The sequence below is a fragment of the Falco biarmicus genome, chromosome 4, assembly GCF_023638135.1.
Source record: "Falco biarmicus isolate bFalBia1 chromosome 4, bFalBia1.pri, whole genome shotgun sequence".
In the NCBI taxonomy this organism is placed as follows: domain Eukaryota; kingdom Metazoa; phylum Chordata; class Aves; order Falconiformes; family Falconidae; genus Falco; species Falco biarmicus.
In genome coordinates this window covers 95,639,465-95,756,887 of record NC_079291.1, presented here as the reverse complement: position 1 = coordinate 95,756,887, position 117,423 = coordinate 95,639,465, and the positions used below count along the sequence as shown (strand labels likewise).

The 117,423-nt window shown below is 46.9% G+C and overlaps 2 protein-coding genes across 2 annotated transcripts; both read right to left on the bottom strand.

The window, feature by feature from the left end:
- Positions 1-1,710: 1,710 nt before the first annotated feature.
- LRIG1 (leucine rich repeats and immunoglobulin like domains 1) lies at positions 1,711-95,851 on the bottom strand. The gene is made up of 19 exons (XM_056334341.1): positions 95,673-95,851; positions 59,164-59,235; positions 54,047-54,121; positions 35,106-35,243; positions 33,907-34,050; positions 31,535-31,678; positions 30,535-30,678; positions 25,430-25,573; positions 21,524-21,604; positions 16,461-16,532; positions 15,101-15,172; positions 12,660-12,823; positions 10,225-10,545; positions 9,285-9,566; positions 8,306-8,725; positions 6,864-6,986; positions 6,111-6,257; positions 4,620-4,928; positions 1,711-4,475 (listed from the first exon to the last, which is right to left on the bottom strand). The coding sequence occupies exons 1-19, from the start codon at positions 95,849-95,851 to the stop codon at positions 4,243-4,245; spliced, it is 3,264 nt and encodes a 1,087-aa protein (XP_056190316.1). The 3' UTR covers positions 1,711-4,242.
- Positions 95,852-95,948: 97 nt separating this feature from the next.
- LOC130147661 (translation initiation factor IF-2-like) lies at positions 95,949-96,390 on the bottom strand. The gene is given in 2 exon segments (XM_056335100.1): positions 95,949-96,311; positions 96,313-96,390. Coding segments are annotated over 2 exon segments (441 nt in total).
- Positions 96,391-117,423: the final 21,033 nt, after the last annotated feature.

Genomic DNA, 117,423 nt, shown 5'->3' with positions numbered 1-117,423 from the left:
GGGCGGCTGTGCACCGGGACTCGTGCCCCGTGAGTGCCCGCCGGCAGGCTTGAGAGGGGCAGCACAGCCCGGTTCGTGCGGCCACAGCGGCACCGAGGCCATCGGCTTCAAGCTGGTGGCACCACATGCCTGGGCCCGCCGCTCTGTGCCGGCTCCTTCCAGGTCATCGCAAGGCTTCTGGCCCAATGGAAGTCGTACCCGTGGTGACACGCTCCTGGGATGCTAGAACTTCACTTCCAGGTGGCTCTCCGCGTTAGGAAGCCGTACGGGTGCAGGGAGTCCCGCGGCGAGGGAGGACAAATACGGAACCAGGTTGGTGCATGCGCGGGGCCGGGGGCACGTGCCGAGCCTGAGCCCCTGCCCAGAGCACGGGCTGCTGCTCAGCCTTACTAAGGCTGAATGTTCTATGACACCGTCGTCCCATGACATAGTAGTAAGACCTTTCTGAGGCCAAAACTTAGGAAATGATGGGCAAACCAGTAAAACTTACAGAACAAAGGATGTCATTCTTAAAAATAATCTTCAATTAAAATGGGGAGTTTCAGCCAAGCCCATATTGGCTGGTCAATTCTGCCCGTTCCATGGTGTGGTGTAGCACTCCTTCCTGCCACTTTAAAGGTTGTCTCTTTTATGAAGTTGTATATATCTGTGTGTCTCACAGAACCAATTTTAGGGGCTTTTGTGTGGCAGGAGATTTAATACTCTGCCTTAAAAGCTAGTTTGTATTTTCTGTTAAAGCTTTTTAAACATGATGAGAGGGTTAGCACTGCAGTTGGTGCATTTAATTACTTGAGCTGAAAATAATCACGCCTCCTAAGCCACTGGGTCCAAATACCGCATTTTTGTTGGCTTTCCTTAATATTTGCATAATCATTTGTCATCACTGCTTTTTTGTTTAAAACGAAAAAAACAAACAAAACCCCCAAAATGCAAATAACTAGCCAGATTGTTTTAGCCGACAATATGGGGAGGAGAGACGGAGGCCAAGCGCTTCCCCTTCCTGTGTCCTGGAGTGGCTGCGCAGCCCAGACCGCCACGGGAAGGACCAGGGCACCCCGCGGGAACGGCGCCAGCAAGCCAGAGCCCCAGCGGACAGCCAGGTTAACTCCTGCATGTGTTAAGAGACAATCTCAGGAAATCTGCTTTATACCCAAAGTCCTAACTTGGAGGAGGAAATTATATTTGATTTTTTTTTTAAAAAAAGTCAGAAATTGAATTGAGATTTTTAGTTAAAGCAAGAATCCAAGCTTATCTCCAAAGCTGCCCCTGGAATTTCCATACAGGGTGGGGTTTGGGTTTGAGAAAGCCAGAGGTGTTCACAACTGCAGCTGAGTCTGGTGCTGTCCTGGCCCCGTTTTTCTTACGTACTTGCACATGTGCACACCCCATCTGTTCTGATTTCAGTGCCAAGATAAGGGTAGTGCCAGATACTTAAGCGAGCTGATATATTATAAATGTATTTCTTGTGAGCTCTTTATTGTATCTTTCGATACAGCCCCCAAATTCCACCCCATCTGCAAGTTGGGCTGCCAGTCTCATGCTGATCCACAGCATCTCATGTTAAAGTCGTGGGTCCAATTTCACGAGCGGGTATTTGGGCAGTCCGTCTGCATTTTCGTCAGACAAAGACAGAAAAGAGTATAGCAATGGATTAGAATTTTATTTCATTTTCAACTGAAACTCCCAAAAGCTCACTCAACAAAACAGCTGTAATATTATAAATGAACCTTTATTAAAGACACTTCAATGCCATTCGTTAGACACTTCAATATCTTACATGTTTTTCAATGTACAACATTGTACCAAATTTTCTAATAAATAAATAACTTTGTACACAAAAGTAATACTTCCTCTTTCACATTGCCTCTTAGAAGCAGCAAATTCACATATTTAGTGGAAGTCATAACATTAGGCAGTTAACTTTATTCAGAAACATTATTTTCAAATGTTAATGTGGCAAATATGCTTTGTATCTGCAATGGTGATGACATTTCCGCCAGCAAAATGAGTCAGTTAAATCATTCCCATCTTCCCCGTGTCCCCGGTTCCACTATTTTCACCTTGCGAGTCAGTTCCGAAGCATACTTTCCCTTTCAGTAAGGGGAAAATTACGCTCCGTTTATAGCTTTCTAACATCCATTTCCTTTGCTCGGAATAAACTTGGCACTCAACATAATCAGCCACCTGTCTCAAAGTGCAAACGTGTCAATAGTCAGGAACTGATACAGACAGGTACCCGGCTGAATTATGCATTGCTTCGTCAAGGTCGGGCTCCGCTGCCGGGCAGCAGGCGGAGGTCCTTCCCTTACGGGAGGTGGTGGCTCCTCAAGGTGAGGCGCGGGATGGACGAGCGGGTAACAGAGCAAACAGGCACCTCGCATCCCGGTGCTAGGCAGCTCGTCCCTGCTCGCCGAGACCCTGCAGGCGTGGCAGCGCTCGGGCAGTCACCAAGCGGTGGATTTAATGTTTCTGCCCTTACCTCTGGTGCTTGTTTTGAGCCACAGTACTAGCAAAAGTGGATTTCCACCAGACTCGGCTTCAGTGGAACTGGCGTTTGAGTTGCTCCTAAGGAAAAAAGTAACAACCCCCCCCCGATAAACCTTCCCCCAGAGTAGTCATCACCAGAGTTAGCAACCTGATGTTAGCAGAACTCAAATTACAAATAACTGGGAGTCCTCCATCCACAGGTACCAACACCAACAGAAAGCAGCCTTTCTATAAATAAAAAGCATTGTAGTGAAGTGAGAAGTGACAAGGATCTGATTGACCAATGTGGGCATTTTTTCCCCCCCGTTCATGGATGAACTTAACTTAAAAGACCCCGTAAAAATACTTGGAACGTTTCCATTTAACAGAGTACTTTCAACCATAACTACATAGTTTCCCTTCTAAACGAGTATTTTTTTGAGTAGCCCAGAATTGCTACACAAGGCAGATATTTTCATATAAAGAGCCTGGCTGCAGATGGGGGTAATGGTGTTTTGCAGGAAAAAAGTAACTATCAGATGAATTAACGGTACAGCTGTCAGCTCAGGAGTGTGATTTTAGTTTGTTGTCAAAACAGCTCTATGGTTTCAAACCCCCTCCAGAACAGATGTCATTTTTTGGGTGTGAAAACACTTTATACTGGCACGTGTTATTCCTTCTAAACAGGGCTGGGCTGTGTAATGATATGCATCTTATACAGGTAAAGCTGCATCCACGTGGGAAATGTCTGCAATTAGCTCTGTAGGTGATCAGCGCTGTAACTGCATCTACAGGCAGATAACGCCCTCTGCTATGAAGCTTTTGAACGGTGCAACATGAGACCACCCCACAGTTTACTGCATGAGTTACTTATTTTGGTAATGACTGCTCACTAATCACGACAGCCTTTTTGTCTGGCTGTTTCGGGGCTCTGCACTGTTGCTGAATTATTTAGTGCCTCTTGTGTGGTCCACTCTTAACGTATCACACAGTCACAGTTCATATACTAATTTGTATGCAGTTTTGAAAAATAATGGAATTTAAGTTCTTCCACCAACAGGAAAAAAATCAGGTTGCTATGTAATTTCTCATTGCATGGGTTCTTCTCGTATAAACTTCATTTGAAACAGCTGAAGATCTCTGTTTAAACATGTTAAGTGCAATAAATTTCAAAGGGGAAGGAAATTTGTGCTAAGTAACCCGATTAATTCTTGATTTAAAGGAACTTCCATTGAAAAGAGGACAATCCCTTTGCAACAGTCTGGCTTTTTAAAGTTCTGCTTATGCGTTTAAGGCACCAGAATTATTTCTCTCACAAAGTTTAACAGCAACCTGATACTGAAAACAATATTGCCAAAATTGTAAAATTTCATTCAGTTTTCCATGCACTAAAGATTAAAATAGCCTCTGTAAAAGATATATATATATATTTTTATATATATATATTTATATATGAAAACTCTTATGTACAATTGTATCAAATACTTTTCTCTTTACACAATAACCCCTTGCATTTATGTGCTTCATATGCAAGTCAACTTTTGAACACTTCATACTTCTCAGGGAAGTTTTAAACTATGTACAAACAGATGACGCTCGAACAGGAGTTTGTTCCCCATACAAGCTTGTTTCTCATACCTCAGTTGTTTTGCCTTTGACAGGTCATCAGTTCAGGATTTGAGGTAGAAGTAAGTAGCCTATATACTCTGTGCAAAGAAAAAAAAAAATTTAAAACTAATAGCGTATTTGTTAATTTGCACGTGGCAGTCTGTCCTCTCAGTCCAGCGATGTGTTTGGTGGCTTCAACTCACGAACGGAGTCGCACAGCTTGGGTGCGCTGCCGTTGGGCAGGAGAGCCTGTTTCACTTCGGCTTCGCTCTGCAAATCCAGTAGTGTTGGGGAAATTTCAGGAAGCACGTTCAGTTGCTTTAGTGACCCTCCTGCTGGTGAAGCTCTCACCAAATTAAGGTTGTTAAGCTCTGAAGGCTTTGCTGCGGCTTGCGAAGAGCCTGCAAAAAGCCAAAGAACCAGTGTGGTTAGTCGGTGCTGAGCCCGCCAGCGCTCCTCATAAAACCAACCCCGCCACTATCATTCATGCCTTTGAGCCAGTTAGAAAAGCCGATAGGAGAAGACATCCCCACGGAAAGACGTACCGTGTTTGTCTGCGAGCAGCGGGCTGGTCGTGCTCACAGGTCTTATTCTGTCGTGGTTGCTGGGGTAGAGGGTCCCGTCTGTTTCCATCCTCTTGCCACTGGCAATCCCGTTGCACGGCTGAGGATGAAGAAGGCTGGTGCCTGCACCCTTCTTCCTACTTCGTTCCTTACTGCTCAGTGCGTTTGGGAAGGTATTGTCCATAGTCTTAAGGCTCTCAGCATAGTACTCCGACTCCTTGGGGTAAATGTGGACGTTCATGCTGTCCGTGCTGCCACTGCAGTCCGTGCACACAACCGGCAGGCCATAGCCTTCAAGGGAGGAAGGGAAGATGGCAACAAACGCAGATTAACCAGCTGGAAGTTGTCAGCACAAGCTCACAAGTAGCGGAAGGAAAAGGCAGCTCTGTTTAGTTCATCCGTCCCTCGGCAGTGTGGGACTCTCACTGAGCACTGTGGATGGACGCTTCGTGGTTTTGTACAGGGCTAGTAAGTACCTGCGTTTTTCAGAACTCTGTAGCTATCCCTATAGGTAGTTCCAATTAATAGGTTTAGTTGGTTGCATTTTGGATTTTTGGGGGGTTTTTACTCCAAAGAAGTTGTGACTTCCTTTTTTTTTTTTAAACAAACTGTGCGTTTATTTCCTTTTCCAGGCTTTCTGGTCAGGGCAGAACTAGAAAGTGGAACTTTCCTGTACCTGCTTTAAAATACCAAGTTACCTTTCCCATTTTTGTGCTGCTGCTTTGCAGGAATCACTGTCAACTCACAATGTTGTTATCTCAAGATATGCTGTTACTGTTAGTGGTAACAACAGATGAGCAGAATTCAAAGCAGCAAACAGGAAGGAGTTTCTAAATGTCAAAAGTTAATTTCCCCAGTGCACCTGACAACTTTCCATTATTAAACTTTACAGTTTCTCCTGGAGAGAAAATTTGTTTCACTGCCTGTTTTTCTGTGTATGTTACAACAGCACGGGAACAGAAAACACATCCTAAAATTAGAAAAGTATGAGTGTAACACTCAAGAAATTGGCAAAGAGCAGTGGCAGGTGTAATGCCCAAAACAACTTTTAAATTTTGAAAATGAAAAAAGAAAAAAAAAAAAAAAGCTCAGCTTTTGCTGAGCTTTGAAGTTGACAGCCTCTTTAAAGAGCATGACAAATTTTAACACATTCAGTTTAAAAGTGCTCTCGCATTTTAGGAATAGCTCAAATCAAAATACCGATCAGCCAGCTGCAAGGAATGGCAATCGTGAGCTTTAGTCTGCCTCTTTCTGACGGTTCCTTGAATTTAAACTACCCAAGCTTGATGGAGGATCAAAGCGAGTAGGGGAAAGTAAATTTACTGTGCTCACACCTGAGAATCATTCTGGGCTTTTTTTTTTTTTTTTTTCTTTTCTGAAGGTAACAATTTCTTGTCTTAATGCTGCCTGACTTGGAGGGCCTTCTGATCTGTACAAACACGAAATACCTTTCCAGATTAATGGGTTTTGTACCTGTCTTATCTGGAACAAGCATTCCATCAGCCATGTCTTCAGTTTTCCAAGTGTCTTTATTATAGCCGATACACAGCTTTGGCTGTCTACAACCTACAGTGGGAGCTTCAACATCTGGACACCTTCCAGCATCAGTCTGACACATACCTGTAACAAACAAACCATCTGGCTAAAGATTACAACCATCTGCTCTCAGTTAAATGACTTGTTAAGTCTTACTTCTACTGTAAAAGCTGTAAAAGGGAGAAAAAATAGCAATGGAGATAATAGATAATTTTAAGCTAATGTTTAACAGAATAAATGCTGTACAATCTCAGGAGAATCTTAGTTCAGAACGCTTAACTTTTCCTTCCTAACGTGCTGTGTTTAAATGCTGTAAAATCCCAACTTTTAATTTCTAAGCCTGAAGGCAGGGACAGGCAATGCTAATGTATTTTCTAGTAGAGCTTAACTGTGGGTAACTCTGGTGCCAAAAACCTAATCCAAAATTAGCAAAAATATAGTCCTTAGGGCCTGACTGAGCAGTCTCTGAAGCAGTCTGCTTGTATGAACACTGTTATTACTGGGAGGATAGCTTTGTGAAGTGAAAGAAAGATCCCTGTTCTGCATAAATGCAGTAGCTAGAGGATTACATTAAGAAGATCGTTCAGATAACTCGTAACAAGCACAGAAGTACTTCGTACTGTGATTTCTACCTCCTCCTATCAGGTTCAGATACAGCATTACAGAAAAAATAATTAAACCGGTTCTCACCGTTGCTGTCTATGTGCCCGTTAGGCTGTTGGTTATCTACTCTGATGACCGCTTCCTGCCGGTCAGAAAGAGTCCCTTGTGAAGACAAGTAGCTGGGCACGTCAGGAGGCACAATAGTCTCATCTACAGCAATGGGAGCAGAGAAATGTCAGTTCCTAGTAAGATACAAAGGCTTCCGTCTTCAAAGGCACATCAAATCACGTTTGCAAGAGGGATCTGGGATTTGGTATTTTCTCTAGATGCAATGGAATCGGAACTGTCTAAATACTCCATTCCCCTCAGAAGCCCCCGTCCTGATTTTTCGAAGCTTAAGGCTGTGCGATACAGCGCTGACAAGGCCACCTCGAGTGTCTGCGTTTGGCACGGCCAGTGCAAGGGAGGTGGTGGAGGAACTGGAACTGTCTCTTCAGAACAAGTAAATCCTTCCTCTTCCCTTGAAATCCAGAGTCCCTCGTTTGACTCAAGTCCTGTGTCTCCCAAAGTCGTGAGTAAAAGACTTCTGGAGAACAGCATCTTCACTACATTTAAGCAGGCAAGTACGTCTAAGCCCCTCGACTATCCCTGGTTTTCTCCATTTTATATCAGGCAATTTCTGTTTCCCTTGTCACACAAAACCAAGTGAAACTCAGTTATGCTTGGCATGAAGCCCTAGACTTCCAGGACTGAAAAAAACCCAAGGGGTGAGAGGCGGGGAATCCCACTGACACATCGCACTGGTCAGATGGTATCCAAGCGTCCCTACCTAGCCCCTGTCTTTAAACCCCTACGTCATACTGGTTCTAAAGCTAAGCCTAATATAGGAAGGCTGCAAATCCCGGCTGGGCAGGGAGGCCTGGGGTTGGTTCTTCCATACGTCTGTGCAGAGGCTGCACAGCGCTGAGGGCAGGAGAGTTTATTCTCACTGCAACACTCACTTCTGCACCAAATTATCCCCTTTGAATATCAGGAAGAAGCAATAAACGCTGCTTCTTCCCCTAAAAGGTGAGGGGTACGCCTCAGCAGCAGGGCTACAACAGCTCTTACAGGCAACGTGGAAAAAGGGATTGCAGCTTCAAAGTCTAATTTCTCAAGTTTTGAATACAGTCTTTGAAAATACATATTCCCAAGAAGACAGGTTCCCAGCATCATGGACATAATCCAGACTGTCTCAAGAGTTATCATTTATGGTCATGGAAAATCAAAGTAGCAAAGCAATGGCTGGAACTACTGCCAAGTGGAAAAGGCCTTTCTGAAGAGCAAGCCAAGGGGAGAGAAGCAGCTCTGAACATGCTTCAGCAGCAAGTGAAAGCTGCTTCCAGCTTTGCAAGCCAGGAGAACCATCGTGATAAGCCAACTGCTTTCCCAGTGTGATCGCGTGGCTACCTGGCGTGCCGATTCAGCCGCACTGGGAAGTCTGACAGCACGGAAGGTTAGAGGAAGCCTGAGCAGGAGACCAGAGCTACCTGTGTTGGTGACACTGTATTCTTCACTCTTCTTCCTGGTTTGGTAGATGATGCAGACCCAGACCAGAGACGTCACCACGATGCTACACACCACGGCAATGGTGATGATCCCCACGGTGGTACGGTCCTTCCTACAGCCGAGAGACTGTAAGATGCTCACATGGCTGTGCGCACGCTCTGTCCCCAGGGTGTTGGACATTTCACAGGTGTATTTCCCAGCGTCCTCCAAGACAACGTTCCTAATGATCAGCAGCTGGTTGCCAGAGGTGAAGTGATGCCTTTCTGTCACCATCAGGGGCTGGTCACCTTTCAGCCAGGTAATGCGGGGAGATGGGCTCCCCGTGGCTTTGCACTGAAGAGCCACAGTCTCACCTACGGACACTACGTGGTCTTCCAGTGGATGAATCAAAGATGGTGTCTCTGCAGGACAACAATCACAGAAATTAATTCTTGGGGCCAGTGTAACAAAGCGTTTCTTTTAACAGTACGAAATGTAACTGGTGTTCCTGCAAATATACAGCAATGCACTACGCAGCCACACGCTCAGGAGTACGGCAGCTGCAAACTGCGACAGATCTAACACTCGCAGCCAAGGCCTTCCCATAACCAGTTGGTGCTACTCTTCCCAACAAAAAAACCCGCGAGGATCAGCGCCAACAGCTGACACACGGGAATTACTTTGTCGGGCGAGAGAGATGGAGTGCAATTGCTTTTTGAAGTAATTTTCCCAGACAGTAAATAGGGTGGTTGGAGGGGCTTCCCTGGCACAAGAGGAAATGCAACTTACAGCTCCTTCTCTTCATTAGCGGGGTATTTTTCATTAGTTAATTACAGTGTAGAAGAATGAAACAAAACTAATGCAGAGCACTGCCTCTTTCTCCCTCTTCTGTATCTGCACCTGCTGAAGAGCTTGAACAGCAATCCCTTCCAGTGCCTGCTTCCAGACCACTTGCTCTCTTGGAGCACTAACGCAGCTTACCCAGTACAGTCAGGGTGGCATTTGCAAGCACAGACCCTGCAGAATTCTGTGCTGTGCAGCTGTACACGCCCATGTCCTCGATCTTCACATCCGTAATGAAGAAGACATCGTCATCGGGCATGACGTGCATGCGGCGTTCGCGGGCTGCAGGGAAGTCCGTGCCCCCGTCCTTCTGCCAGGCGATTTGTGGGGTGGGGTGGCCTTCAGCCACACACTCCAGCCGCGCCGTTGTCCCCGTCCGTCTGGTGATGTTGCGGGGAGTTTTGATAAACGAGGGCAACACTGACAGAGGAAAACAAGACAAAGAGATGAGCAATTCTATGGGGAAAACACCCATCTCCTGGGCAGTTCTAACTGCTTTCCTTCCTGGGCAGGAGATTAACAGATAAATACCCGCAGGCAAGAGGATGGCAAGCTGCTTTTGCAGGATGCACCTGAACTGCTGGGGACTAACCCTGTGTTCCTACAGCACGTGCCCACCTAAGTGTCCAAGACTCACCCCCCCATGCCCCCAGGATCATTAGAGCTGGGATCAAAGCTTATTTTCTTCTGTGATTAACCTGGAAAGAAACCCTGTTATCCCTCCTACGGAGACTTTTCAATCACTATAGTCCCTCTTTGTGTCCTTTTTTTGGGTTTTTTTTGTTTTCATTTGCCCAGTGAAATGGGCAAAGACCCTACCGCGACAGCTGAAGAGAGTCAGCTAAAGCCATGGAGCACGCGCTGAGGCGTGTGGCTGGATGCAGCCGTCACAAGCCTGGCACATGCTCCTCGCGTGGCGCTTCTCAACATCCAGAGATGCAGGCAGCTGGTGTGAAGAGGCTGAGAGCTCCGGACCATCAGGAGCAGACCCTCAAGAGAACTGCCTGCAAAAGCGGGTCCCGGGGAATCCTACTGGCTCAGGCTGAGGAAAGGAACGAGGAAGCAGCTTCCTACTCACCATTAACGGTGAGCCGGGCCTTGTTGGAGTAGGTAGAGCCAAAATGGTTGGTGATGATACACTGGTAACGCCCTTCATGGGCAAAGGTGACATGCCGGAGATGCAGAATGGTGGTGTACTCCATCACCTCGCCATCCTTTGCCCGCACATGGGCATAGTTCTCAATTTCAGCATTGTGCAGCATCTCGTTGTCTTTCTTCCACGCAAACATCATGGGGGAGCTGCTACTGCTGGCTGCCGAGCAAGTGAAACTGATATCCTTCCCAAGGACAGCCACTGTTGTCTCAGGCTGGATGATGATCTGTGGCTTGGGGACATCATCTAAGAGAAAACAGCAGGCAGAGTTAGTTCTGGAGTACGAGGCAAGACCGGAACAAGCAAAGAGATGCAATGAGAAATGAGTAGTGCGTGAGCAAAGGCCATTGCACATCTGCTTTTACATCCACTGTTGTCTGCACCAGGAAAGCAGCTTGCTCTTGCAAAGCGCTCCACCACTGCGAGTGGCTCTGTAGTGCAGATGTGCCATGCGCAGCTCCGCTGGGCAGCTGGTCTAAGTTAGGATTCTCGCTCCCCTGGCTCCTTCTGTAAGCAGTGGACTGAGATGGTCACTTCGTGACCTCAGACACCTAAAGATGACTTGCTGGCTCCACCAATGTAGCTGAACCTCAGAAAGATACTATGGCCTAAAGAAAATAGCTTTCCTGGTACAACCCATGCGTGAAGCGCAATATTGAAGTTAAAACTTCACCTCCAGGCCTGCATTAGCATGAAGTAGGAAGACACATGGAAGGGCTGCAAATGCCACCTCTAGGCATAAACGCTCATGAGAGGTTGTAGTGAGGTGGGTGTCAGTCTCTTCTCCCACGTAGGATGTTCAGGAAGCAGCCCCAAGTTGCACCAGGGGAGGTTTAGGTTGGGGATTAGGAAACATTTCTTCACTGAAGGGGTTGTCAAGCACTGGCACAGGCTGCCCGGGGAACTGGCTGAGTCACCAGCTCTGGAGGTATTTAAAAGACGTGCAGATGTGATACTTAGGGACATGGTTTAGTGGTGGACTTGGCAGTGTTCGGTTAACAGTTGGACTCAACAATCTTAAAGGTCTTTTCCAATCTAAACGATTCTATGGCTCTGTGCAGCACGCAGTGTCAAAGCAGAAGCAGCTGTTATTTGCCTGCCACCCGTCTGGGGTGGAAAGCTTTGCACAGTCTCTCTCTCCCCTGAAGACTGTTAGTTTTAGCAAGGTTCCAAGCAGATTCATTTATTAGATTTCTACAAATGGTGTAATTTAATATTTGACTAAGGTTTAATTAAACAGCCAGGCCTCTGGAACCAGGAGTACTAGTGCCTGGAGGACTTGGCAGGCACCGGAGAAGCAAAGCTGTCTTCGCTTTGTGATGTTGCTGTGGGGATGGAGCCTTCATGATTTCTTCTTCCAGATGAGCACGGCTAGCCTCCCAGACTCGCTCAGAGGCCACCTAGGCAGAGCCCTGCCACTCTGGGATCAGAAGGGACATGGGACAGCAGCTGGAACAAAGCTTTTGCTCCGTGTTAATGCCAGTCACGCATTCAACTTGGTTAAACAGTGTTTTCAAAAGCGCTTTTCTTCTTCATCAAACAGCCACGTGCAGCTCCACCCAGGATCCACACTGGCTGGCTCCACAGCACAGCTCACCAAACCAGGCCTTTATTTCCCCCAAAAGCTGGATGCATGAGCAGCATCACTTTGGCCTCCTCTGATTATTTATATTTCTTTTCTTTCTGAGAGAGGTAGTAGATGTTTGTGTGTGCTGGGTATAAAGTTAAGCTGCTTTGCAACCACAGCTCAGGTGCAGAGTCAACTGCAGTGTTTGGGTGGGAGAACAGCAGTAGGTGCTGTTTAGAAGAAAAAACAGCTGTAGGAGAAAAAAATTATTATAATGCAACTGTTAACCATCAGATGGTTCAAGGGTAATGCCCTACTGGCCCAAAAACAGGAGCTGTGATGGAGAGATTCTCCTCTGCTTTTAACCCTTTGTTATTTCCAAGAGGGAGAAAAGATGAGTGAAGAACACAAAGCCACAGAAGAAGCTCAGAACACTGAAGAGTGAAAAAAAAAATATAGCTGCAGCCTTGGTAGTCTCAAACCAAGAAGACAGGGGAGGTCTCTGTGCAGCCTCATCTGGAACTGGAACAAGCATTAGTCCCTTTTGATTTAATATTCAGGGAGCCCTGTAAGGAATACGCTAGATGCAAGCAATGCGCTGTGTGGTTTTGGTGGGAAATAAATTGTAGCCAATGACAAATTTTTAAAATGCAGGCTTGGGCTTCCTTTGATCCCATTGAGTCACAAAACAAAACAGAAACCCTCTCATAATAACATGCTGGTAGTCAAAGAAAATGTTTCCCAAGTGAGTTCTACCCTTTATACAACCCCAAAACACACAAGCAAGACTTACCGCACACAAAACTTTCTGGCTGGATGGCAAAAATGCTCTTGCTTTTTAGTGACTCAGGATGGGCGCAGGTGGCCACCACAAAGGATTGCAGCTCTTTCTCAGCTAACCACTGGGGCAACCATTTCAGCTGGCAATCGCAGAGGAAGCTGTCGCTGTTTATGTGACTGCAGGGAAACAAAACCGACGCAAGCCTGCTCTGAGTCCCGCACAGAGAGAAGGCTGGAAAGTTCACGGCCCTTTCATGTTAGACACATTCCTCTCTCCTGCCCCCAGCACGGGTGGAAGGAAAGAACACAGGACTGCAGGTTGTCCTCGAGGCATTAATGCTATTAAATACATAACACATTGAAACAGCATTTCATCTCCCCATAGGAGCAACCCACTCCTGTACTGTGGTGACACTCTCAAGCACCTTCTATCTATTTGCCAGCTTCCAAAGTGATCCCCTGGAACAGATGAGCAATGTCATCCCTGGCTTAAGTGAGAGAAACAGAGGCGGATCACCTACAAAGGAGACAAGCAGCGGAGGCACAAGTCAACAGTACAGCCCATCCGGATCCCGCTTCTCCTATCTAATTACTGTGCGTGCTCCTTCTCTGCCTCTCTGGTTTGAGCATCTTTGTTGGGGACCGAATTCAGGACTAAGTTACTAAACAGGGAGAGGATGCCGAGTTCCCCCTGTAAGACCTTTATTTCCCTCAGTGGCCAGCAGCAGTGGAGTAAGCGGAGAGGCCCCTGCCTGCCTTCCGTAAGGTACATCTTCACCCACCAGCATCACCAGGGATGGGAGGTGTGGCTGATGTTGTGTTTACTGATTAGCAGAAGCAGTAGAACAGAAATTACCAAAGACATTTGTGCTAAGCCAATGCAAACAGAGACTACTTTGGAAAGCAAAACACAAACCTCCCTACTTTGTCAGCATCCTAACAGTAACTTAGCACCTTCTGTTAAGAAAAGAGTTGTGAAAAAGGGGAAAATAAAAGGGGAGCCTCAGGATTCTTTTTTAAATATTGTGGGCCAAACTGTGGCTCAGCATAGCTCTGAGGCCAGTGAAGAACTGCAAGTTTACACCAACAGGGAATTCAGACTTTGGTCTGGTTTGGTCCAGGATCCCAGGAAAACCCAGTCTGGTCCCTCAAACCAAATGTGAGGATGCCTCAGAGACTGGGAAAATGGCCCTGGACAGAGAAGTCCTGCCCTGCAATACTGCAAGTTGCGCAAGAGCAGGTTATCAGGACCTCAGCAGAATCCTAGCTCCAGCACTGTGTTGTAAGCTGTGAATCTCCTCCAGTTTTTCCACCTGATAAGCTCAGGAAATCCTAAAGCCTGGAACTAGCCAGGAAATAGGAAAAGAAAGAAATGGAGAGGGAGGGAACGAGGGAGGGATCTGATTTTTCCAAAGTTGTCCGCTTTGCTGTCCTAGAAAGATGTGTAGCCCCTAATACACGTGATGGAGTAAACACTGCAGGTAGCTGGGACAGGTCAGAGAGACCTTCAGTGTTGAAGACTTCAGCACAATGCATTCTGCATGTGTATGTCCCTTATCTGAAAGCCACCTTCTCCGTGGTTTATAAAGGTTCCTTCACAATATCCGAGATCCCACAAACTCTTCTCCAATAAGATCAATCTTTCACCTCAGTTTTTTTTTCAAGAGCCAGTGCAAAAGATAAAGTGGTTAAAACAACAGACTCACAACGTTTATCTTATTTATTCCCCAGTCACTGGTATTAAATAAATGTCATTGCCAACAGTGACCATCCCATTTCCATTTCTAATGTCAGGAGGAAGACTCGGATGCCGCTCAAATACCAAATAAGTGATTTCTTGTTCCACAGACATTGCACTACTCCAGAGTGTAGCAATGCACTGACAGTGGATTAAATATTTATGGTGAAGAGGAGAAAAGGAAACCAGGCAAGACTGGAAACAGTGTCTGATAACAGTGCAGAGTCCCAGCCTAGAGCACAAGCAGCAGCTCTGATAACACATCCGTATTTTTACACCAGAAGGCTGGATGACAAGTGGATCCAGTTCAAATGGTGCTTATCACTGAAATGTCAGTACTGTATGCGAATCCTAAACATAGGAACAGCAAAGGAGCAGATGGGCCACTGGGAATTAAATCAGTGGCAGGGTGAGAAGGAGAGATGTCTAACAGGACCCAGGCTGGACTTCCTGAGCGGAGATGAATAATTGCACAGATGCAAACCTGCTGGAAGAACCTGTTCCAATGATCTAATTTCACTCACTATTGAATGCAAGATGTTCCCCGTGACATCTACTCATGTGTAAAAATACCCTGCAGAGGAGGACAGAGGGGAGGAGGAAATAAATGAGTGGTAATGCGGGTAACACTCCATTGGAAACAACGTGCTGCTTCTCACGTCCAAGGCAAGAAGGATCCCTGCCTCCCTAACGGTGTGTACAGTCCAATTACTTACAGCTGCCGCAGGCTCTTCATCTTAGCAAAAGCATCTGCTTGAATTGAGCGGATGGCGTTATCCCCCAGGTTCCTGCAGAACACAACCAAAGGCAATGTGAACAAAAGGGATGCTATGGCTGTGACAAAGTCTCTCCATATTCAAGCAATGACTCCAGTAGCAGGTAATTTGGTAGCTCCTTGTTAAGGCCAGAGGCACTTACAGCTCATCAAAATGGTTTTCCACAAAACGCTTTAATACTGAGTAAGTATTGCCGAGCAATAGTCAACCAGCAAAAATTACTGATATAAACCACTACGTCATTCCATACCCCATCTTCTCACTACGCTTTCTCAGTCTCAGCTACCTTCACCAGCCATAGCTCAGAAATTCCTCAGCCCCCTCCATAACCAAAGATAGTCAGGAATGCCATAACCCAGGCTAGACCTTCAGCAAACATAAAGAAAGCAAATACTTGCACTAAACGGCATCTGAGAAGTTATTTGAAAGTGACTTTGAGAGGATACTATTGTGTTCGAAAAACACTGCAAAGTTTCCAAAAGGAGGTATTCTTAAAAGCTTCCCTCACAACTACTGCTACTTGAAAAATTACATGTCCTTTCAAACAGGGTAGTGCTGGATTTAGGACTGAAGTTTACTGAGTGAAGCGTAGGACAGACAAGCGCTGCTTGTAGAGAAAAATCTTGGTACAGCAATAATAAGGGAACATTTACCTGCGAATGTACCCCCCCAGTCAGGCAGCCCCCATCTTTCTGTATGCTCTCGATGGTCATAACATTTCACACAATCAACAGCCAATAAAACATCTAGAGCAGAATCACATATACTTTTAAATTGTCTTAATTCAGAAAGTTATTCATGAATCACTGCTAGAGTCATCAGCCTTGAGACACAGGAAAAAAGCTGCACGGTGGCAGCCAAAATTTACTTCTTGCAAATCGCTCTAAGGCAGTTGTGCTGAATGGGGATGTTCAAGTCCTCTGCAACATGTCACTGCCAGCGCCTGGCTTTAGGAGGAAGTTGGGGCAAGGGAGGAGGAGAGAGGGTTACATCTGAAATAGCGTATTTTCATTGCTACCAGCCTGTGAAGAAGCAATGTGCAAGTCAAGGCGATATTTATCCAAGAACAAATCAAAAAATTAAGAGCATGCGGATCTGCCATATGTTCTATAACTTTGTTCCTGGCACAAAAAAAGGCCAAAGTTGAGGCGGACTTCTAATGAGAAGGAAGCAGGTGGCCCCCACAAATGGACTGGCTTCTCAGTTTACAAAGACGCTATTAAATTGCTAGCAGATCTCTCAAGCAGCTACTTTTGGCAGACCCCCCTTCCCGAACTCCGAGGCATGGTGGGTTACTCACAGGTGCTCCAGGGCCTCCAACCCTGAGAATGCTTTCTTGGCCACCGACTTGATCTTGTTTCCAAACAGAGTTCTGCAGTTTCCAAACATCCAGTGCCAGATAAATAGAAAGAAAGAAAACGGGGAGAGGGGGGCAGAAAACGAAGGAACACAATTAGTGTGGCTTTATCTGATATACGCGCTCAGTGCAAGTCCCGGGAAATCTGAACTGCATGGAGATTAAGAGGGCTGAAATACACTCACTTTCCCGCTCCTGAAATTAAATCCTTTTATCTGCATTCGAATTTAATAGTGATGACAGCACAAAAGGGAATGTGCCATATCATGTAAAAAGACAGGTTTGCTCCAGTGCTTGGAAACCAGCTTGCTGAGTAACAGAAGGTCCCCTCTATTCTTTGCAGGCTGGCTGTGGACAGGATTAAGTGCAATGACAGTTTAACAAGATTTTGGTCTCTCCCTGCAACACTTTTCGTTTCTGACTTCCTCCCAGACAGTAAAAGAGTGGTAATTCATTCACTGCTGCTTGGCCTGAGAGGACATCCACACACCAGGGCTGAGAGCTGTCGCTTGGCTGCACGTTTATACAGCAGCTAACTCGAGTGACTGCCGACTTCCTCCCCCGCCGTGTTAGAGATACAACAGCAAAGTAATATAATGCAGTAAGTAACAGCAATTTCAAGGGGCAAAAGGAGGAAGAGAAAAGGTAATGTACAGAGCTGAGAAGCGTGCTTCTCGCATCTGTGACCAGAGAGCATTCCTCCGAATCAGCAGACAGTGCTACGCAGCGGCAAGACGGGGACTATCAGCAGGCAACAGCCAGCTGGAGCAAGCACAGCCCAGCTGCTAGCTGCAGAGTAACAGTTCTCTATAAATACTGACCACTGGTGATCTGCCAGGGGCAGGGTTCATGCAAAATGGATAGTCTCCTCACCTGTTTTAATAAAATATCAACCCATGTCATTAATGAGGAAATGCTTTCCTTCCCCAGGTTCTCTCTGTCTAAGGTTTATCCTCCAGGTGCATCTTTTATCACCACCTGCTTCACATGGTGTCCAGTGCAAGTCACTGCTAACACCTCAGGTAAAAACCGGCACATCTGGTGCTGCATTTCATTGAGTTTTCCTTCAAGGTTTTTCCTTCAATATAGGGTGCGACCTATACCTGCACCCTAAAAGGTTCTACAACTATGATCCCACTGCTTGCTACCGGCTGGGGAAAGGAGGCTGGGGTACAAGATGGAGCATGCGGAGCCATTACGTGAGCAAATATATTTGCAGAAGCTTGTTAGAGCTTTCCACAAAGCACCCTTCAAACGCCAGGATAATTTGGTTTCTCAGTGCCGGAGCCCAGAAAGCCCAGTTTCCTTGTGAATGAAGCAGTGGATGCCACAATGGGTAGAAAGGAAAACTGGGGCTCATCATGCTGTTACAGCAGCGAGGACCGGGACTGTATCATCATCTGTCCTTGCAGCATGTTGCCTTTGGAAGGAATGTGGGTGCCTGCCACTGGGACAACACTGTGACCTCGAGTAAGTCCTCACAAAACCAGTCGTCCTGATGGTTTTGCAAATCACTGAGCCATCACTAACTTTTGAGTAGGCAGGAAAGGCTGGTTACCCCTGGCTCCATACAAAAGGTCTGTGGCCCCTTGCCATTTTAGAGCAAAACAACCAAAAGCCTCGAATCCAGGCACAGCAACCTCCCAGCCCCCACAGCGAGACACACGCTTGAAGCCCTTTCTTACAGGCAGAGTTAACTTGGTACAAAACCACAGCTCAGTTTTCATAGCTGTGTTCCTTCGTTAATTATTTGATTTGAGGTGAGAATAAAGACAGCTCTCAGAGGCATGTTAGTGGCTGATGGCTTTATGCTGAGCTTGGGTTTGGTAACTGGAGATACTGGTTACATCTGTTTACTTATCTGTGCAGAGAAAAGCAGTACATCTGGGGATGTGAATACACGATGCATACGCCACTTGTATAGGTGCATACAATTTTACGGCTAGATATATATATGAAAAATATGTAACAGTGGGTAAGGTAATAAAGCCATGCCCCAGCAAACTCATTAAAATCATTACGCCTTTCAAATTTCAACTAACCACTTCTGCAATTCTGAAATGGTTTGAACCCAGCGGCCCCCTTCAAAGGGCTGTGGCATGCCGGAATGCAAACGCGGCGGTATGCAGCTCCACAATTAGCCTGCCTGCTGCAGTCCAGAAACGCTCCTCCACTGCCGGCAGAGCTAGGCACAAGCATGCTCTCCCGGCGATTGCATAAGTGTAATTACACGCTAGGCACGCAATTCATTAGAAAGCGGCATTTTCTGCTCCAGCCAGTTTTGCACCTGCAGGAAGATCTCGGTCACTGAGTAAGCCATCAAAAAAAAGGGTTACATTTAGCAGCTTGAATAATTAGGAAACTCGCTGTTCCCCAGCGATTCCACTGATGCTTTTTACGCTTTGATGCTTCTCAACTCTCCCTTTCTTGAAGCAACATTTTAATTTAGGTCTGCTGGAGAGCTTCATATATAATTCAGAGAAGGCTAAAGTGACCGGCCTCCCCACCTCTCAGTTTAACACCTTCCTTTCAGCGAACAACCCTCTCCGTGCTAAATCCTTTCAGAGGCTAATCTGTGCCAGATCAAAGGGGAATGGCTTTTAAGGCAATCTCCACAGAGCTGAGGTGATTATTAATTCATCGGAAGGTCTCCTCTGAAGTGCCCTTTTTTTTTGTATGCTAATGCATTTAAAGCTGGTTGATGGTTTAAACACAGACCCTAAATCATGCAGGAAATGTTTGCTGTAAAGGCTGCTATTTTATTTTATTTATGAAAAAATCCTGCCAGCAAGAATGATACTTGCTTCATCCTTAGATGAAATTACAAGTTTGGGATTTATGGGCTGATGAGCTAACACAGACCTGAGCAGATCCCTTTAAAAGCGACCACTCCCAAGTGTCCCCAGACCACCTCAGGACATATAATTAAATAATCTCATATTCTGAGGGTGTTTCTAGCTTTACACTCCGGCTGACAACAAATGATCCCAGCAACCTGTCTGTCCTGCAGCAGTTTCACTCTGTTAGGTAATCAAACGACTGCTGTCTGCCCAAGACTAACCTGATCCACACGCTCTTCCAGGCTATGAAATTCGCGCAATCCTTCCCACAAACCACAGGCACATGTCCTTCCCTGCCTTCAGCCAGACTCACAACCGGCCCAAGTTCATGTGCAATGAAAGAGGTCAACAACACGAAAAAAAGATGCAAACCCAGCTTCTTTAGACTTGGGCAAGCCCTTGCCGCATCCTTTGCTACTGGCAGACAAAACGGTCCTTCTTTTGAAGCCATTCATTGTGCTGGCCGATAAAACATCAGATCAGGCCACAGCTATTTCACAGGGGAGCTCTGAACACACAACCCGCACAGCCCCGCAGGCTGCCACTGCTCCTTCCTTCCTGCCCCTGCTCCTTGCTGTACCTCCTCCTGGCCTCTGTCTGACCCCTACATCTCATCAGTGCTCGTTTCTCCTGGATGCTGAGTCAATCCTTCTGCTGAACTCTTCCCTTCAATCCTGCCTCCTCTGGCTTTTTAACCTCTCTCCCGTTATTCGCACACAGCATTTCTAACATAATCCCAATCGCTCGGTCCACTACTCTTGCTCCCGTGCCAGTGGCCACACTGGAGCGATGCCCTAGGGAGGATGTCCCACCAGGACAGCTCTTTCGCCACTCCTTCCTCTCCCTTGTCAAAGCACCACTACAGACTCACAATCCTACAGCCCGCAAATCCCTCTGGACAAAGCCTCTGCTCCCACTACCCTTCTAACTACTCAAGTGGTTTCACTGGCTTCTTCAGACAAACCAAAACCTTCACCAACAGCAGACAAGGACTGTCCTACCCACCACATCTGCTCCTCTGCCTTTTTTCTAGCAACTCATGGGAAGATTTCCCAGCTCCACGTGCACACCAATTCCTACTGGCACCTCTGTCTCCCACGCTCCTTCTGCCTCCCTGCCCAATTCCCCCCATCCTTAAGTCCTTCTCTGCTTTCTGCCTTACTCTACTCACAGCTACAACTTGGTTCTGGTCTCCTTGGATCCAGTGACTCCTCTCAGCAATGATCAAATGTCTGTGACTTCAAATCTTTCTTCTCTGCCTAAGCATTACGTCCCCACAAATCCTGCCATGGCTCTTCCCACCCCCCCAGGAGTCTCTAATGAGAGCACGACAATATACCGCCTGCCAGGATTCATTCTAGCCATCTGCTATCCATCGAGGTACTTTTACTGCACCTCTGGCTGTGCCATCTCAGCATCAGAGACAGCATGATGGGGGGGTGCTGAGAACTTAAACAAAGGCAAGAGGTAATGATTAGAAAGAGTCTTGATTTGTCACAAGCCATCAGAGACTTCTCTGACAGGGCTGATTTATATAGCCGATTTCAAATGGATAACGAACAAGTACAGAGCAATGTGAAAATACTTGCGAAGGCGAAGCAAGCTATAAACATTTGCAAGGCGCATGCTTGCCTTAGGTTTCTTTTTATCTCTTTAAGAGCCTATGCCCCATGGCGCCTTTTATTGTCGCTGCACATGGAAGCAAGCCCAAAAGATCACTCTCAGACAGAGTATCCCACAGAAACGAATCCTGATTCAATCCTCTGTTGTAACAGGAAGTGGGGTGATTTTTCTCTTCTGTTTATTGTTATTTGCTGCATCAATCAATGCTTCGCTGAAGACTGCAAAGGGTCTTTTTTGTTGCTGTTTGCTTTTAGAAGCAAGGAATGGTTGTACTGAAGCTTATAGATTAAAACAACTTGAGTTTCTCCTGCGACTCTGAACTACAGTATGTGGCACTGTCTGTTCGTTGCTTTGAAAGGACTATAATTGCCTGTGCTTCTTGATAACCACATCTGCACTCTTGCAGCGAGCCTGCAAAACTAGTATGTCTCAAATTTTCTGTTGAGTTTTATCTTGTTCCAAAGGGAGGAAGGCTGTGTCAGAGAGGAGAGACCCACCCCCAACACAGCTGCTTTACAGAACTTCAAACCCAGGGCTACTCACAGCTTGCTTAGGTTTTCTAGGCCTGCAAAGGCTCCATTGGTATCTTCTATTGTGCCTGAGATGTCGTTGTGGTCCAGTTCCCTGGGGAGAGGACAAGAGACGGCTCACAATCAGTGTCTTAGTCCTAGGCTCATCATTAAAAACAAATGTAAAGAGTTTGAGAATGCCACACGAAGAGGTGGCATTTCTCCTGACAGTTTTCAGGAAAAGCAGAGTCCCACAGCAAAGCAGCACTACTCATGTTCCTGCACTGACCCATGCTGAGATGCTGCATTCCAAAAAGAGCCCTGGCTTCTTTCTAGCTGAAACTGTCCCTTTTCTGAGACAGCAGCAGTAGCACATAGCTACTTTTTAACAAGGTTTCAGTCCTTTTCCAATTCTGTGCATCCAAACAGAAGGTGGAAAGTCCCAAAGCTAAACTGAAAGAAACAGCTGTCCTTAAATGCTATGCTACTATCATGAATTAAGATAACTTTGGCTGTTCCAATGTATACATGTATTTGTCTACAGCCATATTTTAGGAAGATGACTTGGTGTATTTTCTATGAAGCTGCATTTTTTTCTGGCAATGACCTTGAAAACTTAACAAAGGAAAACACAATCATCCTTGCACAAACCTAACCACTTTAAAAAAAAAACAAAAACAAACAAAAACAAAAAACCACGAATAAGAATTCCCTTTTCAGAGTTAGCTTCTTTTGGCTTTCAAATTGACCATCCATTACAAAAGTCAAAGAGGTCTGAAGAAAAACAAGCACAGAGAACAAACACAGAGATCCACAAAAGCTGTTTAAACAGTCTGCTTAAAAATCCTTCCCTCCTAGCTTTAATTCCAGCTAGCAATGAATACCTAGCAGCACAGACAGAAATCTATCATTTCTAACATTAAGTAAAAAGAAAGAAAAAATAAATAGGCTTTGTTGGTTTTGTTACATCACTTTGATTTAAAACCTAGTAAAACCCAACAAAAAGCAAACTTAGCCATCCAGATAACCCCCTGAACCCCTTTCGCACCTTTTGAAGATTATTATCAGAACATTCTCGGTTTAAAAATATTAAGATCAAAAAAAGAAAAAAAACCCACAACCCCCTACATTTTGCAACATTCCAGACACAGACATCATAGTGTACCTTCTGGGCTATGCAGCACAAATACACAAGAAGAGAATAAAAATTTAGTAATTCCTCTAGTTTCAGTATCAGCATTGTTTTCCTTAGCTGAGATGGGGCTGAGACTTTTGCTCTCAGAACCTAAACTGGCTGCAGTCTTTGCTTGTTTCTTGGCATTGGTGTGTGAACTGAAGATGTGAAGGGAGATGGCCAAAAGCCACAATTCCTCTTTCTCAGCTGGCTTCAGTGTGAGACCTGAATCTCATGTCCCTGGGGAACTCTGGCCTTAGCCAGCAGCATTATGGATGTCAGGGTGATCTGTGAGTCGGTCTGTGCCAAAGGGATGGATAAAAACTCAACATCCCCATGGGGTATGGGCGCATATAATGCTGTGGTGGCACAAGAGACAAGTCCAGGAGAGACGCTTTGATGTGCTGACATTTTCAGCACTATCCAAGCCGGGCAGGAGCAAACACATCCTTCCTGGAGCTAGGTTTCTACATTTCCCCTATGGTTACCAAGCCAATGCCTGTTGTTCTGTTTGTTTTTTAAGGGTAAATCTCTTCTCAGACATTTCTCCTCTTCAGTTCCACCACTGGCTACTTGTCTTTGGACCAGCAAACCCTTTCCCATGGCGGAGACAGACAAGTGGGAACGGCCTGTAGAAGCTCTCTGACACACAATTTTATTAATTGACTGCCACACATTGTGTTTTCTTGAAAAAGGAAAAGAAAATGGTATTGCTTGTTCATCCAGAGGCAACTCAAAGGTTTAGTGTTAGAAAGGAGGAATAAAAACCTTTTTAACAAATGAGTGAAAATAGAGAGAAAGAGAAAAAGCGGGGTATTTTGGCCTAGCTCGCTTTGTATTCAAACTCCTCTCCCAGCCCCTGTTGCCAATTTCCTATTCTTTCTGGCTGGCTGAGCTTGAATGCTCGCAGCCTTGTTAATCATTGTGCTCCGAGGTCTCGGGCCTGACCTCTATTTGAATAGCTCCACATTTCAGCAGTTTCACACCCACCAAAGGCTCCCCAACAATAGGCCATAATTAAAGCATGCTCGGGTCTTTTTCACCAGGTGCAGGACCCAATAGGCCTTTCTCTTTATTAAATTAGAGCTCACTCACACAGTCCCTTCCCCCCCTCCCCCAGACATAAAAGAGGCTCCACATTCACTGCAGAGCAAAGAGAACTACCAGCTCCCCATCCCCTCCATTTTTCTTTGGAAACATTTAGTTCCGGTCTTGACAGCTGCCTCAGAGAGGTCCTTTCTGAATGCCCAGTGGCTGAAAGGCTTTGGCTTAAGTTTAAAAAAAGGAAAAAAAAAGCAAACAAAACCCAAACTCACTTTCCAGTCACTTCCTTCACTGCAAACTTCAATAAAGGAAAGAGTGAGATGCAAAGTACTGTGAAGAGGGGAGATCTCTCTGTTCCCGTTTCCTTTTAATTACTCAGGCCACAATGGGCTTCTGAAGAGGAATAAAAGTAACAAAGTGGGGTTTTTTCTTTTGAAAGAAGAATTAAATCAGCCTGCTGAACCCAACCAGCCTGGGAGCGTGGACAGTGCTGTAACGCAGACTGTGAGAACTTTGTGGTGTGCCAGCTGAAGGTGCTGAGCCCACAGCCTCTGGGGAGAGGAGAGCAGCCAGCAGCTCAGCAGGTACAAATAAGGGAGAGAGGCAACACCGCCGCGAGAAAGGACAATGATTAGAATTGGATTCCCCATCTTCTGATGTTTCTAAGCCAAGCCCAGATGTACTTCAATCTAATGTAACTCTTGGGTTTAACAGTGCGTAACAGTAGCTGGCATTGCAGAGGAGGTCACACTGATCTGACTCACGGTCTCCAATAGCCCCTAAAATCTTGGAAGCTGGGATCCAGACTAGCAGGCTCATTTCCAGCGCGACATTTCCAGGTTTATGTTGTGTCAGTGACTTTAAAATTCTCTGGTAAATGACCTCAGCGATCACTGGATGTACTACTATGCCATTCAATATTAAAGCACAAGAGATTTTACTATTGATAGTGTGGTAGCATCTGTGTTGTTCAGGGGTTACCAAGAAAGTCAGAGCAACAGAACATTTAATGACTCAAGCGAGCCCAATTCTGCATTAAAGAGAAAGACTTCTGGTTACTTTCATGGTACCTGCAGCTGCTTCTTGCTCCCACGATTGGACCCAAGACCACATGAAGCTTCATGTGTTCTTACACTTCTGGTATAATCAGATCCCAAGCCCAAGCTCTACATTTCTTTTGCCATTTTTTTTTTCCTTCTTAACACCATCCTAGCCCAGAATTTTATATTGATAATTAAAAAAACCCCAACAAACAAGTAACAGCATGCAAAAATGCTCAACAACACAGTTAAGAGGATATTCAAATGCACAACGACCCAACAGAAGCTGTCCTTTTCTAAGAATTTCAGTATGATAGTAAGAGAAATTCAGCTATTAGCTGAAGGACTGAAACCTCAGATTTTTGCTCAGCTAGGCTAGATTCAGGATACTGTCCCATGCTCCTAAAATTTTACTCCAGAGCTCTCTACTCTGAAAGCACCCTACAACACTGAGCAGCCCAACTGCAATTCTCCTAACTACTCTTAATTAAAAATTACAAGTTCACTGAAGCTGAATAATGGGGTAAACACAGCAACTGCTAAAGATAACAGAGCAGCATGTAGAGGAGTTTGACGCTGAGGACACTGGCACTCAAAATGACTACAAAGCAGAACAGTTTGGCGGAACACAAACCCTGGAGGGAAGACGGGTGTTAGCTGACAAAAGCTGGGAGCAACTTACAGGACACGTAGGGTTTTGAGTCCCTTGAAAGCACCTTCTGCAATATGGTTGATGGAATTGTGGCTCAGTCGTAGCACGTGCAGTCCCCCAAGGTCTGCCAAGCTTCCCTCATCCAGCCTGGTTAGGTTGTTGTAAGAGAGTATTCTGAGGAAAAAGAACCAACAACATCCCTTGTCAATTCAACTGGCATTTTCCAAATTCCTCTGGACCAACCAGTGCCTGCCTTCCACAACCACCTTACAAGAGGCAACGTGTACTGGGTGGATACATAACATCTCGATTAGGAAGCAAGCCTGCAGTCTGCAAATATTCCCACAAGTTACCCCGGGGGCAGCCTGGATGACCTAAGGAAGCAGGAGGCATTTGGTACCCGGCTATAGGGAAGTCTCCTGTACAGGCAACAGAGAGAAGCTCCTCCAGAAATGAACGAGCAACAAGCTAATACACATGCTGTCAGTTATGGCAGGGACGAGCTACTCTTCCTCCTGTACGGCTAGGTTGGGGTCTGGGAGCACCACCCCTCAGTCCCTGGATGTACAGGTAACAGACACCAGTCCTGGCTGTGTTCAGTCCTCACTTCCATTTGGACTCCCTCCGAGATTACAGGAAAAAGCACTCCCCTCCTTCCCCACACCCTGCCAGGTGGGGAGCGACATCAAACAGATGGATTTTGAAGTTCACACGCGCTCTTGGCAGGGTCCAGACTTCTGTATTCAGGAGGTATCTTACCATTCTGCACTTGGGCACAGCGAGCCCCAGGCGTCTGGGTGTGCATGTCTGCACAGCCTGCTCCACCCCAGCTGAGAGCCAAAAGCATTTCACCACAAGGCAATTGAACACTTCCTTTCATGCACAGGAAGGAGGTACCTGTTGTAAACCAGCTGCCTTCCCTCCTGCTCCCCTTTGTTAAGGAGTGTACAGTCTGCTTGAATCTCCACTTACAAGTGACTAATATTGGAGGGTTGGTTGGTTGGTTTTTTCCTTGTTTTCCAACTCTCTTCCTTTTGCCTGTATTATCTCTAGTTTTGGGAAATTTTTTGAAGTGCTAGTCCTGTTGCAGTTTGGAAGCTGCTAGGAAGAAAGCTGGTTTTCTCTCCCAGACAGAGTGTAGGTGAGGCTTCTGAGACTTGACCACGGGAAGCTACAAGCCACTGCAGACACCTCACACACTGTGCAACCACCTTCTATGCAAGCAGTAAAGGCGCGGAGCTGCTGATGTTCAAGGCCAGCTTGGCTCATCAAATGAGGGGCAGGAGCAGGCAGTCACTGGTACGTGATCTTCAGCCTGAAGCATTCACCCACTACTCCCTGCTGCGAGTGAATTCCTCCCCACCTCTGGCTGTCACTGCAGCTGGGTAAACCCTGCAGGGCTACTGCCAGGTGACTGTGAGCAGCAATAGCCTCAGCTTTAAGTTGCCTGCACACTGACATGCGGAGTACTAAAAAGGAGCATTCAACTACTTGCCGCTACTCACATTTTCTCAAGCTTCTCTTTACAAAATGCAGTTGCATAGGATTTTTGAAAATACCGTAACAACCTCGGAGCACAAATCACTTCAAAAGATGTGAGGGTCTGGGCTGCTGAACTTCCCAAAAAGCGGGGTTAGGCAGCTTGGAACAAGCGCTAAAATCCTTCATTGTAAAGACAAAAAGAAAAAAAGATCTCACTGAGTTCCAGATCTCCAAATTCCTCTTCTTACTGCCTGTTAGTGAGCCTGCTTAAAAATGTGTCTCGGGCTTGCATGGAAGTCACTGCAAAGCCAAAACCTAAGTCAAAACAGACACATACTCCAAAGCACTGAGTGTCATTTACTTGGCAAACGAGCTGTCCATCTTTTAGCTGTGTGAGTGGGCAGAGGGCAAGCTTTGGAAAAAAATCAGCAAAGATTAATGAGTCTGAAGAAGGTACGGGACAACATACTTTCATTCCTAAAAAAGTTGTAGCATTAGTTATGAAGAACTGGCATCCAGTCAAAATTATGTTCTCACCTGCGATTAAAGAATTTGCTTTAAAAAAGTGTTCAAAAGTAATCCTAAACCTGGCTGACAAAAAAAAAAATAGTTCATTTTGATTCTACATAGAAGAGTTCCTGCCACAACTGGTGAAGGCATGTTCCCCTCTGTTCGTTCTAACGTCACCTCAAGATGGACAGACAGCAGCGGTATTTAGGGGACTCTCTCAATGGCTGTATCCAGACGGAAGGTGGAAGGTTTCAGGAGCTAATGCACCTGGCAGTGGCTTCCTTCAACACGCAAGGGCTCTGCTCCCTGCCAACGGGACACGCCAATTTACAAATCAGTATGTTTCCCTCCTCAGCAGTTTGGATTATCTGGGTAGAGAGAAGTTAGCAAGAAGTCGCTTCCCCTACCTCATCATCTCTCTACGAGTGAGACAACACTAGAACAAACAAGTGGAGATGTTCGTCTACACACGCCTTCCGGCCTGGCAAGGAAGTGGGAAAGCAGCGTGTAAAAAGTGATACACAAAGGGGTTAACCAGAAACCTGTTGTGCAGCTGGGGCTCCTGCTGCCAGCCGGTTCCGGACCTGGTATCTCTAAAACATTTCACTCCCACTGACCAAACTATAGGTAAAAAGTGAAAGGAAAGACCCAGCAGCCAAGTCATCATTTACCTCTAATGAAATCCTATGCTCCAATTGTGAATTTTTCCATGATGTTGATGCCCTGCCACCTGACTGGTGAATACAATCAGCCCTTTCTCAGGCCCATAATAAGGGAAGAGCTCTCTTTCGTTGTTAGCTTTTCCATCAGACCAGAGCATGGGGTCACGTTTTCTCCCAACAACTGAAGGAAAGACAACTCATCCTTCAGATGACCACCTCCTTAGCACAGATAAGCAGGGGTCTGGCCACCTCTCTTTCTTGGGTCAAGAACTTTGAAATTAATTCCCTGTACCAGCACAGACTATTTTTTTGATGACTGAAACCCAGCAGATTTAGCAATAGTGGAGGTGAGCTAGGATCTTTTAATTAGGAACAAAACATACACATTCAAAGAAGTGCACAGAGGCTGTCTAGAGGTATCTAACGCTTCCTTTCCTCACCCTTCAATTTCAGAGCAGATCTCTCCTACAAGTACTCTTTGGCGGTGGGAGTTTCAGTTAGGAGTATCTGATGGCTCCCTGCAGCAGCCTTACCCTAAAGGCAACACCTGCAAGAGCTTGTAATATTTTGCAGAGATTTGCGCTAACACCCACATAATCGTCTGTCGAATCTCAGCTAATGTCGTCTCTGGCCTCACACTCTAGCACAATCCTGTTTGTCAGGCTGAGCACACCCCGGTGGCTCCTACCACCTCACCCCACCACCCATTTCCAAACCTACCCCATTCTGCACCAGGGCAAGTGAGTCCTGCACTGGGTTTCTGCAGTTACTGCAGAGGATGGCCTCTAGGCCAGGACAGCTCACCGTGAGCACTACTTGCTGGCACGAGATCCCAGTCCATACCTGACAAAGGACTCAGCATGACATGCAACCTCCAATCTAAACCTTGGGGGTTTGCAAAGACAGCGTCAGGTAGAAAAGACAAGTATAGTTCTCCCTAAAAGATCAGGTCTGCAAGATGCAGACCCTGCTTACCCTTCCCATCTGAACCCCAGCTGAAATAAAGCTTTAACAGAGGCACCAGGTATTGGGTCCCTAAGAGCAAAAAGCTCCCGGAGCCATGCTACTAACACAGTGCCAGTGATTTGCACAGCGATTCCAGGGATCCAACTGCGCATGCCTTAGGAAGGCAGACTCCCCTTTTCTGATGCTGCATTCACTTGCAGACCATGGGCAGAGCACGGTGTCAATTCTGATCTGTTGCCTTGAAGATTTCCCCATTGACACTGCTTTAACCTAGTAGAGTATCACTTGAGGATCTGCACGTGAAGGAACTGTAGCTCTCTACAGCACTATGCCAAGCAAAGGAGCCCTTCAGGCATAGGCAGTTTCACAGCAATTTGAAAAATCAGGTTAATTAAACAATCAAATATTAAACCAAAACAAAAAATAAAGTATTTCTCTGTGCCCCCCCCCCCCCCCCCCCCCCCCCCCCAAATAATCCATATCTGAACAAATGATCTTGGTTCAACAGAATATGATGACTGGTCACTGGACTAACACTTTTAGTTCCTAACTTCAAGAAATGACATGTGTCACATTCACCTATCTCTGAATCCACATCCCAGAACACTAGGGACTCACAGCTCTCACAGCTGGGGAGAGAGATACCAACCTTTTGTCTGAGTCCACAGTGAGACCTCTGAAAGCGGGAAGCTGCTTTACCATACTGCTTTATGGTGGATAGGAGAATCCCCAACAACGTTTAACAAGAGATTTCCGAGCATCCAGCAGAATGAATTACAGTTCCGCTAACCACATGTGTCAAGTTCTCCAAAGAAAAAAGTTAATCTTTCCACAGTCCCACCGAGGGGATGACAGCTACTTCTGTAAATACTGCAAGCATCCATGTGTGTCTCTTCAAAAAAGCATTAAGCAGTGCCACAGACCCAAAAGACACCCTTGTGGGGCTGTCCTCAGCAGCAAGGCTTTCTTTCATTTATCAAAGAGACTGTATTCACAGCTGGAAATCTCAGGAGAGCAAAGTCGATGTATTTACTTTTCAACAACTGAGCCCTACAGGAAGGGTAAAGTGTAAACAGGAGAAACAAGGAGAACTGCCTTTAAAGGGCCAGATCTCTGCTGGTTAAAAACATGATTGTTCTTTGTAAATACAGAGGATAAAGCAAAGTTTCCTTCAGGCTGTACAGCCATTATATGGCAAGCCGTGAATGTCTTGTAACTAGCTAGCTAAAAAGCCTTGGCAAGCCGCAGATCACAAACTCTCCAGGTCTTTTGGCACTTAGTGGGTTCTAGTCTTTGTTTCTGGTGCAAACGTATTTTAGTCAGGTGCTCTGAAGGTCATAACATCATGAATAACAAGGGCATCACACAGGAGGCTGCAGTTCCTGCACTTCTACAGGCATTGACACAGCGGGAGCTGCCAGCCATGCCATTAGGAAAAATCCTTACTCCCCTTTCCTGCCAATGTTACATTAGCATCAAAACCTAACCAACCAACTGCAAAAGAAACCAACTTACAGCTCATGCAGCTTCTGACAGAAGCTCCAGCCATCAGGGTTGATGCGGGATATGGAGTTGTTACTGAGGTGAAGCTGGTGCAGAGATGAAAGGCCATAGAGAGAGCCACTGTTTACTTCTGTCAGGCTGTTATACTCCAGGTGGCTGTGGAGAAAAATCAGAAGGAATTGATAGATAAGAAGCACTGGTCAAATGCTGAAGAACTTCCAACAAAGATTAGCATTTCAGACATTCCTATACACCCTTCTAGATAACCCGTGGATAGGTGCATGTGTTGGCACTTCTTGTGCAAGTGAAGGACAGAAATTCAAGGACAACACAAAGGAAATTCCCAGCATGAACTGTGACTGCAGAGGTACGCTCCACTGCAAGTAAACTGGGCTTAAAGCATCACATTCATGTTCGTATTTGCAGAGTTTCAGTTGTGTGACAGCAGTGTCCAGCAATATGCTGCCTTGATCACTTGTGACCTTGCAAACACACTTGATAGCCAACCACATTGGAAGTTTCAAGCATTTCTTTGCAATGACTATTCAATTTGTTCTTTCATATGGAAAGACTACATCACTGCGATAGGCCAGCTTGGTTTCTAGGTATCCCAAGAGGCAGATTAATCAGGTCTGCAACACAGAGTTTCCATCTATCAATCAAAACAAATTTGCAAAAGCCAGATGACCTTTTATTTAAAGACCATTTGAAATGAGATCTTACTGAACGTTCAAATCGTCAGGCTTTCAAAGGAATAACGCCACAGCCTGAAAAACAGGACATTTTTTTTTTAGTCAAACACCTGCTAAAGCAATGAGCTTTAATAAACTGGGGTCAGCTAAACAAAAGCTGCTGTAGCAGAGCAGAGCTCTGTGCATGCAGGACATAGCCCAAGGGCTGGCACAGGTGCCCACAGGTTTGGATGGAAGTCCTTGCCAAAATGCAGAGAAGGACAGGACAGCAGGTGAAGTCTAGGCTGTTTAAGGGAAGACAGCCCATCCTTCCAACTTACAGAACTTGCATCTTGGCTAGACCCCAGAAAGCCCCATCAGTCAATTTGCTTATGTTGTTCCGCTGTAGTTTCAGGACTTCCAAGCTGTCCAGTCCCTGGAATGTCAGGCCTTCAATCAGGCGGATGCGATTCCGGTTCAGCTCCCTGAAATCACCAAGGCCATACAAGTTTATTAAATCCCAGTCCTTTCTCACGAAATCATCTGTGCAGCATACAATGGGGACAGCAATGCCAACAACTCCTCTGTCAACGGTTCCCAGGAGACAGCAGAACCACACCGGAAACTTTCAATCCCAGAGCCAGCCAGGGAAGTCAGCTGGGTATGATCGCTTAAATAAACTCACCCGGGGACAGACTTTCACTATAGAGAAATAACAGAGAGAGTGTAGTAATTCCTCTTCATCCCCCCTCTCTCTGCATTTCTTTTAAGCCATTTATCCTTTTCATCAATTTTCACACTTCATCTTCTCTCAAGCAGAGACACCATTTGAACCAATACAGTTAAACACCAGCATTATTTCCCCTACAACCCATTGTTTGTACAGGACTTGTGATCACCCGGTAAAAATGTGCTCTGAAACAAGCAGGTGCCATAACAACTATAAGCCCAAGAGGAAATTTTATGGCTAAGTTTGAAAAGAAAGCTTTCAGTTCCCCTGACAAATTTCACATTTTTTCCTATTGTAAGAAACTAATAAAGAGTGAAACGAGTTGTTTCCAATAACAAGGCAGTCTTAGTATTTTGTGTATACAAAGATCTCTGACTTGGTTCATTACATTTCTCTTCCCCCCCTGCCCCCTCGGGTCGGGAGGGACTCCTAAATTTTGGGAATACCTTTTTTCTGAATATCAATACAAACATCACCTATATCAAACAGTCGTATGGATTGCTAGACCCAGACATACCAAGTGAAAACCCAGTTCCATAAAGTCAGTGGAAAACTTCATCGACAGAATGTACTAAAGCTGAAGAGAGAGGTTTTGAAAATGGATACCGTTCCACACATACGAGACTAACCTAAGGGCAGTTCCCTATTCAGTGTTTGTGGGGAAGAAAATGGGGGAGGTTACATCATCAGAACTTGTTTTGGAAAATATGAGGAAGCCGCAGAAACTTTTAAACTTACTTTTTAACTGCCTAAAAAAACAACGTTGAACTTGCACCCGAGTGTAATTACAGTCAAGTAAGCAAACTTTGGAGAAGACCCTTGCCTTAGTGCACCTCCTAGGCTATTAGTGAACTATGCTTTGCCAGATGAAGAACTGTACACAAATTCTACAATGAATCAAGTCTGTATAACTTGCAATTCATTCAAGTTTATTTAGAGGGTTAAACAACGAGCTGTAAGATTGTCTTCAAGAGCACCAACTACTCCAACTTTCAGTGAAAACTGTGTTCCTAAACAGACCGAGTTGACCCTTTTCTTTATTGCAGTTTTGCACATGATCTCAGCCAATGGACAGTAACTTCCAACTGAGAGGCAACAGACTTAAGATGCATATGCTACTGCGTCACACTGTTTAATCCCAAATTGCCTATAAATCCTCCATGTGTGTAAGCACAAATGCACACTCATTCCTTAGACACATCTTGGCTTAAGGATCGGTCTCTCGGTCAAGAGGTTGCCATTTAGAGGTGTGAGTTCCAACAGCTTTTGTGGACTTCATGCTAACAGACACGTTAACCTTTTGCCTATCAAATTTGATGGAAAGGCTGCAATGGGCCTCAGGCTGGGCCCAGTTCTCCAACAGCAGCAGAAGGGAACAGCTAAACAATTAGTGCTACTATCTAACACATAAAGCATATTTATAGCTGCAAATGTCTCTGCATCCCCATGCAGCTCCTGCCATATGGACTGCAAGCAGGACACAACAACATGTGCGTTAATTCATCTAGACTGCTGTTTTCTCTGCCCAAACATCACCATGCAATTTAACAACCTTCCGTCATTGCTTTTTTTATTGCCACATAAAGGTGCCTGTGTGGTCTTGAAAAACTAACATGGTAGCTGAGCGCTGTTACTTGCAATAGAAACATCTTCCAAACCTCTCTTGTGCAACAGACACCAGCAGCTTTCAAGGGAATGGATTTGTCTTAGGCTGTCAAGCGCACGAGATGCTGACGCCTGCTGCAGCATCCCTCCCTTCCCACCTCATCAGAAGAATGGCCTGAAAAGCCAACAGTTAGAAGACAAAAAGGAGCCTCTCCCAACATGTTCTACTAGGTGCTGGCAGAGGACTACTGCACTGTGCATTCGAAGTTTTATAGACAGCAGGTGAGGAAGGGTGACATTCGGTGTGTATATCCCTCAGGGACATTTCGTCTCTATAAAGTGTGACTGAGCTTCATTAAGGTGCACATTTCTACTCACAGTTGTATTAGCCTGGGTAGCCTGAACGCCTTGACAGGAAGCTGAGTGATCCTGTTTTTACTCAGACGAAGTGTTAGCAGGGACCGTGACAGACTATCAAAAGCACCAGGCTCCAGGGTGCTGATTCTGTTGCTCCCCAGGTAGCTGCAATAAATCACAGCAAAGAAATGAACAGTTCTGTCACAAACTCCTTTTATCAGCATTTAGGTGGTCTCCAGACAGGCTGGTGAAATTACAAAGGTGGTTTCAGATCAATTGGCTTTCTGGCAGCACAAGGAGCACAGCGCCTTTCCCCAGAGCCATGTCACAAATGTGAAGCACACTTCCCAAGAGCTCCTTGATACCCTCCTACTTCAGCAAGACAACCGGGAGTGGAAGCCAGAAACTGGAGAATATTCCAGCGCAGGATGACTCTATTAATAAATTCCCCATTTTTCCCTCCGCATCTGCCCCAGGGCTCTTTCTTACCTGGACCTTAGTCTTAGCCACAGAGGCTGTTTTCAACAGGACAACAGGCAAATATCAGTCACAACACCACTCTCTTATACCCTCTTACAACCGGGGCAGGCACTTAGGTGCAAACTCTAATGCAAGCAGATTATCTGTCTGTGCCTCTTCAAAGGTATCTAAACCACAGATTATTTTAGATTTCCCTGAACAGCCAAACATCTCTTTTGGGAGGGTGTTACTTTGTTTAACCCTGGTTTTCTTCAAATAACCAAAGAGAGATTTCTGGTCTTAACATTCAGTAGCCACTTCAATGATGAAACTGTCACCCCTCCTCCTCTCTTCTAGAGGTACATGAGCTGACCTGAGAAACAGCAGCATATACACTTCTCACTGGGGAAGAAACACAGGTCTGCTGCAGATTTCTGGCTTCTAGGTTTCCAGCTGTAAAGACACCCACACCTAAAGGATGCAGGACACCTTTTCTCTGTTGCAACATTCCCATGCAACACCATCAGTAATAATCTGCATTCTTTTACACATACATCAGAAACCAAAAAAGACAGGGCTCAAAAAATAACCTGACAGCAGGGATAACATGTTGCTTCCTAATTCTCCTTTGCCCTTAAGATCCTGACAAATAACCCCATAGTTTGTATGTTCATTCCCCCTCCTTTTTTTAACGAAGGTTTGAGGCCCTTTTCTCTGCTGTGGTAACTCAACAAAAGCTGTTCCCAACAAGAAAAACTCACAGCTCCTTTATGTGAAGTCCCTGTGGAAAGCAGCCGTTTCGGATTTCCGTGATGTCATTGAAACTCAGGTCCAACGTTTCCAGGGTAACGTAGGGATTCAGTTGACTTGCTTCAATGCTGCGGATCCTGTTGTGATGCCTGAAACGGTCAGGAAGAGAAACAGATACAACTTAGTTCTCTTAGAAAAACAGAAAGAATAACTGAGACCATAGCAGGCCCATGGGCTGGCCCCCGAGTTCGTACCTAGGCTTATGGTGCTTCTTCAACAGCTTGTCTGAGGAGAAACCCACACCAGAGAGACATTCCCTCATCCCATGCTGTTTCTATGGCTAGAGAGACTAGCTCACAGGTATTTGCAAGCTTCCAGACACTTTTCTAATATGGTATAAGACTTCTCCCTTCTGTAGAACTATTTATTCCATTCATCAGCTTTTCTTCCAGTGATCTGGGCTCAGTCGCCTACAAGCCTGCACCTCCAGAATGGATTTATTACATGCAAAGACTGCAGGGCTGGATTTTAATCCCGCAGGCAAGGAGTACTTATCAATGGTTTAAGCAACCTGCCAATGTTTCACACAGAGAACGGGATTTTCAGAGCAGAAAACAGGTAAGTAAATATAATCTCAGCAAAAGTTACAAAACAACGTTTCCTTAATTCCTGAGGGTTCTTCTGAAAACTCCCAAATTCGGACTACATTACGCTGATCTGTAATGCACAGAAACTGTGTAGGAGGGCTGCAAATGTTATTGCAAATGTTTCCTCATCTTTTCCTGCCTTTGCCCTACTGTGCAATTAGGACAACTCTGTAGTGCCAGTGCTCTGCCCAAGCATCGACCGCAGGATCAGGCCCTGTAACCATCACCTGTGTTTGCTGCCTTACCAGCACCAGCCTGAAGGAGTCAATCTAATATTTTTCTTTAGAGAAGGTAATACAAACTCTCCTCAGGTTTTCCACAGCCATCAAACAGTTAAATACTCTACTCCTCATCTGTACTCAACAAGGTCTAACTAAAAATCCCCCCTTGAGTCCTTTCCTCTGACTCCTTCCTGGCCTGAATCAGTCGAGAGAACAGTAATCAATTAAAAAAAATACATGGTGCATTAGTCACAAGTAGAGCACATGCCTGATGTGAATTTAGACCAGTCACTGATATTACTGGCAAGGCTGTGAGGCACTCCAAACAGAGACGCTCACCAGACACTTGAGAACTTGCTGAATAATAAGAGATAGTAGGGAGGCTTCAGACAAGTACTGTGCCTTAATCCAGCCTGCTACCTACTGAGTAACCAAACGAGGATACAGCAGTCAGTGAAAGCACTCTTGAATGCAAACCAGGACATCCCAGCTCTCTTTCCGTTGAAACAAAAAACTAACAGATGAGCCAACCACAGCCTTCCAGGCACTGAAGCTGATGAGTGTCTAGGAGCCCATCTTCTCCAGCTTCACCCCCATTTCAGGCTCTCCCAGGGGTTCAGACACCCCCCTTGCAAAGAAAAGTCTCCTCCCAAAAGAAATAGCACACGGCAAGGGACCTGCTCCCTGCACTGTGATCCGCTCCTTTACCCTCCCTATTATTAAACCCAGATTGTTTCACCACCACATTTGCTGGTGTCTGTAATAGGAAGAGGGTAAAAACTCCATCTCCAGAACAATACCCTTTCTGGATGCTCACCCTTTAAACAGCCAGCACATGACCCTCGCTTATACTGGGGAAGCATTCGCAGAAATACTGCTCGGGCTTAAGAGTTTAAACGCTACTTAATTTTGGTGCAGGCCCACAAAACATTAACAAACAAATTTTACACTACTGTAGCAGCATGCTGATAATACAATGTTGAACGGTGTCAAGAAAATCAAAGGAAAGTCATAACTTATGTCCCCAAAGTGGTTATTCCATGTGTTACAGGCACACAAGTCTCTACAACCACAAACTGTCTAAGAGACAATGATACAGCTACTATCCAAATGACCAAGATTCTTTTACAGCTAGGAATAAATAATTTTCACATCTGCGTACACAGTAGAACAGAGGTCCAGTGAATTATGCTATAGTGGAAATTCAGGAAAGTACCTCAACACAGACGTAAGTGAAAGCAAAGCCCAAGCACGCTTTCTGGAGCTCTCCTGAAGCAGGGGCTCCGAGTTCATCTCTGATCTCATCTAGGCTGTGATGCTGAGATGAATCTGGCTGTGAATTAACAGGAAATGAAGGCTTGTACAAATGATTGTGGAGAATCTATAAATTACCTAACAATCCCAGGGCAAGGCAACTAAGTCTGCAAGGGACTGAGAGCACTGAGTGGGTTTGGACATGAAGTGCTCTTCAGAAGCCAATGTGGGGATTTTTTTTTTAGTATTAATATTTCTGTGCTTTAATTGCTCAACATACATCCAATCTGCCTGCCTGCCAGATATCCCATCCCAGAAGACAGGCTTTAAGAAGGGAAGAAAAGGACAAGGAAGAACTATTTCATTTGAGCCATGTTCGCAGTTTCCAGGTGACTTCTGTCCATTTGCCTCTTGCTTTTCATGTGCTACAGCTGGCAGATTAGATGGATGCATTATTTCACACAGGAAAAAAACAGGCTCGTTTCTCTCCCTCTCTCCATCTCCTTCAAACATGGGCTGACTCCAAATGTAACTCTCAGCTCTAAACACCATCCCCAGCGCCAGTCCCAGCTGGGGAATGTCAGACAGTTCGCTGCAAAGCGCTGCACCCTCTCAAAGCACTGCACTTCAAACAAAACCAGCCCCGCTGACTTTTCCTATACACAGCATGCAATATGAACGCAACATCGTCCAAACCTTTTACTAGCTTGCTTACATTTTATTTTTCATTCTTTCAGTAAAAGCTGAAATGTGATTTAACCGTTCCTGCTATTATTTCGATCCTTTCGGCTCGCCTGCCTTCCTTCCCAGTCTCTTATCGTAAGAGTGTTTTATAGAAAAAAAGAAAGAAAAAGAAAAAAAAAGCCCAGTGACTTTGCCTCTCCCCTTTAGCAGTGACTGGAAAAAGGCTGGATTTTTCCCAACTAGCTCCTTAGTTTAAGCTTCGTTGGCTTCAAAGGTGACAGATCAGATTTTAGTACCAATTGCCGAAAGCAGGCTTTAAAGCACAAATTAGTGGTGCTTCCACAACCAATTTGACTTCAGGTGTCTTTTCCTCTCCCCACTCCTTAGGTATCACAGCCTAGAAACAGCTTTCCCTGTCTCACTTCAGCCAGTGTTACCTCAAGACTATATGATGACAGGGCTTCGGTGTGAGATTGTGCAATTAGAGCCTGGAGCGGGAGCCAAGTCTCCCAGTTTCTATTCCCAGCTCTGGCACTGACTCATCTGCCTTGGGCAAGTTTCTTAACCCCTCTCTGCCTCTGCTTTACCAATGTGTATGGGAACGGACTAGGATGATGCAGGACTGCCTGCACCGCTAAGAATTTGGAGTGAAAGCAGCTCAAGGGAAAAAGAAATCAGAGGCACTAAGGAGACCATCCAAGCCCATTTGGGTTTGCTTGTGAATATGGGAGGATCTGGCTAAACCAGCTGCATTTCCCAGTTCATACCCAACCTCATTCCCAGAGACACCTCATTTGCAGCTAATGCAGATCTTGAACTGTAACATCTTGGTGCCAAACTAAGGTAACTCCAAGTCAGCAAGAGATTGCTTTCACACTCTGAGCTGCATACATATGGCACTTGTTCAGGAACTGCTTTGCCCTCAGGTCAGCACCAGCTACTGCCTCAAACAGTGAGAGGAGAGCTGGGGGAAGGAACCCTCCAGCCATCGCTGCTTAACCCACCCGCACCCCAGTTCGACACCCTGAGGTAGCGCAGCCTCTTAGCCCTTGCACTTTGCACCGCTCTTGAATAGACCCCTCGGGACTACAGGAGATTTGGATTAACCTCTGCCAGCTCTTTGCTGAACCAAGCCCATCAGGACCACGTCAGGAAGCAAACGCATGCTCTGTGCTCCTCTGGGCTGCTGCAAGACAGAAAAACAAGCAGAACATTCCAGCGAAGCCGAAGCGTGTTTGGGTTTGCTCTAAGTGAGGAGGGAGCCGAAGGGGGTGGCAGGGAAACAACAGGTGGCACAAAGTCAAAAGCTTGCAGCATTTCCAGGAATCTCGGCTTGTATTTTAGAGGTAAAGTTACACTTTAATCCCGGTGGGTTTCCTCGTTTGAAACATCTTTGCGAGTATTTGATAAACAGGCTGTGAAACATTTTCCACCAAACCTAATAGGAGAAGAATTCACCTTCCTCTTTGCAGCAAGTCTGTCCTTTGGAGAACACTAATGAGTTTAATTTAGACCGTGGCTTCAAACTCCTTGTGTGAAATCGATGCAGAGAGCAGCACAAACATGCTCCTTTGTTGCTCGAGCCACATTCACTTCCCCTCAGCAGCTGCCCGTTAGAAAGCTGACAGCGGAAAATCAAAGCAAGCAGCCCCTCAGATGGGAACCTACGAGGGGCTTTGGTGGGACCGATTTAAATACAATCAGCACAAAACCTCCTGGTTTAGACAAAGCTTGAATTAAGGCTGCCTTGGCTGCTGGGAGTCTGCAGAGCAAATGTTTGGTGTGAAGTGAGGCTAAAGGCAGGGAGAAGTCACATGCTTGGCCTTCATGTGGTATCAGCTTACAGATCTGGCTGGGCTGAAGAAAAAAAAAAAAAAAAAAAAAAGGCAAGCCGTAGTACAGCAAACCTATTAAACCAACACCTGTTATAGGCATCAAAAATAAAATCAAGCTTCAAAAGAGAGGCTCTGCACCTCGGGTAGGTTTCTATTAATATGCCAGCACATTTTTCAAAATTAGCATACAAGGGAGATCACAAGACCAGAAACAGAGAGATTAAGAAGTTCAGGGTTTGGTTAATATTTCCATACTGGGAAAGTATTGAAAAAACTAAGTGCTGGAGCCAGAAAGAATTACGGGGTTTGCTACTGAAGGACAGGCAAGGTTTGGTGTCAGAGACAGGCCATGCAAAGAGAGCGAGATCAAAGGCACCGTAACAGGAGATGGATCATATACACTGTGACTAACCCATGCCTGGAATTACCTGCCCTCCTCCACCTTCTCAACTCAGAGGAGATCTAATACTGATCCTCCTGGAAACACTAAAGAAGATTCAAGACATGGTTTCCTAAACCCTCACCTTAGATGATCTGCCATCTGACTTTAGCCCATCACCCACACAAAAAATAAAATAAAATAAAATCACAGTTTCAGAGCCAAATGCAATGCCCGAGCAATTTTCCCAACATGGATGAAGAGAAACCGACAACCTGGAAGACGCATTCGTGTTTACAACAGCAACAACAGAAATGTTTCTGGTTTTTCTGGTCACCTTATTACAATCAATAACTGAAGGTCTGTCCCAAGCAATTCTTATTAGCGTATGGGAAGAAGGAAAACTGACAATGTCACTGGGACCTGGACATCAGCTTCTACTCAAAGTTCATACAGTTTTCAAATGCAGAACTTCTTACACGTTCTTAACATTTTACTTGTAAATTTCTTTTTTGCTTCCAAAGACTTTTTTTACAGAAAAATTCCTGTTCTGTACTGTAAGTTGTGAAAGATCTGCTTCAGAGCAGTGAAGCTCTCTCTGCACCAGCAGATGAAGCAAACATGCAGGTGACATGCTGGAAATCTGTGGCACATCATCCTCTAGTTCTTCACATGAGACCTTCCCTGAAAAACTGAACTGCCCAAAGTTAACAAGTCCTCATGCTTCCCAATTGCTCCAGGAAAGCCTCGCTAGCTATAGGACACTTTGCACTGTCATGTCAGCCTTGCCAGGATAATCCATGAGGTGCAAACTTTTGTACCATTACAAGAATGTACATTTTTATCCAACACAACATGCACTTATTTGCTTACAGGAACAGCTCTGCTGTCAGTTCAGAGTAAGGCTGCATGGGTTATTGTCCGGGCAGGAAGCAAGGATGCATGCAAGCAGCCCCCACTTTTCTCAGATGCTCTGAATCACTCCTTCCCTGAGGAATCCTGGCGGATTCCCAGGCTGCTGCAGATACAGCTCTGTTTGTTCAGGTGCTGGCTGCACACACAACAAGAGCAGAGCAGTGGCAGGCCAACCAGCCACTGCATTTTAGGGTCAGCCACAAAAAAAAAAAAAAAAAAAAAAAAACCAACCACCCAAAAAAACCCCCCCAACACAAAACCCCCCCACACCCAAAACCCAAAACCAAACTACCCAACATACCACCAAAAAAATCCCCTTGCGTAATTTCTACAGGTATCCTAACTTTCTCTGAAAGGTTTACATGCTGTGCCTGAGGCTGTATGTCAGGATCTACCCTCTCCCTAGTACTCCTTCAGAAAAAGATCTTTCTAAGATGCAGCAAACAAAATCTGTGACTATTTTACACTTTTTTCACTTTAAAACATCATATAGAAGTGTAAAGCAAGAACAGACTGACAGAGCTATTCCAACTGTATCAAACTATGGCAGAAAGTCCAAAGACATCTCTCCATCTGCTGTACATTAGCTTCAAAACAGATATATTTCAGGGGGCTTTCATTCATCAGGTCATGTTCTTGCCCTGCGTTGGTGGTTTAGGCTGGACAAGCATGAAGCAAACCACAGCTATACGCAAGCTGGGACAGACAAGAGGTTCAAAAACCAATAGTTTTACTTTTTTTCTTTCTTTTTTTTTTTCCCCCTTTAAGGAGGAGGGGGTGGGAAAAAATGCAACCTTTCATGGAGAAGTGACTGCATCTCTGTTCAAGGTCATGGATGTTTAGAGTCAGAAAGCAGTCTGGGAGCTGAGATCTGCTAATTCATCCCCTTTGGACCTGGGAACTGCAGCCACCTGCAAGTCAAGTCAACGACACTGCAAAGGGCTGTGTTACGAACTCCTTATTCCCACAAGCAAATTATTGCACAAATAGTTCCACTGCAGTCAAAAGGGCTATTCATGTGAGACCAGAGTGACTCAAGGGCTATGTTTTCACTATCTATTAAAGACTATGCAGTGGCCACCCACAGGACCCAACTCATCTGCCTCTCACGTTGATGGACTGCAACCACTGACCCCGGTGCAGGCCAAGTGTGGCCTGAGAGCATCCTCAGGCCCTGGGTACCTAATCATGGGCAGATGTTATCCTCTTGCCAGGCACACCCTCAAAGCTCTTTCATAAGGCAGACACATGGATAAGAGTTAGGCAGAGCTCAAGCGTGCTCTTTGGAAGCTGACTTTCCTAGCAGCTGGACATAAGCAAGGGCCTGGATCTGATGAACATTCATTAAGGGCTTTTGTTGGGTTCAGTATAAACTGCAAAAAGCAAAGCCTTTTTTCTAATGTAACCAAAACCACCACATCTAGTGAGATACATATTCTCTGAGGATATTTGCACTAGCAATGTTTACGTAAACTTTCTGACTTGTTAGATGACCTTATGCTGTGTGTTAGATCCACTGAGGTAAGCGATGTGATTTTTAAAAGCTTTCTCCCTGACTTTGATCAGCATTTATTCTCACTAGGCTTTTTTGACTTGCCACCATATGATTTTGGATATTTTTTGCAATATGCAACTTCCTAGGCCTTTGGCAGTCATTCCATTAACAGAGCAAAATGTGTGGGACAGGCAAGATTAGAAGTTAGTCATCTTTAAAACAGAGGCTGTCTTATCTCTTCAGCAGATTACACAACCTGTTATGACATCAAAGCAAATTAAGATTCATGAAGACAAGCCAGCCTCTGTTATGGCCACAGTCCCCTCATCAGCAACAGGGTGGTTCCAAGAGGACCAGAGTTTCTGCTCTCTTCTGGTTACACTGGATGTTTCATGAAGAATGTGCTCTGCAGAGGCCTTTCAGATGATGTATTCACAAAGAGCACAGATCCATTAAGAAGGCTATGCAAAGCACCTTTCATTGTCTGTCACAGCTTCTCTGTAAGGAGCTTTCCTGACCTTTTATGAACTCAACACCAGAGCACAATCTCATCTCCCTGCATGCAGCTCTACCTCAAGATATCTCCACGATTATCTTCAGTCACAGTGTGCATCCCTCAATGGGATGATGCACCTGCTAGGGTTGGGGCCAGGTATCTTCAGCAGGGACTGTCCAACTTGTAATGCAGTTTGACCGCTTCTCTGGCACAAGGGGGGGAGAAGACCTTTAAGTCACTGAACATAACCCATGCCATTTTGAAACAGCCACTTTGTGAACACTCATAGCTGTGCTAGTCTTTCAGCCCCTTCTTCTCCAGTTCTCAGTCCAAACCACTGCTCTTGTCACTCTCCATCTTCTCACATTCCCTGACCTCAGTCTGGAGCAAGCACTGAGAAAGGCTGCACAGGACAGGAGAGGCCCTGCTGAGTGCTGAACTCTGCTAAGAAGGAGCAGAATTGTCCTATGGGAATAGAAGGGAGAGAGTCATATAAGGTAAAATGGCAGTTTTCATACAAGAACGCAGGAAACCACATGGCTCTGCACCAGCTCTCTGAATGGGGTCGTAGGGCTCAGCAGAGCGTCTTTGAAGGAAGGGCTACATCAGTACTTGAAAGGAGTCATTCAGTTGCTGGCAGATGACAGTCAGGTCAGTGTTGCTATGTTCTGTATCTTATGTCTTTGGTCCACTACTCTCTTGCTCTGCCACTGGCTTTCCCTCTTGCACTTTTACCTCAAGGGCTTCCTTCTGCTGCTGATACATGCCAGCCAAACTCAATTTTCTATCATAAATTAAGCGCGTAAGCCAGTCCTCGAAGCTAAGAAAGGGCTCAGCTTCGCCCGCACCAGTCTGCTGCTCTGATGAGTTCCTGCTCTCCACAGCACCCAGCACAAGGAGCCACTCCACGTCAGGGCTGCTGCCTCGCCCCCCACACCCTTATCACTGGCCTCAGATGAGTCAGGTTTGTGACAAGGAAGAACAGAAACCAAGAATCAGACCCAGCCCAGATATCAATTTAACTAGCCCAGAGCAGAGGCTGGGGCAACTATCCTGTCCCACTTGCAAGCAGAGACAGCAGCCTCTTTTCATTTTCATTGCAGGGAAGTTTTGTGCTTCTAATCAACAAGGGCAGCATTTTCATTTGAAAGCCAATAGGGTCCAGGATCACAGGGCATGCAGGCACTTTTATCCTTAAACCCTGATGCTGATTTTAGTTTCTCTTTGTGTAATAAATGATCAAAGTAAAGAAGCTCCACCACAGCCTAGTGAGTGCATGTGTTTTGTGGATGGCTTTGTTTTGCTTTTGTCTCTCTGCAGGAGTGAGGAGGAGAAAATACATAAGTGGAGCAGCAATTTAAGTGCAAACCAAATGTAATGGCTCTGCCCATGATGCTATAAGATTAATCCAAACTGTAATTGCAAGCAGACTTCTTGATAGCATGCATTGCTTATGCCTGAAAGCCATGATGTGACACAGGGGCTTTTCCCACCTTTGACAGGAGCACAATGAAAACAGGTAGATTTAACTACACAAGAGCTCTGTGACCCTGATGCTAAGGCAGGTAAATAAAGGACAACACACTTGAGTATACCTACTCTCCAGACTCTCAAAGTCTCATGGAACTTGTAGCAGAAGTCTCTAAAAGACTTGCTCCTTGAAGAAGGCAGCAGTTAGAGAAACATTTTTGACTGGCCAGTAGAACTTCTGTTAACACTTTAGAGATGTAGATAGGCTGGCTGGTTAGTCTGTTCCAACATGACACACACTTGTGCTCTGTTGAAAGGGCTTATCTGTCTTGTCAGCAAGGTCACCAGAACAGGGATAGCCTCTGGGCAGGCTTCACTGTGAGCTCTGCTCTGCTGAGACTGTTCAGCCTGCAAGAAAGAATGGCTCCTATGTGGAAAAGCCGTGGTCAAGTTAGCAAAGGAAACAGCTCTTAACAAGTCTAGGCACCCTGTTATTAACAAAGCATGCCAAGTAGGAAGGATGGCTTCAGGAAACTGCAGAACAAGGTGTCAAAAGGTCCAGGGAATAGAAAGTTTGAGCTCTGAAGTAGAACTGCTATTGTGCTAAGCCAGGCTGGTGTAAAACACTACCTGTTCAGGCTTCCCTAGAGCAGATCTTGTAAAATCAGCAGTAAGCCTTTACCACCACTCAGCCAATAGGTTCTTCAAGCTTCTTTAATAAGATAATTTAGTTATTAAACTCCTCTTATTTTGAAAAAGATGACAGCTGCCTCAAAAGCATAAACTGCGGGGGGGGGGGGGGAACAAAACCTTCAGTAAGACTACCAAAAGGTGTTCCTTTTCCAGGGCACCTGAAGAATTACAGAAAGTCCAATCCTGTTCCCTGGTTGTTTACACTAATCACCCCTCTGCTCGGCAACTCCTTCCATTATGGACTGGACAGGAAAAACATTTTAAGTCTAAAAACAATCAGCCATTTATAGACTTTTTTTCTTTTGCCATCAACTCTTAATTCTTCCCCTCTCCCCAACTTATTTTTCTCTGTTCAGATCTGACCACTAAAACAGTTGTCTTTTCACTTGTACGCCCCTGCACTCCTGTTTCATTTTCCAGCTGCTGTTGCTATTTTCCCTGATGTGCAATTGAACATTAAATGGTTTGACAGGCAGAACATGTACTCACCTAACCACTTATCCCCAATCAATATTCACATGGAATTCCTGTTAACAAGCAAGAGTTATGCACACACTTGGAAGGGAGGGTGGCTTCTTAAGTGATCACTTCATCTAAAGGTATGACCGATCACTTTCTCATCTACCTCAAGCAGCAATCAGATTTTCCACCCCGCATACCCCAGAAGGGCTGTTTTTGCAAGAGTAAGTTCCTAACATTTGATGTGATCTCTCTTGCTCACCTCTGCAATTAATTGGGGAATTCAACATGGGTAAAAAGTAACAAAAAATCCAGCACATAGCCAGCTTTTATTCAGTTAAAAATAAGCTTTCTAGAGATTATTTGCTAAACTGTTCCAACCTAGACATGGCAGGATCACATTTTAGTGAACACAGTTTACACTAGTGTTTCTTCACCCTGAATTACACACTATTCCTAATGGTGCTAGTGGAAGCAATGATGGAAGCGCTAAGCACTGTACAGAGCAGAAGGTAAATGGCAAAACTGATGTTTTACTCTCTGGGCTTTGAACCACATGGGCAGGATTCATTTTTTAACACCTCTGCTGAAACAGTTTTAGCCTTGTTAGAGGAACTAAAAGACACTGCCTGTTCCCCAGACTTCCAGGATGCTTGAAAGTAAACAAAATGGAAAGATTCTGAAAGTGCTTTATGGCACCATGCTTCGCAAAAAATAAAAATTAAAATTACAATTCTACCCCGACTCCTGTTCTTGCTCCTCACTAGGCATCTATTTGATGCTCTGAGCAAGCACCACCAGTCTAACAACCAGGATAAACTGATGACCAGTAATGAGCACTAACGGGGCAATCTCAGGAGGGAGGAAAGCACAGAAAAAACACAAACACATTCTGATAGTTCCCCGATTTTGTGTGATTTAGTTACAAAACTGAATCAGCCAAGCTTTCAGAGAGAAAAACAGGTAGACAAAAAAAGATAAATTATTTAACTTGCTTTTATTGCAGCTGCAACTCAGCTTTACTCACCCCTGAACAACCTAAATTGCCATTACTAGCAGTTTTTAGGCAGGAAACTCCAGTATGTTAAAAAAACTTTACACTCAGCAAGTTATTTATGTTTGAAATCTGCTCAGCCTGTGAAGACCAACAAAGTAATTGCTTTTGTAGATAGGTGCTTTATTTGCCATATGCCATTAAATGAGACAGTCAATCTACCATAGATATTAATAGCAGCAAGTTTGGACTATTCTAAAGCTCAAATATGAGGCTATTTTTCATATTGACCTTAACAAAAGATCATGTTTGCAAATGACCCTAACAACAAATCTAGACTTGGTCTGCAGAGGGACAGAACCTGGAAACCATCTTGTGCATTGTACATGACACGCACCTGCCCTCGAACAACCTACCAGAAGATGCTTTACCTTCACGAGGTACATCTGCCCTGGGGCAATACCTGCTCTTCCCCAAACAAGAATTTAACTTGGTCTCGGAGCGTGATAAGTATGTGGGACACACACAAAAAAGACAGACACGGTTCCACCATTCCAACTCCTAATCTTGTGCTTTGTCCCGCAAGACCACTTGTGTCCTCTCCTTCCTCCAGAACAAACACTAACCTAGCATGGCCTGCTAAGCAGCACAACGATGTCCGAGCAGACCTAGCCCAGCTCGAAGCAACTCTCTACCCACCGAAGAAGCTGCCACAGCTGCAGAGAACAGTGAACTTCAGTAGTAAATACATAATCAAGTAGCCTCAAAGGGTAAATGGTATTCCATGAGCTGCCACCAACTTTCACTATCTTTTTTCCTCTGGCCAATTTTTACACTGCTCTATACATGCCCAGAATGCTTTCCAATGCTCTTTAGTTGATTCTGATGACTACAGGCTTTACTGCTGTTGCTTTTCTAGAAGAAATGATTACTCATTTCCCTGGAATAGCCTCAGATCCTTTGCCATTTCCATGCGCTCACATTGTATCTGAAAGCTTGAGGACATGCAAATGATTACAACAGTTCCAACGGCCCAAAAGAGAAGTCAAAACAGCACCTCTTCTGGTGCTTGGGAGCACATGATTAATGAGAATTTCCTCCACTGGGAAAGGCTCTTGCAGCCTTTGGCCTCAAAAACTAGCAGACTCTGCACACCAGAGCCTTACTATGAAATCTGAGCAAAACAAACAGGAGAGGTGGGTTTCAGAATATTATGCCTGTACGTTACTTGCATGCTGCTTGCATACTGAACAGCCTGACTGCCAGTATTCCTTCTGTTCACCTTTCTACATCAATATATTCACATCCAAAACCAGAAGCTGGGTAGTGTAGCCTGTAGCATGGACCAAATCCTCAGAGAGCAACTCGCTCTCCAGCTGCTGAGGGGAATTGCTTGAGTAAACACTGGAGAATTGCTCTCTGTAGACATTACACCATATAGGAACTGATGCAAGCAGGAGCTGGGGTGAATCTGCTCCCACTGATGGGCCTACATCTGCATATACCATTTTGCCTTACTTACCGGAGAAAGTTTTCTTTCGAATTACACAGCATGGCAGGCAGTGCAGTTTTCTGAGCTGCGCAAGACACGTCCTGCACACAAGCAGAGCCTGCTGACTTCAACTGGACCCTGCACACGGCTGCATCTGAGTCATCTGGATTTTGTGCTTATGAGTACAAAACCGCTTGCTGTGACCCAGATGGAATTAACAGAGTATTCTCCTTATTTCTAATTGTTAGATCATGCTTTTTTAACTCCAGCAAAGATGACTTGCAGACTAAGCCTCTTGGGGGGTCAAGGCAGTTGTTTTGTTTGCACAGCAATTAGCACAGCAGGATCCCAGGCCACAAATGGCCTCCAAGGCTACATCTATACTATTGTGTTAGCTCAAACCTCAATTCTTCATTTAAGCCCAAACTTCCCAACTATCAACTCCAGCTACACAGAGCCTCGTCAGGAACATGAAGTGAGCTCACATCTCAAGTCGAGTCCGCCTCAGGCTTCAGCTCTTGCTCCATGAGCAGCACCAATGCAGCAGTTTTGAGCTCCTTCCTCTTAACTGGGGTCACCCAGAGAAGCTGCCATGGGCAGGAACTTAAGCTGCATTTCTCTTGACACTCTGCCAAGTCTTCAGCATCTTAACTTCAAAAGCAAAGATGAACTGGAGTCATACATCTCAACATCAACATTTCAGTTCCTGGGAAAAGCTTGCAGAAACAAAGGTGTATTTGCTAGATCACACTTGGATCAGCAGAGTACAGCAACTGCTAGCATTGTTTCAGCTAACATCGCAAAACACGTTTGTCTCAGATGAAAGCGAAACAGCAGCTCAAAGAATCTAATGGACCACGTGGGTCTTTAGAAAGTCTCTGCAAACACCATTTCACAGCACCAGCGAAGCAGTGCAAACAGCACTAAAACAACAGTTGCTTTCCCAAGCCTTCACTAAGAACGTATGAGGCAAAGCACCAGGAGGAGGGATCAATAGTATGATCCCAATTCTGCCACACTGGGGATCTCCCAGACCAGTCAACTCTAATCCCGTAAAAAAGTCTAATGAGATACAATGAAAACTAAAGCCAAAGTCAGACAAGAAACAAGGGTCACTTTAACAACATGACTAATTTAACCAAAGTTATAATGAAATCCCCAACTTAAGAGGAAAAGCTCTCCAAGAAATCATGCAACTCAAATTGAAACTTTACTTTTGATGCAGAAATGCTGTCTGCAGTCTTTGACCTGTCTTACCCCTGACACCCAGACAGAATACCACAGAGTACCTTCCCTTCCATGAGGGCCACGCTGCCCCAATTGGCATCTGAGCTCACCAGCCCTTTCAAGCTGACCTAGCATGTTCCCTGCCACTCCCAACTTCCAATTCTCCACGTATTTAGTTTTCAAATTTTACATGATATATTTTGCCTGTGGCACAGTAGATCACTTACCCTTCTCCTATTAGCCCTCTCTGTTTAATTACAGTTTAATGTGAATTGATCTTTACATTAATGAGCCTGTAAAGAAGATTGATTTTCTTCAAGAGACTTTTATGCTCAGTTTGGCAGCAGAGCAGTCCTATTGATTTCGTTTTCCCCAGTAAATACACTGCAGAGTGTCACTGCATCCCCTGTGAATCAGCTAATCCTATTTCACACTCTTGCTCCAAAAATCCCTATTCTGACTTCCTTATCTGTGCTTATTCAGAGCAACATCATGGGGCCAAAGCATCTCAAACAGCTTTAACTGTTGCTAACACACAGCTGACTGTCATGGGTCATTATCCCCTTTGTTCCTAAATGGTTGGGGGCTTAAAAGACTTAGAGTGAAAGAAACGAAAGTTATTTTTAAGTGTTTAATCTGTTAACTTCCTTAACTCCTAGCCAGCTGAGGATGTGGCACAGTGTGCTGGGTTTACCATGCTTGCTTCAGAGGTCTGGTTAGCAGGCTCTCTGCTGAGCTCTACAGCTGTGTAACAGCCTGTGCTGGTGTGCCTGCATCACTGGCTGCTGCCTGATTCAGGCTGACCACCTTGGAGTCAGGGCAGAGGACAAGGATCCACCTCTGTCATCCCATGCAGACATCCCAAAGCCCTCCAGGATGCATTTTACCCATGTGCAGGAAGATGAAGCAGTGGCAGACAGGCCCCAGAGTAAGGGCTGGGCTTGTGCCTGCACAGGGGTTTGTGGGAAACCTGCAGTCACAGACCAAAGCAGAGCTGATTGCAGCTCAGGTCCTCCTTTTACCTGGCACAATAGCAAGGCTCAGAGGCTCTCCCTGCAAGTTACTGAGGAAGCTGCATGTAAACAGGCTCAGTTCTGCTGCAAATAAATGGTTTCTTCCATCACCCCCCTTCCCCAGCAGATCAGGTAACACAGTCTTCTCAAGAGCCTACAGAGTTAACACACTTGACTTGCAGCAGAACATTGGGAAGGGAAATCCTCAGCCAAGAGCATGTCAGTGAAAACATCCTGCCATCAACTCCCAAATGTCCAAGTCTAGGAACTGTAGCTAAATTACAAATGCTGTGGGAATTTCAGGCAAGATTCTCCTCTCAGCTACTCCAATGCAATTTCGGAATGAATCCAGATTCAGTCTCTCCCCCTCCCAGCTGAATTTCCTGGCTTTTGTTTGCACTAGCAGATGTTTGCATTTAATGTCTGCCTTTATTTGGTAACCCGTACATAGATTATTTTTCCCTACTGTTCTATTAAAAGCCTTATCAAGTCCCTTATGTTTGCTCTTGTTGAGATGAACAACTTTGGCAGTATTTTCAACATGCAAGGCAAACAAACCGACTCTTCAAGGAATAATTAAATCAAACTAAACTTCACAACAGTATATTAGGGCATAGAATGTTTGATACATATGTTATGCCTGCATCCATCTGCAGCCTGTAACATCCAAAGTTTTGCATAAAGCCTTGAGAATTCTCTCTCCAACAGATTCCCACATGCTTACATATATACATAACTGGCCCATGGTCCACACACATGTGGGGTCAAGCAAGTTCTGGTAATGGAGACAGGTATGGGAAACCCAAAACCAGGGAATGCAAAGCTATCAAGCTCATTTAAAAAAAAAAAAAAAAAAATCTTTATGGAAAATGTGAGTTTAGCAGTATGGCAGATTTCTTTCTCCCAGCGCCCAGAGGAGAAAAGGTCTCTTCTCCAGTTTAGGAAGAGTAGGAGATGAAGTAACTCATTCAAAAGGGGCTATTTTGAGTGACAAATATACAACCCTTGCTTTTATAATACATTCACAGCCCTTTGGAAATACTTAACCACATGCAATATACAAAACCTACTTCAGAGGTTTGTGAGGTAAACATACTTCACACATTTCTAAACACTGAAAAAAAAGAGAATGTGTTTATTTTTCTTTAGCAGAAAGAATACACTGTAACACTATATGCTTAAACATAAACTAGTTCCTCAGTACACAGTCTTCATTATGAGTATTCACCCTGGGTTTGGTTTGGCAGCGTCCCCAATTATTACTTCACAGATTTGAAGGCCAGAAGAAACCAGTATGACCATATAATCTGATTCCTTACATCACAAAAGACCAAAGAACTTTACCCAACAATCTGCCTATCAAGCCCACTAACCCAGACTTGAACTAAAGGACCATCTTTTAGGAAGCCATCCAATTGATTTAAAGACTCCCAAGAATGGAGAAAGCTTCACTTCCTCAGCAAATCATTCCAATGTGTGTTAGTCAGCAACATTGATTAAAGCAGGTACTTTAAAACATCTTTCAGATTATTTTTACCTCTGATAAAAATTAAAAGGAAATGCAAGGGGGGAAAAAAGTGGCATTCTCTGACACACGCTAAACAAAGAGATCCTTCTTGCAGCGGTATGACAGCAGCATTACAAATCCCACTATCAGAGTTATTTATGTGTAGCAGCTGAGGAAAGCAATACAGATTTCTGGAAAGTGATACTAAGCAGGTCTGTTTAAAATACCGTCCTTTTATCATTTGGCTTTGTACCTTCCCCTTCCTTCTGCACCACTCTGAAATTTCAGAGGAGCTGTAAATCTGCTGCCTTCCACCAGTCATTATTCCTCCTTTCCAAACTGCTTATTTCATTTCAGGAATAAAAAACCCAAAGCTCTAGCAATTTGGTCCTTTGCCAACAGCTAAATTAATAGCAAAAACAACAACAGGGGCTTGTGAAACTCAGATCATTTATAGACTTCGTGAGAAAGAAAAGCCGATTTGGGGGGCCTAAAACTATATCCTGGATGGTAAATTGTATGCAAGCTTTCCACCCATAAATCAGATTTCTGAGTTTTTAACACACTTGAGTTATGCAGCAGCCTGGTAAGCTCAGTTCAAGTGGCAGGCAGATGGCCTCTCATGTCAGGGGATCGTGCCTTAGACAAGGGACCCTGCTCAGAGGGACTTACTGCCCTGCTCTGTGGCCAGCAGCCCCCAGGTCATGCATCCAGACTTCACATGTGGTCACACAAGCAGGGAGAGGCTGCGGCAGGAGGCAGAAATCAAACAAGATGGTTTCACACCAACTGCATGTGACATATCTGACAGGTCCGATAACTGCTGAGACACAAGCCGCCCCTCCACCCAGGAGGTGAAGTGGTTACTTACGCATTTAACAGAGACACTTGCTAGATCCAGCACTGATGATAGCAGAGGAGCACTTCAGCTCTTCATAAGCTCTGCAGGAACACGGTATACCCAAGAACCAGATCAAAGGCACCATATCTCAAACAAAAGCTAAACTCGCTTCAAACTAGGAGTGAGATATGGACACCAGTTTGAAGCTAAGATCCTTAAACTGAAGTAAGACAGTGAGGGAGCTGTTCTGCTTTGCATATTTTAACACCGCCTAATGGAAGAGCAGGAACAGTGCCAGTTCATTTCACTCAATTCTGTCCTTGATTTAAGTAACGGGAATGTACTTTTAGTCAACAGATCGAGGTGTCTCAGAGTATGTCAGAGCCTTTTGAGCACGAGAAGCCAATCACCTGGTGGTATGGACACAGCCATTTTCCACTACAAGGAGAAGCAAATCCATGGCAAACACAGGCACCTGCCTGCAGGTGTATGCTGCAAGGCCATGTGTGCTGGAAGCCATTGCCTGAACTGCTCAAGCACTTTGCTGAAGCCCATATTAGCTATAACCACTTCCCCTTCCTAGGAACCTGGGAGGTATTATGCATACCTCAGCAAAATTCCTCCTCTCTGCGTATTACAAGCAGAGACACGCAAAATAATTTTAGAAATCTACAGTCTCAAGGTACTAGTTTGATATTATAACGTCTTTACTCCCTTCAGCAGCATCCTCAATCTGAGACCCTTGGTGGCAGACACACAAGGGCTCTCAGGTGTCTAACACTTCTGCAGGCACCTAAACTACTGAGGTTAGGAACTTCAAAGCTTCAGCAGATCAAGCCTTGTGATCACCAACCACTCTCTCAAAAAGTAAAAAGAGTTGAAAGAGACCATAAAAACGAGTCTGGAATGAGCTCCCTGAAAGCTTAAGATGTGAATAGTCTCTGACTTTAAGAGAAAAGAAGAAATTATCAGAACAGGGCCAAAAACAATGAAAGATAAAATAATATACTTCTTTAACAGCACAAGTATGACATAATAATTGAAACCCAAAGATAGATGAGAAAAAAATATTAGGCAATATGCAACTAACCTGTGGAGTTTTACTGACATAAGTTACCGATGACCACAAGCACAACATCAATCAAGCCCAACCTCGCACAAATCGCAGGACTCCCGAAGATGTTTCTTAATTAAGGCGCTAACAAGCCTGATAATGAAACCTGAAGAGTCAGCAGAAACGGGTGTGACACAGACAAAACTCTCGGTAGCAGCTAAACCTACCCCACACGCAGCGCGGAGTGACAAGCTGAAAGAGGCAGCAGTGACTTACAGGTGGAGGGCGCGGATGCTGGAAGCAGCGGGTCCCAGGGAGGGAATGGCGGTCAGCTCGTTGTTGTTCAGTTGCCTGCAACAAACAGCAAGGAATTGTTGAAGCCAGCAGCCTAGGACCAAGCACGCAGGAGCAGGGGACGGCTGCAGCACCCCCATATGCTGCCCGACTCTCCAGGAACACCAACATGCCGGCAGAGGCCTCCATCTCAAGGGGCTTGTCTGGCTCTCTCTGATGGTCCCACCTTACCCTCCCCACCCAACCCTTTAATAAAGGAGAGCCACCATAATTTGTCCTGCAGTATCTCTAAAAAAGTAATGCTTTTCTTCTCCTTCCACTCACTGCCTGAAACGGTGAAGTGCCACCGAGGAAGGCACTGTGCTACAGCCCGAGCTTCCAGTCACCGCTGAGGCAAACCCGAGACAGGAGCCTGTCTGCACCCACAGCATGAGGCAGCCAGGTCCTGTCTGCACCCACAGCATGAGGCAGCCAGGTCCTGTCTGCACCCACAGCATGAGGCAGCCAGGTCCCGCTACCTCAGGACAACGAATTTCATTCCCTCCCGAAGTGGCAGCCCCTACTCGCCCCTCCACGCCAGGCCGGGGCGCAGGGCCCAGCAGGATGCCATGGCGGTGGGGGACGGCAGCCTCAGGCCTCCTCTCCACACCAGGCCAAGCACTGGAAATCCTGAGCCAGCAACACACACACACAAAAACCAGCACTGGGCACAATAATGTCACCAAAAACAGGTGACCTGCCATGGCCAGCCAGCTGGGGAGCACCAGGCAGCCCCCCTCAATTGCAGACTTGGCCAGGTCCCTGCAAGCGCTGGTACAAAAACGTCCTTTTCAATGGCCTAATGTTTGAAGTGTTTTTCTGACTGAAAACAGATCCTTGCCATGTGACCGGCTCTTCCTTGGTTTAAAGAGCCCTTGTTTGTATGGTGAATTAGTCAATTAATTACTGTAACAGTCGCTTGCCCGCCTGCTTGAAAATTACCTAATTTCTCAGCCATCTTGCCCCCCCACCCCCCCACCCCGCATGCTGAAGCAATTAGGGGCGAGTGGGGCCACGCAGGCAGCACGCAGTGGCTGCCCAGGACCGCCAGCAGCTTCTCAGGACCCCCGGCCCCCTCTGACCAGCGATGGCTGCAGGCAGAGCCCCCCAGCCCTCCTGCCACCGCCCACCGCTGAGCTGCTCCCATCATGGAGGGCTCTGTGGTGGCATCTCAAAAAGATCCCAATTTGGGTGCGAGAGGCCAAGCATCCTGTGGCGGGCAGGGGAGCACAGTGCGCTAGCTGTGGGAACAAGTTGGGGCAATCTGAAATTATGGTGGGTTTGGGTTTTGGTGGGTTTTTTTTAATTCTTTCCTTTAAAACTATTTTTGGCAGGTGGGAGGGGACAGCGGTACATCCATCCCAGAACTTCCTTTTGACTCCTCCGAGAGCAGGCAAGAGATTTGATTTCATAAGGAGTTCCAGGCACCGCCGGGATAAAAGCTTTCCTCAGCCTCAGCTCTGCCTCTGACATTATACCTATACCTTAAAATGTAAGGGAAAAAAGCCAGATGTGTTGCCATTTAGCAAGGAGCTCCACTTTGCAACTAAAAGCTCATTGTTGCTTGTATTATATCAGGGTCTAGAGCTTTCAAAGGTACAAAGCAAGCTGGAAAGAGCATTAACAGGCTTATATTTGAGTCATGTTTTCATTAAAATCCAACTGAGCATCTTGTGGAAAGGCATGGGAGAAGAAGGATAATTAGGCCCACCCTCTGCTAGCCTGGGTCAGCTCTGGTTAAGCTCTGACACTGACTGGCATCTAACAACTAGTCAAACCCTCCTCTGACATAAGTGTGATTTTCATATATCAACCCCCTGTCAGGTCAGAAGTGGCTCTGCCACCTCATTTTCGCTCTTGGCTCAAAGGCACCAGTTGCTGATGAAGAAGAGACAGCCAAGCTCCATATTTGCCTGGGATTTCCCTCTCATCTTCCCCTTCACTCACATAACAAAAACCCAAACAAACAAAAAAAAGAAGCAAAAACCTCAAAAGAGAACAGCCAGGCTCAACAAATTTAAGCTTTCAGCCTCCTTTCTCCTCCCCAGCCCTGCTTCCTTTGACAACACAAACTTGCTGCCTCTGGATGCTAAGGCAGAGGAGGAGGGGGGCCTCCCGTATAAAATATTTACGGTCCAGTTGCCAGGCTGGTGTCAAGCTGAAATGGAGCCTGCTCAAAAATAGCACAGCTCTCCAGAGTCTTCAGTGAAAGGCACTTTGGAAAATAAAAGGTGAGTTGTGGGGAGAGGAATTTTAGCACAGTTGCTACTTCTTTGTTACAAATGAGCTTGGAAAACCTGAGAGGCATGCAACCATCACTTTTCATGGATGCCATGATCTGTAAGACCCGAGGAAATGCCAGAAAGGGCTGACCCCACAGCACCACCCTCCATTCCACTCTGTCAACTAAGGTATGAGAACAGGGGTCTGTCATTAGAGGGAGCCACCAAAGGGGATGAGGGAAAGCATAGGTGTCCTGAAGGAAAGTAATGTCCCGTGCCAGCCCCTACCACCTGAGCCTCCATCAGCACAAAGCTAGCTATTTCAGAGCATCTGGGATCACAGGGTTTCATATCACTTTGAGTCAAATTTCATCCCACACAGACTTAAAACTTTTAAGCAAAAAGATTTTCAAACAAAACAAAACAAAAAAATAATCCACAAACAGCTGTCTAAACGCAGGGAAAGGGAAAAGCGTAGGGGAAATAACAGCTATTATGTTATTACAAACTCAGTAAAGTAAAAAACAGAGCATCCAAGATAATCTATGAAGTTTACATCTGTTGGTATGCAGACATTTTCTTTAAATCAAGGGAAAACAAAAGGTCTTCAAAATATATCACACTAATTATTCACATACAGAGACACACACAGAGCTTTGAGCCTCATCTGTAACGCTCAGGAACCACAGGCACTGTGTTTGAAGCATCATGGGAGGTTTCAGGTCTTATCAATGCATCTATTATTTGGGGCAATCTCTTTCCCTGAGGGTGACTTGGTTTGCCCAGCACAGCGCGCACAGCAAAACACTGACTTGCTCTCAAGACATGCCACAGCATGATGCTTATTTCATGAATGTTTGTAAAGTGCTTAAGAAAAAAAACTCAGAAAGGAGATGCTCTGGCAGTACAGATGTGGTTCTCTTTGTGAAATGCAGTTTATTTCAGTGGTCTGTGGTTTAGCTGTTATTCAAAAGCAACCAAGATTGGTAGATAGGGCTTTTAATAGGGCTTCTCCCTCACACTTTCCAGAGCCTGCCTTCCAGGCTCCGCTCCAGACCTCTGCCTCCCTTCCAGTCTCCCGTTTCTAACTGCTCCCTCTCCCTCCTACTCACTCCTCTGCTCTCTCCCTTTTCCCTAACCCTGCCTTTCTGACACGGCAAACAGCTCTTATCTGCACCATTACTTTGCGGGCTGTATTACTTACCTCCCCCGAACCCTGATACCTTTTTTTAGCAGCTGACTGCTCAGTGCAGGGCTCGTCTTGCTCTCGAGGGTGCAGCGCTTTGCACAAGGGAGCTCCCTACCTAAGAGATCAGAAACCGTATGCATTTCCCAGCCTCACGCTCCCTGAAGTCACAAGCCTTCAGGCACTTCCACAAATAAAAGCTATTGCTAAGCCACAATCATGTTAGGATAATTCTAAAGTCTCATGGGATCAGGGCTGCAATTCTCTTCTTTAAGCACAGAGTAATTTAAGGCTTTCCAGAGTTTAAAGAAAAGTTGAGAAAACAGATCCTACAGGCAGCATTTTGCTGATCTGCACCACTTTCTCTCCCCTTCCTGACTGCTCTCTGGGATGATCATGATGAACCGATTCCAGAGCACTGCAGTCACTCCTGATCCATATTCCGCACTTAATCATGACCCCTTGTAAATCCCTACTATTAGTGTAAGCAGGGGAGCCAGAGGCAATCAGGGGAGAGATGCTACATTAATCCCCACGGTCCAATCCTGCAGGCATCAGTCAGGCAGAACTCCTGCTGTAGCAAAAACTTTTGCCTATTTAAGAATCACAGGATCTGACCCCTCCACGAGCCACCCCAGAGCCAACACTTAATGAAAACAGACAGAGGACAAGAGAAAAGGCACAATATACACAGAGCACAGTATTGTTTCTGAAAGGAAATGTTTTTTCAGTTTCCCATGAGGCATCAGTAGCTCTTCAAACAGAGCCCAAACCTCAAGAATGCCAGCGATTCAACATTCAAACGCGAGCTCATTACCTCAACCCACCGCTTGCAATTTTAGTCACTTTCGTTTTTCAAAACCCAAAATCGGAGCTCCGGGAATCACTGCGAATAGCTGACAGGCACAGCTCCTCTGCGAGGGTAACTGCAGAGCGTTTACACAGATCAGGAGCTAGAAAAACTTGCGATTGCCCAAAGAAGGCTTCTTGTACCAGCAAGGGGGGGCCGGCCTGGTACAGCCACTCAGACCTTCACCAGCTCCTTCTCTGCCCCCACCAAAGCAGAAGACACCTCTGCTGTTTTAGCCTCTCCTAAAAATGTCAAACTTCAAGCTTCAAACAGAATTTGTTCTCGTTCCAAAAGGAGCACAAATGTCTGAGAGAGGAGGAGACACAGTTAAGTGCTTTGTTATCCACTACACTACACCTTTGTTTCCTGGGAGATTTGGGTTAGGTTGGCATCAGGTATCACAGTCCAGGCTGCTCTGCCTTGCTTCAGGGTTATCCTTTCAGCAAGGAGCTTTGTGTGTATGTTCAGGTGTGTTAGCTGAACTGCTCCCTCCGAGCATTGCACAAGACCGAGGGAGGCAAACTCCAATGATTTCCAATAACAGCTTATCTTGTCTTAATTGGGATGTTGTGTTCTGCTCATTGATTACTTTTAACAAAGAAAATACAGCACAGGTACAATATGGAGGGGAAAAAAACCCTCCAAACCAAGTCAGATCTGCTCATTCAAGTCACCTAAAGGAAGTTACTATATACACTATATAATACTAAGGTACTAAAAGAAGGAAACTATACACAATTCCCTTCTGGCCCACAAATTGCCCTGGCAAAATTCAATTTAAAATCTTTGAAAGAATACTTACACTTCCTGCAGGATCGAGAGCCCTTCAAAGGCAGAAGGATCAATCTCCGTCAACTTGTTGTAGCTCAGGTTTCTGTTTAAAAAAAAAAAAAAAAAGTGGGATCAGCATAGTGGGATCAGCATAGTGCAGTTACAGTGCTCAGCAAAATAGTTGTCTTAATTATTTTGGATTGCACTGGGTGGGTGGATATTTTTTTTTTTAACAAGAGCACTTAAACATGGCAGAGCAGCACTTTCCTGCTGAATACATGAGTGAGCGAGTTTAGTTCCGTGATCAAAATGTTATCTAGCTCTCCCCAAGCTTTTTCCTTTTTTGCATTAGTGTGGTTTTAATTTGTCTTTATATTACACAATTACATTTATTATTCTTCTATTGGTTATTCACAACCACAAAACTAATCACAGATGAATAGGATATTTCCTGACAAATTAAAGTCTGAACTAAAACCATCAACAAACCTTCTGCTAAATATTTTATAGCTATATTCACATGGAGCATTTTTGTATCCCAGTGTGTGTCACATACAAAATAGACAGATACAGGTACGTACACTTACTATGTGTAATCATAAAATGTGTTCTACATTTTCTAAGATGATGATATTATGAGTATATCACTAAATGTTTTTTAATCAGCAATTACAGCTTTTAGCCAGTCACGCAGTAGCACACGCTTTGGTCCTCAACAACCCCAACCAACACTTTCCCACCACCCAACAGCCCAAATCTAGATCGTATTATAGCACTTCACGGATGCTGTACTATCCAACAGCAGCCTGGTGGGAGAGCAGACTTCACAGGACACCCTTGTTTGGAAATACAGCCAGAGCTCAATGTGCTTCTGGAAGGAACTCACTGTGAGGATCGCCAGGGACAGCAAACAGACAATATAATGCAAATAAAGTACCGATTCTGAAAACCACAAGCAAGAGCTTTGCCATGCTCTGCTGTAGCAGATGATCAGATGCAACAGCAAAGTCTCCCCTCCAAGATAGGCACTGTCAGCACACCACACTTGACAGGTCAAACCTGCAGCTATGGACTTACCAGGAGAGCACAGATCAATTAAGACCAAGTGCCTAATGATGTGAAAATTAACAAACGGCCTAATTAACATGATGTATGCAGTGCTGGCATGTTCCTGTGAGTGTGTAATCTAAAGAGGGAGGAGGCAAATTGATGGGTGGTAGCAGAAAAGCAACCACAATAACTTGTAAGGAAATTGTAAGGGGGACCTACATTAATTTTATGCTGCTCCACACCCTGCTCTAGGATATTATCCTGGGTAAAATTCAACCCTCCTGTCTCCTCTGCAGGGAGGTTACACCCTCTTACTGCACCTCTGAACATGACCCAAAAGCTTCATGGCCTGATTTTAGATAAGCCCTCAAACATTCAGCTGCTTATTCAAACCACCAAGCCAGTCTGACTAGAAAAGTGGCCAATCTTCCCTGGTTTGTGTATTTTCTTTGTTTTGAAGCTGTGCCCACAGATTCCAAGCAGGTCTGGAGCCCAAGCAGGTAAAGAGGACCTAAGTCACCAAGGCACCTACTGAACTTTTACCCATGCTACGCAACCCAAGAGCTGAGGGACACAAAAAAGGGCAGCTGTCAGAAGACCACAGATGGAGATGTCCTGTTTGAAGTGCTCCTGCTAACCCACTGGACTGGGAGGTAACGTGAAGAGAAATCTAGGTCCACAGCAACCTTACAAATACAAGACTTGAAAAGACTACAAAGCTTACCAACTTTGCATGATTAGCAGGAAACGATAAACACCTCTTTTGAGCTGAGAAGCTGTTATTGATCACCTGCCCTCCTATAATGCATTTATGGGAAGTCCTCAAAGCGTTGCCCTGCATGCAGGAACCATTTGATAGCTCTCATGCACATGCTATTCTCCATCATGTCAGTGCAGCCAGCTCTAGAGACAGGTCCTTACATTTTGCCTAAAACGTTCAAATTTTTTGCCAATACCTGCTGTGAAAGAAGGCTCTACAAATCAACAACACAGGCTGCCTCTTGACTGAATCTAGACCTGAAACTACACAGAAGTGTACAACCTAACCAAGCATCTAGTTTTAAAATATGCTGTCCTGTAAGCCCCTACTGCCTTTTAAAACACTCAAGAGACCTTTAAATCAATACCAGCCTACAGCAGATATCCATTTCACTATGAACTCAAAGGCATTTATCTAAATAAAAGTCAAACTGCAGTTTAAACTCAGAGTGCATTTGAAAGCCAAGTCCATATTCATAGCACAATTACGAATTAAAGTGCAATTTGCCCACAGATTACATTACTACCTTTTTTTTTGTTTGTTTTTAAACCACACAGCAAGATCAGGTTGGAGCTTGTCCCTGCCTGATGTACAGGCAAAAGAGAAAAGACAACAGGCAACATCCTACAGGCTCAACACAATAAAGATAAACCTGACACAGAAATAGTAGTGACAAACTGTAAGGGGGGGGGGGGAAATACAACCACGGTCATGACTGTACATGAATCCATATGTTTTCAAGTATTTCTATGCCTTCTATCGCCACAAATCTTTGCGTTTCTTAAGGTGTTTAGCCTCAAAACATTCCTTTGCAATAGGCTAAGAGCCTATTTTATGAATCAAGAACTGAGAATCACAGGCACTAAACTGATCGTCCCTACACTTGTCAAAGGGACCAGAGCCCTGGTTTAGCCAGTGCTCAAGCTCTGAGTGATGCTGACATGAACCTCACAAGTTCACAAATGAAAAAACAAAGGTCTTTGTAAATTAAAGGATTTCATGCCCACAGTTCAACATCATCCAAAGTGACTTTCTGATTATTGTTGCTGCCATTCAGGAAGTTTGAACATCAAAGTCATTGCACAAGTAGCTGGCTCTTCACATAGCACAACCGTATTTTGCCTGCTCCAGCAAGAGGAAGACTTCCCAACAGGTGCTGCAGAAATGCAGATGAACTCCACCTTCTTGCATGCCAAAGTCTTCAGTCCTCCCCATGCTACCCACTCCAACCACCAACTACCCTCACCAACCATACAATACATTGTTCAAAAATCGGTGAGGAAATGAAAGCTAGAAAGAGAGTCAGTGCAAAATAAACAGGAGACCTGAAATTAAACAGATACACAAAAATAAACAATTTACTCAATTTTTGAGACTAGCTGTATTTTAACTTAGATTAAAACACTCAAGAATTTCTAGCCTGAAGCATTCATTAGCAATCAAAGGATGTATTCCCAGAACTCAGATCCCCTCACTAGACAGTATTTGGCATGCTAGTCACAGCATTCAAACAGGAGAAAGAATTAACGTGCTCCAATAGATAGATCATTGGGACTGGGAGACAGGAAACCTCCGTCTATTCCTGACTCTCAGTCTCCTGCTGGGGTGACCGGGTCATGTCACATCACCTCTTCAGAGCTTTTGTTTCCACCGCCACCCTTTGTCTGTCTTGTCTATTTAGACTGTAAATAAAATTGAGGTAGGTATTGTCTCGGTTTGCCCAATGCTGATGAAGTGAGGCCTCAATCTTGGTTGGGCTCCAGCAATGCAAATAAAGAAGGGAACTCAAAAATTGAGGTCATGGGTGCAACATGATGCTTCCCCACCGCCAAGTACAGGTCCCGCATATATGGCAGTGCATGCTGCAGGGGCTCTAACGTCCCCATCAGCTCGGCCTCTCCAAGCTGAGCAGCCCAGCAATGCAGGCTGGTTGGAGATGCCAAGCGTGGGGGTACAGCTGTCCCATCGCTGAAAACTGTCATGTTTCTGCTCTCCCATACGACAGAACACGTTCCTTCTCAAGGAGCCCCTTAGTCTGACATCATGCAGTAGTGCAACAGATCACTGAGCAAACGTTTCTGCCATCAGTATTTTAAAATGTCTTCTTCGAAGAAAAAAAAAAAAAAAAAAAAAAAAGAGTCCTCAAACCGCAAAGCCAACACACTGTCCTTTCCCAAATGAGCACGCCCCCAACCCATCCAAGCTATCTCAGGTGCTGGGCACCTCTTCAAAGTAGCAGTTTATAAAGCATCACCTTTTATTTTTATAATAATAATAAAATAATAAAAGTGTTTTATGCCAGTCCCAAGAGACCATGTCTTTGGTGTGCGGGGTCTGCCCATCTTCTAGCAGTTGCACCTAAGCAGGGTTAGCTGAGCCCAAGTGAGGGCATACCCACACGGAAAGCAGGCTGCCCCATGTCCCACCTGCTCCTCTCATGGGTACATGTTTCTACTGAATTACTCATGGGAGGGTATTCTGATGCCTCCAAAGCAACTGTGGAAAGAAAACGCAAGTCAGACACCCAACACAAATCCTGGACAAGGGCCTGGGCTGTAAGTTCAGGGAAGCATTCTACCAAGGTCAGAAGCTTCCACAGACAGCAGAGAATACACAATTGAGCCACCAACTTGAGTAGCCCCTAACGTTCAGATTGTTCTTCCCCCTGTTGAACAGAAGCTGACCTGAAGTTCATGGGGGTTTTTATTAAACTTTATTTCAAATTAGTAGCATGAGAAGTGCTCTGCACATTATTTATACATTACATACTTCAAGTCTTCCTTGTATTGGCTAACCCAACAACGTAGGGATTTTCCCCTCCTGTCACTCTAAGGTGCCCATGATCAGGAACCGAGAGCCTGTTAAATCAATACGGGAAGGGCCCTGTTCTGTCTATTCATCCATTCCAGTCTCTAACAAGAAGGCAGTGTTTGCCTTCAGTTAGCATTGTGAAAATGGCACTGTGGATCACTGAACACTGCAGAGCCTGAAAGGAAAGCCTTGTTGAATAACCAGGTACATAGCCTGCCTTGAAACCACCTCCTGAAAGTAATAATGCTGTCACATAAAGCGTCCTGCTTGCCAGTGAGGAGGTATCAATCAGCTCTCTGAACCATGAAACACCAATCCTGCCTCCCTGGGCAAGGTGCGGGGTAGACCGGGAGTTCATGTGGAAGTTTTGGCTCTGCTTTGGGAACCTAACCAGTGAAGAGAAAAGCCACCTCTCTTTTTAAAGACAGAGGTGTCTGGCTGGCTCGCCAGACAAAGGAAGACATACGTGGCTCCTGGTCTCTGCTCACCATGATGATGGCTGAGTTCTGTTCAGAGAGCTGAAGGTTTCCAACCCTTACATCAAAGCCATTTATCTGTCAGTGCAGAAGATTATGTCAAAAGCGCTTCTGCACCTTTTGATGACAGGCATTGGAGAAAAGGAGGATGGCTCGAAGTTCTGCCACTGCCAACTGTGGCTTTCATTAAACACTTTGTCAACCATTGTCATAACACAACTTTTCATTGCTCCTGCACAAAAGGGAGCCGAGGGCCCAGAACAATCAAGCCCTGCAACAGAAATTCCTCTGGCTAATCTGTCGAAAGATAGCTGCCTAGTCCACAGCTTACTGAATAGGCACCATCCTCTTCCCACATGTTTGTAGATGGCTTTACAGCGCTGGAATGGAGGCCCCATGCACACTTGATTGGGTATGAAAAGCATGGCTGCAGCTGAATTAGCTTGGGGACGGGGGCCAGGGGAACAAGAGAGGGAATGCATTGCCCATGCTAAAAGTATACAGCTGTGCGGGGAAGAAAGCACACTCGAGTTTCTCTTTTGAACAAGCTCGTGAGCTCCCTGGGAGATGGCAGAGTCCCTGTAAGCAGTGACATGCGAGGCTTAACACTGAAGCACAAAGCCATCGACTAGACTGCAAAGATTCAGGTGGTTGTATGGACCATAAGGACAGAAAGAAGCAGCTTTAGTCCATTTTCGGTTCTTGCATGCAGGGCAAGTCCAAAATCTGCTCCCATGAGGCAAAGGCAGCCAAACAGCTACTGCTGCTGGTGCCAACTACCCACAGCTGCGCTGCGCGGCAACACCTTCCCTTAAATGGGATTTTTTTTTTCAGTTTCCCCTAAAAAAAATGGCCACTAAATGGAGTTGCAAAAGCCACCACAGCGATGAGAGTAGAAGGAGCTTTCACATACTAGATATGAAGTCCTTAATTACCTTCTGGAGGATTTCTTGCAGATTCCTTTGAAGTGGTTGACTCACTGCCAGAAGCCAAAGCCTGGACTTGGGGAAATCACTCACCCAACCCACCACAACCATTCCTGGGTTTTCCCTTGAATCTGCCTCCTAAACTGATAGAAAACCACAGATTCTTATGCCCCTCAGCCCCCTCATCGCTCTCACCTCTGTTCCACTGCTCCTGAACTCAGCGTAACCTGCCTACGGTCAGGAGGGACAAAGAACAGAAATAGATTTTTGCTGAAGGATGCACTGAAGGGCTCCACACCCATGCAATGCCTTGTGCTTCAGCCAGCCTCAAGCATGAGCTCCCACGCTGCTGAGCAATACCTGGACTGACTGGGACTCTGGGATGCTCATGTTTCTGGGGCACCCATGGCCGCAACAAGCCAAGCCCCTCATGGTTTCTTTTACTGCTTACCCCGGCGAGCTCTGCCTGTCTGTGCAAAGCATCCAGCTTACAAGAGAAGGGACACCTCTGGGGTGCAGAAACGTCCCCTCATCAGCAAGAGTGACCTCCTAAAAGGAGGTAACAGCAACAAAACACAGGGCACCAGAGAGGTGAATGTCCCAGCTTGCTGCTCTAAAGTGCTTTGGAGAGAGGAAGGGCCCTTTGCAGGACACGGGAAGGACAAGCAACACCCACACGGGTGAAGCTGTGCCCCATCACTGAGAGGTCCTGTTAGTGGCTAAGCAAATGTGCTCACTCAGGCTTTACTTATGCCCTAGCTCAAATTAGCAGCAGCAGCATCATATTAGCTTGGGTTAACAGCCTGCTCATATAAGGGGCTTTATGTGCAGAAGGGAGTCAACTTAAGGGCAACCCTCAAGCCATAATATGAGCTAATTTGACAGTGAAGACAAACTTTGAGAGGTCATCCAGACACCAAGAAAACTGCACCATGAATCACTCTCAGTCATGACCAACAATACTGTCTAAAGGAAATTCCTGTAGCATGATCACCAAAGAGTCAATTCCAGCAGATGCATGCAGTCATTAACGCAAAGAATACTAATTAAAACCACATCACTGAGAAACATTGTGCCGGACTACAATTTAATTTAGTACGTGGTTGATACGGTTCAAGGGATTAGGGAATTATCTTCAAGTAACTTCCAGGGACACATCTCCAGCAACAGCCTTCCATGCTCCACCACTCCGGGCTCACAATTGTTTGCGCTCACAAGCGCGCAGAGACCACACATCTGGCACGTACAGACGCCTGCGTGTACAAGCCTGGTAAGTGACCACCAGAGCCAGTCTGCTCGCACGAGGCTGCAAACATAAATGTCTCCATCACTGCCAGCTCTGCGGCTCCAGCAGGCAGCCCCGCTCTCGGTGCCTGAGGAAGGACAGAGAAGCCCTTAGCAGGAGTGCTGGGTAACTCTAGCTGCTGCTGGGGCTTCTACATCTCCTACAAGGAACACTTACAGGCTTATTTGTCTCTTTAAAAAGGGCAGTATCAGGTTATTTTAGACCCTGCTCAGTTTACGTGAATGTGTTTTGACAAAACCTAGGATCCCATCTCCTCCTATTTTAATAACCTTAGCAAAACTAAAGCGGAGATCCTTTCTGCCCTTTTTTTATTATTTTGCTTGGAAGACTATCTCTTCAAAACACCCCAAATGTTTAATTTTTTTTTTTTTTTAAAAAAAAGGAAGATCAGCTTCAACTTAATCTACACAACCATACACATATGCAAGTACATCACAACATATGTGCAAAGCACTTGGCTAACTCAGGTGCTTACGGATCTCTTGCTATGCCCCTGCAGCATCAGGAAGGACACAAGGATACTCATTTCACCAGGGCTTGATCCTGGTCTACTCAATAAGAGTTTTCTCAGTATTTCAACTGCTTCATGCTCCAAAAAAAGTAAAGTGAGATTTTAAGAAGTGAAGTAATTTGAAAATCATCCAATGGCCTCAATGGCAGAGGGAGGACTATGAGCCCTTGTCTCTGCAGCGTGCCCCACCGGCCCCAGCAGCACTCGTGGCTGGGGACACATACAGCCTTTCCTGGCACCCAGTAAGGACCTGAACCAACAGAAAATGGCAGGACAAAGCAAGCATGAATGATAAGGTATTCAACAACACTTTCTCCGCTTCTGAAAAAAATACTAGCAGCACATACACTGCCCACAGTTACTGAGGCTACAAACCCTCCCCATTAGGACTGCATGTTCCTCTGCTCCTAGCAAGACAGCCCAGTCAAAGGTGGTATTGTATGCAGGAACAGGGGATGCTGCAAGGGTTAGAGCAGGCAGCATTTAATCACGCTAATTTTTCACTTTATTTGCTGCTTCTACTAAGCTGCACTGCCTGAAGGAGACCAATCTTCTCCAAAGCACACTGAGCCATCAGCTACAAGGATTGCCTCAAAGCAAAAACACGTTTCAAAGGGGCCATGGACACCTAAATAAAAATAACTGTATTTAATTTAATATAAAGCAATCCTGGTTTGCCACCTGTGACAGGTAAGAAGTTGGAAGGAAAAGCAGGATGTGGAAGGTTTTTTTAACCCACAAATACAACTCCATCCTCCACCTGCCCAAACACCCATAGGGTTTGTTCTGGGTTTATTGTTTTAACTGAAGTGCTATCTACTGTCATGAGAAAAAACATACCCTAAACCCAAAAGGCTGCACAACGTTTGCTCCACTGTGTAAGAGCAAACTCACCTTTTTCTAATTTGATGGCAAATTTCTTTCTCAGCCATTTTGCCTCCACAAAGTAAAGTACACCGTGTCTTAAACTGCTGAAGCAAGGGCTGGAGTCCTAGCTCAAACAAAACAAGTCATGAAACATATTGCTCCTGCGTCCATCACCACTGCGTTTCTCCAGTAAATCAATAAAGGCCATGACTTCTCTACTAACATTTTCAATTAAGGTTCCCTACTGTGTATTCAACATACTAAACCGATTTATTGAGGATTAACGACTATATAGTTTACTATATGTGTCTACCTTAGAACAACTGCTAAGCCTCCATTAACTGATAACAAGAGCTACATTGATAGATCAGCATTAAGTGCTATTTACAGTTTCAAAAACTGCTACTTCTGCAAAGCAAATATTTTCATCTGAAAGTTGCACAATTTTTCACAAGTACTTACAGCAAGCAGATAAACCATGTTAAACCTTTGGCTTTTTGAGATGCTCGGAAAGACCCACAGCAATACGTTCAACTGCTGGCAACCTAACCCTCCCGCCACGTGATTTTGCAACATCCAGCTGTAGGTTACAAGTCGAGTGTACATGGAAAAGAGAGATAATTCAGGAGCTCCCTGAACACTGTTCAGAAGTTTCCACAATTAAAGAAAACATTCGAGGTCAACAATCATCCAATAATATCCAATAACCCATATTTTAGATATGTTTTCTCCCACAACACAGAACTGTAGTGTGCTGTGCTCCCTGAGGATACAAGTGGTTTCAGTCATGTCCGCAAGCATTTCTGGTAAGCTCGGTGCGTAACTAGCAGAGAAGACAGTTTTCCACTGCTCTAACACCACAGTTTATCAGAAATACCCATTCTGTAAATACGCCACCAGGCACAGCTCCCGCGGTGCCGCTGAGCAGCAGCACCATACACTGCACACCGGGAAGGGAGAGCGCCGAATCCCAATGCCGAAGCTCTGGCACACCTCTGCAGGGCACAGCACCGCCCAGCCGCATCAGAGCAGAGCCCGGTCAATCATTAATGGTGAGGAGAGGGCAGGCAGCCCGCTCCCATGGTGTTTGCTCGGCGCTTCATTCTCTCGCAGTGGTCCTTATTAATAGTTAATCAGGAAGGCCCGATCCCCCCCCTCCAAAAAAACACACTCGCTTGGAAGTGGCACAAAGGAGTATTTGTGCACTGGTTAAAACTAGTCAGGCAAACTGCTGGAGCAGGGGGGAATTCTTAGAAAAACTGTGCAAGTTTTTCCTGCAACTCAGGCATGGGGGCTCACCAGCTTGCTCTTGATTCTCCTGCACTCGGTGCTGCTTTTTAACACCGCAGAGAGGGGCTGCATCACCTCCTGCCCTCGTACAGGGGAACAGTGCAAAAGCAAGGAGGCATCTCCCAGGAAGAACCACTGTTCTCTCCCCATCGGCCCAGGCTGGCCATGCTACACCACTGTGTCACCAGTGGCTGCTTTTAATCAGCTACCCAGTGCATGTGCTGTGCTGTCATCTACAAAAAATCTCAGCTGATACACTGACTTGAAGCTCTGTTGCATTCGATGTGCTAGGAGGCTTAACAAGCTAACCAAAGCAGCCAGCTCAGCTGTACCTGCCAGGACGGCGGCACTGGCCATCGCTCCCAGCTCTGCTTCCCGCTTCCACCTCATGGCAATAACTCCATCTCACAACACACCCAGACACCTCTGCAGCTTTGTACAGTGGAAATAGATCCCCTTCTGATGCTAGCAGCAGTCTGAGTGCAACTACAACACTGGATGGCTTCCTACACCCACTGCAAACCTACTCAGTTTAAAATCCACCCAAGCAAGGACACTCCTGGCACTTTTCAATGTCATGGGCTGAAATTGAGGGGCTGACCAAACCCAGAGATCTTGTGCATGGAAAGGAACGATGTGTATCACCTCAAAGCATCAGCTAAGGGACTGGTTACCCACGGGGCAGTCAATGCCTGGCAGCACAGCATGCGGCAGGGCCAGCTCTAATCCCCCAGAGGTGTGAAAAACACACGGCGGCAGGCAGCTCTCCATTTCCAGTTTAAAAATCCTTCTTCTTTATTACAAAGACCAGCATTCTAAGGGCAAAACAGGCACATTTTAAGCTAAAAAAACCCCTAAGCTGGCCATCCTGGTTGGACGCACGTGGCTTACACAGGCATTCACCTCTCCTTTTGAGTAATCAATGTCCAATCATAACGCACTTTCATCCCAAGCACTTTTGTATTGCCGATAAAGCACCAAGCAATTTAATGGATTTCTAACCCCAAATTGGAAGCTGTACTGCATCCAACTGATTCAATTTGCTCAGTCTTAGAGGAAGCCCTGGAACAAAATGCTAGAAATAAAACCACACGCACTGATAACATTACAGAAATAGATACACCAAGAAGTAAATGTTCTGTCCCTTTTATTTTATCTGACCTCCAACCTGTTTTAATTGACCTTCAAGATGGAAAGGCTGCATTTAAAAGAAGCCATTTCCACCTAGATCAACAGAAATAAAAGCCAGGCTATATATAATGCATTTGCTGCAAAACAAGGCAAATAAATCTAGCACGGAACCACCTTCCACTTGACAATGAAAAGCCAGAAGAGAGTTTCAAGTTAATTTACTCCACATTTTAGGTCCTAAGCAAACTTACTTTCCTTGATAAGCTTCTTTCTCTGCACATGGCCTGAAAACAGCAGAGATGGCTTCCTCTACCCTCACCTTGTCACAAACTATAGCACTCGATGGCAGACAGCTATATTATCACCTTGGGCTAGCAAGAGGTTGAAGAGGCAGATCACAGCCGCAATGGTGTCGTGCAGGAGTTTCCAAAAGGTAGTCCACAGAGCACCTCCAGAGAAAGCCAGCAGGTCAGATACTTATTGTAATTACAGTGATCACTTACGTGTAGAGTCAATGTTAGACAAGTGCCTACTGTGTCAAACAGTATGACCTAGAATATGACATTCCTCCAGAAGATGCTCTTTATTTCATGATGTGCTATAGAAAGCTATATTCCTGTCTCTGTGTTAAGAGCAGGGCCATCTGTAAGTACAAGCATTCATTCCTTTCTGGCACAGCTCCTGTATCAGTGTTTACTGCTAGGACAGCGGCAGGATACCAGCAAGAATTTCAATGCACATGAAGCTGGTGCTCAAGTCTCTACCCAAAGAATGCCGCAAAGTAGTAAAGGGGATTGTTAAATCTATCGCTGCTTTCCATTACACACACCAGTCTCCACATTCCATACATACAGCAGAACATCACAAATGAGCATATATTCTTGCTTAAATAACTTGCACATGTACGTGACTTTCACTATGTGAATTTACAGATGCATATGCAGCTACACACACATAAACATGCACACCTCTGTATATGCACGAGGCAAGACAGCTGTAGTGACTTGTACAGGTAGAAAGGCTTTATCAGGAGAGTGTGGGACAGCTGTACAGCTTATGACTGAATTGCGAAGAGCACTAGTAAAAAGTCTTTATTACACTCTGCCCCAGTATACAATGCCACATCTTTTACAGAAGCGCTATTTTTAAAATGTTTGAGAGCTTTACGGTTTTTATTGGTGCTATTTTTCAACTCCTTCCACTTACAAAGCCAGACTTCTTTATCAGTGCAACTCAAACTGCAGAAAGAAGAAAAGTTACAGCCAATAAAATTTTAGAAAGTTCTTCAAATAAGCTTGCTCTTCCGAAGTCCTGTATCTCAGGACTTCCCAGGATTAAAAGACAGCCCCTATTTCCAGTGGCTGCAGGTTTTTGCTCTTCAGTTGTCTCAACCTTTCAGGAGCCCTGGGTAAATGGGACTCTGTGCAGAGCGAAGGTGAAGCAGCCAGTTAATGAGCCCACACTTGCTCCTGCTCCCCACACCCCCTGTTGGGGCACCTGTGCTAAGCTCAAACCCTGCATTAGCCTCAATCAGGCACCAAAGCTGAGCACACACTTCACCTTCAGATCAGGACAGTATTTTTTATCTACTTCAAAGTGCTATTATGATGTACTTTGCTGGATGGATGCCTTGATTTATTATTCAAGGAACTCCCTTGGATTTGTGCAGTTTCTCAGCTAAAAGCATCACAGCCAATTCAAAGGGAGGGTCGATGTTATTAAGGTTGAATCAAGAAGCAAACTTCTTCTATAGTTTTTTATCCTTTCCATGTTGTAGATGGATGGGAAAGGGAAAAGTTCCCTACTCTTTTGCTACTGGAAGCAATTAAGTATCCCAATCTCTTGCAAAACTGCTGGATTCAGAAGGTATTTGGATAAGCTCATTTCATCTTCTTTTAACTATTATTACTGGAATCATTACTCTCCACTTGGCATTTGAGACCAGATTTTTTGTTATAACTATCTTAGTTTCTGCCCACCAGAAGGTACATATATGCCAGTGGAGGCTCCAGTCCCAGCTTCAACCACAGGGAACCACCTGATCTGAAAGAAAGCTGCATCAAACAACAAATTCTGCAGGGAGATGTTAGAAGGCAGGCATCTCCTTCCCTCTTGCTTGGAACCCACCTCACTCAGGCATACCCTAAAGTAGATGCCATCTTAAAACTGCCCGATGGGCTCTGAAAAAAGAAAAAAAAAAAAAGTCCCATAACAACATTCCCAGGTGGGTGGCCACCTGCTGCATCGAAAATAGAAAAGCTAACACTACAATTAGACCAAGAACAGAAATACCCTTTCGTTCTTCTGAGTGGTCCTTGTGAGCCCAGGCGCCATGCCAAGGAGCTCACCATTCACTACTCGCACTGCACCTCTCTTGGGGCAAAAGGAACCTTGGCTTCACACCAACGCCTCGGGCTCCAGAAAGCAATTATTTGAAAAACATGAACGCAGAAGGCACTCCCAAGGTTTCTTATTGCATGGGGAGGGCCACAGGTGCACTCACCACTTGGAGAATTCAAACCACATCCTTTTGAGAGTAGATAAATTAATCGCTATGAAGAGAATAAGGATAAGGAATATCACCATATCCAGGTAATTGGAAAAAGAGAATTCTTCGGACTCGTGGAAAACATTGCTGCTCTAAGCACAGACAGCAATGAAAGAGTGCAGCACTTCATGCGCAAGAGATGAAATCTTGAGATGAACCATGATGGAGAACCCAAAGCACCCCACTAGTCAGGCCATGGGAGAGATGAAAGAGGACAAGTCCAAGGAGATCAGAGGGTCCCATCACATCACATAGTTGAAAAAAAAAAAAAAAACCAAACAAAACACACCAGGAAAGAAACACCCATGCAAGTCACTACCACATCTGTGAAGCCACGAGGAGGCGACAGGTTTTCCTCCTCCAGGAAGGTTAAGCCTGGCTGTTAGCTGCACAGCTTTCTCAGTCCTTCCTAAAACACGGCATTGTCAGAAGCAGGACCCTGGGCTAGACAGGCTGCTATTCACAGTGGTGTGGGAGCATGCGCTAACGTAGGCTCTCTACTCCAAGCCTGGCTCGACTACAGCAACGCCACATTAAAAAACAAAAAAAAACCCACCACACAACACAACCCACATTTTCCTCAATTTGTCACAGCAAGCGAGGTATGAAATAAAAACCTCCAAATCTTCCAAACACACAAGCTCCCCCCCAAAGCCTTTTGCAAACCAATGAAAATTGTATAAAAATAAATTGTAGTGCATTTTATAGGGGAAAATAACTCTACTGCAACTGGAAACACATAATCTAGCTTTTCTCTAACAAAACCTACAGGAAATGGCTCTGCAAAAGTTAACTAAGTGATACTGAACTTTCTCCAGAGTGTTGTATAGGAAATAACACTGCAGAAACGACTGCCTGGTTTAACCTTTTGTCCAGACTATGCTACAAAGCCATACTACAGAGGTATCTGGCTGATGTTAACAATCCTCTGGTGTATTCTCTAGAACTGCAGCAGGGAAAGCAGGTTATCTCACACATGCTCAGCAAAACACCCTTTACCACAGCACAAAGCCCAGGCAGCCAACTGCTGATGGAAAACAGCATTTTACAATCTTCCCCTTCTGTGGCTGGTAGTTGGTTTTTACTTTGTTTTTTAAAGATGTGAAAATGTAACAGTTGTCCTGTGGTGCAAAGAGCAAAGCAGATGCATGCATTCCCTGCGTTCGGACCTGTGCCAGATTGGCAGTGCAGACATATCAAGGTGTCCCAGTTCTGTCGTCTGTCCGACTGCCCATTTGTTAGAGACCTCATAATGCGATACCGTAGTATTTCTGCGTGAAAACCCCTTTAACATCACATTTCTCAGCTCTACCACATGCACTGACTGAGCTTCTCGCCCTTCACGCGCCACCTCCACCATCCCAGGAGGGGCTGCTTCATGCAACAGTGAGCGCCAGTGAAGGATCTCTTACTCCCAAGGCATCTCAGGAACGGCACATCTGCCAAGAAATCTGGTGTCAATATTTGCCTGGAGCTCTGCAATCACAATTACACAAACCGAGCCAGGCTGCCTTCCATCCTTTCTCCCTCGCCATCCACATGCTCCAGCATGGAGAAGGTGCTGCTGCAAAAGCCTGAAACAAGTCTAGTTTTCAGCTTTCATTTCTTTTAGTAAAAAAAGAGGAGCTATAGCTTACATGTATACTCAACCTACTGAATCCCCAACATCTCACTCTGTCTTTGCTTTCTATCAAATTAGTTGTACGGGAAATAAAGAGGTAAGGAAAAGAAACCAAGCCTTTTCCACATTCCCACAAAGCTTGCATTTCTGTGTAATTGCTTTAACCAGGACAGAGCTTATCAAGAGCTACAGGACACGCTTACTGCTTGATCAGGTTAGCCAGCAGGAAATCATTTCATGTTTTTCAGCAAATATGACGCCACCACCAAAGTTACTCCAGGACACACACAAAAAAAACCCCACTCATAACCTAAACCAAACATGGGGCAAGAACCAAAAAATAATCCATCTAGAGCAAGGGCATAACACTCTTGTTCAGGAGGCTCACAATAAAGTGCCCCCCACAGAATTACACTGATTTCAATATACTAAATTGGCCACTGGGAGGGAAGCCAGTACACAGCAATACTGCAATTGGCCTCGGGAATTTGCTCAAGAAGCTTTTTTTTTTTTTTTTTTCTTTCCCTGCAGCCCCACGCTTACGTCAAGTCACGTGAATACAATTACATAAACTGTACCTTTTCCACGAACACCTTCTCTGGGATAAAGGTTCTCATTTTACTCCGCATAAAAACACTCTCCACAGGTTTATAAGCTTTAATTGCTATGTGAACACATAAAAAGTGCCCAAATAAGTCTATTTAACAGTTACACATTAACTATCATACACCTCCAGGCTTGTGCTATCCACTTATTTGCTAGATCAATAAACTGCTTGTAGGCAAACTTTTTTAAAAAGTTGCTGCTGCTGAAAAACGTTCCATTCCTATTTACCAGTAACTTTATAAAATTAACTGAAACTCCTACCTATATCTGAAGTTTTCTGCTTAGTTCTGTTAGTGAAAAAACAGGCTGGTTTTCAGTACAAAGAACCAAAACCACATCTCTCTCTCTCGTGCTCAAAACTGGACACTAGCCCACAAGGTAGTGCAAGAGCAGCGCAGCTCTGGGCTGGGAAGGATTTGGGTGAAGAAAAACATGCACATATGCGTGCTTGCAGAAACAGAGATCCTCTAAACCCCAGGAGAAAAGGTCCCTAAGAAACACCATAAGCCTGGACAGCCAGGAGCAAGGAAACCGCTTGCACAAAGATGACAAGTGGGAAGCATTAGCAAGGGGTTTTAGGAAAGCATACGCTCAAAATACTCGTTGGCAATTAAAATTAAGGGCATCATCCTCAGTGAATCCACTCTGCCATTCACCTACTGCTGTCCTACACTCACCCCACGAGGCTCTGACAAGCAAGTCTGGCCAAGGGAGCAGCAGGTAAGGAGGTGGCTGCCTGCAGCAGCAATGGATGGGACAGTATCAAATAAAACCTTCCCATCAGGCACCCTTGCCTGTTAAACACCAGCTGAATAAGCCACTTAGAAAAAGCTCCGAAGGCTGCCTGCAAAAGCAAACCCTCTGCAATGCTCCACACGCCTCCGTGGAGGCGGCCGAAAGCATTTCACCTACTGTCCCATACCCAAAGGGGCATCAGCAGCCTGCTGCAGCCCGACTGCTTTCCTGTTACGGTGAGAACGCACTCAACGCCGGCTGAACTTTACCTTGGGCACTTACTGTGCCATGGGCCCAGCCAACAGGCACACGCGGCAGGGGCACGAGGATGACTCCTGCACCCCCTGCCACCTCCGGGACGGGGCAGAGGGCGAGCGGGACTGAGCCAAGCAGCCTGAGAGTGATTAAGTGTTGATCAAATCCAACCATTTCATAAAGTTTCTGGTATGCCCAACCAGCTTCAGTGGTCTCTGCACTTGACTGTGAAATCCCTGTTGTTTTTATGAGAAGTCTGCAAATAGCTCCTTCGACACCTTTTCTTTCTCCTCATTAGTAAGTAAAATGCAGAGTCCGAAACTCCAGAGCTGCAATTTGACATCCCGGTGTGCTTCTCCAAGTGCTCTCAGTGTGGGCAAGGGCACCAGAGCCCCACACCTCTCAACCAGCATCCTGCCGGGGATACATAACACAGCTGCTTTCTCTCCAGCCAGCTCCCCTTTCTCCATGGCAAGGAAACCATACGGAAAAAGGGACAGGCTCCTGGCCACTGCCTTCCCAGCCCATCCGCAGAGCCGCTTCCACGGGGGGCAGACAGACAGCGGGCACTTCGCACCTCCCCACCATAAATCTGCCCAGAGCAATTAGCCAGCCCCGCTCCAGCTGGGAACACATTGCTGCCTCATTTATAGCAGCAGAGCTGCAAGGGCAGCAGGCGGCTGGCCCCGGGGCCGGGGTACGCACCGAGAGAAGGCGAAGCCCCATGACAGCAGAGGAAACGCCAGCACAGGGGGGCTCGCTGCCTGCTCCCCCCGCCTGCCCACCCCCTGCCTGCGCCCATTAAAAAAATTAATCCCAATCGTAAAAGCTGGAGTACAGCCTGTATTTCAGGCCAAATAATAAGGGGAGGCCTTTATAAATAAGGAATCACTTACTATTCAGAGGGAGGGGGGATTATAAAGGTTATTTAAATTAAAAACAAACTGCACAAACAAATAAACCCCCTAGCCTTCCCCGCCCCCCGGCTGCTGCAGCTCAAGCCCCACGTTGGCTGCCTGTTCTGCACATGTTATCTGCAAACCGCAGGCAAAGCGATTCTCTGCTCCGCGCTGTTTCACAATCTGATCGCTCTGAACCTTACACTACGTCAGGAATTAAACAAACATTTCCTCCTTCTTCTTCTGGGTTTCCCCCACCCCGCTTGTCCAGAGCTCGGCTCCAAAGTCCATCCAGGCAGCAGGCATGGGGCTGAGGTGTAGCCACCAGCTCTGACAGCTCGGCACGCTCCCCACCGCCTCCAGCAGCCCCCCCAAAGCATCCCTGGGGGGGGCTGGTGGTGGTGACGGGGCACACTGGCCCCGTTGCACTGGGAGAAGTGAGAGGAAAGCTGGGGGGGGGGGGGGGGGGGGGAGGTGCAGGTATCCACTGCAGCCTTCCACAAAAACGCCCAGGATGTGGGAGAGGGGCTCTGTGAAAACCCAAGCATCACCCCCCTAAGAGAGGATAAATGCACTGAAGCCACCAAATCTGTTTATCACATAAAAAACAAGGAATTGGGGGAAGTTTGTTCATAGCCTTGCTCCCAAGGAAGACAAAGCTGCAGACACGCATCCTCATCCCAAATAGTCTAAAACTGAGATGAATCCAGAGGGGTGGGAAGGGCGAGTGAGTTCTGGGCTGCAGAGCGGGGCAGCAAGGGAGGGACAGTGGCCAGGGGCCAGCACAGCCTTTGCCCTTGGCTTTGGATCACCTGGGCCCATTGCTATGGTAAACGGGCAGCCACACACATGCCTAAAATACACCATGGACAGCCAAGGTGGGGAAGGAAGGTGATACTAAAACCCAGTGCAGAGACAACAGGAATACTCTGCAGAAGTCAATTACAATGTTAGACAGCCTTGGAGACAGAAATCCTCAGGAACCCAGACTTTGTGTGCCTGTTTCCATGCAGATTACTGGCGATTATGAGTAACTGCAGCAAAAGATTTGATGAAGTCTTCTCTTAATCCATTGGTATGTCCAAACAGGTTTACATTACAAATTTGGGGTTTATCTGCCTCGAAAAAACACAGCAGGAGCCATAGCGGGGAACCAGCAAAGTGAGAGCATGGGATAAACGGAGGGGCTGAACATCGGAGAACCAAGGCAGGTTGGTTGAATTTTTGTGTGGTTGCCACTATTTAATGGCAATGCCTCATTAAAATTTGGGATAAAGGAAGCTTTTGTTAATGACCTGCTCTTTCCCTCCCTCCTGTACCTTCCCTCAGGGTTTTGAGATCACATAAAAAACACATCCCCAAGCTCCTCAAGGGATTTTTTTTTTTTCCCCCAGCAAAGCCAAGGCTGACAAGACTTGACATTCCTGAAATGTTTAAATGGGGGGAGAGGGAGAAACAACAACATTTTTTCAAACCCACTTTATGCATCAGAGACAAGCAAAATTTGGCCCAGGGCCAATTAAAAAAAAATAAAGATATTTGCAAGATCATCTTAAATACTCCCAATGTTCCTGATGGAAAAGTCCCCAGCTGCACAGCGGACACAAGCCCCCGCGCTGAATACTGCACATTCCTGGAGGGAGCTGCGGAGCAGAAAGACATAATCGAGACGATTGACAAACCACCACATGCGAGTGCTGGTCTGTCCCCGAGCGCCCCGTGGGGACGTGCCACCACTGGCATTCACCCACGGCAGGTCTGGGGCTCTGCAGTGAAGCCTCTGCAGGAGGCAGGCAGGGAGCCCTTAAAAAAAATAAAACACACAACACATCCCACGGACTTGGTAATGAGCTGGGGATTCAGAAACCTAGCTAATGAAGAGGTAAGAGCCAAGATATCCAATTTCTACCAAATACCAGGAAAAGCATACCACTATCAGTAGCCATTATATTAATTCATACATCGGCCCAATTTTGTAGCTTTTTCCAGGCTGGAATTTCGCATGCCTGATGCTGTGGGACAGAACTGGGCAAGAAGGGTGCAGATGGAGCACTACAGCTTGCAATAAAACCCACTGAAGGTGATACAAACCAGATGTGGACGGTAACTCCATGCGCTCCGAGAGGTATTCCAGCTTCCCATGCCAGCCACAGCACGCCAAACCCGAGCGAGCGAGCACCCACACCGCCAAAACACACTTGAGAGTGGGGAGCATTTCAAGGGGCGCAGAACAGGTTAACAGGAACCCACCGAGCTCCACCGACCAATTATTCTGCCTCGGTTTACTAGCACAGAAATTTGGGCATCAAAGAGGACCACAGTGTTCCACTTGTGCAATAAACTCCTTTCACCAACATCACTTCACACTTCCCAGAGTGCAAAGTTCACGCTGATATTGTTGGCTTTCTCACTCTCTGCTTTTTGGCACCGTCCCGCCTGCTTGGCTGTTCATTAATATGCAATCAGTACATTAAAGGCTTCATTCCACAGTCCCAGCTAGACTGTAACAGCCTTTTCCAGCCGTTGCTGTCTTGTGAGGGACAGAAGTGCAAATGTGTTTAGGTGCTCCTAAACACTCAAAAGAAAAAACAAACATAAACCTCAAAAGTTATTACCAATTGGGTTTTACAGAACAAGGGATTATTGCTATCAATGCAAACTGTGTCCAGAGGAAACTTGGAAACTATACTGAATTTACTCTTGTTACGCTTCACTCCTTCATGCACCAGCTACAATACTAATTTTTTGCACAATTTAGAGACTGACTAGTCATAGCTACACAGCAAAGGCTGCCTAAATGCACTGGCAATGAGAAAGTTTCCACCATTTTCGTTTGAATGATGGCTACCTGGGAGGCTATGAACACTCTCCCCAAAAAAATCCCACCTGTTTTTTCAGTTATCCTTCAATCTTCCAGATTTGAGCAGGAAGCACGACAGCCCTGCCTCGTTTAATGTCACCACCGTTGCATGGAAAATCACGTCACCATAGATCAAAGTAACTTCTGCTCTTCGGGAGCACTTTCTGAACAGCTCTGGTCCGCACACCCCTCACTCCTACCAGCTCCATCAATGTCCCAGCAATCCTAAACCATCCATGTACAACACTCATCCCAACCAGGAAACAAACTCAGCTTAAGTCCCTGGTTTTCTCTACAAAAACAAGGCATCAGCTGTTGGCTAACAAGCTCCTCAATTAAACACTTGTTATATGTGTGTGTATACTTCACAGCCTCCTCTGCTCCTGGCCTCCGGCTTGACCATTTCAGTCTCCGGTCCAGCCTGTCCCCCCAGCCCACCCACCATCACCTCCCACCCTGCTTTCCAAACAGGCACAGAAAACTTACTCCAGCCTCCCTTAATATATTATTAAATCCCGTCTTATTTTTCTTCCCTGGGAGACTAAACACAGGCTGTTAGTTCAATATAAAACTAAGTACATGCTCAAAAGGCAGAGCAAACAGAGTTTAATTGTAAGGAGTACTAAAAAAAGCACTCTAGTTGTTTCAGGTCATTTTAAGCCACATTAATTATTTTCTGTCCCAATTTTTCAAGAGTTGCTTATGATGGAGATGAGCCCAACTGAAAAACGAAAATCAAGAATCCCTGAACTCTGAAGGAAGGTTTATCTGAGTTTGGGCCCATATCTGCACTGAATGCAACACAGCCAAATAACATTTTTCCATTACTTTTTATCACTGTTGCTTTGTGTTCTCCCCCCGTGAGCACAAGGTCACCTGAAAATTTCTCCAGGCGGCCCCCAGTCCCATAAATTGTTAGAGATCTGGATTTACATCAGTGGGATTACATGAGATCAGCCAAATGTGCACATGCTGGAGGGAGAGGGGACAACGCAGCACTTTAGAACTGAAGAGTATTTTTCATTTATAAATAGTTTACATTTTTTGGATCCAGTGGCAGACAACCCGCTCAGTCTGTACTGAAACCAAAGAAATATCATGTGTGAGCACTAACCACAGTGTAACAGAGATAATAAACAACAGACAGGCAGCCATATGCAACGATGCTAGTGCTTTTGGTAGGGGAGGCATATTAAAAGGAAAAGAAACACCAAATTCAGCAACCCTCAGGCAGCTAAAGGACCTATTCCATTTCAGAGGGACCCACTTCTCCAAGTTAAGCTACAGGAGTAATCTCCACGAGGAAGCCAGCTCCCAGCACTCTGCTGTGCTTCCCTACTCTTGGCTGTACTTATGGTTTTAGCATCTCTCAGACCATCATCCCAGTACTAAGGAGGGCCCAATCCAAGTACCCGCAGCAAGAAGGGAAAAGATGATGTCCAAGCAGTGATGCAAAGTATGTGCATAACATGGTAGCACCCGAGTCCCAGGGCAATACTCTGCATTAATGTGTGCAGGAGGACTTCAAATTCTGATGCAGGACAGACCTGGCGCACTCTTCTAAATATATATAGGAAATGACTACAAGAAACAGGAACCTAAAATACACTGTGTGTCTTGCAAACACATACCATGTTTTCACACCCTGTGAGATTCAGTTTACAAACAGCTCGTACTCAGCATCAGGCAAGTGAGAGCTGCTACGTGCAAAGCACCTGAAGCCTATGGGCTCCTTCCAGAGCCTCCAGCCTCATGGGCTTCACCGAGAGAATTAACACCAGCCTCTGCTTTCACACCAAACAAAACTAAAATAAATGCTGACATTGTCTTATCCATGCTTCATACATCAAACAATATCCTGTATCTCACAGAAGGAGAAAAAAAAAAAAAAAAAAGTCTTAAAAGGAACTGGGACAACTCTGTGTTTGCCAAACAGAAGAACCTGGACTTGGAGCATCTCTACCAAAATCAGCCTGCCAAGATCAATCTGATGTATTTTATTACTGCAATTAATTCCAGAAATATGCTGGTAGCTCTTGAGTGTCACATGATTTCCTAGGTAGGAAAAAAAATCTCCCTAAAATACGCACTTTATGGATTTGACATTTGCCAGAGGTAAGAGAATTCAGACGATTCATCTGCCACAAGTGTGTAGACACCAAATCTAGCAGAAGAGGCTGAGCACCCATCTCTGTCATGAGTGAAAGCCTACAGCCAGTCAGATATGCCTGGCTGAACAAAGGTTTGTTTTCTATTATATTTCAGATTCTTCTAACAATATCTGCGTGGCATCTGGCACCAACACATCTAAGCCTTTGAAGTGGTTCTCGACTTCAACGGGAAGAGGGGGGAGGGCAAAAAGGGGAATCAACCAGCAATTTTGGTCCGAGTCAAACCTCTTCTCTGAAGAGAAAATGTTAACACCACAATCCCCCGACACAACCAAAATGTGCTAGCAAAACCAGAACACCCAAAACAAAACCCCTATTTGGGTCCAAACAGCAATGGGGCTGCATTGGGGTTGCTTTTTTCACCTTCAGAAACAAGGTTCTGAGATACGTGGGCCAAGGGTCCCAGACACAGGAACCTTCCTGCCTCCCAACACCCCTCAACACTGCCCTGAGTGGTGTAACGCCGCATCCCCTTCCCAGTCACTCACACCTGGAATAAAACACTCATGGGAAAAGACATCCAACGCCTAAACCCCAAGCCCAGCAAAAACACGGTTAAATTGAGCAGGCAGCGAGCAAAGCTTGCCATCCCATTTCCCATCCAAAATGCCACTGCTGGCCACGCAGCCGCAGGGCAGAGGCAGCACTTCCATATTTCTGGGCAAAAAAAGCAGCTCCCACTGAACTCTTCTACAACAACTCATCGTGAATGTACGTTTGGACCATCCACAGCAGACCAGGACAGCAACACACAGGTGCTGTGGGATGCAAACTATGGGGTGACCACAAGACTGAATCACCTCTGGCCACGTGCAGGAGAACATCCCCGCAGGCATAAGCGCGTTTGTGGCGCCTGCAGGTACACGAGCTGCCATACACCCTTGCTCCCCTTTCACCCAAGTCCATCGTTAAATATCTAACCCCCTTTTCAGACCTACCCTTCAAAAATGATGCCAGGATCACCAGGGAAGTCAGTGCAAGAGCAGGGCAACAAACCCTGTTTTAAAAAGCATAGCTTTACCTGGTTTGTTCAAATAAGCACAGCTGTGGTTTAACAGCAACAAGGTGGCAGAGAGCAACAGCTCCCAAGACCAGGGATGGTGGTTTTGATCGGAATGATCTTCATTTAAAGAGGGATAAAAATGCCTTTTTTATTTTCCCCAAGCCGTGCCCAAGTCCTACCAACCCTTTTTGTTAGGTCAGGCAGTTTCTGGAACATCTTCTGGCTTTAAACATTTGCAGAATTTCAAGAATCTGTTCCACAAATCTTGAGGCTGCTTTGTTCAGGAATGCTGACATGTGGGCAAAGGGAAACCAAAACGTTCTCTTGAATGCTGCAGAAAACTTTCAAGTCTGCCCAAGATGAAAAATGCAAGAGTCAAAACTGTGAAGGAAGTGTGGGTTTGCTGCTGCATTTCAAGTATCACCCCAAACACGCTTTTCCAGCACAGGGACACGGCTGTGCCAGGACAGCCCACGTGCCTAGCGAGGCTGATGGCCTCCATGTGCTCCCCTCAAAGCAGGGCTGGAGTTAGGAATGAATAAATAAAACAGACTTTCAGATCAAGTTTTCTTGGCCTTTACAGACACAATCATGCTGTGAAAGAGCTCTGGGCAGAGAGCCTCTTCTCCCCAGACAGGATCCACCCACTTCCCAACATCTCCCCATCCACCAGCACCCAAGGGCAAACATGCACTTGATCTCCTGTTTGCACGGCTCCCGGGACAATACTTGAGCTGTCCTCCAGAAATATCCACTGCATTCCACAAAACTGAGAAAACTAGATCTCCAGCTTATCCATAAAGCCCAATATATTTATTTATAGGCTTACATTAGGTGAGACAGATCTTTACCGCTTTAATTACAGGACCTTTTTCAGGGTGAGGAGCCTTGCCCAAGACAGCAACCTGCTGGCAGCTGCCAAAACAAGGCCCAGATCCTGCGGCAACAACGCGGCTGCCACATCAGCTTGTCACTTATTTCTGCCTGGCTCCCCAACGAGTCCCAACAGACATCCCGAGATGAGGGCTGGAGGCATGCCTTCAGCTTCCAGTTGCCAGGCTGTGGGACACCAGCATCATGACACCAGGCCGAATGCAGACTAAGGGTGGGAAGCAACCCCTACAGCAGTCTAGACATGCGTTAAACAGTCACATATTGGCCCCAAAAAACCAGCAGGTATTACACACACACCTAGAGGGGATATGGCTGGTTCACCTTGGCTCAAAAGCCCTCGGTGGAGGTGGCCACAGGGAGCACAAAGGAGCCAGAACTGAAGGGCTGGCAGAGGGAGCGGTGCTGGAGGGCTCCTTCCCGGCTTGTCCTCTGCCTTTGCTTTCTGTGGACCCAGAGCTAAACCGGCATCCTGCAACCCCCTCTCCCACACCACGGGAGCACCAGGAGAAGGACCAACTCTGCTCCTCCGGGTAGGTGCAGCCAGGCAGCTCCAAAGCCATCCGAATGAGCCAAGCAGGGTTCTGCGTTTCAAACCTAAAAAGCAGGAAAACCATCAACAGGCATTTCAGCTGCAACAGACCATAACCTCTCCAGAACATTTTAAGGCACATTTTCCATCCACTCCCAATCCCACCCCAGTCCCACAAGGGCTGTTGCTGTCATTGTCTATCACACAGCAGTGTCAAGAAGCTGACTTCCCGGGGGTCGGAAATTTTCCTGCCACCAGCTGCAAACAGCACAGGGAGCCCGAAGGGAGGGGACGAAGCTGCCCAGGGAGACGATGGGCCAAAGGGAGATCCGAGGGATGATGCATCCTGCAACGGCAAGGCAGACTGTTTTATAACCGGCGGTCAGAATTACTCAGGAAACCATAGAGGAAGCAATTGGAAATTGTTGGACAGGGAAACTTCCCCATTTTGTTTCCAAATGTGCAGGCCCATAAGTCTGTGCTGAATTCGTCTTCTTTTAGCCATGCCTCTCACAAACAAAGCAACATGAATTCACACGCAGCCCCCGAAGTGTTCAGCTGCCACCTCCTCCTCCCCAAAAAAGGTGGATTTGTGTTGTTTTGCCTTTAAAAAAAAATTTACGACAAGCCTAAATGGCTTAATCACGCACAGCCTGTTCCCCAGCAAGCCCCATGCTGGCATTACGACTTGCACACAGGGTGCTTGAAAACCTCGCCTTCGAGCTGGCTCAAGTATTCACAGCTGGAAAGTGAAGCAAACAAAGTAAACAAGCAGTAACCGGAGCGGGGCCAGCAGCCCGCGCACACCACCGGCCCATTGGCAGCACCAGGGCTGCCCGCAGGGACCCTCACCTGAGGATGGGGTGGGCAAGGGGCATGCAGGGAAGGTGTCAGGAAAAAGCTTGTTCAGTCCAGGGAAAAAAACCAACCAAACAAAAAAAACCAAAAAAAAAACCACAAGGAAAGGGAGCTGGAGCAAGCCTGGGAGACATGCAGAGGGATGCAGCATAGCCCCAGCGTCCCTGCCAGCTGAAAGGACAGCTTGTCAGGCTCCTGTTAAGCAGACCACAAAGTGGTAGCACTTGAGACACAAGTGCTAGGAACCATGAGACAGAAATGCTGTAGTAAACAGCTTCAGCCGCGATTTGGCATCTCCCAAGGATGCTGCCCAGCTGCATGGCTCTGCCTTCTCCCCACTCCTGCTACAAAGCCCAGACCCCGAGAGCAGCCAGAGCCCCGGGCAGCCGTCCCTGCCCTGCCGCAGTGCTGCCAGGGAGCAGAAATTCAGGCACCAGTGCCACTGCTTCCCACCCGCAGCAGATTGCTCAACACCCATCAGGCCACGAAGACATCTTCCTGGAAACTCTGCTCAAAGAGAGGAGCAGCAACTCACCAGAACAGATTCCCAGCTGGGGCCACGGCAGTCAGAAGGGCTTGCTGCTTTGGTTGAGACGCCCCCACCACATGTGTGCTACCACTTTATAAGCAGAAAAATGACCACACTGGTCCTCAAAGAGGCCAGAATTCAGGTGTTGCCTCCCACGGCATCCCCTGCTCACAGGAACAACGCACAGGGTAACCCAGCACCAAGCCCTCCGCTCCCACCTACGGCCATCAGCTAGTGCCAGCACCATCCCAGCACAACTCTGAACCCCTTCTTCACTGACCTCCGAACAGAAGGAAGCACGGTGCTCAGCAGTGCCACATCTCACAGCTGGGCCTCCGTTAGACACTTCTCCTGCGGGGATCATTTAATGGCACTGCTCTCCCCCATGGAGATTCTTTGATGTCTCATATGGGATAATCTCACACTGCTTCCCTTCCCTCAGTGGGGATACAGCCACTCTGCCCAGCCTGCTGCCTAGGGGAGAGGTAGGCATTTCAAGTTTGAGTTCACTTCTCAAACTGAAGTTTGACAACAACATCAAAAGTTCTGGGGGGAGAGAAAAGACACCGGCACCATCGCACAGCCTCCCTTCTCAGCAAACCTGGGTAAAGCGCCCTACTCCAGAAATGATCCAAAGGTGTTTGAAAGCCAAGAATTCTGACTTAAAAGACTTGTTTAAGGAGGAAAAAGGAGGAACAGAGTTGTTTATAGACTAGCATAGACAGGAACAGCAAAAAATATGCTTAGCAAAGGAAAAGTGGAAAGTATTATGACACCTTTCAAAATAAAACATTGTTTAAATCTCCTAAGACCAGGACAAGTCTCCCCATTTTGCCAAAACAAATGAAAGACAAGTGTGGATGCAACTCTGCCCCCTGGTTCACCAGGGGACAAAGGTTTATGGCGAGTTACAGACAAACAGAGCACGGGATGCCCTCCTGGCTCACCAGCACAGCCAGACCACAGGCAGCGAAGGGACAAGAAGCACCAGCCAACCGCCCCATGCCATCAGCACTGGGCATGTCTGCATTGCCCATGCCATCACCAGACAGGTGTGGGACCAATGAAGTAACTGGGGATGAGAAAAGGGGAAGAGGGTGGGGAAACATCCAGGTGCCACCCAGATCATCATGAGATACCTCCTCACCCTTTGCAAGTGACCGAAGTCACTGCTGACATGGGCCACAAGCACTCCCCATCCCCACATCCCCTTGGGGCTGCAAAGCCCAGTGAGAAAGGAGGAGTTCCCCAGGCTCCACGCAGCCTCCAGCTCCAACTCAAAGCGACCACCTTGTGCTGGGGAAGAGCCAAATCCAGGTTGCCTGCTCATAAACCGGGCTGCTGCAGGGACAGCCCATGCTGTCCAGACTGCTAGAGGATATTTTTTAGGTCTGTGCTAAAGGAAGCCTTCTGGTGATTTTTCCACAGCTCTTGAACCTGGGTGGACCGCAGCTGACAGACACAGTAAAAAGCAAGCCAAGGCTGCTCAGGGCTGCTCCCCAGGCAGCGGCGGTGGAGAGCTAGCTCCAGCCTCCCCCCACACTACAGTGGAGGAAGGAGAGGCACCAGTGTTTGGACAACTGGAACACATTTAGGGGGTGATTTTTCACAGGGCCTCCAGCCAGGCTGTTTCCTACAACAGCCATTTTATTACCCATGATACAACCCACAGACCAGCAGCTCCCCCATCCATAAGGCCTCCACCACCCCACTCCTATGGGGACATCACCCACATCAAGCCCCACCGACGGAGCACCTATGCACCCGGGACACCGCCAGCAACACATCCCTAAAGGCAACCAGAAGACAACGCCCAGAAAACCTGCCATCTCCATCTGAATATCCCCCACCAAGCCCTGGGCACATCCTGTCCAACACCTTCACCCCAGCACCCATCTGTACTGGTGATCCAACAGCACTAGCCCAGCGCCGCTGCACACACCGCCAGCACTGGCTTGCTAGCCAGCCGTCACTTTTTAGAAGTATTTTTTAGATGATAGATAACAGAAAACTTGTGTTTATATTGGCACGCAGCAGGCTAAAACAGACTTTAAGTGCAGTTATAAAACAGCCCCGTCTACACCGGCTAGGCAAAACGTGTTTTGAACTTGCAGGGCAGTATTTGCAGAGAGGGTCACTAAGCAGCTGGTGTTGATGGCAAATTCTCCAGTGCAGGAATATTCACAGCACCACAAGACAACACAGTCCCATCCTGGCAGGTGCCCATCCCAAAAGCACAAGCTTTGGGCAACCAGGGAGAGACAGACACATCAGTGGTGACGATGGATCCATGTACCTATGTGTGGGGAGAGGGAACCAGCACAGCCCTGACTTGGCATTTTGCATCTCTCATTTCCTTCTTGCACCTGAAGGCTTGTCCTGCCTTTCTGCAGAGAGAAAAAAAACCTGCCAGCTGGAAGTGCCAGTCCAGGAAAAAAGCATCTTATTTCAAGATTTCACAGCCAAATTTCCACAGAACTGAAGGGGTGTGTTTTCTAATCTGAAAGGATTCATCTAAAAACCAGGTATCTTCAACAAAAGGGAAACATCTGCAATACACAGCCTGTATAGGACAGCAGGCTTTACAATAAATGTGTTTAAGACTGCACCTCTGCAGATTTCCAAAATTAATGACATTGCCCCAGGGGGTCCAAAAAAAGACATCAAAAGAAAATCCACAAATAAAAGTTGCTGCTCATAATGAGCAGCGATAGTAAGACTACTTACCTCTCTCCTTAAGAAAAAAAAAAAAAAAGACAAATTCTCTTGCACACAAAGCTTTAGACAGCTAATGCATTTTTAAGTGCAACTTGTACATGACACTGGAGTATACGTTTTATAAATCTGTAGCTCTGTGTGAAGCTGTTCAACTGTAAAGGGCCTCTGATATTTGCTCTGCTGGAACCCATGCAAAGCCACTGCAGCAAACTACGAAACTGCCATGACAAGTGCACATAACCAACCGCCTTGCCTGCACGTCCAGCATAGTTAACATTAATAAAAACCAGGGAGATGGCTACAGTTTGAGACCCATCCTTCAGTTCTTACTCCAACTACAAATGCAGCCATACAACAGTGAACCATGCTCCTGGAATTGGATGAGACATGTCTTCAGGTCTTGAAAGGTGCCCCCAAAATAGCAAGGCCTGCTTCTAGACTTCTGCAAAATTACATGGTTGTGGCTTGAGAGACAACGTGCTGAAAGTGTAATGAAGGAGCGTAACATACTACATATGTTTTGGTCCTGCTTTGACGCTGGAAGGGGCTGGGGCTGAAGGACTTGGGTTGCATTGCAGGACTTGGTTAACTATTAATGGATGACTCACTACAATAATACTAGGTATTCTGTGTTGTGCACTAACACAACGGCATCCTGGGCCCCTACGCATGAAAGAAAAAAAACCCCTCATAGTACATCACTAAATAGCTAGACATACCGGGAAAGAGGGTTTATTTGCCCTTTGTTTCTTCCTACAGCCTCACGCTCTGCCCCTTGCTTCACATGCCCCTAAAAGCTAGCAAGGGACCTCAGAGGAGAGCTGCTAGTGGATGCCCAGCCTCCCAGGCTTGCATGAAACCACAACCCAGACCAAGGGGCTCTATTCACGGTTATTCACCAAAGCCACGATCTTGCCCTGAAAGAGTCCTGGTCCTGCAGGGCTGATGAACCCTGAGCCTGGATTTTCTACAGACAGCCCTTCCCAGCAGCATTAGCCTAAGTTATCTCTACTCCATTCATCCACATGACCCCATCCAGCCCCACACTGCAAAACAAGGGAGTCACACCAGGTGATTAGGTTAGCAGCACAAAATGATTACGTTAAAAGCTGATGAGCTGAGCTAACTCAATCCAAGGTGCCTCCAGGGGCAGACAACAAGATCAATTAAAAACCCTGCAGCCCTGAGAGTTGCTGGGTACAGCTGACATACAAGTCTGGGACAATCCACAAGTTCTCAGAGCTGGCTACTGAGGAATCAAAGCCATCATCCCATTTTGCAGCCACTCGGACTTCCAGATACAACTTTAACCCCTCTTCAGGGGACCAAAGCAACCAGGAACCAAAGGCAGGCACTGCCTGGGCATGGCCAGGGCCTCCTGGCACTCCGCAATCCCCAGCTGCCCTGCAGAGCCAGTGGGAGTTGCGCTTCTGTTCATGAGCCCAGGTGTACGCACAGAGTCAGGAAGGTGTTTCTCCAGCACCTGGGGCACTGCCTCAACACGAAGCCACCCTGAATCCTTCCAGCACGCTGCTGAAGCCACACGCTGGGGAGCATCCTTCCAGCGCTCCAGGACTGCCCTCAAGCTGACTGAAGTGCTTCTTTCTGCATCTGCCTAAATCCCCATCAAAGGCAAGACTCCAGCACCAGTTTCACTTTCAGCAGGGAAGTGAAATCTCACCCATGCTCAAGGAAGCATTTAAGTACCTGAAGTGCTTTGTTGAAGTGTCTGGGCTCCCAAACATATCTGTTTGCCACCTTTAGCCTTTTGATGCCAGCAAGCTGGGAAGGCAATCAACCTCACGTTTGCTCCTTCATCCCTCAAACTCCAAGGAGGAAGTCCTGCAAGGCTCAGCAACCCCAAACCTTACTTCCACAGAACTGTAAAGAAGTTTGCACGAGCAAAGAAAAAAAAATATTAAGCTGTATATAACACATCATAATGGTTGATTTTCCTAGAGAACAATTGATGGTGTGTTTGGTTTTTCGGCTGCCTACTGAGATGCTCGTTCCCCTGCCCTGGGAATTTTCCCTCTGCGGCTCCTCCTCCCCCAGCTCCCAGACCATCCATTCTCCCCTTTTCAAACTGCACCCATTGTAAATGGCACTGAATATTAACACAGCCCATTGAGCACTTGCTCCTTTTGTATGGGACCCCTGCGTTTCAAATTGCAGTCACTGTAGAGAGGAAAAGCCACGAAGTGATTAAATGCCATGAAGTTTCTCAAAAGGAGAGAGGAATATGCAGAGGAGGCTGAGGGGGTCCTAGAGCCTTTCACTTGAAGCTTCTGCAAGAGCCAGAAAAGCTTCTTGGTGGGGATTATTTTATCCCATTCAGGCTTCACCATGAATCTCACACGTACTTCTAATCCTAGTCTGACAGAGATAATTTCTGCCCCAGCTGTGGCTCAAATCAGGGATTAAGGAGAGAAGATCAGACAGCAGTTGCTAAGGGCTTGCTGTTAACTGCTGTTCTCCAGTAAGCACCAATAAATATCGCGGCATGCTGAGGGTGGTCAGCGAATCCACCGACACACGTTCACACAGGAAGGGTGGTTTTATTTGCAAGTGCGTGTATATTTATTTGTGCATAAGCAGCAGGCCTGGAGAGGCACAGCTTTGCAAGGAGAGACTGTTACCCCACCGGAGCCAAGCTCCAGAGCAGCAGCTGCAAGCCCACAGGGTGCAGAGCCATCCCGCAGCCGTGGGGCTGAAGACCTTCCCCGAGCAGGGCCACCGCTGAGGATGATGCTCCAGGAAGCACCGAGCAAGTGTGTCATTGCAAGCCAAGCAGGATTTCTTTTACAAGCACCACCAGTCCCAGGACTGTCCCGCTTGAGTGGGAAACCTTCCGTGGACCACCACCCAAGAGGGAGCTGCTGGCTCTGCAGAATTTCTTTGTGTTTCCATTCCCTTTTCCCAACAGGGGGGAGGGGGACCAGCCACCTGCACCAACCCACATCCCTCTCTCCTAAGCCATCCTTCCAAGCCCAGCGGCCCCCCGGGCAGCCGGCACACCGCGAGGGCTCCACAGCTGCACGGGGCCAAGCGCCACGAGCCCAGGGTGACGATTACTTAATCTTTGTTCCATTATTTCAGCAGGGCTGGAAGTAGGACATGCAGGCGAGAAACTGCCAACAGCACTCTCCCCCTCCCAGCACCGTCAGCAGGAGAGGCCCCCCCACTGCCTTCCCTGCATCCTCAGAGGAGCAGGAGTTACTCCGGAGCCCAGGAGCAACTCATGTCCATCTCCAACGAGCACCATGCATGGCGGCAGCAGCACAGCAAGTTTTCTGCAGAGCCCCACTCTGCTCTACCAAGCAAGCAAAGCCACTACCCTAACACGTGAGACCAGAGAAACAAGACCCAACACATCAAAAGTCCAGTTTAGCATGAAATTTAAGTTAATAGGTAATTTCGAGCACAAACGTTCAGTTTCATTGCTTTCAACAACATCTCTTTGTGTGCATGCACTTGAGCACAGCAAGAGGCTGCTCCTGACTCCTAGTTCAAACCCACTTCCAGGCCCCAAAACCATTGACAGGCACCCACAGGATTTTCCAAAGCATCCAGATGCTTTGCCCAGCTCTCCAGAGAGCAGCAGCACCGTGCAAACAGCCTCAAGGCAACTCACCCACCTAGCCAAACCCCAGAGCCTCCCTGGGACACCCTAAGCAGCTCTTAGCCCAGCTCTCCTGGGCACTCGAGGACACTGCCCTTTTCCAAGACATGCCAGGCAAACACTGATCCAGAGGCAGAAGGGCCTGTGCACAGACAACCAGTATCCCAAAAAAACTTCCCCTAGTTTTCTGGGTCAAAAACCACACATCTGTTTAAAATAAAAACTACCATTCCTCCAGACCATACCAGCAATGAATTAACTATCCAACTGCACTTCCACAGCCCCAAAGCCTTCTCACCATTAAAATCTGTACCCAAAATACTACTGCTCTGTCACTAAGAAGGAAGAAAAAGCCCTCTCTCTCCTACACGATGCCTAGAAGAAATCTCTCTTGTACCACTCCTCAAGAATTAAGATGCACAGAAAGACAGAAGCAGAGGATGAAGGGGATGTACCGTATCACCAGCACCGCTGGCACCCCACGCCTGGCTTGTCATACTTAAGCTCGGCCCTGAAGTTTATGCCACGTATTACACTCTGATGTAAAAAACCAACCAGCTTCAGACTTCAACACCAAAAGACACGAAGCATGCCCAGCAGCTTCGAAGGGAGACACACTGCAAAGGAGTCCTGCACGGGAAGTGCTCAGCAGAATTCAGTTCTCCCGGCATTCCCCATGGACCAAGGGGGTTTCACAGCTGCGGAGCTGCAGCTCCTTTGAGGATGGGTATGGGTCATGCCAGAGTGTTGCAACATGCCCTACACAGCGCTGCTCAGCCAGCAAGTCCTGCCCATTTACATAAAACTGGCATGCAGCATTCAGCTGCCTGTTGCTTTTAAGGGAAAAAAAAACCAATGCACATCTGTGCCATGCTGCATTAACCGTGAGTAACTGCAGTGCAACAGCCCTTCTGCATATCAGTTAGGCCTTCTGAAAGCTAGGGAGAAAAATTACAACTCTGAGCTCGACTACCAACAGAGAAATAACAATAGTTTCCAAAGATCCCAGTGCTTTTCCTCAGCACTGATAGTCCTGTTGACAAAATACACAGTGCAATTAAAGTCCCTTCCAGAACCCTCCCTAGTGTGCCGAGCCACATTTCCAACCCTACAAACAACAGCTTTATCTCCAACACACTGAAAACCCACTCCGAGCACTGCTTCAGCATTGTGGCACTCATCAGGAGTAAGAGATAAACTGCTAAGGAGGGAATTTTCAATAGCACTTTAACGAAGTTAAAGCACACTCACCAGGAGTCACTGAGAACAGGACCTACCTCATCTTCAATTAGCGATCAAACCTGCCCAAGCTTATCATCCCGGGGAAGCAGACACCCTCGGTGGGAGATGTAGCGTGCCCAGAGGGATGGAGATGAGGGATGCGCAGCTCTGACATCTCCCTTCTCATCCCAACTTACCCCGCACCCCCAGGCTGTGCTCCTTATTAAGGCTCCCAGGGCCACTCTAAACCCCCTTTGCCTTCTGTGGCTTTAAGAGGGCACATTAAAAAACACAGCAACAACAACAAAAAACCACAAACAAACAAACAAACAAAACCACACAAAACCCAACAAGCAATGGAGATAGCTGCACAGAGGTAACTTTTCGCCAGCACACGGTGCTTTTATAAAGAACATTAAGCAACTACTAAAAAAATGACTTGGCAACTGTCTGCACCAGAAATTAGCATTTATGATCCTATCAAGCATGAAAAACGTGCTTCAGCTTTGTGGCCTTAAACTCAAATAAGCAATTTAAGTGATTTTTAGCAATTAGAAACAATACTGCCTTAAAAACAAAACTATCTGCAATAGCTTAAATGCCCGCTTTTTCTATTAGCTATGGAGAAGGAAAAATACTCTTAATTCTGCATTGTCAGATATGAAAGCCATCACAAATTTCCACTTTAATTCTTTGGTTAGCTCAGAATTTACAAAGTTACAAACCATATTCTGTCTAAGTGGTTAAAAGATCAACAACCCACAGGTCCATAGCAGGAGATTTATACCTACTATTACTTCACCAATAAAATTTAAACTGAACTCAAGACACTCAAAAATCTGTTCCATATGAAAAAAAGACACTCCTGGGTATTAGTGCTCCCGAAAAAACACAACAATAAATTTGTTCAGACAGGGCTATTAATGCATTTCTCTGCATGAGCAAATATACACTGTCCTATTTTAAGAGGTGCATGGGGATGCTGGAATTATGCTGAGAAAACTAAAAGCTTGCTCTGAAAGGTGTCCAGGGCCGGAGGAAGGACCCTTCACAGCACAGGGCGACAGGTGAACGGGATGAGTCAGGGTTTTAATGCAGAGGCCACACGTTCCTCTGGGTACGACACCTGCTAATTTCGTGTAAAACTAGGCACTTCTGAAGCCAAAACCGACTAATACCAGGAGAAGCTGACAAACCTCTAATAATTCTTCTTAATAAGGAGCTGGATGATCTCCAGCAACACTTCAGTGACCATTCTCTCTGCTGGCAGAGCTGAGGAGTATCTATTACAACCAGGGGTTTTATAGATTCAATAATCTATAAATCTATTCAAAGACCAGAAAAGCCCAGCAACAGAAGCGCCGGGACACTTTCCCCTTTCTGGACCCTTATGTCCCCAAGGTTAGCTAACAGCTGAGGACACTTATTTTATAAGTCTGGGAGCACATACGTGCATATTCCCAGTCCTCCAGCACTGCCAAACGACTGGAGCTGTCAAAGCCGAGCTGGCTTTCCCTCGGGACCTCCTGGCTTCACATATCCCAAGGTTTATTTCAGACCCGACCAGGCCAGCGCAGCGGTGACAGCAGCGGAGCAGAACCCGGCCATCCCACCGTCCTGCGCTCGGCCACGGACCCGAACACTCTAAAACACCTTTCGGGGAGGGGGGGGGGGGGGGGAAACCCCAACCACACAACCACAGGGCTGTACCAGCAGCCAGGTGCTGGGCTATACGTTCAGCTGCCACCCAGGCCATACGATACACCGCGGGTTAATAACTGCTACAGCCGGACAAGCACCGAGGGATCGGCAGCCAGCCACGCCGCCTTTACTGGCAAACACCTGGGGTAGGGAGTTTATTTTTAAACGACCCAGCAGCACCGCAAGAGCCTGCGAGCGTCCCGGGGGCTGTCACACCGTACCAGCTGGCAGCTCCGAACGCCGGGGGGAGCGGTGACAAAAAGCAGCGGTGGGGATCGGGACGGCGGGATAGAGGGACATCCTAATAAGGATTCGGGAGCCCAAGCTGGCCAGTATCTCCAGCGGATCCCCTCACCGGAGACCAAACCCGCTGCCGGCTCCTCGTCCCCCGAGACAAGTCAACCCAGCGCGGGAGCCCCGGCCCCCCCGCCCGGCCTGGGAGCGGCGAACGCCCCGCATCACGGCTCAGCTTCACGCCGCGCAGCCCAGCGCCTACCCGGCGGCAGAGCTCGCTTCGCTTGGAAAATAACCCCGACTTCTGCGGGTTTGCTCCTTTAGAGGGGCGTTCTTGTTTCACAAGCCGCCCCGGTGCGGCGCTGCCCACACCCCCCCGGCCCCGTCATGCCCCAGCCCGGTACTCACACGTGCCGCGGCCAGCGGGGCAGGTCCCGGGGCACGGCGGGCAGCGCCAGCCCGCCGCAGCTCAGCGCCTCCCCGCCGCAGGCACAGCCGGCGGGGCAGCCGGCGGCGGCCGAGCCCAGCAGCCCCAGCAGCAGCAGCGCCGCCGCCCCGCCGCCGCCCGCCCGTGACGGCACCGCCATTTTGTATCCGGCACCGGGGAAGGTCCGAGGCGGGAGGAGGCGGCAGGAGCGGCCCCGGCGCGCAGCGCAGCGGTAACGCCGCGGGCCCCGCAAGCGCTCAGCGCTGCTCCGCCGCCCGCAGCATCGCCTCGGCCGCCGGCCGCACGGCGCTCAGGGCACCGGCATCCACCGGCGGGCGGGCGGGCGGGCACCACCGGGCGAGTCGGCTCCGCGTCCCCGCCGAGGGGAAACGCCTCCTCCTTCGCGCCGCACGGCCCCGGCCCGGCGGCCGCTGGAGCTCCCCCTCCTCGGTGCGCCGCCGCAGGGCTGAGAGCCGCCCAGAGCCGCCGCTACCGCCGCTGCCGCCCCGCCGCCACCCGCCCGGCCCCAGCGCCGCTCGCCGCGGACCCACGTTGGCGACACCGCAACATGTAGCCGCGCCGCCCCCCGCGCGCCCGCCCATTGGCTGGCGGGGGCCCTCCGGCGGGCCCGCGCGCGCCGCCATTGGCCAGCAGCCGCCCCCCCGCACCCCCTCCCAGCACGGCGCCGCGGCGCCCCATTGATGCCGGCGGCCTGTCAATCAGGGCCGCCGGGGCCCGCCCCCCTTTCCCACTCCAGGTGTGAACGCGGGCGGCCCCGCCCCCCCGCGCTGCCCCGCTTAAAGGGGCCGCGCCCGCCGCGGGGCAGCGGCTTCAGGCAGATCTGCCTCCCGTAGGTGCGGACGATCTGCTGCAAAACCAGGGGCTGGGCGCTCCCCTGCACCCCGACGCGCCTTCCTCCGGGTGCTATGAAGCCGCTGCGGGGCCGCGCTCCCGAGGGACGCGCGTGTCCTGCCACCGGCCCACTGCAGGAGCGGGTTAATACCTGCACGTGTTTCAGACCAAACCCAGGAGGTGGGATCCGCTTGCAAAACGTACCCCTATTTCTGAAAACCCAGCACTCACCAGATGCAAGGGAGCACACAGTCTAAAGCGGGTCGAAGCATGACTCATTAGATAGCTGCAGCAGCAGCCTCACGGGCAAAATTCATCTTAGGGTGTCAATACGCTCTAAAGACTGAATTTAGAGGCTGCTCCTGAGCTCAGGGGAGAGCATCCAGCTGGCTTTGGTCAGGTCTGGATGTGGCCCATGCAGCACTTAGGGGATGAAGCCCTTCATGGGCTCAGCGCACCCAGCACCAGCTGAGCCAGATGCCAGGAGTTGCGTGGGAAGCTGGAGGTGCAATATTTTAGGGAGAGAAACACACACCACAGCCCAGCTCTGCTGCCGCTGCCTTTGGTTAGATTCCACCCTGCTGCTGCAGGTTCCTCCCTGGCGCAGGGATGGAGCCCTATCTCCTTTTTGTAATGAGACGGGGCATTGCACTGCAGGGTGCTTTAATCACACCGCACATCTTCCAAGAGTCACGTATCAATTCATATAAAACAGCACATGCAAGGGGAACTGCATGGAGGTTTGCTCAGAGCGGCACCCAGGCTGCACAAACATGCCATCCCCTGAAAGGCAGCAAACCCGGATCGGTGTCATCTCAAGAACAGAGCGGGTCAGCTGAAGCAGAAACCTGGTGCGACATCGGATTTGCTGGCAAGCCCAAGCGAACAAGTTGGGCTTGGACCACAGGCTGTAAAAGCCCCATGTCCAAGCCTGAAGCATCTCCACCCTACATGGGACGCAGAGCCCGGGCAGCCCTGAGCCCCGCAAGGAGCCCGCAGCCGGGTCTGCCCTCCATGCCCACACGCGGGAGCCCGCAGCACCGAGAAGCGCCATGCTGAAGCATCACCATCAATTGGCAGAAGAGGGGTGGAGATGACAGACCAGCCTTCAGAGTGATGAAGAGTTGGGGCTTTTTAAGTCTGGCCTTCTGCATTCTGTCTGTGGACCAAAGACCTTGCAAGACCCTGCTCCACCACAGCATCACGGTGGTGAAATGTAGCTTTGATGATGTGGGGGAAAGAGTGAGAGGAGACACGTTTTTGGAAGCCATCACTCTGGATGAGGACTTCCTCTTCTCCTGCCTCTTCTCCTTCTTTTCCTCTGGATTTCTCACAGGTTCATCAATGGAGCAATTAATTTCATCTGACATAACGCACAGGGATCTTCTAAGTTCCCCAGCCAGCTGCCACAGGCAGCTATCAAGTCTTCTGCTGGACCTGAAAGTGATGGGGGGGGGGCCGTAGAGCAGCCCCCATGCCTCCCGGCTACTTCAGCTTCTGGCATCAGCACGTGCAACGTGCACTGCTGAAAAGTTATACGTACAAAAATCATACATGAAAGAAATCAGAAAAAGGGAAAGAAGTGTGGAAAACCTGAGGGAGGAAGATTTAGGTTTGGAAGATGGCGTGATCTGAAATCTACAAACTGGGTTTATTGACGGGACAAGATCTTGCTGCAGGGTGAAGGGTTTCTGATTTCAGCATCCCCACCCGAAAGCTCGACCATACACCACAAGAAGCAGTGTTAGCTATTACTGGCATAGCATTTCCCTCTTCTCTATTTACTCTTGACAGTCCACCTGCATGACTGTTTGGCCTTCAGGACAGCTTTGAACGTATCAGATTGCCGAGATGAACGATAAATGGAAAACTTGATCTCTGCAAAGGCTTCTCCCCACTCAGCGCTGGGGTGAGCGGGACTTTTAGGTGTCCCATCCCACCCAGCCACACCTTCCTGGGGACCAAACGCCCAGTGTGCTGAGCCCGGGTGATGCTCACCGGTGCCCTGGGCAGCATGGCAGGGAGCGCTGCTCCCCCCAGCCAGGCAGAGCCTCGCGCTGTGTCCCCGATGACAAGCACACCCCTCAGCACAGACGCTGAACACCATGTGGGCCAGAGCTAAATCTTTCCGGGAAGAATCAATAGGGATTATTTATAGACAGGGGCTTTCGCTAGGTAAAACTTGGGGTTTAGGCTGTTATGGCTGGGGTGGAGCAGAATGGGAATTAAATATGTATTCACATTATTGCGGCTTAGGCTCTTATTTTAGCCTTCAAGAACTGGAGAAAACAGGAGAATGGCTTAGGTTTAGTCCTGTAATTTATTGGAAAGCTGTTTGCAAACAGAGAGCAAGAGCTCTTGTCCTTGGGGAGGGAACCTGAGGCAGGAAGGGTAGATGTATTATAGAAAATAGTGCAGCCTTACACAAATAAATAGCCAATTAAAAAGAATGTGTCTTTAGTTCTTCCATGTGGGAAACACAAATTTTAAGGCACTTCTATGGAGCGGATTTCTCTTGCCCAGTAGGGAAGGCAACATGAAAATAAAAAGCTTTTGGTTCTTTTACAGTGTTTTCAAATTTGACCAGCAAGCTTTTTAATTCATTTTATGATTTCATTTTAATACTTTTCAGCTATTCCTGCAACCCCTGACCTCCATCCCAGTGATTCCATCTCACCCATTCAGGGCAGGACACTCACCTGGCACCATGTAGCTGCCATCGTAGTGCCTGTCCCAAAGCCCCTCCGCTGCTCCCCTGCCCGTGACAAGGCTGAGAGGCCGGCCATGGGGTTTCCCAGGGTCAGAGAGATCCAAAAGCCTCAGATAACCTTTCTAAAACAGAAATCTACAGGCAGCTCTCCTGGAAACTGAGCCAAGTCACCCTGCGTTTGCACAAGATCGTTGTGCACTGGAAATAATGGGATGAGTGGAGTTGGTAGGACACGAGGCTGTGCTCAGCTGTGCTCTCCCTCCTACCCCAGTCAATGCCTTTGCTAGAAAGGAGTCTGTGTACAGCATGGAGGATGCTTCTTCCTTGAGCCTCATTAAGCCTAATTAAATAGCTTACAAAAGTATTTATGAAAACAAATTTTAAAATGGCAAATGCATGCCAACAAGGAAGATCTTTCTAATTCTGCCCGTGTCTTTTTGTGGATTTGGAGTCGGTTCAGAAGTGCACACTTGGAAGGTAATTGCTGACAGCGTGCAGAATCCATCAAGCTATAATTAACACTCTACTATTATTCTAATTGCCTCACTCAAGCTTCTGTGTTTTTTAATTGTAGAGCAATTTGCCAATAGAGAATTTAATTGCAATACATATTTTATACATTTTGGGACAAAGTACCATTCTTTCCACTTCAGCAAAAATGTTCCTCCGTTTTTAATAGCTTGCTTTATTCTTTTCTAGGATGCTTTTTTTTTTTTTTGCCCGGTAAAGGAATTTGATTGCAACCTCTTGTGAAATTAGTAATGATATAATATACAGGAGTGCCTGGAGGCTTCAGTTTGGATCATGACTCTGTTAAGCTAGGAATTGTACATACATGTAGGAAGACACAGCCCTGAGGAGCTTGAAATCTAAACAGAGAAGACAAACTGAGGTGAGAACAGAAGTATTATCCCGATTCTACAGCTGGGGAGCCGGAGCCCCAGATGACTCACCTTAGGTGACCCTGTGCACCTGGGCTGCAGCCAGGAACTCACACGAGCCCTGACCGTGGGGCACCCTTCGTCTTTAACGTGAACTTATTTTCTCTCTCCTGGTTCCTGCAAAAGTATACTTCCATAATCAGATTTGCAGGCTAGACCTTCTGAATAATTTCTAACCATCTAGAATCTACGGTCATCTTTCATGGATGCCTCAGCTTTCAGAGCCAGACCCAGCACTGAACAGGAGCCCTGATGATGATGCTGAGCACCCCAGTTAGGTGTGACACACTGGGTGGAGGATGATAGCAATGCTGTCAGGCTTTGTGAGGGATGTGTTTGACTTCTCCTGGGGCCGCCTGAAGGTCAGATGCAGTGAAATAAAAAAGGATGGACCTTAGTTCACATGGACTATCCTTGCATTTGACAATTTTCCAACACTCCAGCTTGGTGATTCTATCTGCAGGGCCACAAATCTCTCTGTAAGACTGTCATCTTTTAATGGTGCTCGTGATGGCTTTCTACCCAACACTGATGGTGCTGAGATTTGCAAAATGTCTGATACCCACGGCTACAATCCCTTATACTGTCACCCTGGTACACTGATGTGTCAATCAACATTATTATGGTGAGAAATGGAGGTGTGTTGTGGGGACAGCATACAAGATCATAGTGATTATTCAGCACAGAAACAGTCACATTTACAACTAACCATGGTCTTTGGTATTAGCTGCTCATGGCAAGCTGCGTGGTTTGGGGACCTGGCACCCAGCTTGTGAGAGATTGTTTCTCTGGTATGACCAGATCAACCAAAGCATCAACATTCCAGAGGCTTATTAGTCAATCTGGTTACACCAGATCTTCAAGGACAATTTTATGGCATCTCGCCACCCAAAGCTGGTCTTTGTCTCTCTTGGATCCCAACCCTGCTCCTCAGAGCTAGTTTTGTTGGAACAACCTGTGAGATGCATGACGTGATCCAAAAGTGCCTAGCAGCAATGACTAATGATAACATCCCTTCTCACTGCTATCATGTGTGAAGCCAATCCAGCTTAGCAGGAGGCAGCCTGTGACAGTGAGAATTAAAGAAAAAGATGATCAAGCCAAGCTTCAGTATAGAGTCACTAACAGTGCTGACATCAAAGTTTAGCTTGGGCTCAAACGCCAAAGAGTTTGCCTTGCAGTGACACATAAGCCTTTTCTTCCCTTAAAAATAGAGACCAGTGCTTGAACTCTGGTCCTCCAGGAACATAAAGTCTTTGATCATGACCAGATCATGCTTCGTTAATCTGAAAGTTCACTCAAGTAGCTGCTGTCATTTTGATTTTTCACAGGCAATGAGTTAAACTGCTTTACAGCCTGGGACTGGCACAGGCAGGTAGCAAAAGAGGGTGCAGATAGCTAGATCCAATTAAGTAAATCCGTGTTTTGTCACAACGTTACAACGTTGCCAGCTCTGATCCTTTTTTTTTTTTCCTTTCCAAGGGGCTTGCTTTAAAAATTTTGTATAAGTGTATGCGAATTTATCTCATCTTTTTAAAAGATGACTATCAGAAAAGCATGACAGCAATTTATCGTTGAGACCCGACAGGGAGAAAAAGTGGACTGTTAGCACTAGAATATCACCTGCCATCTGGGTGGGCAAAATGCAAGGTAAGAGCGAGGGTGTCAGTGTAAACCTGTGATACTCGAACCTGGAGCTTACACCCAACTGCTTAAAAGCATGTTTTGTAGACAAGGCTATGTACTAACTCCAAGAGCAGGAGAAAAGCTGGTAGACCTGAAGTCCGAACACTGTCTGCTTGGATCACACGTTTCAGCACATTACTCTCCCCTAATCAGGCTTGAGATCCAAAATCCAGTTGTTTCCCTAAGTCCAAAGAGAGCCTAAACCCCGTGGCATGAGCTGGCAGGTATTAGGGTTTGCTCTTCAGATCTGGGCTTGGACTCAGATCTGTGCCAAGCCTCCGACAGCAAGAGCAGAGCTGGAGACACAGCTATTCCCGACAGTAACTAGCACTAATAGTGTTTATGGTATGAAGAGCTCTATTAACTGGCATAATAACTATAATTACATGGTGTAACTTCTTTTTGTTGCTTTCACCTCTAGGCTGAGATGGAAGTGTGAAGTTCTTGCAGCCCCAGAGGAATGTGTTAGATGAAATCATGCAAGCGGAGCAAAGAAGCTGGAATCTAGCTACAGCTGAAACAGGAGCCACCTGTCCCGGACCAGAGAATTACAGAAAAAGATTTACAGATTTTGGAGCAGGAGTTTAACTTCTCTTTCAGAGAGGGATGCTTTAAATTGAGACCATTTCTTCAGTCTGGACAAGCTTCCTCTAGAAAGGGCAATAGACTTTAGGTGCATCTGAAAAGCAGTAAATGTTTTGTTTTACTGCAAACCCTTGCCTCAGCGTAAATGGGAAAACAAGCCACTAGTTTGCTTAATAAAAGTAATGGGCTCCAAAGCATTTCCAGAGCAAAGCTTGTATTTCCTTGTTGATGGCTGTTGACTTTCAGCGGCTTTCACAGCAAGCCAAGGTAACTCACCCCCCCACACCCCAAAACAACCCGCACCTCTCTCTGGGCTGAGAAGGTTGATAAGGAAAACCCCAGATGGAGCGAGTGCAGGGCTGAGAAGGTTGATAAGGAAAACCCCAGATGGAGCGAGTGCAGGGTGCCCTCTCAAAAAGGAGCCGAGCTGAATATTTATTTAATAGCTCACTGTCAAGGCTTCATACTACGGAGGAAGGGTGCCATCAGCAAGGGTGGTCTCTGCCTGGCAGCATTTTTAAGGCAAGTTTAGCCAAAAGTTGCACAAGTTATGGCTGTTCTCAAAGGTCCAGATTCCATATAACAATTAAAGGAAGATGATTGCAGAATGACCACAGCAGCCAGACTTTGGAAGGATCTGGCAGTCAAGCACTGCCTTACAGGTCAGAGCTAGTTTTTTTCCAACTGTTGTACTTGATCTTTATCCATACTGGAAAAGGGGCAAGATACCTTGTGACAACTTTTATTGGTACTCAGTTACTGCCTCTGTGATTACAACGGGCTATTGCTACTAAACTGCCTCTTGTTGCTTCATCTGGCTGGAAGATATTAGGATTTGTCTGCTGCTTCATCATAACTTTGATCCCTTGTTTAGAAAAGAAATCTGTTTCCTTGCTCTTGAGTGCCTCATTCTTGGCTAGGGACTGAACTGCAGGCTGATATTTCTGTTTGGCCCTTGAAGCCAAATATTAACCACACTTCTTGTCCTGCTGGTACCACCCAGGAGTGCATCAATAGTGCAATACAAATGCCACAGCATCATTATATGAAGAACAAAATATGTGGCGAGGCCCTGCTGTGGCTTAGAGGCTCTAAGAAGAATCTCTCAAAATATCTTAGACATCTGCCATGTGTAAAATCTCATGGTTGTTCTTCAAATTCTTCTGTGGAGACATCAGCCTCTCCTCCGCTTCTCTCCCCATCTCCCTCTGCTAACGCATGTGCTTCTTGCCAGCAGTGTGTGACACAAGGGCCATTTTCCTCCACAGTTATTCTATTTATTCAGTACCTGAGGTAATTATACTCTGGTTTGAGACATTCTAAATCACTTCCATAGTGCACAGTTGGGATGACATGAAGGATTATGACTTCATGTGGGAATAAGGAGGAGCAGATGAAGACTTAATAGACACAGATCCTGTTTTATGCCAATGCCATAACTAATTAGAAACAGGGGGGAAACTAGTAGATGGGAACTGTCTCAAACTTCTCTCAGATTTTGCCATGGGATATGAATGAGTCTCTAGCATCGTCATGCAAGCATTGCAGTAGTTGGACAACTTTGTCCACAGATGCAGCAGTGGATGTTTGGGATTGTATAAGCTCTGTGTGTCTCCAGCAACACCCGTTTCTCACACGCCTTCTCCATCTCCCACAAGATGTGAGCGACCACGGGAAGTTGCAGGGATGCGTAATAACTGTTTCCGTTATATCCCAGGAGGATTACATTCCTTTTGCCTTTGAGATGAGGTTTCCATCGACTTGGAAGTAAGGCACGTTGTAATGGAAATGCTCACACAGAAGAAATGAGATTGAATCCATTACCAACTCATCATCTAGAGGCAGCACTGTTTGAAGATGCACCAGATGCCTCGTGCCCCCTGCCACCCAACTTAAAAAAAAAGAAAGAGAGAAAAAATGCCCCAGTATGATGTAACTTGTCTCTTGGATTAGAGGAAGCTGCATAGAGCTTTTAGCCTCACAGCTATGCTGCTCCAGAGAGGAGCCAAATTCAACAAGGATTTCTTTTTGTTCTCTAGCATCCATATATTTCTCTAAGAGGACTACGTTAGTCCCCTTCCATCCCATTTGGCCAGAGCCTCTTTGTTCTCATTACTCAGGGCAACAGCATCATCTATTCTACTTTGGATGATCCGTAACCAGACAACTTTAAGCTAGAGCCGTATCAACCAGCCACCTCTGCCCCCCCTCAGCTAGCTAGGGCACCATCACCTACTCCTAGGGCACTGAGTGTGGGTTCTTGTAGAAGACAGCTTAGAGAACAGGCAATATCCAAGAGGAACCCCCAATGAGAAGGTGGAAGGAGAAAAGGGGAGAAAAAATGCCACTCTTGCCTCCTGCTTACCCCACTCTGTTGAAGGTGTTTTTGCAGTCAGTGAATCCAGCTGGCAACAACACAGTAAATAGCCACATCCCTGTGCAGGAGCTCACTGCTGGCTGACATGGGTGGACACAGGCTTGCTGGGAAGGGGAGATGAGCTCCTTCCCTTCTGCTCCATCAGCACCAGCTGAAGATACACAAGACCTTAGCTATGCAACCATTCCCTTTAAACCAGGACCATGCAGCAGAGGTAAGGGCTGTTCTCCCCAGCATTTATGGGGTTTACAGGTGTCTGTATGCTGCAGCTCCTCTGCGGAGCCTTTCCAGACGGGCTACACCTGTGGGCAGAAAATACCTGTGAGTGATCAACTGCCAATCTCACGTCCCAGGCACCACACACGCTGCCCCAAGCTTTTGTCTTCCAAGGGATCCTTGAGGGTGAAGTGCAAGGATGCTATTTTTTCATGTGATGACCTTGCTTGCTGTTTTGCCAGAAATACCAGAGCTGCACTTTGGATGACTCCTTGTTCCTGGTGCTAAGACTTGTCCTTTTTTGAGGCAGAAGGGAATGCCTCTGGGGTCTTCTGGATGTTTTTGAGTGCATGGTGGAGTCTCATGACACTTGGAATATCTGTGGTGGTCCCAAGCTACGATGTGAGGGGTAAGTGAATGAGAATTGCTTCTCTCGTTAAGTGATATTTTATCAAGTACTGTCTCGTTTTGGTTTGTTCACCTCCAGTTTGAGGAGGAATAGCTGGTTGACTTTATCTGAGCTACTCCGTTGTTTGAACTGGTGTCTCTGTGTGAAGTGTTTCCTTGGGACTTCAGATACCTTTCTTGCTTCTGCACAGGGCCCAGTCCTTGGATGTGTTCAGGAGGGGTTGCCGGTTCCAATGCCCAAGGCGTTTTCAGATGGCTTCCACAGGGACTGATGGTTTCCCTATGGCTCTTTGGCTGGTGGCTTTGAGGCTGGAGCAGTGGTTCTCCTAAATGTCTTCCTTTAGCAGCTGGGCAAAAGGCAAACAGGCAGAATGCAATATAGACAGGAGGTGTATATGTACCACAATGTATATAGGTAATGCAAAGCTTAGACTGGCTTGTCTCTGAAATGCCCAGGTTGCATAGGTTTTGACAGCTTCCTTGCATATGCAGCCTGCAGGTGATTAGAATCCTCTAATAGATCATCCATAATTTAATAAAAGTTAGCTTGCTGTATTAGTGTAAGGCAACACGTTGGAAAAAGTCATTAATCATAGCAAGTCTTGATGGCTGCTGAGTCCACACCTGCGAAGCTGGAGCCTTGGGAAATAGTATTTTGAGCAATCTGCATGGCTTTGACAGAATGCCTGTAAGTTTTTCCCATTACATCATTACTGGGGCCAACACAAAGGCTATCTGGGTTGCTCAAGGAAGTGTATTGTGGAAAACAATCCTACTTTGATGACTGATCCAGGCATTTATTTAGGCAAAGCAGAAGCAGTTGCATTGGCTCATTTGATCTGTGCTGTTAATAGGAGACAGCTCAGTGCATGCTTTTGTTATACTTGCTCTTGCTTGCATAAGCTCTTGAGATTTTTTTTTTTTTAATGAACAAAACTGTCTACCCCTTCACGTGGCAATGTCACAATCTTAATTATCACTCAAATTTTCCAGATGGGATTTTTTCCAAAATCTGTCTTAGAAGAGTTTGCCTAGGTTTAAGAAAGTCACTCAATATAATACTGAACAACTAGAAAGGTATACATATACAACAATAAATAAAAAAAAGTAAAAATGGGATGCAATTTGTGAAGACATGGGGTAAAAATAAAACAGCTACTTGATTTCTAGTTGCATGTGTTGCTTTTGTACCAGGACCATGTCAGTAGCCCTCTGTATCCTTTTTGCAACAAGGATGCAAATTTACTGGTTCCCTGAAAGGGAAGGAAATCTGTTACATGAATCACACTGATCTCTGGGGCTGTAGTTGGAGCACCTTGCAAACCATTTACTTTTTTTAACATTCATTCTCTGCTAACATTTCTCATATGTTGGTGCCTGTTCATTGAAGGCTTGATAAATGGTTTGAATGAAAGGCTTGCAGAAATAGTCAGTTCACCTCTTTGGTATCACACTTTGAAACTTTGTGTGCTCTTTATCTAGATATTCATTAAATAAACACAAACTGACCTTCCGAAAAAAAATTACTTGGACTTTCAACAATGTAATATTTGAAAATAAAAGGTGAAATCTGGTGAGGGCAGCTGATAAACAAGGTTATGTTCTCCTCAGTAGGAGAGGGATGGGTTTTCAGCTGTACCTTACTGGCCAGAAAGGCCATGGTAACTAGCAGGGCATCACTGACTGAATTGCAAGAACCTGCAGTGAGGGGAAATCTGTTCCACCCTCCACTAAAATAAAGCCACTGGCAATAAATCTTTCCCCCTAAACTTGTCTTTAAAAGACTAAGCAAGACTTGGCCATAAATGTTTCTTGCATAAAAGGGAGTAAACTGGGTGTCCAACTCTACACTCACAGGTACACCAGCATCCCTGGGGCAGCTCCGATGGCAGCTGGCTCTGTTACTTCTCATCCTGCAGCAGGTCATACAAGCAGTGGCCACTCTCAGAGTTTCAGAGAAAGTTTCCAAAAACCAGGAGGGCAGACCCTCAGCACACCTTCCCAGGGCATAGCTCCAGCCATGACAGCCGATGGGCTCCTTTGGGTGCCTCTTCTCCTAAAGCATTGCAAACTGTAACGGGGTGGACCATTAAATTGGTGTCCGGACAGCTGGAACTCACGTCTTGCAGGATAATGGAGTGTGCAGATTTGCACCATTGTGGATTTGATCCAAACTGACTGTCTAGCTTGCAAGGATCCTGAAGGAACCCATGGGGGGAGTCGTCCCCCCTGCCCCAGCATCCTTTAGCAGAACAGTCTTTCCCATCTGCTGCCCTTAGCTGCTAGACCATTTGTCTGCTTCATGGTCTCTGGTTTTGGCTAGGAATGACACATCACCATCTTTTCCTAGTTCTTGGAATTCATTTTCTACAAACGTTATAGGGTGTGTCTATTTTTCTGCGAAAGGGGTTTTTAACTAGCTTTAAAGTGACCTCAAAAGCCTGCTGCAGTATGAAGCTGGAGGGAAGCAGAGCTGCGTGCGTGCCTGCGTATTGCCTGCACGCACCAGACCCTGCAGCTACTCATTCCTTCTTGTGCAGGCAGCTGAGAGCGTGACAATAGCATTTGGATAGCATCCCGTTTCCTCCCCCCTTAAACCTGAGTGTTGTCTTCCAGGTGTTACAGACGTTTTTGAAGTCAAAACACTTGCCAACTCCAATTAAACTTGTGGTTTGCAGACAAATTGGGAGCTGGCCGGAGAGGAAGCTGGCGGGAGGAGAGCTTTGTATGTGTGCCGGGCTCCAGGACAGCTAGGTTTCCATAGGTTTTGTGCAAATAGCCAGCAGGGAAGAGAAAAGCTTGTAAGTGCTCTGCCTCTAGTAAAGAAGGCATAAATACACAGCTGTATTGTGTCTGCAAGGAAGGATGTGCTTTGGTTAGGTAGGGCGAGATCCTGTTGGAGACTGCAAAACTGGAGAACTCGGATTTCATTTGTCCAGCTCAGCATCCAAAAGCGCAGCCTAAATGCCACCCCTCCATGTGTCCTGCCTGCAGGCGCACCAGCGGCTGGCTGGAATTAGGCTTTACGTGAGCATGGTCTGCTCATCTTCTGGGGTACCTCTATGTTCTTTGTAGAATCATAGAAGCTTGGAAAAGACTTTGAGGATCATAAAGTCCAACCGTTAAGCCAGCACTGCCAAGCCCACCACGAAGCCATGTCCCTAAGCGCCACACCTACACGTCTTTTAAACACCCCAGGGATGGTGACTCCACCGCCTCCCTGGGCAGCCTGTGCCAGTGCTTGACAGCCCTTTCGGTGGAGAATTTTTTCCTAATATCCACTCTAAACCTCCCCTGGTGCAACTTGAGGCTGTTTCCTCTTGTCCTGTCACTTGTTACCTGGGAAAAGACAGACACCCACCTTGCTACCTTTCACCCCCCATCCTGTTTACTTTTTGTGCTTAGTCTTCCTTCCTTCAGGGCCCGATCCCTCCTTCTCCCTGATCCAGCCCTGTACCCTGCCTTATTCTCTGCAGGACCTGGTCAGCAGAGGGTTGGTTTGTTCTCACCTATTTGGAAATGATTTCTGGACATTTGAGGTCTCCTTTCGCACAAAGCTTTTCATCGAGCTAAGAGACACCTTGAGGCCATTTGTAATGGATTTCTTTAAAATGGAGTGGGAAAGTTTTCCCAAACTGGGAATATTTTAGAGACCTTTGAACAATTAATTCTCAGATTGCATAGCGACCAAGTTCAAACACTTGAGTTTTGTTTGGGGGCGAGGGGGGAAGTTATTTTGATCCTTTTTCTGCTTGCAACTTTGGGAACCGACACATCTTGAACAGCAACATGAAAGGACCTTCAATTTTGGCACTCCCCTGAAACGGGAGACTTCACCTGGATTTAAAAAATGGATCCAAATGGCCTCAAAACTAAACATTTCCTGCAAAAAAAAAGTTTGTTATGACTTTTTTTTTTTTTCTTCTGTGGGAAAATATTGTATAGTGAGGAAACTGCTCATGAGTTCTAGCATTTGATACTATTGGAGAGGTCTTTTACAGCTTAAAAAAAATATTGCTTTTTAAATTTTTTTTTCGCATCCACTCTGCCAGCCAAAGTGGAACCTGAGAGCAAAGTCAGACACAAAACCTGGAGGAAACAGAGCTTATTAGATTGGGGGTAACTTTTGCATTGCATCTCGCTGTCCTATTGTAGTGTCCTTTCCAACCTGGCTGTCTGCATTGCAAACACATCCACAGATAACATGTCCCTGGTGTTGCAATGGTGTTTCTTCCCAGCATCCTGGCAGTTCAGCTCTGGGGGATTTCCAGCCCTCTTGCTGAAGTTTCTTACCGTTCTCTGCCTGAAGGCACTACAACCATCTCCCAAAATGTCTGTGTGCCCTTGTCATGGCCTCGTGCCATACCCTTTTAGATTTTGCTTGCTGCACCCTGTCTACCAGGCACCACTTTCATTTGCTGCCCCTGCTACACCCATAAAAGCTCCACACCGGTGTCTCTGAAAGCCCTCGATAGGCTGTGCTACGGCAGAAGAGAAGCACTTGGTTGCTGTTGTGAACATTAGGTTAGGGAGGACCAGGCAATAGCGCCAGATTACCTTTTTAAACATCCTACTTTGCAGTAGAAAGTATCTTGTGCGTCCCTTGTAGGAAGTGTCTTTGGTCCAGGTGTTTTGGAATGCAGAGCGGGAGACCTCCAGGGAGGTCTGTGTCTCTTTGGTGGCTGGAAATGAACCTACGTCCACCATCCTTCCCACCAGTGAGACTTCTGCTTAGCTGTTCTCAGTGCTGGTGGCCATGTGGTGTCCCAGGTGGCCAGGCAGTATCTGAGTTTCCAAAATCAGCCGCCTTGAGTGGCCCCCAGCTCGTCATCCTGTGAGGAAGAGCTGTGCCCTGCTGTTTGCCCCCCACCCTAGGAAGAATGTGCAGGTCTTGGTGAGGTGGTACTTTTGCCTCCTGGAAGCGTCTCTCTTCTCCCACAGCCTTCTTCCTGACCACTTTTCTGTTTTTCCTCTTGACTGCTTCTCCATCCTCCACCTCCCCCCCCTCCCCCCCCCGCCCCACTCCATCTGGTTTCTATCTGGACTAAACAGATGTTTTTCCACTTCTTAAATGTCCTGTATGCTCACCTCGACGATGTCTAACAGTGATCGTTCATTCTTCTTTCCCCAGGTGAAAAACTGAAAAACAGGAGGGGCTGGGGGAACCAGCTTCTCCTAATACCTTGGTGTGCATTTAGTGCTGGACGGAGGGATGAGGGAAACCTCTCCAACTATTCACCTTGCAGCCTAGAACCCTGTTACTCCTTCCAGGTCCCTTTTCCGTTGCCAGTGTATACAGAGGATCAGACCTGTGATTATACACACATGCCAGGGCAGTGTGTATAATATTCTCACTTTCATGTTATAAATGTTTAACAAATCCACAAGGTATCAAAAGAACTCGCAGAGATTTGCTAAGAAGGGCTTGTGGATAAACCTTTTGGACTTGGCTAGAAAGCAGACATATACAGTTTATTGCTTCCCCCTGCTGTGGAGTGACAATAGGTTAATTGTAGATTTTTCCTTAAAATGAGAGTGCCTCGCTTGGCAATTCAATCAAGTGGTATCTGTCACGCGGAGGTCTCGTGAAGGATTTATTCCCATTTTAAGTAATGTTTCGGGGGTGCACGCTCCATATGGAATACATTAGATAGACAGCGGCAAGGTTTGCTGGCACGTTCGCAGGGCTGGGGAAGGTATGTGTCCTGTGGGCACTGGGGTTCGGCGGCAGCGATCTTCCACGGTTCAGCGGGGATCTGGTTTCCTCTCACCCTCTTTCTCTCCTTTTCCCCTTACATGGCTCTGAAGGTCTTTGAGGGAAGGTTTTCCCAGCCTCCCCCGTGGAGGGACCAGGAGCATCATGGCTGAGGGGCCTCTGCCCATTGCCAGGTGCCTGGCAGGAGAAGGATCCCGTGTGCGGAGCAGGAAGCCATGGGCCCTCCTGGTGACCACAGGGCAGAAATCCCAGTGCAGATCCCAGTTTGGGGCAGTGTCGGCATAGCAGTCCCCAGTCCTTGCAGGGCTTGCAGAGATGCTCTGAGCTGCTTTGGGTCCCAGACCTGGTGGCAGCCACTGCCAGTGGCTCTTTCTGGCCATGGCAGTGCCCAGCTCCTGGGCAGGGGGAGCTGAGGATGGGGCTGAGGTGAATGACCGCTTCTTCCCTTGAAAAAAACAACTCCCTTCTGTGATGGGAACTGAATGACCGAGTAAAACAATGTCATTTGGAAGCTGCTCTCTACTTGGCTTTTGTATCTATTTATTTTTCAGTTGGCCGGACTTGTTCTCCTGTAAAAACAACAACCAGAGATAGGCTAAGCAAGCAAAATGCTTGCAGGGCAAGTGCCTGCCAGATTTGGGCCGGGGTGTCACAGCCCTTTGCCACTGGGAGCTGCCGGCTGATCAGGAGGTGGGTGCTGGCCCCCAGCCTCGGGGGCAGCTCCTCCTGCTTTGCTTTAGGTTATGGAAACTGTCCTCCTTAGAGACCGTATCTGCAGGCACTGGCATTTTCCATGCTGCCTGCCAAGGGGGGCTGTGCAGTGCAGATTAGCCACTGAGCGTGAGTGTGCTTTCCTGCAGCGGGCCGTGGTGCTCGCTGCAGCACAGCCTGCTCTCTCCCGGGGGATCTGGCTTTTGGCATGCACTGGCCACTGGGACTAGAGCACCTACGTTACTGCTCTGCAGGTGCCTGGCTGCGAAGGGTGCTCTGCTCTGCTGCAAAGGAGCTGGGAGAAGTCCCTCTGGGGCACTGGTGGGGAGCAGCAGGGAGCAGGATTTGCTTTTGCTGTGAATCTGCTCTCATAGGTGCTCTCCATAACATCCACGATCAGATGGATGCCCCCACTCCAAGCAGGTGTGAGCGCAGCGCTGCACCGTTAGAGAGGCTCGGAGATGTGAAATGACAAACTGTGAGGAGTGAAAAAGCAAACAACCAAAAGCAACAACCCGAACAACTTGAGGCCGTTTTAATCTGGCTCCACTTGTTAATACAGCTGCAGCTTCACAGCATCGTGCACCTCGGCGCTGCCTCAACATACCACATCTGGTCGTGAGGGCTGCAGGTTCCCCGCTCCCTGGGACTGTGGGCATCGGGGCATATTCCCTGCATTGCTGCCAGTCCCAGAAAGAGTAAAAATATTCCCGTGCACCCCAAAGGAAGCCCCATAATGTGGGGGCAGAAGGAAGAGAACCAAAAGTAGGGTCTCGGTTGCTTTTATGAAAGTATGTTGTAATGCCAGAGAACAGCCAGCCCTTTTGGCCAGGGCGAGCTGGGTGTCTGTTAGAGCATCTCAGCATTGCACCCACACAAGGTCTTTTTGTAGACGGGACCCTTCTCTGGGTGAAGTTGGTGCCCCCCACCTCAGCGATGCTGGTGCCGTGTGACACCAGCACCGTCAATGGCAGAAAAGCTTAGTTTTTCACAAAACAAATTTCCCTCAACTTTCCGACCTTGAAGTTTTCGGTCGGAGCTTTGGTATTTCATGTTCCCCAAGCCAGTGAAAGACGAAACTCGGTGCGGAGCGGACGGGGTGCAGCAGGCGCGTTACTAATGGGATGTGGAAGTGCCATATGGTCCTGAAAAATCACTGTCAGCGAGACAACGTCAAGGAGCCCCCCCTCGGAGGGGAAGCAGGGGAGAGGCGATTAATCATCTTCACCTCCTAATAAGTATGTGAGCTCTCATACCAACCAGCACTCTTGTTGGAGGAGCAAAACTTCAAAGCGCGTGGTGCCCTGTAGCCCGGCAGATGCACGGGGCGTTGCTGAGCAGAGGCTGCATCCCACCAGGTTACAGTATGTGCATCTGAAAGCACTGAGAACGGGTGACAAATGTGGCGGGGACAGCTGTAAATGCTTCCTTGAGATGGGGATATTGTGTTTTACAGGGCTTCACCTGGGGTGTGCAGCTCGCAGCATCCCTGGCTCATCCCAGCCCTGGTCTTTGTGTCTGTGGGGTTAGACGGGGAAGTGTGCTCCTGGGGGTTTCCAGCCGGAGAGCTTTCATTTCGCTGGGAATGTTTCAGGGCTCCACAAAGCAGGGAAGATTTAACCCCTGTGAGCACATGGGGCCCAAGTCCCCATCAGATCAGTCGTGCAACTGTGATGCTTAATAAATACACCCCCGGGGCCACTAGCTGACTTTACACAACCAGCAGCTCCTTCTTCTTTTGTCTTTAAGCTGTGGCTGGACGAAGCTGAAAGTAGTATTGGGGAAAAAACTGTTTATTCAGGCTTCTCTTACTTTAACAGACTTCTCTTTGTTCTAAGCACCTCTATTTCACAGTTTCCCTTCCTGCTGGAGTCTGCAGTACCGTCCTCTGGCCACAGACAGGCTCATACAACCCTTTCCACTGCTTCAATTATAAACTTGGTGTTAGGCTGGAAAAGTCTTGAGCAAATCGTGTTTCAGCTCATCTTGACTTCCATTGTCCATGGGTAAAACAATACTTCCAAACCTCATAGCACTTCATAAATATCGCTGCCAGTGCAGAGAGCAGTAGGTGATTTCCAGAGCCCTGTTTGCCAGGCCACAGAGAATTTTGAATAGTTATTGGGAAGCTGCAGCTGGATCTGTCCCTGCCTGTGGTGCCGGCACTTGCTGTTTGCTGGGGAGCACAGGTCAGGGCAGTGGTTTGCTTGGGGCAAGCCTGCGACTTCCAGAAGAGTTTCTGCATCCAAGTCCCTGGGGCAGAGGGATTTGTCCCTTGTTGGTGCTGCTGGTGAGGAGGCAGACAGCGGGATGTGCGATGATGCTGGTGCTGTAGATGGATGGGCAGCCCCTATGCAAATGCAACTGAGTGATGAGCAGCAGCGCTGGGAGGAGAGGGCTGGGTGAATAAGCCCTTCATATGCCTCACAGAACTTCTTCTGCTGAGACCACATCTCCAAGAAGCACCTTGGGAGCAGTTTCCCATTTGTCCTTCTCGATCTGCACCAACCAAAACTTTCCCCCATGGGCTTATCCCAGCATTTGCAGCCCAGCACCGACACTGCTGCTGCAGCCTCTCCATGCTACTGTGGGAGCTGCAGCACTTCATGTGGGGTATCCAGAATAAAGGAAGTCAAACCAAGCTGTCCTTGGCTCGTGCTTAGCTCTGGCTAAGCCAACAGGCTTTGCAAATTCTGTGGTCTGAACAAGCTTCCACTTGTATTTCCACATGCGGCATCGTCCCGAGCTGTAACATAAAGCAGATCCCACAGAGGCTTGCGTGTGGGAAGACCTTTGCCCAGGCAGGGTTCAGCCCCCAGCATCCTCCCTGTGGTGCTGTTATCCGGGCACAAAGTGCCCGCGCAGCGCAGAGTGGTAGAGACCTGGAGGTGAACGTGTGTGGCGTGTTGCTTAACCATAAAAACCTCTTTCCAGCCTGGGGATCGGGTTTTGCTGGGATTTTTTCAATTCTCCGAGTGTGAAAGTGTGTGTGTGTGTATGTGTCTGTGTTCTTCTCCCTCTTGTCCGCTGTCAGCCCCAAAAGGGAATCTCTATTTCCCACAGACTCTGCCTCTCTCCTGTGCCCAGGAAGGCAGCACCGCTCTCCTAGCAGCACTGCAAAATCGGTGGCTTTGGTTTCCTTATATCCACCCTGGTGTATCTGTGGGGAGAAAAACATCCATCTGATGAGCACAGTCATGTCGTCAGTCACAGGGAGGGCCCAAGAGCAGCCAAGCTGGAAACAACCGATGCTCTGAATAGGTATTGGAGACCTCCTGCTTGCTGCGGGCAGGGACACACGGGACTTGGCTGAGCGCGCAGGGTTTCAGTTGCGAACGAGCAGCAGCAGTTATATATCCAGTAATCCTGGCAATCACCGTATCCTAAAAATGTTGTTTCATTAAAGCCGCTTTCTGAAGCAGCTCTTCTGTCCCAGTGAGGGGAGGTAGGCCACTGAACCAGCTGTGGTTTTTTGTTTGGTTTGGTTTTTTTTTTTTCCCCCTAGTTTGCTATACTGGAGTTTTAAACTCTGCTGCTTGGTTTGCCAACTGCTGTTCTTTCTGATGCTACCCAGTTGTTTTGCATGGCCTTGAAGTGGTTTCCCAGCTATTTGAACTCCCTAAATGACAATGCTTCATTATTGTCTGATGGAGAAGTGGAATCTTCTGTTTACATGTAAAGGTTCCCCTCCTTCCCCCCTACCTCCCTCAACATATGCAAAGGCACTGCAGAAACTGGAACCAGATAAAAAGAAGAAAACAGGCTTTTAAAGCAAGTTCTGAAGTGTAAAGATGTGAAGGCCACTTAGAAATCATTGCCTTGTGCTTTCTCCCACACTGGGATTCATTTGGTCCAATCCATCATTGATTCAACATGCTCATCCGCCAGAGCCTTCAAAGACAACTGTGCATCTGCTTTAGCCATTCATCAAGGAGAAGCACAAAGGAGAAGGGCAAAGGAAAATGTATTGCCAGCTCCCTTTGGTGCTGTTTAATGGGTGTGAAAAAAGGACAGTGGAGAAGCTGGGTTAATGAAAGCCAGGACAGCGGGGGAAGTGCCCACGGGACATATATTTCTCAGCCCAGGTACGGACCTTGCTAAATTTGATTCTGCAGAGCAACTTCAAACGCTGAGCGGGAGAGCCAAAATGAGGTCAACGTGCAAAAGAGTAATCCAGTGCAGGTGGGTGCTCTTCCCCAGATGTGGCCCCCAGCCTCGTGTGGACACTGAGGGGAGAGGGGCTGCGGACCATGCAGCCCTGTTGTATCTCTCATTTCCCTGATAAGCATCAGAGTATTTTCAGGGAGGTGATGCTCTGCTGCTCCAGAGAGCTCCCATAGCCTGATCCCTAAAGAGATGGCTTCGTATGCATTTTCTTCCGTTGAAAAAATTCAAGCAGCAAAATGCAAAGGAAGGCTTTGCCTTTGGGGGCTGTTCATCCAGCTGCAGTCCTGCCTGCAGATTGCTTATCTTGCACCTCTCCTGAAAGGTGAGCCCCTGCAGCACGGTCCTCTTGCTGCCCAGGAGTCACTGGGCCAAGCCCAGCTGTGCTGACTTTGATGTCCAGCTGCGTGCACATCACCCTGGTCTCATGGACCTGCTGCAAGCGCCGGGGGTGCCCGAGCTCACTGGCACTGTGCTAGCACAGGCATCTGCTCTGTGCTCTGCCCTGTGGGGGACATGTATGGCTGAGCAACCCCCCGAGCAGCAGCACCACCTCAGGCCAACCCAATGTGGTGGCAAACCCAAGTTTGTGATGGGGAAGTCTCTTGTCTTAACACAACCTGGATGGTATTTGGTTGAGGTTGCTGGGCTTGTTCCTTATGTCATCTGTGACCCTGCTGAGCTGTCTAGTGATGAAGTGAGGGATGTTTTACCTCATGTGTTTCTATTTATTTTATTGGCTTCTCACGTTGTCTTTCTCCTGGCTCTTCTTCACCCCCCATGGTCCTCCCTTGTTCTGTCTGTCCCTCCTTCTCATGCACCCTTCCCCATGTGGAATGGAAGAGGAGGAGAGATGGTTGCCTTTTAGGAGCAGGTTTGACACTTGTTTGTTCACTTTAAAAAACTGAGACTGTTGGAGAGAAAATACTATTTTTGCAATTCTCTAAGTCCACAGGAAAAAATAAAAGGAAAAATAAAACAATAACTTGTGAAAGCATTGTGCCATCTGACTGCACAGCCCCATGAGTCTCCAAACACGCACTTCAAATCATGTCAGTGGACAACACCGAGTGGAACAATAGGAGAAGAGACATGGTCTCCATCTCTCCTCTTGTCCAAGCAGAGTCATGCCTGTCCAGGTGGGAGGTGGCGGGTGCTCAGGAGGACCTCGGTGTTTCTGATGGCAAAGTCAGAGTGCCACAAGGAGGGTGAATTCACAGATGACCTGAGCTGTCCTTGTGTAACATCTCCTCTCCCAAAGAGAGTTAGGTACTTGGGGTATGACTGTGCTCTCCTTGGCAAGGACAGGAGTTATATTGACAGGATTTTTTTTTTCCCTCTTTTTTTATTCTGGGCACCCTCGAAG

Bases quoted from the DNA above. Each gene is read 5' to 3' on its own strand.
- LRIG1 (XM_056334341.1), bottom strand. From the start codon at position 95,851: ATGGCGGTGCCGTCACGGGCGGGCGGCGGCGGGGCGGCGGCGCTGCTG. The intron at 34,051-35,105 runs GTGAGTTTTTCT...GATTTATTGCAG, and splicing joins GGACTTCACATAAAGGAGCT to CTACCTGGGGAGCAACAGAA. The intron at 4,476-4,619 runs GTACGTCTTTCC...GGCTTTTTGCAG, and splicing joins GCTGCTCGCAGACAAACACG to GCTCTTCGCAAGCCGCAGCA.